Source organism: Lissotriton vulgaris, unplaced genomic scaffold (assembly GCF_964263255.1).
Source record: "Lissotriton vulgaris unplaced genomic scaffold, aLisVul1.2 SCAFFOLD_731, whole genome shotgun sequence".
NCBI lineage: Eukaryota > Metazoa > Chordata > Amphibia > Caudata > Salamandridae > Lissotriton > Lissotriton vulgaris.
The window spans coordinates 313,249-457,427 of NW_028247848.1; the positions used below are offsets into that span (position 1 = coordinate 313,249).

At 47.5% G+C, this 144,179-nt stretch overlaps 2 long non-coding RNA genes across 2 annotated transcripts; both read left to right on the forward strand.

Moving 5' to 3' along the window:
- Positions 1 to 86: 86 nt before the first annotated feature.
- LOC147665004 (uncharacterized) lies at positions 87 to 3,113 on the forward strand. Its single transcript, XR_015305067.1, has 3 exons — positions 87 to 185; positions 940 to 1,065; positions 2,861 to 3,113. It is a non-coding gene; the product is annotated as an uncharacterized LOC147665004 (long non-coding RNA).
- Positions 3,114 to 53,619: 50,506 nt separating this feature from the next.
- On the forward strand, positions 53,620 to 103,100 carry LOC147665005 (uncharacterized). The gene is made up of 4 exons (XR_015305068.1): positions 53,620 to 53,745; positions 70,028 to 70,168; positions 90,785 to 90,903; positions 100,787 to 103,100. It is a non-coding gene; the product is annotated as an uncharacterized LOC147665005 (long non-coding RNA).
- Positions 103,101 to 144,179: the final 41,079 nt, after the last annotated feature.

Here is a 144,179-nt window from a genome sequence, read left to right on the forward strand (position 1 = left end):
TCTTTTGAAATGTTTGATTTGGTTGACATTGACAAGCAACAATCATCCATGTTTTCTGTTCTTTCTTTCATGTTGTACGTCAGCTCCCCCCAGGGGCGAGAGGAGGACACAGGAGCAGCAGGCGGCGGATGCTGTTCATCAACAGGGCCAGGATCGGGCAGGCGAGGGCTCCTCTGCTGGCCCCAGTAAGTTTTCATTTTAGACTAGTACCTATTTTTCCTAGCGTTCCTCATTTGAATTTTTTCAAAATTGTCTTTGCTCTTCTTGTAGACTGTATCTAAATTCTTATCCTGCCTCTACTATGACTCCCTGTGGTATTACTAGATTATTCTTATTAGTCTGTCTGTGTAGCTAACTAAGATTGCACGGTTGGCGAAACTCCCATGATTCTAGTCAGCAATAGCTCTATCAACTTAGTGCAGTCCTCTGGGATTGTCCATAATGTCTTTTGAAGTGTTCTATCTGGACTCATGCTTGCAAAAATTGCAAAACCTTTCGTTCAGTCACTCTAGTCTGGAGGACCAAAAAACACAGATTGTATTTAAATTTAAAAGCTTTATTAAAAGTAAACACATTTATTAAAATGAAGTCATAATAAAACTAAACGTTTAACTGATAATGGAAAAGTGGTTAGTGCTGACGATTAATTGAAGACATTTCTTGTGGTCGAGCCGAGCTCTCACCTGGTTTCAACTTGATCTTGTTGTTAGAAGTCCATCTTCTGTCTGTGTGGAGAAAAATGGTGCGTGTTAAAAAATCAGCCTTCATCAGTTGTGCCAAAAAGTGCAGCAAGACAACCTTCCCTGGAAAAAGGGACATTTTTTTTAACTTTAACGTAGACAGTCACAAATTACATTGTTTTCACATGTCTTCATTCCTAGACCAAATACTAGTGACTAGTGAGTGCTTTATTCTAAGATTCTTAAATGTACTTTGTAGGTGGAACATCTGGTGGCGGGGCCAGTGTGGTGGTGGTGCTCGACACGGAGGCGGAGGGCAATTCATCATCAGGGGAGGAGGCGGCGGCGCCGGATGTGAGAGTTGAGACGGTGGTGGCGGCCAGAGGTAAGCTCTTATATATTCCTTACTTATTGAGATTGAAGACTAGCTGGGAAGGCAAGAATATGAGATGCATGGCTGGGTGAATGATGAAGCAATGATGGGTGGAAGGACAACAGCCTGGGTGGGTGACACAGAAACTGTATGTGTCCATATACCTGGATCATGCTACTATCTGACTCTTAGATAGCATATGTGTATCTAGAGCAGGGGTACTCCTAGTACGGCCCGCGGGCCGGTGGTGGCCCGGCAAGCCTTCGTTGGCGGTGCGCTGACCTTGCAGACAATCACTGCTCCCCCGGCCCCCACAGAGCAGAGGCTTTTTTGTATTTCACCTGTTAGCGCCCCTGCATCTCCACTCTGACAATCACTGCTCCCCCGGCCCCCACAGAGCAGAGTGGAGATGCAAGGCCACAAAGAGGTGAAATAGAACTAAGCCTCTGCTCTGTGGGGCCGGGCAAGCAGTGATTGTCAGGGTGGAGAAGCAGGGGCGCTAAAACAAACAAAGCCTCAATAATATGTTAATGGTCTTTTAAAGACCTGTTAAGTACTTTGGTGTTGTTGTCTGTGTGTGCGCGTTGAGGAAGCGGTCTCAACCCGGGCTGAAGGCTGACACAGATAGACACACACACAGTGAGATGACAGAGGGAGAGGGAGGGCAGGAGGGAGAGAGAGATGGAGGGAGGGCAGGAGGGACAGCAGGAGGGAGAGAGATGTATGTAAATGCTGGGTCTGGTGGCTCAGTGGATGAGGGCATCTGCTGCAGGGACCTGTGTGCAACCTCATGGTCACAAGTTATCGTTTTGCTTTAGCCCCGCCCCCTCTGACTCCGCCCCCACCAGTGCGGCCCTCGGCCCCAAACTACACTGTAAATGTAGCCCCTGAGAGAAAGTTTGTGAGTACCCATGATCTAGAGAGAGTAGACGGTCAGTGGATGAACTAAGTGTAACTTTGAAGAGCATGTAACACTAACACTGCACCCGCACGTCCGTTCCAGTGTAGGAAAGGCAAGGAAAAGAACTTTTAATTTTGTCCAAATACTACCATAAATAGTAGCAGTAGTTTGTATTGCAAGCACTGCATAGATCCGGTTATTATGGTGGCCACTCCCTACCTCTCTTAATAAGTTTAGTAGTACTCAGTCATTCATGTGTGGATGTATCACTGCCTGTCACTCAATAAAAAGCAAAGCACCTAAAGTCATCCCATATATAAGCAGAAACATCCCATGTGAAGTGATAGATAATCAGATTATTTATCTTCTTCAATTTTCCATTTCTAGTACTCATTTCCACTGTAGGGTGAAAGTTAAATTAATTAAGCAGTAGCCCTTGAGTTGTAACAGAGTATTCTCAGTGCCACCCGTAATAGAAAAGTAAGAGATTCACCACCTGCATGTACTGGACGGGTACAGTAACGCAACGGCAACGCAAGTCTAGGTCACTCCTCATGGCGTGCGTCTCTTTTTCTCGGGTGCAAGTTTACCGCGCTGGCATTATGCCGGCTTGCAGAAAATAACGTACCAATTTTCCAAAACAAGAGACAAGAAGAAGAATAAGACTGGTGTACTTTCATAGTCGACTCCAATGGAAGTCCACAGTGCTCATAGAATTTGTTCCTTAAACTCCCACTAATGTTAGAGCAAGGATGAAGAAGTGTGAGGTTAGATAGATACTGGCCTCAATAGTTATGTAATGCGCTTGCAAGTTGCTAGTTGTACTGCAGCACACATTTCTGCTGAATGATTGAGTTAATCTTAAAGAGCATTGGTTACAGACTATGTCTTTCTTTCTTCATATAGGTTCTCCTTCCAAACGAACAAGGAGGAAGGAGCTGGCTAGAGCGGCCCGGCAACGGAGAATCGAGGCCACTGTTGCGGAATATCGGCGGCTGGTGGCCCTGGAGGACGTGGAAAGTGTGCGGTCGACAACAACGACAACGTCGTCCTCCGTGGCCTCACCGGCTGCCACCGTGACCCAGCACAGTGGTCCACCGAGACTGAGCCGGGCTGCCAAAGGCAAACGCCACCCCCGAGCAGCAAGGCCAACAGCTGCTTCTCACAGGCCTTGCACCTGCAAGGCAGTGAAGGCACGCCTGCGCCGCACCACCCTGATGGTGTCCCGCCTTCAGCAGGAGCTCGCCTTGCTCCGCGAGGAGCATGATGCCCTGGCCCAAAAAGTGAACAGCATCCACCCATAGTGTCCCTTGCCCCTTTTTTAGAGACTTTTGGGGGGTGGGAATTGGGAGTTGGGTTTTTGGGGACTTTTGAAGGACAATCGTTGGGGTTAGGGAGGGTCTTGCGGGAGATTATTTTGTTAGGGATATAAATATACTTTTTCAAACTTTATCTGAGCATACCTGTTTTTTACTGCTTGCCTGGTGGGTGGGGGTTTAACGTTGACTGTTTTCCTGAAAGTTTAGTTCCATTTTCTTCCTTTAAGTGTAAATGCCCAAATGTTTTCAACACTAAGTGCCTCTCACAGACTAAGTGAAGTGAATCCAAGAGTCCTAGGACTTTAGTAGTACTACCTTCAGGCTCTCGTCTCTCGTACTAATACTCCATTATACCCCCAAACCACCAAACGCTTATCTTACCTGTAATTTGTGTTTGAAAGTAGGGCTAGGCCCAGGGCTGGCTCCACGGGAAACACCGAATAACGTTGGCAATCTTGGTCGGATAAAATTTCCTCATAGCGGTGGTAGTAGTGGTGTGACACAGTGGCAGTTGCATGCCTATGAAAAAAAAGAAAATGAAATCTGGTTTGTCCTCCTGAGCAATTCAACGGTACAACTGAGAATATAGCAGGTGACAGAAGTACAGTAGAGCAGTGCCACATTGTAGCCTAACAAATGGTAAAGTATAACTACTAATTCGGTTGAAGTTCTTTCACATTAGCAATGGTTCTTTGTCAAGCAGAGTAAGAATATATCATCGACAACTGTGGAAAGAAAGAATGCGACAGTACAGGGCCTGTGTGGAATTATTGATAACTATATTCAACATAAGGTCTCTGTAGCCAGATACCCGAGAGCCTTGCTGGTCACTATAAATCCATTCACAACAACACTCAATGGGGTTGGTCTGGAAGGTGTCACGTTTACTCCCCGTGATCCAGTCGATGCAAATATGGTTCCACCTCCAAATGTCACCAACACCCAGAAGTGTAAACACAGGGTGTTCGAGGCATTAGGCGAGGGAGAAAAATAACAAACTAAAATAAAAAATGTGGGATGGGTAAAGGTAGGGTCAGCAGGGAAAGGATACCTGTAAGAGAAGACAAGACAGGCATCAGTGAAGTGATGTCCTAACATACAAGGGTACTCTCATATAGTCTCACTAAATAGTCTGCAAGTCTCCCGCCTACTCATGGGAAATGTAGTTTCATAGTACGGTAGGCGCTTAGGGGCTGCGTAACCTGACAGAAGGTATAGTAGATAGAAAAGGAGAAATTGCTTTTTTTCTAGGTGTCCCCTCACTCACCAGGGTTGCCCCTTGGTGACATGCTTCATCATTGGGGCCATCCCAGTCCTCTACGGCCTGGGGCGTGCTGCGACTTGCGAATTACGTAGGAGCACTTACAAATGACTATGTGTGGTGCAGATAGTGGAGTGGACTAAGTGATGTGTTAAGGGATCAATGTAGAAGCCGAGAGAGAGCAAAGAAATGCAGTCACAGTCAGAGAAAAAGGCAAGGGATACTGTATCTATGTGGTTGTAGTGGTCCTGTTGGAAGTGGTAAGTAAGTTGCCCGCAGAAAAAAAATCCTCCTATTAGCGGCACTCCTCCATTGCAGCCGACGCTTCGTCCACCGATGTTGGTCACCAGAAGACACCCTGTCCACTGCCTGCCTGATGCTGAATTGTGGCTCGCTACTGTGAAGCCTGACTCCATCCTTTTTTCCCCATTGCAGAGACTGAAACCCGGCCTGTAATTATTCAACGAAAAACAGGAAGTGATATAATATTACAACACCACTGATAAATAAATATAAGGTATGTAGGCTGTGGAGTGCAAAAAGTCACAATTTGTTTTTCCTAGTAGACAGACAGTACAATGTTTTTGAAAGTGCGTACTCTGAGTCACCTTTTGAAGGATAAGTAAGTATGGGCAAATTAATGTAGCGGATCTTGCCCCTCAAGCTAGGTGTACTGTAAACTGTGTTTTAGAACAAAAATAGATCTTCCTAGCAGTGCTCCCACCCAAAAAACGAGGCCTAGCAGAAAACTGGAGACAAAACTTACTTTGAAAGTAAAAGTAGGCCGAAGTACCCTAATTACCCATTACCCCCCGTGGATTGTATTCAAACCACTTGCAAGCAACCAAGCAAAAGTAGCCATAGCCAGCATCGCTCCAAGACTCGAAATCCCCCCCACTCAAACACATGCAATAGAAATACTGCTAACCCTAACGAACCCTAAGTTAAGAATAGTGGCAAAGGCTTTCTTTAACTATGCCAAATCCCCCCTTTCCCACCATGGATTTTCTTCAAATGACTTGCAACCAAAATTACACATTCTCACGAGTGCTCTAAGACCCCAGAACTCAGTTTGAAAAATCTAGAACACCCCGATACACATGCAATCCTGCTGCTAGGGCTAACCCTAACGAACCCTAAGTTACAAAAAGTGCCAAAACTAAAGGCTTTTCCGCGCGGATTTTGTCCCAACCACTTCTACCCGGTATTAGACCTTCCCAGGAATGCCCCAAGACCCGGCAACCCACCCGCCAAGAAGCATAACACCCCCAAACAGGCCAAAAGCAAAATCTCATACTTGCAATATTTCTGGGCCTTCGGTCCAAACGCGCTGCGTAGCTAGGCCATAAGTCGGGGTTGGCACGACGGATTTCCTGAAAAGCAAATGCAATCAAGATTAGAGTGTCCCAGCAGTGCTCCCAGACCACGAAACTCACCCGCAAACAGACGGAACCCCCCCTAAGAGCACCTCAAAGGCAAGCAAGTCATCAAAAACACAAAAAAAATTCCGCCTGGGATTTGGTCCAAAACACTTTTATCCGGTATTAGAGCTTCCCAGCAATGGCCCCAGAGCCGTCAACCCAGGAGAAAACGAGTAGAAGACCCCCAAACAGCCAAAGAGCAAAAGTACAAAAATGGGGACTTAGTCACTTTTTCACAAATTTCCCAAATCACTCCGCGCGCGCTCTGCAGCTAGGCCCTAAGTCCCCTCAGCCACCATGGATTTGCTTCAAACCTCTTGCAAAGTAAAGTATATATAGCCAGCAGTGCTCCCACACCACGAAACTCACCCGCAAACACCAGGAAGCCCCCCAAACAGGCCCCCGAAAACGCTACATAGAGCAAAATGTCAGAAATAGCCCAAAAAAAAATCGGCCTGGATTTTGTCCCAACCACTTCTACCCGGTATTAGACCTTCCCAGGAATGCCCCAAGACCCGGCAACCCACCCGCCAAGAAGCATAACACCCCCAAACAGGCCAAAAGCAAAATCTCATACTTGCAATATTTCTGGGCCTTCGGTCCAAACGCGCTGCGTAGCTAGGCCATAAGTCGGGGTTGGCACGACGGATTTCCTGAAAAGCAAATGCAATCAAGATTAGAGTGTCCCAGCAGTGCTCCCAGACCACGAAACTCACCCGCAAACACCAGCAAGCCCCCCAAACAGGCCCCCGAAAACGCTACATAGAGCAAAATGTCTGAAATAGCCCAAAAAAAATCGGCCTGGATTTTGTCCCAACCACTTCTACCCGGTATTAGACCTTCCCAGGAATGCCCCAAGACCCGGCAACCCACCCGCCAAGAAGCATAACACCCCCAAACAGGCCAAAAGCAAAATCTCATACTTGCAATATTTCTGGGCCTTCGGTCCAAACGCGCTGCGTAGCTAGGCCATAAGTCGGGGTTGGCACGACGGATTTCCTGAAAAGCAAATGCAATCAAGATTAGAGTGTCCCAGCAGTGCTCCCAGACCACGAAACTCACCCGCAAACACCAGGAAGCCCCCCAAACAGGCCCCCGAAAACGCTACATAGAGCAAAATGTCTGAAATAGCCCAAAAAAAATCGGCCTGGATTTTGTCCCAACCACTTCTACCCGGTATTAGACCTTCCCAGGAATGCCCCAAGACCCGGCAACCCACCCGCCAAGAAGCATAACACCCCCAAACAGGCCAAAAGCAAAATCTCATACTTGCAATATTTCTGGGCCTTCGGTCCAAACGCGCTGCGTAGCTAGGCCATAAGTCGGGGTTGGCACGACGGATTTCCTGAAAAGCAAATGCAATCAAGATTAGAGTGTCCCAGCAATGCTCTCAGACCATGAAACTCACCCACAAACAGACAGAACCCCCCCTAAGAGCACCTCAAAGGCAAGCAAGTCATCAAAAACACAAAAAAAATTCCGCCTCGGATTTGGCACAAACCACTTTTAGTGCTTCCCAGCAATGGCCCCAGACCCGTCAACTCACCTGCAAAGAGGTAGAACAACACCCCCACAAGTGCTGAGTCTTTCTTCATTGGGCGTAAACCAGCCCTCTGCTTTGATGGAAATAGGAGTCTGGAGGAGGAGGATAGAGGAGCATGTTCTTCTGAACTTGTGAACCTGAGGAATGCAGACTGCGGCACCTTCAAATAAATTAGCAAACAAGTGAAGACAGTTCTGCTGATGGGCTTGTCTTTGTGATAATCTGATTAAAGTTTGAATTATATTAACTGTGCACAACAAAGAAAGACAGACACACAGGAATAAAAGTGAATAAGGATGAAAAAGAAAGTTATTGATTCGTTGTCTCATTTTCAGGGCTCGAAGTCGGAATCACGGTCCAGGAATAAGAATAAGGCTTCGTCATCATACTCTGCGAATTCAGCCCGGGTGAGGTCAGTGCCACCTGACAGAGTAGAAATTCCCTCATCTATGGTGCTGGCCACCTCCTCTTCATCCGGCACGCTCTCTCGTACTCTTATATCTGGTGGTATGAGGTGCTGATTCATCTTGATCATTGTTAACCTCTCCACATTTTTGGGCGAGAGGCGGCTCCGTTTGGGAGTTACAATCCCACCAGCCGCACTGAAAACCCGTTCAGAAGACACACTTGCGAGTGGGCAAGACAAGTAGTTTAAAGCCAGGTTGGTGAGCTGTGGCCACAATTCTTTTTTCCCATGCCAATACGCCAATGGGTCAGAATTAACATAGACCTCTGTGGAGTCATTCAGATAGTCCTTCACCATCGACTCAAGGTCCTCCTCCAAGGTTCCTCCACTTTGCGTAGCTCTTGCTGTGCCTCTGGCCTTTTGAGAACCAAACCCACGCAGAGCTAGCCAATCCTCTTCAGCCTCCAATGTTTCTGCTGTCTTTCGTGCAGATGATGCGGTTGCCGGTGTCTTTAACGGCTGAGAGGTCACTTGTGCCACAGCCACAGGTGCAGAAGTGGATTGTTTTGACTGGGGATGGCCTGCTGATGTACTGCCATTTCCTTCAATTTCCAGCCGTTCTGTTTCAAACTTCTTGGCTGACAAGGCTAGCCAACGTTTGTACTTTGTAACATCTTCATCAGCAAAAGAAAAGAATGCTCTGCCTGCCAGCGCCTTTTTGTAGCGTGGATCCAGAATAGTAGCACAAATGTAATGCTGTTCTGAGTGGATCTTTTGAAGACGTTCATCACCTTGTAGGAGCTCTAATAATTGCTCAGCCAGAAGCAAAGAAGAGCCTTTCTTTTTGTCATCTTTTCGAAACACAGAACACACCTCCTTCAGTTGGTCCTCCAGCATGTACAACAATGGGATAGCTTTTCCCAAATTAGAGTCCTCCTTGCTGACTGCACGCGTGAAGACCTCAAAAGGACGAAGCATGCGTGTTAGGCTTTCAACTATGTTCCATTGCGGCCCACCCATCCTCAGCTCCTCTATACCCTCTTTCAAGAAATATTGATCGAGTTGCGTATACTGCTCATACAGACGCTCAAGCATGTAGAAGGTTGAGTTCCAACGTGTTACCACCTCCTGGATGAGTGCTTTCACTGGCATTTGACATTGATATAGCATGCTCCTCAGCTGCTTGCGGGCCTTAAAAGAATGCCTGAAATGCTTGCAAATTTTTCGGCAGTTCTCCAATACACTGGACGCTGCACTGAGTTTATTACCCAAGAATTTTTGGACAACCAGGTTTATACAGTGCGCCAAACACGGCACTCTGAAATAGTAACCGTCCCTCATGGCCTTAACTATATTGGAGCCATTGTCCGTGGAAACATAACCAACCTTGCGTTTTAGTGGGGACAGACAGTTAAGGACCTTTGTGTTAAAGACATCCAAAATGTTTTCTGCTGTGTGACGTTTCTCCAAACCAAACATGGCTAGTGTTGCATGTTTCCGAGCACCTTTAAAAACAATGTTAGTGTCAACACCTGAGTTTAGCTTTGCTTTAGCCCCTGAAAAAGAGACCCAGTGTGCAGTGATGCACATGTAATCAGCGCCTGCGCCACTGCTCCACATGTCTGTTGTCAGATGTATAGTGTGAACAGCACTCTTCTGCAAAGCTGCCCCAATCGCCTTCAGAACATCTTCATGTAGTGCTGGAACCGCAACTCGGGCAAAATAGAACCGGCTAGGAACCTTCCATTTAGGGCAGAGCGCTGCCACTAATTCTAGAAAACCAACCCCTTCGACAAAAGAAAAAGGGAGAAGGTCCAGAGCTAGCATTTTAGCCAGCTTAGTGTTATACAGACGGGTCATTGGGTGGTTGCGTTCATATTGCGCTTCTGTAAACAACATCTTTTTAATGTTGCCCTGGACCAATGATTTACGGGATGATGATCTCTTCGACCCAGTTACGCTCGCTGATGAACTTTTCCGCATTGATGTCTCACTCTCTCCCACACTCTTAGTGTGGCTCCCATGGGGTGTGCTGCTGACATGGGAACTGGGTGTAAGTGAAGTGTTTGGATCGTCTTCTTCTACCTCCTCGTCATCAGCAGATGACAAATCAACGTTTTCATTACGTGCAATTCCGGCTTTCTTGACCGCCTCTAGGTGCGGAAACCATTCGAGAGGGTGCCTTCTCTCAAGATGACCTCTCTGGCCTCCGGTACCATAGTTAGAACCAAGCTTACCACGACTATATCGAAGCTTACAAAGGCTACAAATGGCTACGTTTTCCTTTTTTGGGCAAACACTAAAGAAGTCCCAAACTGGAGACTTGAAATGTCTTCGGGGGCCGCCGCCGGAGGAGGCGTCGATACTGGTGGTGGTGGTCCTGCTGCTAATGACAGATGAAGTGGAGGATGTGGATTGCCGAACTTCAGTACGTTTTGCACTTTCACCACCACGAATTGAGGTCGAGGACGAGGTGGGTACCTTCTTGCGAGGAAGAAATATGGAAGCGGTAGGTTTTGGTGTACTACTTAACTCCAAATCTAATGATTCCATTTCCATTGCCTCCTCGCCGACATCATCATCACGCTCAGCAGCTTCTCGGGATAGGGTCAAAATGTCTCTTTGCTGCATGCCCGGTGGGGCTGCAGTGACCTTTGTGATGACTGCCTCGTCGTCATCGTGAGAGGCTTCATCACCAGCAGTATCTGTCACTTCTTGTTGAGCCTCATCACACTCCATAGGTTTGAGTTTTTGGACGACCTTCCTTTTACGCTTAGGTACCGGTGGCAGATCATGGTGTGCCTCTGCCTCACTGTCAGACCGCAGTTGTCGTGGTTCCCAAGACAGATCACTTGCACCAGAACGAGGTGGGCTTGAAGAAGATGTAGACACCCCCCTTGATCTTTTCCTTGCTAGGGATGTGGAAGACAATGAATGATCATCAGGAGGAGTGGCTTCCAATGATACCTCAGCTTCATTGTCGATTTCCAAATGTGCCCCTACTTCGGGAGGAACAACTATTGTGGGCACTTGTGAACGTCCATGCACCTTTGCTTGCGCATCTCCTTTTGCTGCCTCTCCTTCCACATGTACTTGGGCGTGTACTTGCACATGGTGTTGTTGTTGCGGCTGTGGTTGTTCAACACTTGTCAGATGAGTTACAACAACCTGTGTTGATTCAGGGACATTGCTGCTACTTTCTTGCGATGAGCCAACATCACTGGTCGATGGTGATTGGAGAAGTACACTGACTGCCTCTGAAGCACTCAAGGGCTTTGACTTAAGTTGGCGTGGTGGTGGAGGCACTGAACCCAATGGAGCAGGGGTGCTGCTCTCAGGTTGGTCCCCAGCAGATCCTGCTGCTGCAGGCGTACTTTTTCTTTTGCTCCCAAAAAAAGTGGCGGGTGACACACCAGCCTCCTTGGTAACTTGCTTCTTCTGCTCCTTACTAGCAACTTTCTTGCTAGAGGAGCTACGGAGAACTTTCTTTGGGGCCATCTTCTTCAGAGCAGGTCAGACAGCAGGCCGCAGTTGCACGAATTGTAGAGTTGTCTGAGGCCAGACGTGACGTCGCGTGACGTTATGCTGCACACACACACCGCTGCAGGACTTCTTCCTGGCACTGGTGGTTCTCTTGAGTCTTGTGCACCTAAAAAAAATGGAAGACAGAGGAACATCAGTTCAGTTATAGAGCACAAAAAAATCGAAAAACACTGCAAAATCAGCACAATCCCAATCCATCCATGCCCTCCATAATGTTTAAATTCAAGACAACCCACAGAAAGACTAGGCCCATGCAAGACTCACTACCCCTGGGCATAAATAAAGGTTGAAAAGTAGGCAAAATGGTTGGAGGCCTAACAACAAAGCCTGCATTCAAAATGGCCACTTGCCTGCCAAGCACATGGCCAGTGCCTGTAGCTGCACTCAAAATGGCCACCAGCCACATGGCATGTCCCTCCCCATGAACACCCCCAAAAATCGAAAAACACTGCAAAATCAGCACAATCCTATTCCATCCATGGCCTCCATGATGTTTAAATTCAAGACAGCCCACAGAAAGACTAGGCCCATGCTAGACTCAAATACCCCTGGTGAAAAGGCCCCAACAACAGGTCAAAAATCGAAAAACACAAAATTGTACAAAAAAAAAAAATCGAAAAACACAGAAAAATCAGCACAATCCCAATTCATCTATGGCCTCCATGATGTTTAAATTCAAGACAACCCACAGAAATACTAGGCCCATGCAAGACTCACTACCCCTGGCATAAATAAAGGTTGAAAAGTAGGCAAAATGGTTGGAGGCCTAACAACAAAGCCTGCATTCAAAATGGCCACTTGCCTGCCAGCACATGGCCAGTGCCTGTAGCTGCACTCAAAATGGCCACCAGCCACATGGCATGTCCCTCCCCATGAACACCCCCAAAAATCGAAAAACACTGCAAAATCAGCACAATCCCATTCCATCCATGATGTTTAAATTCAAGACAGCCCACAGAAAGACTAGGCCCCATGCACCACTCACTACCCCTGGTCAAGGCCCCAACAACAGGTCAAAAATCGAAAAACACAAAATTTTACACAAAAAAAAATCGAAAAACACAGAAAAATCAGCACAATCCCAATTCATCTATGGCCTCCATGATGTTTAAATTCAAGACAACCCACAGAAATACTAGGCCCATGCAAGACTCACTACCCCTGGCATAAATAAAGGTTGAAAAGTAGGCAAAATGGTTGGAGGCCTAACAACAAAGCCTGCATTCAAAATGGCCACTTGCCTGCCAGCACATGGCCAGTGCCTGTAGCTGCACTCAAAATGGCCACCAGCCACATGGCATGTCCCTCCCCATGAACACCCCCAAAAATCGAAAAACACTGCAAAATCAGCACAATCCCATTCCATCCATGATGTTTAAATTCAAGACAGCCCACAGAAAGACTAGGCCCCATGCACCACTCACTACCCCTGGTCAAGGCCCCAACAACAGGTCAAAAATCGAAAAACACAAAATTGTACAAAAAAAAAAAATCGAAAAACACAGAAAAATCAGCACAATCCCAATTCATCTATGGCCTCCATGATGTTTAAATTCAAGACAACCCACAGAAATACTAGGCCCATGCAAGACTCACTACCCCTGGCATAAATAAAGGTTGAAAAGTAGGCAAAATGGTTGGAGGCCTAACAACAAAGCCTGCATTCAAAATGGCCACTTGCCTGCCAGCACATGGCCAGTGCCTGTAGCTGCACTCAAAATGGCCACCAGCCACATGGCATGTCCCTCCCCATGAACACCCCCAAAAATCGAAAAACACTGCAAAATCAGCACAATCCCATTCCATCCATGATGTTTAAATTCAAGACAGCCCACAGAAAGACTAGGCCCCATGCACCACTCACTACCCCTGGTCAAGGCCCCAACAACAGGTCAAAAATCGAAAAACACAAAATTTTACAAAAAAAAAAATCGAAAAACACAGAAAAATCAGCACAATCCCAATTCATCTATGGCCTCCATGATGTTTAAATTCAAGACAACCCACAGAAATACTAGGCCCATGCAAGACTCACTACCCCTGGCATAAATAAAGGTTGAAAAGTAGGCAAAATGGTTGGAGGCCTAACAACAAAGCCTGCATTCAAAATGGCCACTTGCCTGCCAGCACATGGCCAGTGCCTGTAGCTGCACTCAAAATGGCCACCAGCCACATGGCATGTCCCTCCCCATGAACACCCCCAAAAATCGAAAAACACTGCAAAATCAGCACAATCCCATTCCATCCATGATGTTTAAATTCAAGACAGCCCACAGAAAGACTAGGCCCCATGCACCACTCACTACCCCTGGTCAAGGCCCCAACAACAGGTCAAAAATCGAAAAACACAAAATTTTACAAAAAAAAAAAATCGAAAAACACAGAAAAATCAGCACAATCCCAATTCATCTATGGCCTCCATGATGTTTAAATTCAAGACAACCCACAGAAATACTAGGCCCATGCAAGACTCACTACCCCTGGCATAAATAAAGGTTGAAAAGTAGGCAAAATGGTTGGAGGCCTAACAACAAAGCCTGCATTCAAAATGGCCACTTGCCTGCCAGCACATGGCAAGTGCCTGTAGCTGCACTCAAAATGGCCACCAGCCACATGGCATGTCCCTCCCCATGAACACCCCCAAAAATCGAAAAACACTGCAAAATCAGCACAATCCCATTCCATCCATGATGTTTAAATTCAAGACAGCCCACAGAAAGACTAGGCCCCATGCACCACTCACTACCCCTGGTCAAGGCCCCAACAACAGGTCAAAAATCGAAAAACACAAAATTTTACAAAAAAAAAAAATCGAAAAACACAGAAAAATCAGCACAATCCCAATTCATCTATGGCCTCCATGATGTTTAAATTCAAGACAACCCACAGAAATACTAGGCCCATGCAAGACTCACTACCCCTGGCATAAATAAAGGTTGAAAAGTAGGCAAAATGGTTGGAGGCCTAACAACAAAGCCTGCATTCAAAATGGCCACTTGCCTGCCAGCACATGGCCAGTGCCTGTAGCTGCACTCAAAATGGCCACCAGCCACATGGCATGTCCCTCCCCATGAACACCCCCAAAAATCGAAAAACACTGCAAAATCTGCACAATCCCATTCCATCCATGATGTTTAAATTCAAGACAGCCCACAGAAAGACTAGGCCCCATGCACCACTCACTACCCCTGGTCAAGGCCCCAACAACAGGTCAAAAATCGAAAAACACAAAATTTTACAAAAAAAAAAAATCGAAAAACACAGAAAAATCAGCACAATCCCAATTCATCTATGGCCTCCATGATGTTTAAATTCAAGACAACCCACAGAAAGAATCAGTCCACCCACCACTGAGTACCCCTGGGAAAAGGCCCCAAAACAGCAAAAAAATCGAAAATCCCAAAATTTTAGTTGCAGCAACTGTAATGCCCCAAACAAACTTACTTGTAAAATTTCTAATCCAACAGTGATCCAAAGAAAGTCAAAAAGGCCTCAAATCCAAAGATCCAGCAGCATCCACAAAAGGTAATCCTTCCAGGTCCACATCCGAATGAAAAGTGACCAGGAGATGGACAAAGCACTGGGAGGAGCCTGCTGAACAGGAACAGGAAGTTGAAGACTATGGGGCACTTCCTTCCTCCCACCCCCCTGCCCCCCTCCCCAAAATGGACTCCTCGCTAAAAAAGTGCAGGCAAATGTCAAACTAAGGAGTTATTCACATAAAAATCATCATTTCTAGAAGGTTTATGCTGCTTGCTGGTGGATTTCTTGTGCAGAATTGCAAATTTATATTTTCGCGCGCCGCATCTCAAATCTCGCAATTTGCGAAGTACCGCGAGACGTGATCTCGCCGTACTCGCGTTGACAAACTCTCGCTGGCAAGCCGCGATGACGTAATCGCGCTCGCCAATTCCCGCGGGATCACACAGCAAGATCCAAAATGGCGCAGCACTCGCAAACTATCGAAAAAAACAACTCGGCAAACGATGATAAACGCCGCGCGCCGCAAAAATTGTATCACCAACGCCGCGCGCCGCCAAAAAAATCCGCTGCGTGCGAATTTGCGGATTTTGCGGGAAATCCGCAAATCTCGCGGATTGCGGATTTCCCGAAAATCCGCAAAATCCGCGAGCGGAACGGATTTTCCGCCCACGCTTAGTTGGTAGCCTTTGGGTTCTCACCCCGATTCATAAGGATGCTTGAGGCCAATTACAACAATCCCACCTCTCGGGTGCTGGTTATCGGTCACAGGTCTGGGAGTTTCCACCACTCCCGCGGAACACGTCAGGGCTGTCCGCTCTCGCCACTGCTCTTTGCGCTTAGCATAGAACCGTTGGCATTAGCGATTCGGGAGAACGAGCGGATCTTGGGCCTCCCATTTACGGGTGAGCAGCATAAGATTTCGCTCTTCGCTGATGACGTCTTACTGTCAATTCGGGATCCGGCGTTGTCGTTACCCCATATCCATGCAGTGCTCTCTGAGTTTGAAACGGTGGGCGGGTTCAAAGTTAACTTTGATAAATCATACATTTTGAACTTAACCCTACCGCCTGGAGAGGTGCACCGGATCCGGTCGCTTACCCCACTCTCGTGGTCGACCTCCTCCCTGTTGTATCTGGGCGTACGGCTGACTTCTACCATAGGCGCACTGTTTCAGGCCAACTTCCCTCCGATGCTGGCGTTGATACGGGCGGAATTGGAGAGATGGAAACCGAAATATATCTCGTGGTTGGGTAGGATTCATGCGCTTAAAATGGTCCTCCTGCCTAAATTCCTGTACCTCTTCCAAGCCCTACCCATACCGATAGGAGTGGATTACTTCCGTCGGCTTAAAACCTTGATGTTGAAATACGTCTGGCAAGGTGGCCGGGCGCGACTTTCGTATGCGGTTCTCCGACGCCCACGAATGGAGGGGGGGGTGGGGTTCCCGGACATGCACTTGTATTATAAGGCTGCCCAATTGAGAATCCTGGTGGAATGGTCCGAGCAGCTTTCAGAGAAGCACTGGCTCCATATGGATCGGAGCGTTGCGGGGCGATCCATCTGGGATCTAGCTTGGAAACCTAAGGTGGACCGGCCCAGAAACGCGTACATTAGCACCCCCACCAGCACAGTGTTAAAGTTCTGGGACACGGTCAGTGGCGATGATCGGTGGACCACATTCCCGTCCCCGTTCACCCCTATCCATTTCAACCCGGCCTTCCCTCCGGCGTTGCCGGAGGGACCCTTTGGTGTCTGGAGGGAGGGTGGCTGTAGGGCCCTCACCCACCTGTTCCACGGTGCTACACCCCTTACTTTCCATAATTGTATGAGGGACTACGGTGTTCTACCAACCGAACGCTTTCGTCATCTTCAGCTCCTTCATTGGGCGACGTCCCCTGGAGGGGTGGATGCAGCTACTAGACCTTTGACGAAATTTGAAACCTTTATTCTTCGCACATCCACCATGAAAGGGGCGATTTCTTTTTTGTATGGGTTGCTATTAGACACCGCGATGTCCCCTCGACCTCGATATATGGATCACTGGGAGAGTACACTTGGGAGGGACATTTCCGACAGCGAATGGAGGAGCTTATGGCGGGATGTGACGGCACATAATCACTCTACTGATCTCAGAGAGGCTCACATGAAGCTTATATTCGATTGGTATTTGTATCCATCCAAGTTGCACCGAATATTCCCGACTACCTCAGATAAGTGTTGGCGAGGCTGCGGGATGTTGGGTGACTTCAGCCACATCTGGTGGGACTGCCCCACCATCCGGCCATTTTGGTCCGAGATCCTCTCCCACATCAAAGATGTGCTGGGATATCCACTCCCGGACTCAATGGACTTTGTCTTGTTGGGCCTCAGGGATCCGCAGCTTGAACATCAAACTAGAGCTGATAAGCGCATTATGTGGCTGTGTCTGGGGGCGGCCAAGCTGACTTTGGCAGCCGCTTGGAAAAGCCCGACTGCACCTGCCATTTCTTTATGGCATGCACGGCTATGGCAACTACTGAGTATGGAGCGACTTTCAGATATCTTCCTGGGGAACTTTAAAAACTTTATGTTCAATTGGGGCCCCTTGGTCAGGTTTTTGTCCCGTGGTTTGCCTTCGGCAGTTTGCCCTTCGGCGCTACGTGCGCTTCACCTCTTTCAAATTTAATCACCTGTGTGTATGATGATGTTCTGAGTGTGTGATGGTCGCCACCACTGGGGGGGGGGGTAAGGGGGGTAGTGGGGGGGGTCGGGGTGTTGAGTTGGGGTTGTTGTTCTTCTCTTAGTTGCGACCCAATGCACCTCTGCAGGCGGACGACCTGGCCCTTTTTTCCTCTATGATTATGATCGAGATTGGAACACCCTTCTTCTTCTGAGAACTCTGCACTAGCCGCTGGGACATGGGTGCGCACTTCGGACAATGTGGACTGAAGTTCCATATCATTAAGCACTCCTATTAACTCTGCTGGCTGCCGTCCCTTTTGCTGTACTTTTGGGTTTCTTTTGATTTTTTTTGCAATAATGTTCTTCAGCACCCCCTGTGTGGGGTTATATGGCAGAATGTCGCCTGTTCCTTTTTTCTCCTTCTCCTTCTTCTTGTCCCTTTTTCCTACTCCTTTTTTTTATACTTTCAACTTTGCAAAATATAAATAAAAATTTTACAAAAAAGAAACTTATTATTTGTATCTTCAAATCAAATTCAAATTTTACAAGGGTTCATAATCAAAGTAATTGCAAATAAATCTTAGGTATAAGGAAGCGACAAAATCATTCCATCAATACATAAGAAAATCAATCCAGTCTATAAATTAGATGAAAAAATTGACTCCTTTTTGAAATAAACAGAAAGTCAGATACAGGGTGTAGACATGGACTGGTGTGTCGACGTTTCGGTCTTATATGTTTTTATCCAAAGACCATCATCAGGACGGAGAATTTTAATGCAGTATGGATGACCCTTATAGTAAAACACAGATAGCACTATGAATGTTCAGAAGTGCAGTTCAACGTGTGAATTCATACCCTCAGGGATTTGGCAACTTGTCCCTTTGCTTGCGTCCCAGGTGGTGATTCAAAAACCAGATATTTTTTCTTTATTTCAGGGTCCAGATACGTTCTTAATCAGAGGAAAACGGACGTACAGGTTTGTCAGCATCGGGTAAAGGTCTTTAAAAAAAAAAATGTACACTTATCTCTGCAGAGGGTGATACCAGCTGAAGACAGTCTATCTAAAACTATCTTAAGAGTAGTGTTGTGTTGTTCGACTGACTGTCCATAAACCAAAATGTCGTCTTGAAAATAGACCATGTAACCTACTCCTTCAAAAATACTGGACACCATCCTCTGGAAAACACTGGCTGCAGAATTGAGGCCAAAAGGGAGACAAGTGAACTGAAATGTACCATAGGGTGTGATAAATGCCGTCAAGTGTTTCGACTCTTTGTGTAAGTTGATCTGGTGGTATGCACTCCTAAGGTCTAGCTTGGAGAATACCTTGGCACCTTTCAAAGTGGTAACTAACTCTGAAATATTGGGCAAAGGAAAGGTGTCTGCGACCCCGCACTGATTTAAAGACTTTAAGTCCACGCAGAAGCGGAGCTTGCGGTCTGAATTCTTGGTGACAACAATGGGAGAAATCCATGGTGATGCCTCCACGGGTACTGTAACACCAGTCACTAACATATCCGAAATGAGCCGCTTGACTTCATCTCTAACAACAATGGGAACCTGCCTAACTTTGTGTTGTACAGGAACTGAGTTTTTCTTTAAAATGATTTGATGAGAATACCCTTTGAGTTGACCTAACCCTTCCCAAAATACACTTTTAGCTTCAGAGAGAATGCTGTCTGAATCTCCATCCTCAATGATCATGACTTGTGGATTGGAACGAGGATTAACAATGATGCCTAAGTCGTACTGATGCACCCACCCCAAAATGGCAGGTCCAGACACAGACACATAAACTTTCCTTGAATGTGTCTGTTAGAGAATGTGATGTGTGCTTCGAAGTAACCTAGAATATCTATAGACTCCTCCTGGTAGCCCCCAGGAGAAATATCTTTGGGAAGGAGAGGTCCTATACCCCACTCCTTCATGAATAAACAATTAGGGATTATTGTGTACCTTGAACCAGTGTCAACCATTAAATAAATGTTTCGACCAGTAACAGTGAATAAAGCTGTAGGCCTATTCTTACGTTTGTCTTCCTCCTGTCCAGAGGATAAACATGACTCCACAACTAAAATTTTGTCATTTTCATCATATGTGTAGAATTCTGTACACATGTAATGCTAGAATGAGCCTTACTTTTACAAACTCTAGCATAGTGACCTATGCAACCGCACTTTAGACACTCCTGTTTGGCTGAAAAACAAAATTTTGAGTCAGAAGAGTGTACAGTACTCCCACACCTATTACACAACTTGGTATTAGAAGGTTTTGGAGTGTTAGTAACTTTTGGCGAAAAAACTTTCTTGGTCATCTTTTTACTCTTAACCGCTGCAATTTCACCTTGATCATCATCAAATTGAGACTCATGAAAAGAAACTTCATTGACATCACTTGAAGACAACCTTTTCTCCAGCTCCTTCATACACCCTTCTGAAAGTTCTACTATTTTAGCTAACTCAATTGCAATTTGCAAGTTTTGATTTTTAGCCGCCCCACCCGTTCTTGAATTTTTTTATTGATGCACTGGACTATGAGCTGGTGCCTAATTAGTTCATCAGTCATGTTTCCAAACTTACATTTGACAGACATTTCTCTAAGTCTTGAGGCAAAGTCGTCAATACACTCTTAGTGTAGAATTTATATCTATTCATAACAAGGTTTTCCTCCTTGGAATATCTAACTTCTAATCGCGATATAGCTTCTTTGTATTCATCTGGAAGCGCTTGACCATTCGCTTGAAGGGCTTGGGGAAACCTAAAGACACGTTGACCTTCTTTCCCTAAAGAACTCAACAAAAATGCTTTCTTCCGTTTTACTGAGTATTTTTGGGCATCAAGGTAGTTTTCAAACATTGGGAATCAATCTTCCCAGGATATGTTTGGCTGGCCTGGATGTGGAAGAAAACTTGGCAAAAGTACAACTGAGCAGTTTTGGGAGCAATTTTGTGAAGCCATAATGCAACAAAAAGAAGAAAAAAAACACTTGAATAAATAGGCAAGATGGCGTCCGTGCGAACACGTGTGTAAGTAGGTCTCTGTCCCCAGACCCGGCTCACCTGGATTTTGCTGTTTTGCTGACTGATTACCTCGTTTTTGGCTTGGTGCGGTGGAGGTGAAGAGACGCTCGGGCGAAAAGGAGGAAAATCTGGTGTTTTTCTGCTGTTCTGCTACCGCTCTGCCACAGTGGGGGCTCTGACGTTCGAGGAACTGCTGATCGCGGCGGCTCCCTGCTTGGGAGCCCGGGAGCCCGTTTGCGTCGTCAAGGGTGTGTGCGGCAGATTCAGTCGCGAGTACCTGCGGTGTGTTAGTTCGTGGCGTGTGCCACCTGGAGGAGTAGTCAGGAGTATCGAGTCTGCGGCTGCCGGTTGCTGGCTCCCTCACTGCGACGGCGGTAGGCTCCAGGTAGGCTCCAGGATACAGGATACAGACACCAGAGGAGCAGGCGAATCACCGTTAAAAAAAAAGGAAAGAAAAAGGAAAGCAAGCGAGATATTTTTTTTGGCTCTGATTGATGTTATAACTGGAGCATATTTGGAGTATAGTTTGAAGAGTGCTTTTGAATATTGGAATTGGAATTGTTGCCAGCACCACGTTTGTTTGTTGCAACTGTTGCACTCTTTTTTTGGAACAAAGTGGGTGCGAGGGGAACTAAAAAACAAAAGAGAGATAAAGACTATCAAATTTACACTGGGACTGGTGCTGTATATATACGTGTAAGTCCATTTGAGGAGCCAGGATTTGTTTTCTTTTTTCTTTATTTTTTTTTTCTTTAAATTTTCGTTACATTGCGGTACGTGGTTAGGTCCCTTTTTTTACTATTTTTTTTTTTTTTAATATATTTTTATTGCAGGAATCAGTAAAAAGTTACAAAGTGGACCAGCATTATAAGGTCAATTGAAAATAATAGAACACCATCCCACCCCCATTCAATAAAACATCCCAACACACAGCCATTCAGCCCACAACCCGAGGGTCGGGCGGCGAGTATCAGTAGGGGCCCGATAGGAGGGCAAGGCCGGTCCGGATGATCCACAGTCCATCATCTGCTTTTCTAAATCATCCTACAAAAGGAAAAGCAAAAGTAAAACCCCCCCAAAACACTACGAAATAAACAGAACCCTCCCCAACCCCGCCATCAGTGTATGGAAAGAGATGTAGAAGGAAACATGGGTGAGCCTCCTGGGAACTCTACAGATATGTGAAGTACAACTGTCTATCGGGACTCGGGACGAGCAGCATCCTCGCTTTCTGAGTCGCTGGAAGCGCAATAATCCCTGAGGGCCTGCACTAATGTCTCCCATTCTAGCGCCGCCTCCTGCGCCTTCTCGTTGTGTTGTCTTCTAGCTAGCTGGTATCGCAGCGTGCTTTCCCCTGTCGCCCATTTCAAAAGTTCGCTGTGCCACCGGGTCCATGTGGGGCCAACCCTCGCCTTCCAGTTCCTAGTGACCTCCCGCTTAGCAAGGAGAAGCCCTAGGTCAATGAATTTACTGGAGATCCTATTTTTGGGGGTATGTGGAAACCAGTGTAAGAGTCCCACCGCCGCGTCAACCGCCAAGGACCTCCCCGTCACCCCCTTCAGGGTGTCTCCCACCTCAAGCCAATAGGAGGACAATCCTGGGCAGGACCACAGCATGTGAAGGAGGTCTGCCCCAGGCGTGCGGCATCTGGGGCAGTCCGCAGAATCCGTGGCAAAGTATTGTTGGATCTTCGCCGGGGTCAAATATGCTCTGTGGAGTACATAGAAGTGGACCAGTTGAAAGCGGGCGTGGCGCGTGCCCTTCCAGGCCCGCCTCATGAGTTGCGACCAGGTCGCCTCCGGTATCTCCTTTCCTACGTCCGCCTCCCAGCGGTTCCTTAAGGTGGTGAGGGGGGTTAATCCCTCGTTGACCAGTCTGTTATACAGGCATGTGACCGCCTTGACCGTACCCGCAGACATCATGACATACTGGCATACCGGGGATGTAGGAGGTTCCTCCATTCCGTTCTTCCAGTGCGCTTGGACCGCTCGGACCAGGACTGTGTGCAAAAGAAAGTCGCCACGAGGAACATCAAAGCGGTCAATGAGCTCCTGAAAGGGCAGTAGTGCCCCATCTTCGTAAAGGTCACCCACCAGCTGTAGGCCCGCGTCCTCCCAATCCGCTAGCCGTGACCAATCATCGCCGTGAGGGAGGGCCGTCAACATACCCAAAGGTATTTCGGGTGCGTACGGCAGCCGCAACCGTCCCCGGGCGTGGACGCGGTTCCAGCACAGTCGAATGGTCTTTTCCTCGAGCGTCAGGTCCTGCAAGGCCAGGCGCTGACGCAACGCAATGAAGGAAACAACATGCCTGGCCATCCCAGTGCCCCTCCCGGTCTCCGGGCCACGGAATTCCCTGGCGACTTCCTGAGTGAAGGTCTGTAGCTGGGCTGCCAAGTAGTATTTCTCAAAGTCTGGTACCGCAAGATCACCCTCAGCTTTCGGCCTTGTCAGGGTCTTAAGGGCCACTCTTCGGCGGCCAGAGCCCCAGAGGAATCCCACCACCATTGATCGTAGCAGGCGAAAGGTGGCCGGCGGGATCCAGACCGGCAGCGCACGGAAATAGTACAGCAGCCGAGGGAGCGCCACCATTTTTAGCAGAGCGATTCGCCCCGCCACCGATAGCGGCAGGGTAGCCCAGAAATCCATGCTACTCCGCAGTGCGCGGGTGCTGCAAGCTATGTTCCCATCCAGGAGGTCAGTCGGGTCGTGGTAGACGTACACCCCCAGGTATTTAAAGCAGTCAGGTTCCCACCTAATCTCCCTACTGATATCGGGGCTGGGCGTGCCCCTGCGAACCGGGAACAGGCAGGTCTTGGCCCAATTCACCTGAAGGCCCGAGATCTCTCCAAACGCCGTGAGCGCCGATGCAGCCCCATTCAAGGCATCAATCGGGTCCTCAAGGAAGAGCAACAGGTCATCAGCATATAGCGAGACATAATGCGGGCCCGATGGTGTCCATAAACCGCGAAAGTGGGCCCCGGATCGGAGCAGCAGCGCCAGTGGTTCCACCGCTAGCGCGAAGAGTAGCGGGGATAGTGAACAACCCTGCCTCGTGCCTCGCTCCACCGAGTATTGTGAGGAAACCAGCGGGCCTGCGCGTACCCTGGCCGATGCCGAGGCATACAGTACCGTGGTCCACCTGACGAAGCCCTCACCTAGGCCGAACCGCCGCAGTACACAGCGCAGGTAGTCCCATTCCAGGCTGTCAAAGGCCTTTTCCAAATCCACCGAAAGGACCACCGGGCAAGGGGCGTCAACAAGCGGCTCCCCCAGCAAACGAAACAGCCTACGGATGTTCATGGTCGTGTTTCGCTTGGGAATGAATCCAGCCTGGTCCTCGTGCACGAAAGAGCGCATGTGACCGAGCAGCCATGACGCCAGTATGCTGCTCAGTATCTTGTAATCGACCGTCAACATGGATAGTGGACGGTAGGATGCCGGGTCGGATGAATTCCTGCCCGGTTTGAGGAGAGGAACTACCAAGGCCTCACACATCGAGCCGGGGAGCCGACCCAGCCGCTTCGCCTCTCTGTAGACTATCAGCAGCCTTGGCGCCAGGAGGTCAACATAGGCGGAATAAAATTCTATCGGAAGACCATCCAGGCCCGGGGTCTTATTCCTCGCCATCTTTTTAATGGCGCTGCGGATTTCCCCCAGTTCGATGTCAGAGCCCAGAGCCTTCGCCACGTCCGATTCCACCGCTGGGAGTTCCAGGGGTCGCAAGTAGTCCTCAATCCGGGAGGGGTCCCCGGCTGAGCAGCTGCGGTACAGGCGCTCATAGTAGCGCAGGTAACAACTCAAGATCTCAGGTTGAGTGTGTACTTCGGTCCCTTCTGCCGTGCGCATGGACGTTGTCAGGGAAGTTTGGCGCGTGGGGTTAGCCAGCCACGCCAGCAGTGCGCCCGATCTGTCTCCCTCCGCAAGCGACCTAGCAGTATAGGCCTTATAGTCGAAGCAGCGCAGCCGCTCGACCTCCGCCGCCACCGCCTCTTTCGCCGTCGCCGTGCACTCCTGAAGTTCAGGACGCCCGGGGCGGCGGAGTTCCAACTCACGGAGCTTCCGATCCGCCGTAGCCAGGTCATCAAGGATGACGCGCCGCATGCCCACCTTCTTAGCAATACAGTAGCCCCTGACCACCACCTTAAAGGCGTCCCATTCCAGCGCCCTCGATCCCGCCGTACCCCCATTGGACGCAAAATATTCTGAAATGGTATCCTCCAAGTCCGCCTTAAAAACTGCGTCCTCCAAAATTTCCGGGCGCATTTTCCAGGTGGGCACAGCGGGAACCCCAGGAAACCAGCGAAGGTCCAACAAAAGAGGGTTATGGTCCGAGATAGTCCTGGTCAGATATTCAGACCGGACCGCTGCCGAAGTCAACTCTGCCGAGCCCAGAAACCCGTCCAACCGGACGTGCAATTCGTGTAGGCCCGAGAAGTAGGAGTAGTCTCTAGTATCGGGGTGCTGTGCTCTCCAGATATCCGTGAGTCCCCAGTGCGTCTGCCATTCCCTCCTTCCTTTAGCCACACGGTGAACCGGAGAGTCAGGGAGGGGGGGGTGCGAGCGGTCGGCCTCCACGTCCACTATTGAATTGAAATCCCCTCCGAGCAGAAGGGGCCCAGAGAAAAAGTGGGCTAACGAACCCGATAACCCGGAGAGGAAGGCGAGTTAGTCCACATTAGGCGCATAAACACAGCAAACGTTCAGGTCCCTCCCCCCCAGTGTGCCTGAGATGGCTACGTAGCGGCCCTCCGGGTCCACCACGGATTTTGCAACCTGGAATGGAACCCCAGCTCTGATCCAAATCAGCGCCCCCCTGGCATATGCTGAATACGAAGTGCAGAAGACCTGCCCCCTCCATCTACGCTGTAGCGCCGCCCCTTCCGCCTTGTTGAGATGGGTCTCCTGCAGCAGCGCCATTTGCACCCCTCTACGCACTAAATAAGCGTGGACTTTGTGGCGTCTAGACATAGTGTGAAGCCCTCGTACGTTCCAAGTAATGCATTTCACATTAGTAACATCAGCCATTGTCCCATACCGTTCGTTCCAAGTCTCCCCACCTCGGTCCCAACAAAGAAAGAGCAACAATCAACCCAACACTGATGGCGGACATTTTCCCCAACCAGAAAACCACAACCCCCGGTCGAAACAAACCCCTGCCCACCCTCCCCAGAACAGGACCCAAATAGTACCATCTAGTTCCCATCCAAACCGTACCCCTAACAATCCCAAAGTCCCCAACTAATCCTGCGGTCGCCACCGCAGGAAGGCCTTAAGGGCTAGGTGCGGGCTAGGCGCCGGTAATGGGCCCTCGACTCTCGGACTACCGAGACTAGAGATGAGCCCCAAACAAAAGCTATGTCACAGGCAGGGCACCCCTCCCTTCTTCACCCTGGAGTTCATGGACAATCGCCATCCCCTGCCACCTCCGTTGCAGACCCCCACCCAAATGGAAGTAGCTCACCCCATCACCCCTGTCCATCCAGAAGGTCCTCAACCGAGTTAGGAGTTATCACCGGCATGTGGACACTGTCAGTCACCGATTCCTCCGAATCCGTTGGCGCCCCCTCATCCCCAGGGTCCGTTTCCTCAGTAATGGGGCCTTCTCGCGAACCAGATATCGTAGTCAACATCTCCAACACTCCCTTCCGTTCCGCTGATGTCTCCATGGTCGAAGGCTTGCCCGCTTGGCCACGGCGACTCCGAAGCCTGCTAGATCGCCGTCGCTGTCCAGGTTCTGTTGTCAGCCGAGATGACGAGCTGAAACCATCTTTACCAGCCCTATAGAGTTCGAGCCAGTTGCAGACGTCCTCCGGGGAATCAAAGAACTGAGTCTTGTCATCAACTATTATGCGGAGCCTTGCAGGAAACAGGAGCGAGTACTGAATGCCCTCGCTCCGGAGCTCGCGCTTGATCGCCAGGAAAGAGGACCGCCTGCGCTGGGTCTCAAACGTGTAGTCCGGAAAAATGTTCACCTGGCTATTCTCCACCTTGTAAGGGCCATTATGTCTGGCGGCATTGAGGACGAGATCTCTGTCCCTAAAATGTAGCAAGCGTGCCACTACCGGCCGTGGGGCGCGGCCCTGCTGCGGCGGCCTTGCCGGCACCCTGTGTGCTCACTCCAAGGTGTAGAAGGAGGACAGGCCTTCTGGCGCCACCGTGTCCCGGAGCCAGGCTTCCAAGTAGGCCACCATATCGCCATCTTCAATCTTTTCCGGCAGGCCCACCACACGAATGTTGTTTCGCCTATTACGCCCCTCCGCATCCTCCGCTCGCCGCTCTAGGGCCTCTATCCGGGACAGGGCATCCTTCATCGTCACGGCCAGGGTCTTCTGCGCGGGCTCTAAGGTCTTCACCGAGCCCTCCACTTCCTTGACCCTATCTGAAAGCTTACCATGGTCCGCTCTAAGGAGGCCCAAGCTCGTCGCAACCTGGGCAATGTCCTGCTGGAGGGCCGAACGCGTGGTCGCTATCGCCTCCAGGACCCGGTCAAATTGTTGTTGCAAGTGAGGGCCTCCAGAGCTCTCCGGGTCCCTGCGATCCTCTTTGTCCGGCGCCTCCGAATCCGAGGCAGCTGGAGTGGCTCCTTTGGGTCCTTTCGGTTTTCCCATGGCGCTGGAGTCCCACGGTGGACAGTCAGACAGAGGCACCTCCGAGTGCGGGCGTCCACTCTTCCCCACTCGGCAAATTGTCGTGGAGCCGAGGGTCGCCGATCTCTGTCTCCAGGGCCTGTTGGTCTTCCGCAACCCCGGGCCGCGCCACCACCGTGTCGTCGGAGGGCACCGAGAAGGAGGCGGGGACAATCGGCGCCAGGTCGGATAGGCCCGCTTGGCCGATGAGGATCTAGAACGAGAGCCACCAACGCCGCCGGAGACCTTGTGGCGCCAAGGCGCCGTGCTGCCCATGGATTTCAGTCACTCGGCGGGGTGCAGCCGGGTGCGGCACTGGGGTTCGGTTACACACACAGGGTCGCCAGACGTCCGTGTTATAAAGCCATCGATAGTCCGTACCTCAGGTCGTCCGGGATCGGACACTGTGCTCAGATTCTGGGTAAGGCAACACCCAGATCATCACATCACAGGGAGATAGGAGGCGGAGGGTGCGCCGTGCCCAGCGATGTTCCTCCGGATTAAGGGTCCCGGCCAAGGTGTCGAGAAGGTCCGGGCGCCATCTTGGGTCGCACTCCGCTGGTCCCCAAACTTCGATTTTCCGTCGGATCAACCGGTTTTCAAGTATCACCGGGTATCCCAGTGGGTCCCAATCAGTTTGATCGTCGGTTTGCGGGGACTAGGGTGCCCCGTGGACTCCGATCTGCAGGATCAATGCGGGCTCAGTCCCGGAGCCGAGCTCTCAGGCGACCATCGCCATCGGCGTCCAAGCCACGCCCCCCCCTTTTTTTACTATGCCACCCAAAGTGGCTAGGGGCGGGAAAACTAGACCAGTCGGTGAAGCGACAATTGGTACAAGCGCCACACCAGCTGCGAAGTCCAAGGAAATGCAGGACATCCATGATTTGGGACATGCTGGGCCAAGCAAAGATATTAATGTGGGTAATCCAAAGATACGGCAAATGTTCCAGAGTGTTGGCGGGGGGAAAAAAACTGGCACCGTTGCTACTACCCCTAATTCCAGCAGTAATTCTAGGCCGAATCTTAATGAGGCGGAAGCGACTTCAGGTAATGGTGTAAACACGGAAAAAGCTTCTCCCTCCCAGGTAACGATATCTTCTGGGACACCTTCTAACTCGGCTGAGACTGATGAAGAGGGTCACGAATTGAGTGCTAAGGAGGATGGAGAAGGTACTGTAAGTGAGGGAGAAGCACCTTGAGCCACTAAGTAGTAAGGATGGTGAATTTTATTCACCTTCAGAAAAGTCTGAAGGATCGGACATGGAAGATGAACTGTCACTTCCAGAGGACAGCTGTGGTGACAACATTGCAAATTCCCCCAATATAGATGGTAGCCAATACCAGAATATTTCTTCTGCTAGTATATCTGCTCAGGTCTCTACTATACGAAAGAAGGATAGAGGAGGCAGTGCTGGATCGGTTACTAATACCGAGGTGACTGACTGGGATCTATCTATGGGAACACAGCTACTGGAGAGGTTAGAACTTTCTGATCAAGCAGATGGCGGTGTGGTAACTGTGGAATCTAGTCTAGCACCGGGCCCCGTATCACTGGAGGAGATTTATTAACGACCATAGGTTGGAGACCCGAGCTGAACATCTTAAGACCCACACAGCGTGTAAGAAGTTGCAAAATACTGTTTGACGCCTCGTAAAAACACGTAATGATTTCACGGACCGTATGGTAGAAGCAGAGGCCAGGATATCATCACTGGAAGATCAGATGGTGTCTCAAAAGGTAGATCTTGTGGATATAAAGGCACATAGAAATGTTGTCCAGGATAAGATTGACGAGTTGCAAAATCTTCGTCGGAATAACCTACGAATATTAGGGGTCCCGGAAAATCTAGAGGGGCAGGATATACGGAAATTTGTGGCAGAGCTTTTTGAGGAAGCATTCCCTGAGGTGACAGAATGGGACTGGTCACGTGAGATTCAAAGGGCCCATAGGTTTCCCTTTCGGCTGCGACCTGCAAGAAGCACACAAGTGGGACCTCAGCAACCATGGGCAATTATGATTTCTTTAAATAATTTTCTGGCACAACAGGTACTTTATGATAAGGCCAGACCCGATCGGAAGAGAACTGGTAAAGGCATACAGTTTTTTTTGTGGCCAGATTTTTGACATTCTACCGTTGAGAAACGCGGGAAGCTCCGACAATTAATTGCTCCATTCCAAGCCAAGGGTTCACAAGTATTTCTTTTGCAGCCAGCAACTTTAAAAATTGAAATGCTTGAGTTTTTAAATATAGAATTGACACAGTGGGCAACTCCTCTGATAATACTTGGGGATTTTAATGTGCATGGAGATGCCCAAACTTGGAACCCCTCTTTTAAGAACTATCAAGGCCGTAAGCCGAAGGTTTTTAGAGCATTAAGTCACCTGATTTCACAACATGGATTGGTTGATGGGTGGGCAACGTTACAACCTGGGAATCCGGGGTTTACTTTCTTTTCCTCCCCCCACTCTAAACTGGTAAAACTAGATTATATATTTCTTCCTCGATTTCTTATGGTAGGGGGGAATATTCAAGTAATGCCGCGTATTACTTCCGATCATAACCCAGTGGTATTAGACCTGACATATTGTAAAATGAAACGTGAAGTACGTGCCTTCACTTTTAGTAAAAAATTAGTCTGTGATGAGCAATTTAAAAATCATATTAAGGTATGGGTTGAGCAGTTTCTAGATTTTAACCGGGGCACTGCCTCTCAACCTATGGTTGGGACTCGCTTAAAGCGGGATTGCGGGGGGAAATATGCAGCTATAGATGAGCTAAACAAAATTATGATTTCTTTAAATAATTTTCTGGCACAACAGGTACTTTATGATAAGGCCAGACCCGATCGGAAGAGAACTGGTAAAGGCATACAGTTTTTTTTGTGGCCAGATTTTTGACATTCTACCGTTGAGAAACGCGGGAAGCTCCGACAATTAATTGCTCCATTCCAAGCCAAGGGATCACTAGTATTTCTTTTGCAGCCAGCAACTTTAAAAATTGTCCATAAAGGCCAAACCCGTTTTTTCTCATCTGAAATGGAAGCGAAAGACTATTTACTTACTCTGGGTTGACTGCTTGGTTTAATTCTCAGTTAATCATGATTTTTTCTTTTTTGATATGTTTTGTCTATCTGTTAAAAGTGGATTAGATTTGTAGCAGAGTCTTTAGGGGAGCACAAGGGTGCTTTACCCTATTGCCTTAGTTAAGGGGTGGGGGCCACTTTGGGGGGTTGGGTAGGTTTGGTGTGTGAGTGGGGTTAGGGGCACTAAGGGTCAGGGGGTGTGGTGGGGGTGTGGGGTAGGGGGGAAAAATAAAATGTCAGTTCAAAACAGCTTTTTTGAGAATTGTGGATTAATTGTAGCTTCTTGGTTACTAGTAATAATTAATTATATGCATTCTATAAGTCTTGATGGCGGCTAGGTGTTTACGAATCTGTTCCTTTAATGTCTGTTGTCTTAATAATGTGGTGAAAAGAAAACGGGTGATTAATGAGTTGCGTCTTATCAATCCTGATGTTCTTTGTATGCAGGGAACCCATTTTTCTTGGTCCAATCACAAAATTCTGTGCTCGATGGATTTTACGCTGCTGGCTGCCTCAAAACAAACTACTATGAACAGAGGTATTGCGATACTGTGTAGTCGGGGTGTTGTAGGAACGGGTAGGACGCGTGTGGACAATTTTGGGTGATGGGCGATGTATAACTGAGGTGAGTAAGTTCACAGTATGCACAGTGTATGGTTCTAATTTTAATGAGGCCGAAATGCTTGAGTTTTTAAATGTAGAATTGACACAGTGGGCAACTCCTCTGATAATACTTGGGGATTTTAATGTGCATGGAGATGCCCAAACTTGGAACCCCTCTTTTAAGAACTATCAAGGCCGTAAGCCGAAGGTTTTTTGAGCATTAAGTCACCTGATTTCACAACATGGATTGGTTGATGGGTGGGCAACGTTACAAACTGGGAATCCGGGGTTTACTTTCTTTTCCTCCCCCCACTCTAAACTGGTAAGACTAGATTATATATTTCTTCCTCGATTTCTTATGGTAGGGGGGAATATTCAAGTAATGCCGCGTATTACTTCCGATCATAACCCAGTGGTATTAGACCTGACATATTGTAAAATGAAACGTGAAGTACGTGCCTTCACTTTTAGTAAAAAATAAGTCTGTGATGAGCAATTTAAAAATCATATTAAGGTATGGTTTGAGCAGTTTCTAGATTTTAACCGGGGCACTGCCTCTCAACCTATGGTTTGGGACTCGCTTAAAGCGGGATTGCGGGGGGAAATATGCAGCTATAGATGAGCTAAACAAAAACAAAAAAAGCTTTGATAACCGGGTTGATTGAAGAACTTAGTAAGGCAGAATGTGAGCTTACTGCCACAATCCACTCTCACACTAATTCTCGTGCGGCTCAAATTAAGGTTGCTAGCTGTAAAGCCAGAATCAATGGGATATGGAGCCAGGATATTGCTGCCCAATATCAGGTCTATAAAACTGAAAGATATGAATATGGTGAGGCAACAGGTAGATGCTTGGCTCAAAGAATGCGGGGTAGGCAGGCAGTCCAGCGTATAGATGTAATAGAAAATGCTAGTGGGGATATGGTGGAAACTATGGAAGAAATCATGGAAGTTTTTTGTAGGTACTATCAAGAACTCTATACTCAAGACCCTGTTGCTGAGGAATTAATCGAGTCTTATCTTCAGGTTTTTGATTTTTGTAAACTTGGGCCTCTTGAGAGGGAGAAGCTGGAGGCTCCAATTTCCATGCTGGAACTGCAGTCTGCAATAGATGAGCTGGCATTAGGGAAAGCATCTGGTCCTGATAAACTCCCTTTGGAGGTTTATCGTTTATTATTTGAAATCATTAAAGAGGACATGCTTACTACTTTTATTACTGCTCAAGGTGGAAATCCCCCGGTTTGTTGGGATGAGGCTAACATCGAAGTTTTTAAAAAAAAGGATACGCCCTCTAGTTCTCTTGGGTCATATAGGCCTATATCTCTAATTAACGCCAATGCTAAAATATATTCGAAAATATTGGCAACTCGACTATTGCAAGTTGTCCCCTCCCTTATATCTCGGCAGCAACATGGGTTTCTTCCTGGCAGAAGCACGATCAATCATCTTCATAGGGTTATATCAGCTATAGATTTTGCAAATATGGTACAAAAGAATATTTGAATTATCTTTCTTGATGCTGAAAAAGCATTTGATCGTGTTACATGGGCTTTTCTATGGGTTTTATTGTATAGAATGGGGTTTGGACCGAATTTTATGCAGGCAATACGTAGAATGTTTAAGAGTCCACGTGCTAAAATTTGTACTACGGGACATGAATCTCCAGCCGTACATATAACCAGGGGAACACGGCAGGGATGTCCGTGTTTTCCTTTGCTTTTTGCTATTTATATAGAACCATTATTACAGCTTTTGGAGTCTACTAGCTTTATCCAATCGATGTCAGTTGGTGAGTATAACATACGTGTCCTAGCATATGCGGATGATATCGCAGTTTTGACATCAGACCCTGAGTCTGCTTTAAGAGAGGTAGAAAAAAGTACGCTAAGGTTTGGTCAGGTCGCCGGGTACAGGCTTAATATCTCAAAAACTCAAGTTGTCTGTACGGCTGGGTTGTGCCCCGGCAAACCTCGTGTAACACCGGAGGCCAAGTACCTGGGGATTAAAATTAGAATGTCTGTCCAGGAAATCATAGAAGTAAATTGGGCTGACATTGTAGGATCTGTTAAAAAACAACTTGAAAAGGTACAATGCCTACATTTGTCAATGGTCGGGCGTCGGAATGTATTAAAAATGTGTATTCTCCCTAAGGTACTATATTACTTCCGGACAGTTCCTCTCGAGCTTTCGCGGATACAATTAATGCAGCTTCAGTCTGTTACCGATAGGTTTATTTGGGGGTGGAAGAAAGTTTGCCGGGCATCAAAATATATGATGCTCCCACTTTCACATGGAGGGTTCCAAATTTTTTTCTATATTATTTAGTGTGTCTTATACAAAATTCAAAATATATGTTAACAGGGGGGGTTACACGACCTAATATCTATCAGATGATAGCAGGGAATACGGCCCGTGCATCTATGTTGAAATTCGTTGAGCCAAGCTATTTTAAACGCACTACATTTAAAATTATAATTGCAGCATATAAAGGATGGAAAATGATACGTAACATTTTGGCCATAGGTCGGATTAATTTTTATACACCATTAGAATCTACAGAAATATTCCCAGGGAAATTTTGGGATGCGAAGATGAAAGTTTGGAGAGATAACGGGATATGTCGTTTGGGGGATTTTTTATAAGAATGGTGTATTGATGGCCTTTTCGGATCTAATGGCAACATATACTGTAACCAAGAATGATTTCTTTAAATATCTACAGTTACGTGATTTTTTACATAAACGTGTTAGGCTACAAGATATTTTGCGTAATGAATTTATTGAAGCTATGCATAAAGGGGCAAAGATAGGGACGTTATATGAAATGTTAATTTCTCAGCAACGAGACGATCTAGATCTTCAGGATTCTAAAAGGCAGCTTCGATTAGAAACTCTGGTTTTATACTACAAACTTCGATTGATATTGCAAATGAAGTAATTCTGTCTGCAAATTTGCGTACACAACATTATAAAACCCTGTTTAATTTATACCATACACCAGTTAAAATGATGAAGTGGGGTGATATGTATGATGGTAAATGTTTTAGATGTCAAATGGAGGAAGCTGATATAGTTCATATATTTTTTGATTGCAATGCACTTACACAGCTTTTTTTATGTATTGAACGATTTCTGTTAGAAACAACTAAAGTGCCTTGTGTAATAAATTGTGAAATGATGCTCCTTGGGGTTTTCAGCAGGACAGAATCTATACAGAATAATTACTCCAATCGTTATTTTATCTTCATGGCCATGGCGGTGGCTAGATTGTGTATAGCTACAATGTGGTTGAAACCAGAGGCACCTGCGTATGAAATGTGGCGAGCCAAATTGTATAATGTATTTTACTTTGAATATAATTTATATCATCTTAAGCCATTGAAAAAGAAGCAATTAGGATTGAAAGTATGGCAGCCTATGTTGCAACATCTTGACGTCTCGCTGCAATAATTACACTGTTATGAAGTAATGATATATTGAGCAGTTTCAGCTTTGCGTATATGTAATATATTTGTCTATTGTTTTTTGCCTTTTTTCATGTTTATGTTTTTCTAATTTGAATTACTCTTCTTTGCCCTTTGTTTTGTTTTGGTTTTGGTTTGTTTTTGCATGTTATGAACTGAACAATAAAAATTAGAAGAAAAAAAAAAAAGAATAAGTATGAGGACATTTTTCTTTGAGTCAGGTGAGTGAATATAATATACAGAGTCACCAAATCTTAGTAAAAATGTATATGCACAGTGAAATTCTCACCACACCACGTTTAAAATTGCTACAGTGCACCTAGCGTGGATACACAGACTGTGCCCCAAATTCCCAAAGTACCTGAAGCCCTGAGGCAATAGGCGTGTGGATCGCTGAAGAAGAGGCTTGCTTCTAACAACTTAAAGGTACTGGATACACATCAGGCTTGTGCATCGCCGACGAAGACTTATGCTTTCCGAGGAAATTCCAGCAGACAAAAACTCTTAGACATGCGACTCGTCTGTCTCCAAGTACGCAAGTATACCGGAAGGTGGAGTTGTCAGGGTAACAAATTCCACAACATAAAATGTCCGCTACGGCTTGCGCGATGACATCAGCAACGCGGGATCGAAGAAGCGGATTGGATGATGCTGATGAGTCACGAAGAGAAGAGAAGAGAAGAGTCACTTCGAAGCAGACGTCATGAAGTCTCCGCTAACTCCTACGAACATTCTATGATGTCATCAGATAGACGGGAGCAGCCGAAGGAGAACAATCGTTGCTGCATTCAACGGTAAGTGGTAACAGGCAGCAGAAAGTTCATGCCGCTTCACTTACACTTGACACAGCTTACACCAGAACTTCACGCCACTCCACAAAGATTACGCACTGCTATAGAATCTCTCTTGCAACCAGCGGTGAAGGTGATTAGCAGTAAGACGGAGCTAAAGTTGACATAGGAGCAGAGTAGACACATGCTTCACGCTGCTTACCAGAAACTTGACAGTGTTTCTCATAATTAGCGATATCATCCATTACTTGCAGGGACGGACTTAACAATACAAGCTGTACATATGACAACCGGACGTTACTTCCCGCTGCCCGCCTTTGATCACACACGAGGACAACATCCAAAGTACAAAGGATGTAAAGGGCTCACCTCGGCCGCAGCTGGTCCTCTTCCCGCCCCCCCCACCGATAAAGTCCTTGCGGTGTGTGAGCAGCCTGGGTTTCGCCTCTGGATCGCCGAGAGTGCTGCCTTCCCTTGAGCCCTCTCCTGCCTGTGTGCAGCGCTACGCCTCGCGGCCCCCGCTTCGCGGGAGCCGCTCGAAGGCAAAGACTTTTGCTGTTTAACTTGTCCCAGGATACCTGCTAGTGCATAGGAGCACCAACGCGACATCAGCGAGTTACCATCAACCTTACTGCTTGAGGCGAGACTGCGAGGACCAGCTTGCAGCGCGGCGCTGATCGGCCGCAGCTGGTCCTCTTCCCGCCCCCCTCACCTGCTCTTCCTATAACATCGCCTAGAGTAACGCGCACGCGGGACGCGCGCGGGGCGGCCACCGGGACGAAGACCGGGCAAAGAGCGGGCCGTTTAAGGCCGTTCAAGGACGGCAGAGGACGGCCCAGGCCCTGATTCCCTGTCTCTTCGCCCTGAAACGACCATCCAGGTAGGCCGAATTGTCCCTTACTCCTCGTGGAGGCCCCATTCAGCACCTGGTACAGCCTTACCAACTTTAACCATGCGGCACAAAACCAGAAGCTGTACCAAAAAAGCTACGGAGGTAGCACAAGTGACTGGCCCCATTGATCTTTTCATCTCACGGGTAAATGAGACAATTGACAAGAGCATCGTTCTGCTGGAGAAAAAAGTCTCCTTGGACCTTATGAATGCCAAGCGCTCCTCTCTGGGCTCCCTTGCAAATGCAAACTCACCCTCCCAGCAAGCCTTGAACAACCGCTCCCTACCCTTGCCCTCGTCTATCACAGGCACTGTTACAGTACCGAGTGCTGTTGATTTGTCAGTTACCCGTTCGGACTCGGACCCGTCCTTTGTGGATCTGGAGGCGACCCCAGGCCTAGAACCCTGCCGGACACCTAGAGGGTCGGAGCCGGGCCTGGATAGGCAAACTGCCAAGTCGACACCTTCTGCGCCTAGCGACTCCGGGGGCAAGGCCATTATTATTATATCTACAAATGCAGTGCCCCAGTCTAAGCCCAAGGTTAAGCCTAAAGCCAAAGCCAGGAACCACAACTTGGTATCACCTACTCCACACCTGGCGTCTGGCATTCCTTGCTGGGTCGAAAATATGGTCACTGACCTTAAGCAGGATCTTGAGGCCACAATAGCAGCCCAAATTAAACCCTTGATTTCTAAACTTGACAGACTAACGTCGCTTATTAATACGAAATGGCCCAATAAGATCAACGAGCCTGGGTCTGTCCAGTATCAAGGGTCCAGAGAACCACTCTCCAATCCTCAACCCCCAGCCAAGGTCTCCAAGAACACTACCAACATGACGAAAATACCCTCATCCACCAAGGACCCACCTGCACCACACTTGCCCCATCCAGGGAACAACTCTGTTCAACCCCCACTCATCCCCACCTCCAAGGTGGTGAGTCAGGTCTCGACCTTGCAGCAACCAGCCACTGCAACTAAATCTATCACTTCCCAAGCAAAGGATTCTAAAGGGAAACCCACGAACACCCCAGTTTCTCACTCTACAAACAACTCTGAAGCCCCTAAGCCTAAGCAGGCACGCTACAAATCAATCAGCCTGCCCCCAGAAGTCTCTCCTTTTGTGGTTGTGTTGACTGCCGTCCCCCCACTGAAGGAAGGAGTCAAGGAAACTTTTGTAGAGCTGAGAAACAAATGTGCCCAGTGGCTCCAACTACACAGACCCCTACCCAATAGTGTGAGTGGGGAAATTCTTGCTGTGCGTAGAGGGGATTGGGTGGGTAGGAGTAAGAAAACAATATCAGGGGATGTGATTACTGTTAATTTTAGGGATATAGGGGCAGCGAGTTTCATCTGTAATACACCTAACAGTGGTCCTGCCACCCAAATTAAACCACTCCCCTTGTCTTACTTCCTCCCCAACCCGGCAAGATCCAATTTCCATCGGCCAATTATTTCAAACAATAGAGGGCCTGCACATCCCCCGCAATATGCCCCTAATCACTGGCAACAGCCGCCTAATTTTTCACCTTTATTCCCGCACCATGCTGGCCCCCAGTGGCAACAACCTTTCCATCTTTTACCACCTTTTTTCCAACCTGCTCAGCAGTGGCAACAATTCCCTCAGCCATCACTCTCTGCTAACCATCAATGGCAACAGCCATGGCAGGACCCGTCTTCTTCCCTTGACCCCTCTTATTCACAGTTTGCCCACCCAAATAGGTACTGTGTACTAGATGAGGTCGATTGACTTACCCTCACGGGAGGCCTTGACACAAATCTCCCTCCCAGTAATAACGTTACGGAGGATGTATTATCCGATACATCTCTCCCCATATACCCAGAGGTGTCACCACCTACACCAATTAGGGACGGTGTAGACCCACCTACCCCTCAAATAGTTGATGGTGATCTACCATATGGTGAGTTAAAAATCCTTAGCTGGAATCTTGCAGGGATCTCTAGGAAATTAAGTCTCCCGGAGTGGAATGCCCTGGTAGATGCTCACAAAATTTGTATATTTCAAGAGACATGGGCTACTGAACCACTGCATCGGGTTGGGTTTGTTACTTTTTTTACACCAGCAGTAAAACCCAAGGCAGGGAAGGGGCGGCCATCAGGGGGGCTCCTTATCTGGATAAGCATCCTACTTAACTGCAGGATAACTATTAAGAAGGCAGGAACACCTGATATCCTTGGTATTTCCCTACTGGGTCTACATGGGGGAATAACTGTTGACCTCTATAATGTTTACATCAGAGGAACTAAAAATGGGTGCATTTCACCTACAGTTATGGAGCTTGAGGCCCAACTAGGGGAGCAGAGTGGACCTGGTCATATTTTGGTAGCAGGAGACTTTAACTGCACATACGAGCCACTCCCCCTAGAAGGAATACCTGACCTAGGAGAGGAGGACAGTAGATGGGGTATCCCTACCCTCTCTATCCCACCCATTAAGCGCTGGACCCGTAGTGCAATCCATTTAAATGCGCTCACACTAGAGTTTGGTTTAAGAGCAGCCAATGGCCGTACACGATCTGATCTGCTGGGTGCTCCCACTTTCAACAGAATTGGTCACTCTACAAGGATTGACTACATTCTGTTGGACAGGGGTCTTTGGTTTGGTTATCGATATGGTTGTTACTTCTACCATAGAGAGTGACCATAACTCGCTTTCCTTATCTTTAAAAAACTTTTGGCCCATTGATGCATTGCCAGTCCCATTAAGCTGTCCACAGGAGATTACTGTCTCCTCTTGTGGTAGGCGTCTAAAGTGGAGCAAGATTATGTGCAACACTGATAAATTATCTTCCATAGATGAAGTGGTCAAAAGTACGCAAGCCGAAATTGGCTCTATTGATTTTACTAAATCAGCAGACAAGGCCACTACTATTTTTGAAGCTGGCATAAAAACCATAGGGGACCTCTTTTGGGTACAAGGGCCTTTAGGGAAACCCAAACCTTTATCTAAACCCAAAGGCAAACATGACTGGTACTCGGCAACATGCAGGAAGGCCAAATCACGCCTAATAGAGGCAGTTAAAGGGAAGTCCCCCCTACCAATTCAAATTGCCAGAAGTGAACATAAAAAGGCCCTGCGACTAGCTAAAAGGGAGTGGGATGACGCCTACTGGCTAACCCTTAAGGAAGCAAGCATGAAAAAAGATTCCAAATGTTTCTGGGACACTATAAGGGCACGCAACAGACCAGATAGTGACCTTATAACTTGTAACATTCCGGGTCAGGTGTGGGAGGCCCATTTCTCCAAACTTTACTCCTGCCACAATGGCCCTAACGAGAGAGGGCTTGTCCAATCCTCTACTCACATTAATTATATGCTTCTCCCTAGCGACTCTGATTTCACGCTAAAGGAAGTGGAATATGCAATAAACTCTATTATTCCACAAAAAGCTGCTGGACCAGATGGTATTCCTGGGGACTTGTTAAAATCCGATAGTGTTAAATGGGGCAAACTTATTCACTCCCTCCTTGTTGCCATCTGTAGGGGTGCCCCCATTCCCTCATCATGGAAGGGGGCGGAGGTGGTCCCTATCCACAAGAAAGGCCCAAGGGATGATCCATCTAACTATAGGCCGATTAGCTTGCTAGACATCAGCCAAAAAGTTGTCGGTAAAGTTCTTTTACTCAGAATCCTTAACTGGGTAGAAGAAAACGAAATTCTCACCGATTTCCAGGCCGGTTTTAGAGTAGGTACTGGAACAATTGAGCAAGCATTTAGGCTTATGATGATTTATTGGAAGGTGGTAGAGATAGGCAAGGGCAGTCTTTATCTCGCATTTATCGATCTAAAGACTGCCTTTGACCTTGTCCCTAGGAACTTGCTATGGAAGGTTCTGGCCGACATGGGGCTGCCACAGTATTTACTATCCCTACTGGTCAGGCTCCATCAGGACAGCTTTGCCCAAATTAGGTGGGGTCCTGGAGGGGAGAAAACGGGCTGTATTCCGGTCGAGAGAGGGGTCCGCCAGGGATGTGTTCTGGCTCCCACCCTCTTCTCTCTGTACATCAATGGGGTGGTTGAGCATCTTCTTAAATTTCCATCTGATAAACCATCCTTGGCTGGCGAACGTATACCGACCCTCCTCTTCGCGGATGATACGCTCTTAATCTCCAAAACCCCAATGGGACTACAGAAACTCTTGGACAATTTCCAATCATTTTGTACTGACCGAGGCCTGGTAATAAATACTAACAAAACAAAGTACCTGGTCCTCAATCCCCCCAAACAGCATGTGCGTCCCCCTACCCTAAACTCTGAGTTTTTGGAAAGGGTAAAAGTCTTCGACTACCTGGGGATACGCCTTTCAGACAAAATGGATTGGACGCCCCATCTAGACAAGATGCTGCTGAACCATAAAAGGATCACAGGTGCCCTCCTAAGGGAGCAACGTTCCAGTTCAACTAAACCAATAGGAACAGTCCTTGAGATCTATGCAGCCAAAGGTGTCAGCTCTGCCCTTTATGGAGCGGAACTTTGGGGCTTTGCATCTACCGAAGCTCTCCAAAGATCTGAGAATAATTTCTGTAGACAAATAATGTCCCTTCCACAAAGTACCCCACTTTTACCTTTATTCATGGACCTTGGCTGCACCCAGATTGGCGAAATTGCGAAATTCCGCCCTCTCCTATTATGGGCTCGTATTTGGCGGGTAGAAGAACTCAGTGGATATGCCAGAGGCCTTAAAGAAATAATGGCATCACCAAACTGGGATAGAATCAAATGGTTAAAAAACATGAAAATTCTATTGTCCAACTTGGGCTTACTTGAATCCTGGCTAAGCAGAACCTCTCCCCCAAAACAAACACTTAAAAAGCTCTATCGGGATTGGATTTGCTCCCAAAGACACTCCAGCACGTCCCTTGGCAGGCTTACAGAGGACTTTTTGATGTTTAAAGACTGTCCCAGGCGGGAACCCTACCTGGATATAATTGGGAAACCTTTTGCCCGGACTTTGTATTTTAGATTTAGAACGGGTACTTTGCCACTGAATACCTTTACCAAAACATGGAAATCCTGTACAGGTAAAACTGATTTATGTCCATCATGCCTAGCCAACCCAGAGACATTAGCTCATTTTTTGTTTGTCTGCAAGGAATACGCTAATCCAAGAAGGGTGTGGTTGAAGAACCTATGCCGTCAGCTGGGAACCAGGAGCCATGATGTGGCAATCAGGATACTTGTTTCGGACAGCTATGTACCCTACGTGTGTGCCCTAGCCAAATTTTTATCTTGGGCCTGGGCTATCCGAGCCAGAAAGCTAAAACACTCTGTTTAATTCTTTTTTAAAAAAGGATATATATTCTAATAATGTTTCAACTTTTTATCACCAACGGGCTATGTGTTACTGAGCTAACAAAACCTAGAGGCTTTTCCTCGATTGGGCCAGAGATACAGAATTCCTCTTTTTTAAGAAAATGTAAAAATGTAAACTGTAAACTTATTTTTATATCATTGTCTTGCTTTTATGATATTGAATTTTTATCGAAATAAAGCTTTTTGACTTGACTTGACTTGACTAGAGCGAATACTTTATGTACAACACTCTCCTGGTGTGCAGTCCTCTTTACCTTCAGGGTCCTTTGGCGAGCTACCTTCAGTGTCCTCCCACAGGCTTCTTCAGTGTCGTGCCCCTTCCCGATGCCCATCCCTGGATACTGCTGCCCGCCCCCTCCTGCTCTGTTTTCCCTTTTGGCCTGATCACCCAGCCCCTTGGCACCTGAAATGATAAGCCCTTTCTCAGTGTTTGTGGTGCTTTGGCCCGCTCCAGCCCCTTTCCCAAACCAGTGTTCTTCTTATGTTTCCCTTCCAGGCTTCGGCTGCATTTTGGGCGCTGCAAGTAAGGATCCATGGCATTACCAAATGACAAGTTCGGGACTCGTGGAGGGGGTTTGCCACAATCACATAATGTGCACACTGAAAATGCAAAGTTAAAATAGAATATCTTCCAAAGTTTTGAGCTAAATGGTGTTTTTAACAGTTGAAGAGCTTGAGTCACTGTATTTTACTACCTTAGACAGTAGTAAATAGTGATTTGCAACTGGAACTTAAAAGGTAAGTCTTACTTTTGGCTGACAATGTAGCAGCATTTGTTCACATCTAAAAATAATTACGGGACAGAACATAATAATCCTGCACAAACCAAAGTAGCAATCCAACATAAAAGTAACATTGCACAAAATAACAGCCAAAGCAGAATGCAACACAACGACCACAGTGCAGTACAACAACATAATGCAATTATACAATAATACAACAGAACAAAAAACAACACATCACCAATACACCAATACAACAGAATGCAAGAAAAAATACACACAAATATTCTCATCACACATTACCACCTACACACATCTACTTTTATGATATGGTGGTAAAAGGTGTTTGTACCAAGTACTACTACCTGCCAATTGTGCATAATAATAATAATAATACTGGATTTTGTAGAGCGCGAACAGCTACCTCGCTAGGAGGTGTCCCGGCGCTAGTAGAACACAGATGACCTGGAGGCTAAAGATAGGAAAGTTAGCGGGGTTGGGTGAAAAGCCAAGTTTTCAGCAGTTTCTTGAAGCAGGGTTCAGAAGGGGCCTGTTGGATTTCTTGTGGTAAGGTGTTCCACAGAGCGGAGACGTTTGCCGAAAAAGTCCGACCGCCTAGTCGAACCTTTTTCGTGCGTGGGACGGCCAATTGAACACGGCCATTGGACCGCAATGCGCGGGTTTGGGAGTATCTCGGGAGGCGGTTTTTCAGGTATTCTGGACAGGAGCCATGCAGGGATCTAAACGCCAGCGTCAGCGCTTTAAATTTTATTCTGCTGGCAACTGGCAGCCAGTGCAGGGATCGAAGATGCGGAGAGACTGACTGCTTGAGAGGGATTCGCAATAGCAGTCTCGCAGCCGCATTTTGAACTACCTGAAGTTTTTGTGTAAGGTATTTTGGTAGGCCTAGGTAGAGTCCGTTGGCGTAATCCAGCCGTGAGGTAACAGTGGCATGGATAACCGTTTTCCGGCAGCTCTCCGGGAGGAGTCTCAGGATTTTTCTGAGATTTCTCAGCTTGCTCAGGCAGCAGCCGGCGACTTGTTGGATATGGGAGGTAAAGGACATGCTATCATCCCATCTCACTCCAAGATTTTTTGCCGAGTGACTGGGTGAGGGGGCAGGGCCCATCTCCGTCGGCCACCAAAGTTCTGAGGCGGGGGTGGGACCCTTGCCAAAGAAGATAACTTCGGTCTTATTGGCATTAAGTTTTAATTTATTTGTGTTCATCCAATGTGCTATATCTTGGAGACAGCCTTTGAAGTTTGAAAAGGACTCTTGCGTCATCTCAGAGTACGGAAATACCAACTGGGTGTCGTCGGCATACGAGATTGCCTTGACACCCCAGTTGGCAATTAGCGTAAAGAGAGGAGCAAGGTAGATGTTGAACAAAAGGGGGCTGAGGGCCGACCCTTGCGGAACTCCACAGCTGAGGGTCTTGGGGGCCGAAGAGATCGCCCCAAGTGCCACTTTCTGAGTTCTCTGGGATAGATAGGAGTGTATCCAACCGAGCGCCCTATCCTGAATACCTATCTCAGCCAGCCGGCTGAGTAGTCTGGCGTGGTCCACCATATCGAAGGCGGCCGACAGATCCAGGAGTACCAGCATTGCTGAGTTACCTGCATCCATCGACCACCTTACTGACTCGGCTACCTCAATAAGCGATGTTTCCGTGCTGAAGCCGGGTCGGAAGCCAGACTGTGTCTCGTGTAGGATTTTGTTTACTTCTACAAATTTGCTCAGTTGGCGCTGTATGACTTTCTCCAACATTTTTCCCGGGGCAGCTAATAGAGATATTGGGCGGAGATTAGTGAGGTCTTCTGGATCCCCATTGGGTTTTTTCTTTAAGGGTAGGAGAGTAGCATGTTTCCAGACGTCCGGAAATGTGCCCGAAGCAATGGAGGAGTTCCAGATATGTTGAAGTGTGGGAGCTACAAAGTCAGCTATAGAGCTCCATAATTTTGCTGGGCATGGGTCGTCAGGGGAACCGGATTTACAACGGATAAGTTCTTGCCTTACCTCACTCAGGGGAATGTTCGTGAACTGGGTGAAGGTCTCACCTGGCTCGTCATTGATCGCAAGGTCTTGTTTCACTGTTTTTATTACTGGTCCAAAAGAGTCGTACACCGTTTTTATCTTTTGGTCAAAGAACTCGGAAATTTGCTCGCATAGCGTAGCTGTCGGTGCAACCTCCCTCTCAATGCACTTTGGTTTGAAAAACGACTGTACTACTTTGAAGATCTGTTTACTTGACTGTTCTGCCTGTAGAATCGAATCCGCATAAAAGCGTTTTTTACTTTTTCTGATAGCTTTCCGTAGATTTTTGGAAGCTTCCTTATACCTAGTTCTTTCTTCCAGGCCGTAATTTGCTCTCCAGAGTCTCTCTAGTTTTTTACATGCTGCTTTCTCTTTCCTTAGTTCCTGCGAGAACCATGGAGCTGAGGGAGAGTCTCTTTTTGATAGTGCTTGGGAGGCTGGCGCAATGGAGGAGACCATCTTTCCGACCCACTCATTGAGGAGTTGAGCATCTCTATTGGCATTGTTTGTCAAAGATGGGGTGGTTTGTGCCAAGACAGGGCCCATAGTATCGGGGGTCAGCTTTTTCCATTGTCTCTTCAGGAAGTAACATTTGCTAGAAGCAGGAATGTCATACACCATGTTCAGTGTAAATGGGACAAGTGAGTGGTCTGACCATGTCAGAGGGAGTGGTACCTCAGGCAGTACATTCTTGATGTTAGAGAAGATGAGATCAATAGTATGGCCCCCTGTATGTGTAGGGCCCTCATTGATCAGTCTAAGACTGGCCGTATTTAATGTTGCTCTGAGCAGCTCTGCCATGGCACAGTCGGGTTTATCCATGTGGATGTTGAAGTCACCTACCACAATGAAATGGGGGTGGAGGAGCGAGCTCTGAACAATCGTATCTAGTAGGGTGATTAGGTTGGGGTCTACGCCACCCGGAGGGCGATATATCACTAAACCAGCTAGTGATAGCTGAGGGCTCGCCTGAAAGCAGAAGTGAAGGCCTTCGATTCCCTGAATAGTAGTGGGGGCTGAAGATGTTAATATTAGATGTTCTTTAAAAATAATGGCTACGCCACCGCCTCTTTTTGTCCCAGGGCGGTTGGCGAGGCATATTTTAAATCCCAGAGGGACTGCAAGTGCAATGGAGGTCAAGTTGTCCTCCTTGATCCAAGTTTCTGTTAAAAACAGGATATCCCACTCCTGCTCTTCTAGTAATAGCCAAACATCATCTACATGTTTGGCTAGGGATCTGCAGTTCAGTAATCCAGCTCTAAGGCCTATTTGAGGTGGGGGTTTGGGATTAGGGGGCCTCACAAAGTTTTTACTGCCAAAAGCTATCCCAGAGTTGCCACAGATCTGAGGGGGGTTGAAAGTCAGAGGATCTGTAGTGTGAGGGCAGCATTTAGATGGGGGATCGAGAGCCTTTAAGTCCTTACCTGACCACACTATCCTTCCACCTTGTGTTCGACTACCGGCAGCATATCTGGCCCCGGCCGCGGTCTGGTCGCGGACGGGCGCAGACGGGCTTGCCTTAGGCGCGCCTTCGGCGCGCAAACGGCGCTCCCGCTGCGCTCGTCCGCTGCGCTTCCGAAGGAAGCCCATATTTTATAGTTGCAGATAACGTCAGTAGGGGGCGTAGCTTCAAAAAAGGGGCGTGGCCTCGCTCGGCGACGGAATGGTGGGGCGTGGCCTCGGCGAGCGCCGGTGATGGCGACCAAGAGAATCCCGGGTCCGCAGCAGCGCTGGATCCGCTGCGCGGCGTGCTCGGGAGATCAAGTTCTAGTAAGAGGAGTTTAGAGGGAGCAGAGTAAGTGGTTTAAAAACAGCAAAAGTGACACTCAAATACTTTACAAACTGGCACAAAACACGCTCCCGGCTTTCCGCCTCAGGAGGTACAATCTATCTCCCTGACGCTGGTATTCAGCGCCTTTAAAAGGCTCAAAAGGGGCGTGGCCTCGCTAGGGGGCGTGGCCTCGGCGAGCGCCGGTGATGGCGACCAAGAGAATCCCGGGTCCGCAGCAGCGCTGGATCCGCTGCGCGGCGTGCTCGGGAGATCAAGTTCTAGTAAGAGGAGTTTAGAGGGAGCAGAGTAAGTGGTTTAAAAACAGCAAAAGTGACACTCAAATACTTTAAAAACTGGCACAAAACACGCTCCCGGCTTTCCGCCTCAGGAGGTACAATCTATCTCCCTGACGCTGGTATTCAGCGCCTTTAAAAGGCTCAAAAGGGGCGTGGCCTCGCTAGGGGGCGTGGCCTCGGCGAGCGCCGGTGTACCGTAGTTTCGATCTTCCCATCTGGCTGATCTTCCCCCTCGTTTGTGCGCATGCGTATCAGTAAGCGCATGCGCAGGATGCCCTTTTTTGTAAATCAAGGTATTTTTGATCTCCCCCCGTTCTGCCATTTTAGTGCGCATGCGTGTCATTTCACGCTTGCGCACGAAGTAATTTTTCATTCAGTTTGAAGCTCCCGCGGCAGCGTTACCACCATTACCAGTTGTGCTCCCCAGCTGCAGCCTTTTTAGGGCTCGCCTGCTGATGCGCTTCTGCGCATCGCTGGCGAAGCTCTATTACGGCTTATCCAGTGTTGATCCACCACTGGCGATTTCTTCAAGTGCATGTGCTTTTTAGGTCATTGCGCAAGCGCAAGCGCAAGCCCTAAAAAGCGCGTGCACAATGCCACCAGCCCCCTGCCTGCCTGCCTCGCATTACCAGATCAAAGGCAGCCCAGCCCCCCTCCCACAAGCTTCTCAGCGTGTGCTCTGCCTCAGGCCTGCATTTCTCCTCCCCTCGGGCAAACAGCCGCAATAACACCCTCCCTGCTCAGCTTTTTTTTCTCAATTTCTCCCCGTCTACACTTCCCATTAGGAGCCCTTCCTCCCCCCAGATAATCTATCTCCATAAGAGATAAGCAGCTCTTCCACCATCTCAAACCCGTATTAGTGCTCCTCACTATGCATGTTTTTACTTAGAAAATCAGCACAATGCAGCAGTGTGACATCAAGCCAGGTTCATCGACATCACTGCAAAAGTAAAGTTTTTATTCCCCATTTCCTCTTCAAGAAAGTGACTGCGCATCAGCCTCTACGGATCAGAAAGCGGAGCCCCTCCACTGACCGGCTGCGAGTCAAATGGCCATGTTTCACAAATTATGGTTTTCGTGGTCTTATTCTGGAGTAGCCCTGTTGGCAAGAGAGGAAAGAGCAAGGCTCTGACAGTCAGTCCTCCTCTGCTTCATAGTATGCCGCGCCACTATAGTAAGTTGAACAAGGGATATTATTTGACAGAAAGAGGCAACCTGCATCTATTCACGGAAATACATTGAGCAGTCTACATTTTTATTTTTTAAAGCTACATACAATGCACCATAACTATTCTAGGTCTACAAATGGAAATACATAACAAGCAATATTTTTATTTATTTTTTAAGAGGTGCATACTTAAAAAAATGATTACAAAAATTAAACATCAACTAGTAATTAAAAAACCTAGCAATTAAGATATGCCACGTCAAATAATAACTTTTGTCGCCAATTAATTATCAGTGTCTGGAATGGATATGGTCACACCCTCACTCACCCTCAACCCCTCACCCTCACTCACCCTCAACCCCTCACCCACACCCTCACTCACCCTCAACACCTCACCCTCAACCCCTCCCTCACGCTCACCCACCCTCACCCTCACTCACCCTCACCCTCACTCACCCTCAACACCTCACCCTCACTCACCCTCAACCCCTCACCCTCACTCACCCTCAACCCCTCACCCTCACCCTCACTCACCCTCAACCCCTCACCCTCAACCCCTCACCCTCACTCACCCTCAACTCCTCACCCTCAACACCTCACTCACCCCCACGCTCACCCTCACGCTCACCCACCCTCACCCTCAACACCTCACCCTCAACACCTCACCCTCACTCACCCTCAACCCCTCACCCTCACTCACCCTCAACCCCTCACCCTCAACCCCTCACTCACCCTCACTCTCACTCATCCTCTATCACCCTCCCTCACCCTCAACCTCTCACCCTCACTCACCCTCAACCCCTCACCCTCACTCACCCTCAACCCCTCACCCTCACTCACCCTCAGCCCCTCACCCTCAACCCCTCACCCTCACTCACCCTCACCCTCACCCTCACTCACCCTCAACCCCTCACCCTCACTCACCCTCACTCACCCACCCTCACTCACCCTCAACACCTCACCCTCACCCTCACTCACCCTCACTCACCCTCAACACCTCACCCTCACTCACCCTCAACCCCTCACCCTCACCCACCCTCACTCACCCTCAACCCCTCACCCTCAACCCCTCACCCTCAACCCCTCACCCACACCCTCACTCACCCTCAACACCTCACCCTCAACCCCTCCCTCACGCTCACCCACCCTCACCCTCACTCACCCTCAACAACTCACCCTCAACACCTCACCCTCACTCACCCTCAACCCCTCACCCTCACTCACCCTCAACACCTCACCCTCACCCTCACTCACCCTCACTCACCCTCAACACCTCACCCTCACTCACCCTCAACCCCTCACCCTCACCCACCCTCACTCACCCTCACTCACCCTCAACCCCTCACCCTCAACCCCTCACCCTCAACCCCTCACCCACACCCTCACTCACCCTCAACACCTCACCCTCAACCCCTCCCTCACGCTCACCCACCCTCACCCTCACTCACCCTCAACAACTCACCCTCACTCACCCTCAACCCCTCACCCTCACTCACCCTCAACTCCTCACCCTCAACACCTCACTCACCCTCACGCTCACCCACCCTCACCCTCACGCTCACCCACCCTCACCCTCAACACCTCACCCTCACTCACCCTCAACCCCTCACCCTCACTCACCCTCAACCCCTCACTCACCCTCACTCTCACTCATCCTCTATCACCCTCAACCCCTCACCCTCACTCACCCTCAACCTCTCACCCTCACTCACCCTCAACCCCTCACCCTCACTCACCCTCACTCACCCTCAACCGCTCACCCTCACTCACCCTCAGCCCCTCACCCTCAACCCCTCACCCTCACCCTCACTCACCCTCAACCCCTCACCCTCACTCACCCTCACCCACCCTCACTCACCCTCAACACCTCACCCTCACCCTCACTCACCCTCAACCCCTCACCCTCACTCACCCTCAACTCCTCACCCTCAACACCTCACTCACCCCCACGCTCACCCTCACGCTCACCCACCCTCACCCTCAACACCTCACCCTCACTCACCCTCAACCCCTCACCCTCACTTACCCTCAACCCCTCACCCTCAACCCCTCACTCACCCTCACTCTCACTCATCCTCTATCACCCTCAACCCCTCACCCTCAACCTCTCACCCTCACTCACCCTCAACCCCTCACCCTCACTCACCCTCACCCCTCACCCTCATTCACCCTCAGCCCCTCACCCTCAACCCCTCACCCTCACTCACCCTCACCCTCACTCACCCTCAACCCCTCACCCTCACTCACCCTCACTCACCCACCCTCGCTCACCCTCAACACCTCACCCTCACCCTCACTCACCCTCACTCACCCTCAACACCTCACCCTCACTCACCCTCAACCCCTCACCCTCACCCTCACCCACCCACCCTCACTCACCCTCACTCACCCTCAACCCCTCACCCACACCCTCACTCACCCTCAACACCTCACCCTCAACCCCTCCCTCACACTCACCCACCCTCACCCTCACTCACCCTCAACACCTCACCCTCACTCACCCTCAACCCCTCACCCTCACTCACCCTCAACCCCTCACCCTCACCCTCACTCACCCTCAACCCCTCACCCTCACTCACCCTCAACTCCTCACCCTCAACACCTCACTCACCCTCACGCTCACCCTCACGCTCACCCACCCTCAACCCCTCACCCTCACTCACCCTCACCCACCCTCACCCACCCTCACTCACCCTCAACACCTCACCCTCACCCTCACTCACCCTCACTCACCCTCAACACCTCACCCTCACTCACCCTCAACCCCTCACCCTCAACCCCTCACTCACCCTCACTCTCACTCATCCTCTATCACCCTCAACCCCTCACCCTCACTCACCCTCAACCTCTCACCCACCCTCAACCCCTCACCCTCACTCACCCTCACTCACCCTCAACCCCTCACCCTCACTCACCCTCAGCCCCTCACCCTCAGCCCCTCACCCTCAACCCCTCACCCTCACTCACCCTCACCCTCACTCACCCTCAACCCCTCACCCTCACTCACCCTCACTCACCCTCACCCACCCTCACTCACCCTCAACACCTCACCCTCACCCTCACTCACCCTCACTCACCCTCAACACCTCACCCTCACTCACCCTCAACCCCTCACCCTCACCCACCCTCACCCACCCTCACTCACCCTCAACCCCTCACCCCCTCACCCTCACTCACCCTCACCCTCACTCACCCTCACTCACCCTCAACCCCTCACCCACCCTCACTCACCCTCACTCACCCACCCTCACTCACCCTCAACACCTCACCCTCACCCTCACTCACCCTCACTCACCCTCAACACCTCACCCTCACTCACCCTCAAACTCAACATACATACATACATACCCTCACTCACCCTCACTCACCCTCAACCACTCACCCTCACTCACCCTCAACCCCTCACCCTCACTCACCCTCACTCACCCTCAACACCTCACCCTCACCCTCACTCACCCGCACTCACCCTCACTCACCCGCACTCACCCTCACTCACCCTCACCCTCACTCACCCTCACCCTCACTCACCCTCACTCACCCTCAACCACCCTCAACCACTCACCCTCACTCACCCTCACCCTCACTCACCCTCACTCACCCTCAACCCCTCACCCTCACTCACCCTCAACCCCTCACCCTCACCCTCACTCACCCTCAACCCCTCACTCACCCTCACTCTCACTCATCCTCACTCACCCTCAACCCCTCACCCTCACTCACCCTCACCCACCCTCAACCCCTCACCCTAACTCACCCTCAACCCCTCACCCTCACTCACCCTCACTCACCCTCAACCCCTCACCCTCACTCACCCTCAACCCCTCACCCTCACTCACCCTCACTCACACTCACCCTCACCCTCACTCACCCTCACTCACCCTCAACCTCACTCACCCTCACCCACCCTCAACCCCCCATCCTCACTCACCCTCACCCTCACTCACCCTCAACCCCTCACCCTCACTCACCCTCAACCCCTCACCCTCACTCACCCTCAACCCCTCATCCTCACCCTCACCCTCACTCACACTCACCCTCACTCACCCTCACCCTCACTCACCCTCACCCTCACTCACCCTCACTCACCCTCACCCTCACTCACCCTCAACCTCACTCACCCTCACCCTCAACCTCACTCTCTCACTCACCCTCAACCTCACTCACCCTCAACCTCACTCACCCTCACCCACCCTCAACCCCTCACCCTCACTCACCCTCACCCTCACTCACCCTCACTCACCCTCAACCCCTCACCCTCACTCACCCTCAACCCCTCACCCTCACTCACCCTCAACCCCTCATCCTCACCCTCACTCACCCTCACTCACATTCACCCTCACCCTCACTCACCCTCACTCACCCTCACCCTCACTCACCCTCACTCACCCTCACTCACATTCACACTCACCCTCACTCACCCTCACTCACCCTCACTCACCCTCACTCACCCTCACTCACCCTCACTCACCCTCACCCTCACTCACCCTCACCCTCACCCTCACCCTCACCCTCACTCACCCTCACCCACCCTCACCCTCACTCACCCTCACTCACCCTCACCCTCACTCACCCTCACTCACCCTCACCCTCACTCACCCTCAACACCTCACCCTCACTCACCCTCACTCACCCTCAACCCCTCACCCTCACTCACCCTCAACCCCTCACCCTCACTCACCCTCACTCACCCTCACTCACCCTCACTCACCCTCACTCACCCTCACTCACTCACCCTCACTCACTCACCCTCACTCACTCACCCTCACTCACTCACCCTCACTCACTCACCCTCACTCACTCACCCTCACTCACTCACCCTCACTCACTCACCCTCAACCCCTCAGCCTCACCCTCACTCACCCTCACTCACCCTCAACACCTCACCCTCACTCACCCTCACTCACTCTCAACCCCTCACCCTCACTCACCCTCACCCTCTCTCACCCTCAACACCTCACCCTCACTCACCCTCAACCCCTCACCCTCACTCACCCTCAACCCCTCACCCTCAACCCCTCACTCACCCTCACTCTCACTCACCCTCACTCAACCTCAACCCCTCAGCCTCACCCTCACCCTCACCCACCCTCAACCCCTCAGCCTCACCCTCACTCACCCTCAACCCCTCACCCTCACTCACCCTCAACCCCTCACCCTCACTCACCCTCAACCCCTCATCCTCACCCTCACTCACCCTCACTCACATTCACCCTCACCCTCACTCACCCTCACCCTCACTCACCCTCACTCACTCTCAACCCCTCACCCTCACTCACCCTCACCCTCACTCACCCTCAACACCTCACCCTCAACCCCTCACCCTCAACCCCTCACCCTCACTCACCCTCAACCCCTCACCCTCAACCCCTCACTCACCCTCACTCTCACTCACCCTCACTCAACCTCAACCCCTCAGCCTCACCCTCACCCTCACCCACCCTCAACACCTCACCTCACCCTCACTCACCCTCACTCACTCTCAACCCCTCACCCACCCTCACCCTCACTCACCCTCAACACCTCACCCTCACTCACCCTCAACCCCTCACCCTCCCTCACCCTCAACCCCTCACCCTCCCTCACCCTCAACCCCTCACCCTCGACCCCTCCCCTTAACCCCTCACCCTCACTCAGCCTCACTCACCCTCAACACCTCACCCTCACTCACCCTCAACACCTCACCCTCACTCACCCTCAACACCTCACCCTCAACCCCTCACCCTCACCCTCACTCACCCTCACAACACATATTGTGTTACAATAGGTGTCACATTTGCAAAAGATAAAACTATTGGCATTGTAAATAACAAAGCTATTAATTCGCCATTTTCAAAACAAGCACATAAATACAAAATGTGTCCTTTACAATACCAATAGCTCAAACTTTCCTAATGCAAGACCTATTGCATTGCTGTGCTTCTCTCCCCTGCTGCACTCTCCTGCTCTCTAGAGATGTGGCCTAACGACAAGAGCTGCCATCTAAGTCACGTAAATACAAAATATGTTGCATTCCAAATGCTATAGGTGTCACATTCGCAAAAGTTATAACTATTGGCATTGTAAATGACAAAGCCATCAATTTAGCAATTTTAAAAACCAACAAATAAATAACATATGTCATTTACAATACCAATAACTCCAACTTTTCTAATGCGAGACCTATTGCATTTCCAATGCTTGTTTAGTGCGCATGCGAGTCATTTCACGCATGCGCAATAAGTCCTTGTTATCCATTTGAAACTCCCGGGGCAGTTAACCAGCTTGTGACCGCGGCGCGTTGCTGGACCAGGAACGGACTTTCATCCCTTGAGAAGCCCAGCTAGAGGACAGGAGAGGCGGGTTCAGGTACTGCGCGTTGTGTAATTTGTCGGTCATTAAGAGGCTTTGTTATAAACGCATCTAACTGTGCTCACCACTTGCTTCTCAGTGGGCCGCGTAGCTGAAGGGCTCTGGGGCTAGGCAGGCAGCCCAGAAGCGGGCAAGCCCCTCTGAGTTTATTTATTTAATGCATTCTTTAAAGCACGGACTTTACCCGAAGGTGTCAGAGTGCTGTACAATAGAACCAGAGTGTGTGATGGCACTCCCCTCGGCCCGGAGAGCACACATGGCAACCTCATGGAAGGCGTCTCCTAGGGCCTCCCTGGCAGCCACAGTGCTCTGCGTTGCCGCCGTGGGGAAAGCATGTGAGGTCTAAGTGAGCAGGAGAGAGGGGCTCGTCGATGCCTGCATGTCGCCTTTGTAGTTTTGCAAGTATCGTGTGGGTGAACCAAATGATCGCAGTACCCAGGTGTCCTGTTTAATCCCTGCTATGCTCAGCTGCGGGGTCTTTTTATTCACAAATCTTACGTAGCTCTGGCCATAACGCGGCCTGGTGCGAACAGGTCAAACTGATGTACCCCCTAGTGCACCTTAGTACAGCAAGCCATCACGCCCACGACGCGCCAATGCTAATCCTCCACTTCCCTTGGCCTTCAAATGGATATATCACTCTTTCACCCCCTCCGTTTTATTTTAAAAATGCGCCCTAGAAAGTCAGTAATAACTAAGGCCTGTAGATAACTCAGCCCTCCCTGGCCGTTCGAGGACGGGTGGCCAGAGCAGGACAAGGACTTGACTGTCTTTTCCTTCTTACCCAAATCAGACAAGCACATTCTCCACTTATGCGCTGCCGCTGCACTCCCCCCCCCATTCCCTCTTTGTCTCGCTCCTCACTTATTGAGAACACCGACGACTCTTACCCTCTATTTTCTCCATTCCTTCATTTCCCCCCCTGTGAAATGGATAAACAAAGCAACATTTTTGCTGGAAATGTCTTTCTAAGATTTTTTAATTCCAAAGTTCAGCCTCGAGATGGAGAGGGGAAAAATGGTTCGAAATATAAATAATTTAATTGAAGCAAGCCAGAGTGATCGCAAAGTGGCCTGATTGGGTTTTATTTACAACCCAACACATTAGGGCCACTTTACAGAGTTTGCCAGTTAGGCGCTACAGTTGTTTTCTGCTCTTTTCGTTTGAAAAGTATTGTTTTCCCCGGGTGGGGAAGTGCACTATTCATGTAGGTACTCAATACTCTGTGATGCGTGGAGTGTTAAACTATTAATACGATATGTGTCTACTTTTTTGCTTACTTTAGTTTATAAAATGTATACCGTTGCTCTGTTTTCAGGAATGTGGTCTTTATAAACCATACTGCTGTTATGTACTTAACTTATCAGGCAAAAAATCTTATTGATTTCTGAAAAATCTAAAAGAGTAAAGGTTACCATGTTGTTCCTGCTTATATTTGACACGCTTTACGAAATCTTGCATTCACTAAATCTTGCATTCACTAAGAGTGTTTGCTTTTTCTAGGATGTTACTTTTTTTTCAGGCTGCATATTACTTACTCTTTTCTAGTGCATAATTTGAATTGAGTCGCAACCAGGTTTTTATAGCGGGGCCCAATCGGGTTGTAGCTGAAAGCACTGCAAGTTTCTCTCAGCGGGGCATTATGGTGTTCAGTAAGAGAGAGAGAGGATGTGGCACTACGGCCAGAGCTGTTCAATTTGGAACTGAGGAACCATGGTTAAGCCTTAATGACAGACCATTCTCTGGAGGGAGCACATTTCCATATTAGAATTTAGATGGCTTCACTGGACCTTTGAAGCCCTGCTCTCCTAGCACTAGCAGGTGGACCCTGGCAGTGGAAGTGTGGGTTAAGCTTGAAGGCCTGTCCACTACAATCCATACTGAAGTTCATCTCCAGCCTTGTGGGTAATCTCATGAAGCAGCACTCCCTAGAGCAACATTGACTGTCACTGAGGTCACAGGACCATTGAGGCCAGTCCGCCTCACCCATTGGTATTGTCATTGTTTCAGCAGTAGCAGGGCAACTCGCCAGGGATTAGCAATGCAGGATTTGCACACACACCAAACTAAATTTTCAAGCTTCACGTTTCAGACACGGGCATTCTTAACTAATTGGTTAAGCAGAGAAGCTTGGAAGAAATGATAGGTTTTCTGATTTTACATTGCTCATTCAGCCTCTGGATGAGCATCGTGTGACCTCTCGTAGTTTACATCAAAGGTTAATGTTAATAATGTGTTCCATTTGTGGTGCTTTAGTTTAGTGTGGGCGACAACCAGGAGCCACATGAAAGCTTGGATTCTTTTTTCTCAAGGGCCCTCATGCGGCACCAGAGCTAGGCATCTGGCCCAAGCCTCTATTGGCCTGCACACTTTTTAGTTTAATCTCACATCACTTGCACTCAGCTGGAAGGTGGATGCTGCCAAAGGGAGTTGGCTTTGCTACTTGTGATGAAATTGGAAAAAGTAGGTCAGGAAACCAGATTTTATAGGCAACACTCACCTGCAACAATCTGGTGTGTACTGGCTGCAGTAAAACTGCAGATACTTGTCCTACTACTGTGGGGCTGATCACATAGACCTCCCCCTTGTAGTTATGTGGTGTTCTGATATGATTAATTGCTACACTAATTTCTTGGTACTTGCAATGTTTGTAGATTGTCCGTCATTTTAAGCCACCTTTGTCATTGCTCTAAATTCTCCACTTTTCCTTTAGATAGTTTAGGACTCCCAGCCATTGCCACCCTTCTTTGTTTATTTATTATTTGTTCCGTGCCTGACAAATGGGATATTTGGATGCTGTTGCCATGTTTAGTGCTCCTGTACCCAGGGGGTTGGGACACAGTTCGGGACCATGGCCTGCTGGTACAGATGGTGCATGCATTGTTTTTAAGTGGAGAACTCTGGAGAAGGGTGCCTGGTGAATAGAGGCCTGGGGGAGGAGGGATATGACTTTTCCGCCATTGGAATGTTTTTCATTTTTATTTTTTTTCATAGGCTGTTCACTGCTCTAGTATTTCAGTTGCACACAGAATATTTTGAGCGGTTGAATTGCATCAATGCACTTGTCTTTCTGTCTGTGCGTTATAAAGTGTTGGAATATGTCCATTATTGTTTCCTGAGGCAAGCATGTATTCCTGAATCAGGCTGCATGATCCAGTGTGTAATAATTGTATAGCTCTTCAATCCGCGGTGGCACAGCTTCCAGGATAATGTGCTTCATGGCAAAAAACATGTAAAGTCCCAAATGGAGACCTATTGGCTATGCTGATGCTTGTTCACTACAGTGAACTCCACAAAGAGCTGATCACCCACCTGATGGTCTTTGAGGCAAATCTGTATCGAGGATTCACACTTTTGGGTTCCAAGTACTGCACCAGTCAACACATTGTTCCCAGCAACAGACGTATATATATAGTTTAGTTATTGTTGAGGGATGCCTCGCAGCCAAGAGTATGTCCATCACCTCTGGAGTAAGATCAAACATGTTCAGCTGTCCCCTCTCATTCTCCATGCATGGACATGGATTTTGCGAATGCCTGGCCTGAGAACCCAGCTCTGCTACTGCAATAGCAGGTCCTCCCGTTGACATAGCCTCATCAGAGTACAGATACTCCAGCATTACATTCTGTGCCCAATTTGGTTCCTCTTTGAAAATTTGATCCAGTTGGTTCTTATATTTTTGAGAACGTGAGACAGGAGTGGTATCCACAAGAAGGCATACAGGAGTCCCACAATCCACCTAAGGCGGAACGCATGTCTGAGTGACAGATGCCTTTGAAACACCAGTCTGCAGAAGTGCTGACATTGCTTGTACTTGACGGTGGCAAACAGAGCGAAGGTTATCCTCATTTGTGGAAGAGAACCTGACCTGGCTCCATGTGTTATTGCCACTCTTGATCCTCCTAGGCTCTGACTGCTGAATTAATCCGCCTAGACCTCTGAACTTCTGGTCAGAATACTGCTCTTCCCCTCAGGCAGCTCCACCGTTAACTACCTACCCCATCGCTGCAAGATTCGAGGCTTCTGTGCCTTCTGCTCGTCTCCCCTTCTGTTTCCTCCTTATGTCTGCCCTTTAAGTTTTCTTTTTTTGCTTCCCATTTCCTTGCCTTTTCCTGTTCCTATTTTTTTTTTTCCTGTTCCTTTCATATTTCTCGCCTCTTCCCCATGGTTTTCTCCACTGCGGCTCCTCCAGCATGGTCCCGCCCTCTCCCTGCTAACCCTCTACTTAATAATAATTTGTGGCATATATGCGCGTCCCAACCGCGGCCATCACCAGGGACCCTGGACCTCCGGCCGCCAGTGCAGCATCTACTCTGCCCTATAGGCACTCAACACAGGCCAGGACAACTGCAAGGGTTCTTAATCTATTCACACCCATGGACCTTTTATCTGCTGCCACTGTCGCCACGCCGAGACCCATGACCCACCTCAACTCACTGCCACAATTTCACTGCACCCCAAACCCTGCAATGTATCCTCCTCAGTGTCCGTTCCCTCCACATACACACGGAGGAAATCTGGGACCTCCTCGACCACACCTTCTACGATGTCGCCCTCACAGAAACCTTGATAAACGACTCCTGGAACTGGTGTTGCAATCGCCACCCCCAAAGGCTACAACATCACTCAGAAGGACCCCCCAGAGGAGGCATCACCATCGCTCACAAATCCAACATCCGACGGAGCAACCACACAGACAGGCCCACAGACCTGATGGAACACCTTCACTTCAACATGCAGACCAACCCGACTACCACCCTTCGAGGCACCCTCATCTATAGACCCCACGCACCTTTTTCCAACTCAATCACCAACATCATCCAGCAAGCCATCACCTCCACGTATTACACCTTGCTTAGAGAACTCCACTCCCACCTCAACAACCTCCAAGACCCCAACTCCTCCTACCCCCTCAACATTGGACTCCCAACAGATCCTACCACAACCCACACACTCAAAACCAACATCAACCGCAAACGTCCACACCAGCTCCAACGCAGGAGTTGGAACACCAGTGACCAGCTCACTGCCTCCCTCAGAAGTGCCACTCCCACCTACACGGATGACGACCCAGCCAACGCTGCCTGAACCCTGCACAGTTGGCTCACCGACTGCGCCAACATCACCCACCCCTTAAAGAAAACTATCAACCCACAAGCCAAGAGAGCTAGCTGGTTCTCCGCCGAACTCCGAGATTTGAGAGTAACTTGCAGACGCCTCAAAAAGAGATGGAAGAACTCCAAAACCACAGCAAAATTTGACAACTTCAAAGCAGCCACTGCTGTTCGCCACAAGCTCATCAGATACACAAGGAAGAAAGCACTCCAGGACAGACTCTCCACCCACGCACACAACAGCAAGGAACTCTCCGGCATCATCGGAGTTTGCCTAACCCAACAGAGAGACGACCAATATTCCCCCCCCCCCCCCCCCCCCCCCCCCTCACCTGTACCTCTGAAGCAGACCCGGCACCTTTTTCCACCACAAGATCAAGACCATCTACACACAGAACCTATAATCACCATTCCCTACTCTACGCAGCCATCACTCAACAGCTGTACTGCCCTCTCCATCAATGACACCCTGAAGGCTATGAAGTCAGCCAACTCCGGGGCTCCCACAGACCCTTGACCGTACCACATCTATCACAGAGCTTCCAACATCATCGCCCAGAGCTTCAATGAATCGTCAACGTATCCTTCAAGACCGCCTCCTTCCCCAATGACTGGAAACACGCCGAGATCAACCCTCTCCCGAAACAACCCTTGGCAGAGCCCCACCAACCTCAAAAACGTCAGACCGTTCTCTTTACTCCCTTACCCGGCGAAGCCATCAAATAGCGTAAACAGGCAGCTTGCCTCCTTCATAGAAGAAAACATCTCCAACTCCTCCCAATTTGGTTTCAGGAAAAACGACAGCACTGAAACCACCCTTCTTGCCGTGACAGATGACATCCGCTCCCTCCTCGACAGAGGAGAGACTGTGACCCTCATCCTCCTGGACCTCTCCGCAGCCTTTGACACTGTATCTCACCGCACCCTGGCCCACAGACTACAAGACGCAGGAATTCGGAACAAGGTCCTTGACTGGATCTGCTTATTCCTATCCTGCAGAACGCAGCAGTTCACACTCCCACTATTCCTCTTGGATCTCACACTGACTGCCTGCGGAGTTCCCCAAGGATCCTCCATCAACCCCGCCCTGTTTAACGTCTGTATGGCCTGCTTGCACCCTTTTTCAGATCCCACAAACTCAACATTGGAGATATTGGGTTCGTTGGATAGTGAGGATGAGTTAGGTGTCGTCTGCATAAGATACAAACAACTTCCAAGAATGAATGGCAGCTGTCGCCAGGTTGATGAGCAGCTGCCTACAACTCAATGGACAAAACTGAAGTGCTCATCATGGACCCATACACCTGGAATGACACATGGTGGCCTCCTGCTCTTGGGACCCCCAAACCCGCCCCACCATCCCCCTCCTACCCCGGACCACGTACGCAATCTCAGAATCATCCTGGACTTTGAACTCAAAATTAACTGCCAAATCAATGCCGTCTCCTCTTCCTGTTCCCACACCCTCCGTCTACTATGAAAGTCTTTTCAACTGGATTCCTCTCTAGCACAGGGAACCGTCACCCATGCCCTCACAAACAGCAGACACGACTACAGCAACACACTCTACGGCTTGATCAACGAAAACCTCACCCACAAACTTGAACGTCCACAACACCTCCACCAGACTAGTCCAAAACCTACCTCGAGACTGCCACGTCACCCAACACCTGCGGACACTACATTGTCTCCCCGTTGAGAAGAGAATCTCGTTCATGCTTCTCACCCACATAAGCCTCCAACTCCAGGTCTACCTACCTGAACCACCGACTCTTGTTCCACGTACCCCAAAGATTGCTCAGCTTCCCCTTGATACAGTGTCACGCATCAAGAAGAACACAAGACATTTCCTTCTTCCTCGCTGCCAGGGCATGGAACATCCTCCTTCAACAGACACAAACACTCTCTATGGTTCATGAACGAGTTCATGACCTGGCTCTTCAAATTAGGCCCCCCACCCAAAATCGCCTTGATACCCTTCCGGTGAGTAGTTGCGCTTTACTAGCTCTGATTTATTTATTGGCCCTTCACTTTTTTAAGTTGATGTGGGGCTGGAACTCTGCCAGAGGCCACTTATCTCCACCTCTCACAGGTGGGCACCCCTAACCCGTAAGCAACGCATTCCTCACTGTCAAGTCTGTATAGGGATGAGAAGAAGGCTCTTGCAGTGTCTTCCAAAATATCAATTTAGTATGAGATGTCCCCTTGATGTTGGGCCCACAAACACTTCAGATCTTTTTCCATAGCCCCCATTTGCCATCATTTCTAGCAGCCTTAGAGTTGGTCTCAGTCCAGTACCCAGGTTTCACATTGAAGGATGCTGCATTGAGCTTTAAACATTTATTTAAGCTTTAATGTTTACTAAAACTTGCGGTTGAAATGTCTATTATATTTACCTTTTGGACATTATGTTTACCCTCCTCCCAGTAAACACTTAGTGTTCTGCTTTGTGAAGTTTGAGTGTGGCAGGCAGAAGCCACGCTAAGCAGGTGAAGTATTTTCAGAATTTACATAACCACATTTCTTGCTGCTTTGTGTCCACAGTGAGTTTGGCAAATGTCGTGTTTTGGTATTTCTCTTCGCATTTCTTTAACATGTGACAGATTTTGCTCTCCTTTGATTTCCTCCCCCCCCCCCCACCCATTATATATTAACGGTTGTACTTTTTTTTAGAGTTGAGCGTGACGGGCAGAATCCACATGACAGATGATGTATCTTTAAAAATCATCCACCTTGATTTCTTAAACATGGTTATTCAACTTCTTACGTCACATTTTCTCTTGTCCATTATACATTGAGTTGATGATTAGTCTCTTGCCTGTTTTACATTATGTTGCTGCTTTGTTTCTTATAGTGTGAGGTCCGAGCGTGGCATGCAGAGGGCAGCTGTTGGAATGGCACTGTGGACCATGAATACTATGTAGCCCATTGTACCAAATAAAGTCTATTGCTATCCAACGAGTGCATGGTGACCTACTTCTATTGCTTGCCTTAAGGCCTAGGTTACTTCTCCATAACCCCCAACCCCCCCCCCCCCTCCTCATTCGATTTCTCTGAATTCCATGTATGCCAAATAATGTTCACTATTCAATCACTATCACACATTGTTGGCATTCTCACCATTTTTTACTTTTCTGTGTCACATCTGCTTAAGTTTGATTATTCGTTTTAGGATCCAAGGACAACTAGGCGAGAGACAGGTGATCTTTTATTCATGTAGAAGCAACAACAGAATTGTTGATGGAGTAAGTTTTAAATGCCTGGTAGCCTGCAGTCAAATTGGTTTCCTAGAAGGGTCTTGTGCTATTACACTTACATTTGATGTTATTTGTTATTGTCTGACCGACTTTTCCCCAGACTTGCGTCCTGCCAGTATACCGTATGATTTCCCTTTAGGTCAGGGCATCTATAGCTTTGGGGAAAAAAACTTTAATTTGTTCTTTTTAAGCTGCATAATTGTTGTAGACACAGCAATATAATTTCCTGCTAACCCAATCATTGACAGGGAAGGACCGAATACAATATGGCTGCCGCCTTCACACCAGTGAACGAAGCAGCTGCACAATGGCTGCTGCACCCTTTGATTTCCCCCCTGGCGCTGCGTGAGGATAGACCTTGAGACCGAGATTGAGGTGAGACTCTGATTTGAGCACCTTGTTAACCCTCTGTCGGCTGGCATTTCCGGCACCAAGACTGCAAAACTTCTATCCGGGTTCGCGCTGATGGCTGTTTTGAATGGTTGCCACATGTATGACGCTTGCTGCGATCTACCTGCGACTGCCTCCCAATGCGGTGTCCTTTTTAGTTGCTTGCGGTGGCACTTTTATCGTGGTGTGATGAACCCTCTTTCATGCCTCTATTGAAGGGAGGCTGTCTGGCGGCAGAGACCTAGCATTCTGCCTCTATTCACCCATCACTAATAGCACTCTCCTTCTGGGATGTATTTGCCTGTTCCCCCCCCCCCCCTCCCCCACCTGCTTGGGCATGCATGAGTAAACTGCCATCCAGACCAGCACTAGAACCACGTCTCGTGGCACCCTCCTGGACTCCAGACTTCATTCGCCACCATCACTGACCTCATTGCACCCCACGCCATCTCCTCCACGGACTATATACTCATCACAGACCTGATCTTCCACTTCGACAACACAAGCGCCCCCTCACCCCTCCCAATCCACTATTCTCCTGGAAAACCTCGCCAACATCGAACTGAAACAGCTTGTCACCACACCTACCCACTAGGCATGACACAGCCTCAACCCCCATCTTGACAGGTGGGAACAACATCTGTTTCGACCACACCACACAACCCCCATGGATGGACCACCACTGTGTACACTTCCTTATCAATAAACCCAAGACGCCCACGATGAAACTGGAGCATGGTCACAGAGGAGCAGCTCAACTGCACCCTCACCTGCCCCCCCACCACCACCACCACCACCACCACCAGGACCAACCCAACCTCTCAGCAAAATAACTCTTCAAATTGATCACCAACTGTGCAGATGAGCTTGCACCCCTATGTATTCCCGATAGACCGCGCCCCAGTAAGGCCACATGGATCACCATCAACCTCCAAGATGCCTCGAGAAACTGGAGTAACAGCAAATCTGCGGAAGACTACCACCTTCAAGAACGCCATGACGGAATACCATCAACACATCACATCCGCCAAGAGGACCTTCATCCAGAACGAGATCCTCGCCAACTACAGCAACTCCCAAGGAACTCTTCAGCGTCATCCAAGAATTCATCAGCGAAACCACGGACATCACCACCTCCCAGGACCTCTGCAACATGCTTGGCTCCTACTTTCATCTGAAAATCAAGGGACTCTACGAAAACTTCAACGACCGGATGCCTGACTCCGAAACCACCCCCTCCTCCAGCAGCGCCAGCCAGCCCACCATCTCCTCCTGGACCCCTGTCACCACCAAAGACACCGCATCAAACCTGAAAAGCATTCACTCCGGAGCCCCCACAGACCCTCGGACACCCGCGCATCTTCCACAGTCACCATCGCTCCAGAACTACGACACACCATCCAAGCCACCTTCAAAACCAGCATCTTCCCTGAGGACTGGAAAAGCTCAGAAGTCAGACCCCTATTAAAGAAACACTCAGCAGACCCCATGGACCTCAAGAACTAAGACACCTCTCACTCCTCCCTTTTACGGCTAAGGTCACTGAGAAGACCGGTAATGTCCAACTAACAAAATTAATTGCAGAGAACCAATTCCCCCTCCCACCCCCTCCTCAATCCGGATTCCACAGCATCAAGACCATTCTCCTCGCATCCACAGACGGCATCTACACTCTCCTCGACCAAGGACCCACTGAAGCCTTGATCCTACTCGACCTCTCAGCAGCCTTCGACACTGTTTCCCACCACACACTCACCGCCAGACTCCACAACAACGGCATACAGGAAATGGCCCTCAACCAGCTCTGCTCCTTCCTCACTGGCAGAACCCAAACAATCAGACTACAACCCTTCCTCTCCGAATCCACTGCAGAGTACCCCAAGGATCGTCACGAAGCCCCTCGCTCTTCAACATCTACATGGCCCCCCTTGCTGCCATCATTGGACAGCACGGACTCCGCATAGTATCCTACGCCACTGATGCCCAGCTCATCCTCTCCCTTCACCAGCAGACTCCACTTTCAGGAAGGAAGGAATGAAGGACGGTGCATCCCGGATGAGCAGCAGCTGCCTGAAGCTCAACTCAGAGCTGACATAGGTCCTCTGACTCTTCCCACCCCCCTTGGCTTAATACAGCATCTAGTGCGGCTGCTCATCTAGTGCGTCTGCTCCCAACCCCCACTGACCTCGTCCGGAACCTCAGCATCGTACTCTACTCCTCCCTCTCCAAGACCCAACAGGTCCACGCTGTCGCCTCCACCTGTTTCCAACAGCCTCTGCATCCTACGAAAGACCTTCAAATGGACTCTTTCCCCTGACCCCACACCCCCGAATCAAGAAAGACTGTCACCCAAGCTCTCATAACCATCAGACTTGCCTAAGGAAACGCCCTCCACGCCACTATCAACAAGTCTCTGACCACACAGAACACCGGAAACCAGACTTGTCCTCGCCGTCCCTCGACATGGACACATCACCTAACACCTGCTTGAGCTCCACTGGCTCCGCGTTGAGAAGAGACTAACTTTCAAGATAGTCACCCATGGCAACAAATGCCTTCAACACCGGACCCCAATATCTCAACGACAGAATCTCCTTCCATGTACCCAAGAGGAACCGCCGTCCTTGCCGAACCCCTGTGCATCTGCAGAGCAAGAATGGGTAGGAGAGCCTTCTATATCACAGCCAAGACCTGGAACGAGCTCCTGATCGACATCAGACATGCCCCACCCTGCACATCTTCAGGAAGAACCTCAAGACCTGGCTCTTTGACTGACTGGAGCTGCCCCCGTGCCTTGAAACCCTCATGGGTGAATAATGCACTTAAAGAATCCCTCATTGATTGCCATATAGCAATATCACCTGGTGTATGCAGCCTCGCAGTTGAGCACTGGGCATGGAGCCCAAGTAGCCTTTTGCACTTTGGCAAGGCTCGCATTATGGTTCTACTGGTGGATGGCCACTATTGACAGCCAAGAAGTCATATGCCTATACCTGGCATGACTTGTTTGGGTGCCTCACTCTCTCCTCTGCCTGTTTGCTATACTACTATCTCTCAAGTGTGCTGTTTTCTCTCTTGCCTGATCTATTAGATCTCCTCCTAGTGTGCTGTGTTCTCCATACTGACCCGACGATGATACTGTTGTCGACTTTTCATTATGATGTGGTCTCTCCACTCCGTATAGTTAGACTAATTGTTAAAAATCTGCTACATTGTGTTCCCTCATTGTGCTTTCTTCCCCCCCCCCCTGTCCACACCCTCATCCACTCCCGAATTAGCCTCAAACAACTTGTCACTTACTCTACCTACAACGCTCTACCCCATTTTCACATCTAAAAGACCTAGTCAAGCTCAACCTGGTCTCAAGACTTACCTACACTGGCACCATGCCCCCAACTCCATGCGCAGAAAGTGTAAAAATATATCCGAAAAACAGTGGGACAATATCCAACGCTCACCTCCCAGATCCAGAAACGGCTGCTAAGAACTACTCCCAGTGGAACATAGAATGAGTTGACCTAATTACCACTGCCAAGCCAGCCAGATCCACATGACTTTTCAGAAGAGCCAGCTGGTTCATTGCTGAGTTGAAATCCTCCTAATGCAACTGCAGGCAAGTTGAAAGGAAGTGACGCACTAGCAAAGAGACAGGCAACCATAGCATCTTCAAGACATCTCTAAATCATTTCCACCCCACCCTGAAAGAAAAAACGTACGCTTAAGCAGACCGCATAGAAGCCAGCACAAACCGCAGCAAGGAGCTGTTCATCATCATGAATGAGATCTCCAACCCTGCAGCCACTAAGAACCACACCATCCCCTCCCTAGAAATGTGACACCCTGACTAACTACTTCCATTACCAGATCTGTCAACTATGAACACTTCAAAACCGTAACTCCGTATCGCCGAACGCATCAGCCTGCTCACATCCGTAAACTGCACCCTCAACACCTGATCACCAATTGGGACCCTCACAAGTTAAGCCACAATCTCCATTATGAACTCTGTGTCCTCAGGTTCACACACAGACCACTGTCACCAACCCACCTGCAACCTCGGAAGCAGGACTATTGACGATGAGCTCAAAGTCTGAAACACGCTGAATTGCAGCCCCTCCCGAAGAAATCATCTGCTGACCCAGCGGAACTGAAGATCTAACGGCCCATTCCCACCAGATGGTCTCAGACATTCAACCAGCAACTCGCCAAACAACTAGAACACAACAGTCTCCTGGACTACTTTGAATCTGGATGCTGAACCAATCGCAGCACCAAGACAGCCCTCATCAAAGCCACCAACGACATCCGGGCCCTCCTGGACTACTGCAAAATGGCAGTCCTCCTCCTCCTGGTCCTCCTCCTCCTGGACCTATCAGCTTTCTTCAACAGTCTCCAATCACCTCTTGATCAACAGACTTCACCACATGAGAATCCAGTGAGACCCTATCAAATGGATCACCTCACACGGAAGAACTCTGAGAATCCTTCTCCCACCATTCACTTAAGAATCTGAGAAGATCTACATCCCACATGAATCATCCATCAGCCCCTCCATCTTTGACATGCATATGATCCCGTGGCCAACACCGTCAGATCGCACAGACTCCACATCATCTCCTATTCACTTGACACCCAAATCATCCTCTCGCTGTCCGAAGACCCCTCCACCACCAGAGGCAACTTCCACAGATGTATGATATATGCTGCTGACTGGAAGGACAACTATCCCAAGCTCGGCAGGAACAAGACGGAAGTCTTGATCTTTGGGAACAACATCTCATCATGGAGCAATGCACAATGGCCTGCTTAACTTGGCCGATTCCCCCGCCTGACAGACCCCGTATGCAACCTCTGCGTCATCTGGAACAGCAATCTATCTCTGAATAAGCAGTTAAACACATTCTCATCTGCCTGCTTCCACACCCTACACATGCTTGGCAAGGTCTTCAGTTGGCTCCCACTCAACACTGAAAGGACTGTTATGCAGGCCCTTGTTGCTGGCTGGACGGTGTGAACACTCTGTACATAGGACTCACCGCACATCTCCTGAAGAGACTACAGTCAATACAAAACTCAGCTGCAAAACTCTTCCTCGATCTCCTCAGACAGACCAGCATCACACCCCACCTCCATAAACTTCACTGGCTCCAGATCCAGAAGAGATTCCAGTTAGAGATGCTGATCTACTCATACAAAGTCCTGCACAGTGAAGGACCAACACAAATCAACAAAAGCATAACTTTCCACTAACCGACCAGACACCTGCCATCTTCTTGCCTCTTTCTCGCACACAACTTCTCTGATCTGCCAAGTTAATAGCCGATGACGCTCCTCACACCTGGTGCCCAAAGCTTGTAACGGCCTTCCACTGCACCCCCTGACTACCCCAATCACCCCGGCAATTCAGGAAATTGCTCAAGTCCTGGCTGTTCGAATCAACAAATCACCACAAAGCAGTTAAGCAGCTCCAGTGCCTTGAGACCCTCACAGGTAATATGCCATGCTTTATATATCCTTTCTTGATTAAGATGTCGTAGACTGCCTCAATGGCTCTGTGGCGCTTGGATAAGTGTGGGGAACTGCCGAAGTCTGAATCCTGCACTGTATCTAATTGGGGTATTGCACTGCAACGATGATTATCAAAGATCCACCTCATGTCTGCCTTTTCTGGCTGCTTGTGCTGCCCTGTAGCAAGTGGCCCACTTGGGTTGTGCCTATACCCTCCCATGGCAAACGTGGCTCTGCAGTTGGAGATGGGGTTTGACAAGCCCTCACAACTCAAACTGGCCACAAAAATACTAGTATATTGCACCTACCGCAAACCAACTCTCCCATCAATAACAATAAACCACCATGCCCATCATCCTCAAAGCAATTCAAGGCTCCAGGGAAGCAGTACAGACAAAAGTGGATAAGTTCTGGGTGGATGTAATCTTCCTGCACTAAGATACTCACAAAATAGTAGGTAGGGTGGCTAAAGCCTGGGTCTCCGTGGTTGAAGATGAAGTGACAACCCTTAAACTGCAGGTCTCTAGTTGCTCTCCACAATGGATACACTGGAAGAACGAAAAGAGGGTGCCGAAAGCAATTCCTGAGAAACAACCTGTGCCTCATTGGGTTCCCAGAGGGGGTTGAGACCTCCTGGACAGACTGTTTTCTGGAGCAATGGTTCTGTTCTTGTGTCCCATTGGATAAGCTGTCTTTGTTTTTTGGATGAGAGGGAGTATCGGGTCATGGCTAACAGGCCGCCTGTAATGGTCTCTCGCCCCATGATAGGCTGCATCTTCAACCACCACTATCGGAATGTCCTCTTCAGGGGGATCAAGATCTGTGCTTCAACACCAAGCTCATGGTCTTCAGACTACACCCGGGCGGTCCTGCAGCACAGATGCTTGTTTGAGGGTGTTCAACAAACTCCTGGCCCATCATATCCAATATATGCTCCTATTCTTGGTCCGTCTGAAAGTAATTTTCAACTCTTCCTGGTCCGTCTGAAAGTAATTTTCAACTCTTCCACCTATTTCTTTGACATTCCCCAACAAGCATGGAAGTGGGCAATGGGGCAACGGTTACTCCGATCCACCAGAATTGAAGATGCACAAACTCTAGGGCAGCTGGGTCCCCTAGAGCTCTCTCGAGTACCATGGGGGAAAGACAACCCACTCAAGCAGGGGCCGACCGAACCAGCACAGGAGACAAGGGTTACTGGCTAGGGCTCGACAAATCCACTCGCCAGCTCGCATTTGCGAGGTAGAATAAAGGAAGAGCTAATTTTAGGTCCTACTCACCCTTTCTGGCGAATAGGCAAACTAACTAACTTTTGTCCTCTGTCTTTGAAAACGTAGCAAATGTGACAAGATGAGATTTGAAGGGATTTTTATTGCTCACCAAGCTAATGAGCAATAAAGATGCCTTTAAATCTTGTCACATTTGCTCCCCTTTCAGAGACTGAGGTCAAGTAGGTTGCCGTTGGGTCAAGGTGATTTTTCAAGGTATTAGACCTACAGGACTAATACAATTCAGATTTTTCGAGCCTTGTGAGCTCATCTCCTACTGGGAGTGAACCAGAAGCTCTTGACCCAAAGGTGTCGCTCTCTGGCACCCCCACAATCTTTCAGACTCGAGATGGCGATCATGAGCCACTCACTTGACCCCCGCAGATGGAGAGGTGCAGAATAACCCTTTCATGGATGGCCAACCATTGCTACATAAGCTGTGAAATACTCTATTGCCGTATTACATATAGTCTTTTTGGTTATGGGTTGGAGGGAGTGTTATCCTGTGTTCTTACGTTCTTTTGTTGTTTTATTGTGATAATCAGAAATTGCTGTCAGATAGCATGATCCTTCTATTGGGCAACAGGGAGCCTAGGATGTAATCCTGGCAACCTACTAGTTTCTTTATATTTGAATGTTTGGCGACAGATGCTTCATAGTTAGGAGTATGTGTTGAGAAGGGCGGTGTGGTGGGATGGGTTAATGTTCTGTTTTCCTTTATTGTTCTGACTTTCTTTTGTAGGCACCAACAACAAATTTCCTCCACTGGGTCCACTCACATACAACATGCTCTATGGCTCCACTGAGTCTATCCCTATTTGGACCGGGAGGCCTCTCAAGAGGAGAGTGGCCAGTACACCCCTTTGCAGCCCTGCCACACATGGTAATGTTAATTTCCTAGAATGTAAACTATGTTCTTTATCGATAAGGGATTGCCTGTACTTTGTTATATAAAGCAGTTTCGCTAGGATGTGGTCATGCTCCACGAAACACATCTTTTAGGGTCCCACTGTCCCTTGCTCATCCGGTTTGGCTGTGACTTGAGTTTTTCATGCTTGTTTCTTCAGAGGTTCATGAGGAGTTGCGATCTTGCTGCACAAGGCCTTCCCAATGGCATTGTCCTCCTCCTACATTGACCTGCAGGGGAGGTACATAGAAACGGAGGGCACTCTAGAGACTAGACACCAGAACTTAATATCTGCCTACGTTCCCCAACATATGTTGCACTGGACACTGCAGGCACCCCATGACCTTGTGGTGCCCCCGCTACTCGGACTATCTGATTGGTAGATGTGGTGTTTTTTTAACGCTGTCTCCGACCCCTTTCTGGATATTTCCGAGGCCCTTTGGCTGTGCCTAATTACACTCTCATCCCAACTTACATTGTAGTCCTACTCAAATGTCCTAAGCGATGCTTGGAGATTATGGAACCCCTCACGCTTGTACACTTACGTGTCAGCAGAGCATAAACTGGGTTCCAGACCTAGAGACCCTCACTGGTGAAGCTGCTGTGTTCTACAAATCCTGATTGAATCAGTCAGATTTGGCTCCCATCCAATGACTTCCTGCCCGGAGGCATCTCAGATCACACACCCTTCATCTCTGTAATGGAAACACTTCGGTCTACTTAAGAGCTATGTGGCGCTTCAACGCCTGGCATGTAGTAGACCTCAACTGTATTGATGTCATAGCGGAGGAACTCCAGATCTCATTTAAGCTAAACTGTAATACTGAGCCCTCTGCTGGAACCCCTATGGGTGTCCAGCAAACCCACCCCAAGGGGGTCTGACCAAGGGACATGTAAGTGGAAAGGAGATACTCCAACTGCTACAGTTAAGGGATTTTAAAGACCAGATCCTCTCTGGAGTGGTGGACTTGTGGCTGGGCCTCTGTGACATTGAGCGACAGTTGCAGGACCACCAGTCCATAGAGAGAATCTGTTCTGGCCACCCTGAAGCAGATCTTCAATGAGGATGCTAGGCGGTGCGGGAGAGCGTTGACCCAGCTGGCCTCCGAACATAGAGACCAATCTAGCAAGCTATTATATTTTCCGGCACCTTATGCGGCCTTGACTAGAACTGTACCGGCCATTCGTAATTCTCTTGGAACGCTTCATGAAAGTATGCCTGAGGTAGCTCAGGTCCTCGCGGTGTATCAAGACTTCTAAGTGGCAACCCCTCTACCCCCACAGGAGCTGCATTTCCACTGCTAAAGGACATTCCCCCTACACTTGATTCCCTGCTGTCTCTGGCCCGAGAACTTGACCAACCGCTCACAACTGTGGACATAAACATAGCTATTTCAGATCTCAATTCGGGCGAGACACCTGGCACAGACTGGTTCTCCGTAAAATTCCTTTAAAGCAACCTGGCCCGTTTGTTCCCTCACTTACTGGCCCTCTAAACTGAGGTGGCAGAGCATGGATCTTTCACCCCCAAACCTGGGCACTGCCATTATTGTGTGATTTTTCAAGGCCAACCAACCGGCAGAATAATGCACCTCGTATATGGCCATCTCTCTCAAAAAAATAAACATCAAAGTGTTTGCGGAAGTCAGAGTGATTACATTAAGTCAGACACTGAGTTACCTAGTCCACCCAGAACAAATGTTGGCTCAAGCCTGGCAGGATCCCCTGCTGTTGTGCACGGAGGGTACAACTCTCCCTGTCCTAGCTGTCACGTTTGAGCAGTTCCCTGGTCTTAGCCCAAATTGACTTTGAAAAGGCCCTTTACACTGGGGCGTGGACCTTGGAAGCTGTGCTGAAGCATGCATGTTTTGGAACCTACTTCCTCACTCATCAGCCTACCATACAATTCCCCTGCATCCCAAGTTCAGGTAAACTGAGCCCTATCCCCCGCCCTTTTCAGTAGTCTGGGGCTCCAACCAGGGCTGTCTTCTGTCTCCATTACTTACCCTAGTAATCTAACTCTTTGCACGTATTATCAGATGCAACACCCACATTTGGGTTGGCTTTAAGAGGAGGATCCTGAAAAGCGCAAAGCTCTGTAAGCGGATAACATCCTATTATTTCTGGCTGACCTGCAGTCTTTCAGCACCAGACGCCTCAACCCATATTGTGAAGCATGTGGTCTGCAGAAAAACATGAACAAGTTGCTGTTGGTACCAGTTGAAGACACGAGGACATTCTTGGCACCCTGCGATCTCGATATGTTGTCTCCTTCAAATATTTAGATCTCTAGATATTCTCCGCTGCCAAGCCCTGGCCTGGACTCTTAGTTTTCAGCCCCTTGTGATCACCCTGCCCATTTCCTGTGGAAATGGGGCCTCCTGCCTCTAATCGTTATAGGACGGGTAGCCTTATTTAAGAGGATGTGCATCCCACGCTTTTTGTATGTCATTGTGATCTTCCTCCAAGAGACAGAGCGGGGCTGCCCGAGGACAGCCCTGTTGTGCCTCTTGGAGGAAGTTAGATGACTGACACTGGAGAGAAACGTTATTGGGATGGCCACATTGTTGGGCAAACAAGATATCGTCCGTAACTGGAAGTTGCCGGAATCACGCCTTATTGTAAGGGTGGAGGGGGTGGACTGGTGAGCCAGCCATGAGAATCCGATCGATGAGGTCCAGGTAGGCCGCCGAAAGTATAAGATGTGCAGCTGGTGGCAGATGCATCATGAGCTGAATGTTTAACTATATGGATGATAATGTATCTACTATGTCTATATCTCTAATGCATTTTTATGTATTCTTTTAGAATTATGTTTGTGAAATGCCAAAATCTTAACTTGGATGTAACAAAATAGGGCTTAGGGTTGGTACCCGTTTTGCCATTGGCTTGACAGGTAACACAGGTGTTGCAAAACTCCTTCACTTTCTGGTACATGTTTGGACAGTAGAAGTGGGCAACTTTCCTACTCCAAGGCTTTTCATGGCCAAGATGCCCAGCTAAGGGGATGTAATGGGCCAATGAGAATTGGAATGAGAACTCCAATGTTTTGTGGGAGCCTCTGACATATCATTGCTTAGGTCAAACTTATCTCTATTGACCCTGGTGATTTGTTTGACCACCACGCCATCACCATCCGCCTGCCTAGCACCCATGAGCCATGAACAGCACAACCTGTGATTACCAAACAATGGGTTAGACACCAAGAACCTTGGTCACGGGAAAGTGGCAGCACATTGTGAGACTTCCTCCACTATATCTGATATTCTTGATGACCTGGTTCAACGGATCCCTCAACAAGGAGAGGAGAGCCCTTCGCCAGACTGAACAAAACTGGAAACACCCATCAGCAACCCATCTAAAACTTCTCCGCCAGACCAGGAATTCCGACAAATAAAATCTTCAACTCCAAAATAAGAATTCTTCTGAACAGAGTTTGACTGCCAAAAATCGACCTCTCAAGCTGGTTAACTTGGTCAAATACCAATCCAACAAACTAGCGAAAACCTCCAAACAAACACCTGAACCCCTAATATCTAGCGAGGAATTTTCATCCTTCTTCTGCAACAAAATCTCTGCCCTAGGAAATGAACCTTATCCCTAGCTAACCATCAAAATCTGCCGGCTCTACCTCTTATCTCCGCGATGTCTACCCATACCTCGCACAAAAAACAAGCGCACTGGTCCAACTTTAAAATCTAACCACCTGTGTGCCTGTTGCCTTAGCCCAGCTGCCGCTGCAGCTGGAGGAAGTTGGAGGCCCTCCTCCACCAGCAGGCTACAACCTGCGCCTCATCCCTGGTGGCCAGTGGTAGGCCCTAGGTTGCTCACTGTTACTGTATTGCTTTTTTGTTGTCATTGTTTGTTTTGTCTTAGTTTCATTCCTCCTTTTCCCCTCTTGCGCTATTCTGTGCCCTGTGACCTCTTTTGCTTTCTGTACCCCTCCTTGTTCCTCACAAAACACTTTCCCACCCGCTCTCATTTGTCTGCTCCCAGCTGCTCCTCCCACCCACCTCCCCCCCCTCTTATGGCGGGCACGCCAAAGGCGTGCCTAAGGCAAGCCCGTCTGTGCCTGGACCGCACCCAGCTACAGAATCCCTGGCCCCCACGACACCAGATGCTGCTACGATAGCAGTACCCCTCCACGCACTCCACATCAGACGATCACACACCTGCTTCCTAGACGCCCGAAGCGCACCAAATACCCTTCTCCTGCCAGAACTGCAGCTTCACCAGCATCCGATCCGCTAATCCACCCACCAGGAAAGAACTCCACTACCTCAGATGCAATCTCCTCAACACCAGCAAACACTCTGTTGAGCTCTGGGGGCTACTTGACTCAACCTCCCCATATGTCGCCTTCCTGACGGAGACCTGGCTGAACCCCGCCTCGGCACCCAACATCGCCATAGCCATCCCGGACGGCTACAAGATAACCCGCAGGGACCGCACCAACGGAGCAGGAGGAGGAATCGCCATCGTCCACAGGAACACTCTCTTGATCAACACAGACGACACCCTCAGCACTGCGTAACACCTGCACTTCCAGATCCACACCGATTCCCAACACCCTCAGAGGAACCCTAGTCTATAGAACCCTCGGACCTCGACCACAGTTCAGCGACTCCATTGCTAACCTACTCAGTACACACGCACTCGCCTCCAGACTAAATCCTTCTCAGGTACCTGAACTTCCACCTCTAACAACGACGACTGTAATTCCACCACCGTGATCGATAACCTCTAACTCTAACAACTCGTCACAACACCTACCCGGTCCGCTGGCCACACGCGTGACCCCATCTTCTCCGCAAGTGCCCACTTCTCCTTCAACCACACGACCGAACTCCACTGGACGACCATCGCTGCATCCACTTCACCTTCCGGAAACCCACCGCACCCAACAGATCCCCCGCTGCTGCTGGAGCAAAGTCACCAAAGACTAGCTAACCACCACCCTCGCCCGTAGCCCACCGACCCCCACCGCCGCCCGCAACCTTAGACAATGGATCAACTGCATCAACACCCTCTCCCCGATCAAGAAACCCTCCAACAAACACACCAACAAGCAAGCCAGCTGGTTCCCTCAAGGCCTCCAAGCAAACCATCCGAAACTAAGACAAGAAATTGCTCCCTGAACAGACCCCGGACAGCAACACAGCTGTCCGGAGAAGTGTGGCTCAGGGGTTAGAGGCGGCAGACCCGGAAGCTGAGATCGGCCCTGGACCAGGGTTCAATTCCCCGCCTCGGCGGGTCTTGGGCTAAAAATTCCACGGACTCGATAATTCTCGCTCCGGTGCCTTCTCGACTCACGGGTTCACACTCTGCGACTCTAGGCAATAGCTTGCTTAATCTCCACAACGGCCCCTCGCGGCGGGATGCCTGGCTTTCACCTTGTGGATACCCTGCTGGGGTTATCTCACAGGGGAATACCAGGACAGGTTCCCTAAGCAAGCGCCGGGAAGCCCACTGCGGGTAGCTGTGCGCTATATAAGCTCAAATACATTTACATTTACAAGAACGCCACCTGCAGACACCCATCACCTCATCAGATCCGCCAAAAGAGCCTCCTTCAAACACCGCCTAGACAACGCACACAACAGCAAAGAGCTCTTCAGCATCGTGAAGGAACTCTCCAACCCCAGCTCCAACAAAAACATCCTACCTTCGCTCGCTCACCAGCCCCGATTAGAGACCCCCCCACCCCAAGTGGTCCAGGAATCTGTCGCGGATCTGCACTACTGATCTAGAAGAAGAAATCTCCCTCTTCCCATCTCCCCGGACGGCCTCTCTACCGCTGAACTCACAGCACATTACAACACAACAGTGCGCTCCATCTTAGATCAACTCGCCTCCATGAAATAAAAAAACAGTAACATCCCTTCAAGAACATGGTTTAACAAGGACATTGAAGATTTAAGAAGGAAACTCTGAGCCTAAGAAACGGCTCTGGAGAAAGAACGCCTCCTCCACCCACTGTGAAAAGCTCAAACTAGCAAGAAGAGAGTACAAAAACCACATCACTAAAGAAAAAAACAACTTTTTTTTCAATGCGCTCGACAAGGCAAAAAACAGACCAAGAGAACTATTTGACATCATTAAAAAGCAAACCTCCAAACCATCTAATTCCCTTGTCCATCCCTCTAAAGCCTTATGCGACAACTTCATCAACTTTTTCAACGACAATCCACAAGATCGAACTTTCCCTTGACATTAACCTACCTCCTCCAGGCAACAGCCTTATAACTATCTAATCCTCCTCCAGTAGGCTTCCCGCACGTACCTGGTCCGCCTTCGATCCCGTTTGGAAACTGAGATTCTCAACTTAATCGCCTCATCCCACAATATGGACCCTCTACCCTCCCAATTGGTCAAAGCTCTGAAATTCGCCCTCGCTCCTATCTGGTGCGAAAACATAAACCGTTCCTTGAAAAACGTTACCATACCCGAATGCCTCAAGATCGGACAACTTACCCCTCTCCTAAAAAAAAAAAACAGGCCTTGACTAAAAAGACTTGAACAACTTTAGACCGGTCTCCAATCTCCCCTTATTGGCCAAAATTTCTGGAAAAATGCGTGCTCCACCAACTGAATAAACAGATTGATGTTGATCTAGCAGGTTGATTATGTCAATCATGTTTCAGAAAAGGCTATAACACCAAAACTGCAATCCTTAACATTGTCTACAACATCAGTCACTCCCTTGACTCAGCCCACTGCTGTCTACTCATCCTCCTCGGTCTGTCGGCAGCATTCGACACAATGGATCATAATCTTCTCATCAAGGCCCTCAAGGAGAGAGTTGGGGCTGAAGACCAGGTTCTACAATGGTTCTCATCCTTCTTCCAGAATCGTTCCCAGAGAGTCAAAATCAAGTCATACACCTCCGACCTTCTCCCCGTGAACAGAGGCGTCTCCCCAAAGCTCTGTTCTCTCTGCAACTGTTCAATATCTACATGTTTTGCAGCGTGAATCTTTCTGGATTCACTATGCTGTGCATATTCCGCAATCTGGTGTTTGGGTCCGGAATCGTAGTCTTTTTTTTCTTTTTTTTTTTTCGTAGCCCAGGTGGTCGTCGACGTCCCACCATTTGGTGTACCTTCTGTGACGTCGGAATGCTTCCGGCGGAAGCTCCCACCCTTGGGCCCCATCTTCAGATTCTTTTTTCTGCCGTTGGGTCTGGATCGTCGCATGAAGCTCCAGAAGTTTTGTAGGAGAAAAATAAGTGAATTTCTTCAGGAAAAAACTCGAAGACCAGGAGAAGGAGATCATCAGAGCCGGGACGACGGAGAGTAACCTCGAGATCTTCGACGTCCGACGGAGAATGCACACTCAGGGGACCCCCTGAGCGCAGTAATGGACAACACACCATTTAAAATCTGCTGTAATTGCCATCACAAGTACGTGCAGAGAGACCAGCACCCGGTCTGCAACCTCTGTCTGCCTATCGACCACGGGAGCAAGGACTGCAACGCCTGCTCAGACTTCACGCCGAAGACGCTGATGATTCGTGAAAAACCGCTCACCACACGATACAGGGCAAGGGCAAGGCCCCATCGCTGTATGAACTGGGCCTCTCCACCGACGACTAGGACAAAATCGCCGAAGGTCCAGATGTCTCCACGGTCACAGAGACCGATAAGAAATCATCAGACAAGGTATGAGAGTCTACGACTCCGAAACCCTCGACAGGGCCTCAAAAACCTGAGGCTGACTCTCAAATCAGAGTCTAGAGCCTCGCAGGGAGCACCGGGGTCGAAATCTTCGACGACCGAAGCTGCGGTCCCCGAAAAACAGCCCAGCGGATCCTTCGAGAAGGACTCTCAGGCGGTAAAGACCAGCGGAAAACAAGGGCTGTCGGAGCAAGCTCCCGAAAAAGGAACCTGGACTTCGAAGGAGCCGAGAGCCGCTTCGACGGGGCCGTCTAAGAGGGTGACTGAAACGCTCGACGCCGAGCAGGCCGCACAGATGGAGAGAAAGAAAAGAAGGCTCAAGGCCGAGATTGACAACATCATCCAGAGGAAGAAGGATTTTGAAGACAACATTAAAAGCTTCAGGTTCCCCTCTAAGCCCACGACAGTCCTCGAAGAGATAGAAGAACACGAGGAATTCGACGCCGAAGAGCTGCCGAAAACTCCGGAGCCCTCGGAGCAGGGAGAAGAGGAGGACCTCTATTACACAGAGGGTGATTACGGGGACCCGCGTTCGAGCTACGACTCTGGATCCTTGACGGCTTAGGACCAGGATTGGCAGGACATCGAGGCCAAAAACCCGGAGGAGGCTGTGGAGACATACCCCTCGAGGCCTTTGCCGCCAGATGACATTGGGGCCTACTATGAGGTCGTCAAGAAGGCTGCAGCAGCTTATGAAGCCAAATTGGAGGAGGAGAAGGCTAAGGCAGATTTCCTGCTTCCAGCACAGACAAAAAACAACTTCCTGCCCATGCTCAAGAGTATTATGGCACAGGGCAAAGAGGCGTTCAGAGAACCAGCTACCTGCAGGTCAGTCACGCCAAGGACGGAGAAGTAAAAGTTCTCCTCCCAGGACCACCCTTACATCCAGGGGTCAGTTTCAGCAGACTCAATTATAGTTGCAACGGCCAGAAGAAGGGCCACCATCTGACAAGGGAAGCAGGAGAATGGACCTAACAGGCAGAAAAATTGAGAGAAATGCAGCAATGCACTGGAGGATGGCAAACTCCAAGGCCCTTCTCAACAGGCGTGGTGTTGGGACAATCGCACTCCTGAGTTTATGTTTTTTCTATCAAAGTAAGGTCTTTGACGTTTAGTTGGTGCTATCCGGTAATCCGTTAGGGACTGTAGGACCAAGTGAAATGCTGAGTTGCGCTATCCCAAACGTGGGTAGCAGCACCGGATGCACACAGTAAAAGAAAATTTTCAGCGAAGTAATTAATTAGTAATTAGGGCGTTTGAAAATATTTTATTGCGGATCAAATTTTAACTTCATTCAAAATGTTGTATTCACATAATGAAATTGATACATCCATCTTCATTTCTTTGTTAATTCAAAAGATTCCCCATGAATTCCCAATGCATTTCGGGCTGTACATTAATTCCAATTTTTTCATGTTGTTTTTACACTTGTCTGCTTACAGCTTCAGTGCTTGTTTGGCCCTGTACAGCTGCGCCCGGTGTTACCCAACTCCGACGTCTCACCCCCGGTTTTCACGAGTCTTTCCACCCCTGTACACGAACTCCGTAGACCCCGAGCAGTCTGTTTTCCACTCCTGTCAATCACGTGAACGTACACGTCACACGTTATTTCACGTAGAAAAACACACACGGCACTTCCGCATTCCATCCCGCCGATCGCACATGGAGGGCGACTTTGTTGCCAGTGCTCCGCACTGATACCGGTAAGCCATCGCTGTTTAGTTTAAATTGTAGCCGACTGGTGGAATCCATTCTACAACCATCCGCCTAACCCGCCTTCCCCTCTCCCGGGTTGAGACCTTCCCTAAACATTTAATGTTCCATGGTTTTATCAATTTGGACGGGTTTTATTAATTTGGACGGGTTTCCATGTTTACCAGTTTAATGTTGCTGACATTTATTTCTTCCACCCGCCTTCACTTTTCCTCCACCGAACGGACCCCAGTCAGTACCTATTCTATTTAAACGGTCCCAGACATCTTCATCCGGGTTGTTTAACTTCATGTCACTCTTGATATACTTTCGGGAGTTAAATGTGTACTTTATTCATTTATTTAAACCGGGTTACGTTTTCTGATGATTATAACCAGATTGATGCTTAAGAGACTTATCGATTTCTTGAAATGTGTTGATTTTCATTGCAGACACTAGATAACGTATTAAATATGTGTATCATTTTTCTTTTTTGCCAACAGTATAATTAAATCCCCTGATGAAGGGCCCCAAGCCCGAAATGCATTGGGAATTCATGGGGAATCTTTTGAATTAACAAAGAAATGAAGATGGATGTATCAATTTCATTATGTGAATACAACATTTTGAATGAAGTTAAAATTTGATCCGCAATAAAATATTTTCAAACGCCCTAATTACTTCGCTGAAAATTTTCTTTTACTGTGTGCATCCGGTGCTGCTACCCACGTTTGGGATAGCGCAACTCAGCCCTTCTCAACAGGCACCAGTACCATCATTGGGACGAGATGAACCAATTGCTCAAACACATCCTAGAGGAACACCAGCAGAGAGCCGCTCACCTCGTGGAAGAGGGGAAAAGCATCGCAAACTCGTGCCTGAAGACCGCCTTGGACGGGGCAGAAACATCCAGCAGGCTGATGGCTATAGGAATCACAGAGAGAAGGCAAGCCTGGCTCAGGATCTCAGGCTTCAAGACAGAGGTTCAAAACAACATCCTGAACACCCCTTTCAATGGAGAAACACTGTTCTGAGCCCCAGTTGATGAGAAACTCACACAACTGAAGAAAGACAACGAGACAGCAAGGTCCATGGGGGCCCTGCAACTCAGGGGGATGAGAAGAGGCACTCCTACGCGGAGGCCGAACGGAAGGGGTGGAAACCAGCAAGGACAACCACACCAGGCGTTCCACCAGGGTCAACAAAGTGACAACCAAGGCCACCAGGGCCAGCAGAAGCAAAACTGGAACTACCAGAACAGGGGCCAGTTCTTTCGCAGGAGAGGAAACGGGCGGGGCCAGAGAAGGAGAGCAGGTGAACAACCCCCCCTCTAAGTGACTTCACACAGGAAAAGGTGGCCACCCACTCAAACCCTCCGAGGGAAGAGCACGGAAAAGCAAAGAGGAGAGGGCTACACGGATAAGACACAAAAGAACATGTAACACCAGTAAGAGGCAGGCTGAGATTGTTCCTCCGAGTGGAGGAAAATAACCACAGACAAGTGTATACTCCACATCATACAGTTCGGATATGGCATAGAGTTGGAAAAGAGACCACCAAACAGATAGCCAAAGAAAAGAGAGCACTCGGGAAGGGAGCTGCATTTGCTCAAAGAGGAAGCTGAAGAACTCCTCCTCAAAGAGGCCTTCGAACCGGTCCCATTCAAAGAACGGAAAAGGGGAGTGTACTCAAACTACTTCCTGGTGCCAAAAGTGGACGAAAGCCTAAGACCCATCCTGGATCTACGGTTTCTAAACAAATATGTAAAGACTCAAAAATTCAAGATGACGTCCCTACAAGAGGTCATCCCACAGGTAAAGGTTGGGGACTTCTTGTCCACCATAGACCTCAAAGATGCGTACCTGCACATCCCCATGAACAGGAAGCACAAGCACATGCTAAGATTCACAGTAAATTAGGATCACTACCAATTCAGAACCCTGGCATTCGGTCTAAAGTCCGCACCAAGGGTATTCACCAAATGCCTCGCAGCAGTGGCCGCACATCTGCGAAGAGGGGGGATACACGTGTACCCCTACCTCAACGACTGGCTCGTAAAGGCAAGCTCTTACAAGACATGCAAAAATCATGCAGAACAGGTCACAAGAACGCTAGCAAGCCTGGGATTCTCCATACACTGGGGAAAATGCTTGATGGAACCGGAGCAAGTGAAGATCTTCCTGGGAGCTCAAATCAACACCGTCCAATGCAGGGTGTTAACTAGCGAGAAGAGACACTCAGCCTACTGAGGGAGAAACGTCATTACCAGAAGGGGTGAGCTCTGACAGCGAGGACAGTGAGCAAGATCTTGACAATGATGGCAGTCATGCATACACCTGGTCCCCAATGTACGCCTGCAGATGAGACAACTCCAAGAGTGGCTGCAACAGCAATGGTCACAAGCTACAGGAAGTTGGGAGGATCTAGTGGTTGTAATGCACAAAGTGCAGGAAGAAATAAAGTGGCGGACCAAAGAAAGGATAACAATAGGAAAGCCTCTAACGCCACCGGACCCAACCGTGACCATCACCACAGACTCATCCCAGAAGGGATGGGTTGCACACATGAACAAGCTCAGAGTGAGGGGTCTATGGAGCCGAGGGGATGCGGTCAAACACATCAATTTCCTGGAGCTGAAAACAGTGCTTGCCCTCAAGGCCTTTCAGAAACAACTGTACAACCAGAAGGCGCTGATACAGACGGACACCACAACAATGTTTTACATCAACTAGCAGGGGGAACACAATCATTCCCTCTGTCAAGCTTGGCACAGGAGAACTGGAGATGGGCAATACCACTCAAAATAGACCTGCTAGCCATACACCTGCCAGGGAAGGACCATGTAGAAGCAGATTAGCTCAGCAGGTAAACTTCAGCATCCGATGAGTGGCAACTCCACATACAGGAAACCGAGACTATTCACGAGGTGGGGCACTCCGACAATAGACCTGTTTGCAACAGGCCAGAATGCAAAATTCCAGTACTTTGCATCCAGACAACCAGAGGCACTTTCCCAAGGGAATGCCCTATGGATAAGCTGGTCAAAAATATTTGCCTAAGCTTTTCCCCGATACCATTGATTCCCAGTGTTCTCAAAAAATGCATGAAGAGCAACATGACACTCATCCTGGTGGCACCACAATGGGCCAGGCAGACCTGGCACAGGTTTCACCCCACAAGTTCCCAAAAAGAAAAGACCTACTCTCCATGGAAAAGGGAGAAGTTCTACACCCAGAGCCGAAGGGCCTCAGCCTATCAGCTTGGCGCCTGAGGACTTGGAGTTTGCACATCTGAAACTACCAGAGAGCACCCTACGGGTGCTGCGAGAGGCAAGGAGGCCCAGCACACGCAAGTGCTATGGGGAAAAATGGAAAAGATTCACTCAATGGTGCTGCAAGAAAAAACTCCAGAGAAAGCTAACCAAGGAATCAACAGTGCTAAGATACCTCACGCACCTAATAAGAGCCAAGCTAAGCTCATCCTCGCTTATTTACATCTCAAGTAGTAAAAAGATTCCTGGTAGGGGCTAAGAGAATAGCGCCACCAAAAAGGATGCAGGCTTGGAACCTGAATGTGGTACTGACTGAGCTCATGAAAGCACCTTTGGAACCCATCCACAAGGCATCAATGCAAATGCTGACAATCAAAGCGGCCTTTCTGGTAGCAATCACCTCGCTACGTAGGGTGAGCGAACTACAGGCACGAACACTGCAGGAACCTTTATCCAGATACAGTGACAGGGTCGTGATGAGAACAGACCCGCACTTCATGCCAAAGGTGGTGTCAAGGTTCCACATGAATCGGCGTATTCAGATTTCTAGCTTCTTCCAGAACCCCACGAAAAGCGCTGAGTGTGCTCCACACTCTAGACGCAAGAAGGGCAGTGATGCACTACATTGACAGGATGAAGGAACACAGGAACACAAAACAGTTCTTCGTATCCTTCGCAAACAGTTACATGGGTAGACCAGTGACTAAGAACACTATAGCTCGATGGATCGCACAAACGATACAATTCTGCCGCAAGCAGGCAGGAGCTAATAGGAGGGGCACAGGCCCACTCGACCAGGAAGAAAGGAGCAACAATTGCCTTTCTGGCCAACACACCAATTCAGGACATATGCCTGGCGGCAACATGGGCTTCAGTGCACACATTCACTAAGCACTATTGCGTGGATGTACAGATGAACAAGGAAGCACAAGTAGGACAAAGAGTGCTTCAACATATATTCAACAACCAACGCTCATCTTCCACCCAGCTGCCACAAAAGTAACAAAACCGCTACAAAATCTATGCACAGCATAGTGTATCCAGAAAGATTCACGCTGCAAAACGAATAGTTTCTTACCTGTCGGTGTAGTTTTGCAGCTTGAAGATCTTTCTGGATTCACTAGCGAACCCACCAGCCTCCGCCAGAAAGATGAGGCTGGAGGAGAAGGTGGAAACACATGGAAAGGAAAGCAAGTTGAAGCTTACAAGATACGTGAACATAGCCATGGATTCACTACAAGCACAGAAAAGAAAAAAGAATCCGAAAATGGCGCCCAAGGGTGGGAGCTTCTGCCGGAAGCACGCCGACGTCACCGAAGGTACACCAAATGATGGGATGTCGACACCCACCTGGGCTACGGGGGAAAAAAAGACTACGATTCCGGACCCAACCACCAGATTGCAGAATATGCACAGCATAGTTAATCCAGAAACATCTTCAAGCTGCAAAACTACACCGACAGGTAAACTATTAGTTACCCCTCGCTTTCATTCTGAATAAAGCCAACATCCCCTTCCGCTTGTATGCAGATGACACCCAGATTTACCTGGATTCCTCCTCCATCAATGACATCCTAAGGCTCAATAATACTCTCAAAGAAGTCCAAGAATGGCTATCCTCAAACCACCTGAAACTCAATCAAGGTAAAACTGAAATCCTACTGATCTCAAACAAGGAAGAAAACCCGCATGTTTCAGAGTGGCTGAAAGCTATTGACACTCTCAACGTGATGCCCACTCTGAATAATTCTGTAAAATCACTAGGAATCATCCTAGACCACAAATTATCCATGGCGAACCACATTAAAAACTGCCAAGAGCTCCTTCTTCAATCTGAAACTACTCAACGAAGTCCAACCCTACATTCCACCCGCAGATCTCAAACAAGGCACCCAATCTCTTGAGTTATCCAGACTGTACTACGGGAACGCACCCCTATCTGGTACCCCCCTCTCCCACCTAGCTCCTCTAAAAACCACCTTCAATGCATCGGCCAGAATGGTTTTGGGAGTGAAAAAATTTGACCACATTTTTCCTGCACTCAGATATCTAAAATGGCTCCCAGTGGAAATGCGTGCCAGCTTTAGAACAGCCTGCCTGACTCACAAAGCCTTGCACACAGGGAAACCAGAATACCTTGCCTCAAAACTCAAGAAAGCCGGTCAAGCAAGAACACTCAGAAGCTTAAACTTCCTCCTGCTCATCCACCTAAGAATTCGGAAACAGAAAACTGCAAACCGCTCCTTTGCTGGGAATGCTCCGAAAATCTGAAGCGCCATCCTGGTCGACATCAGAACTGTTTCCTCCTTTCTAAAGTTTAAATCCCAACTAAAAGACCTCTACCTCAAACGTGCCTTCCCGAATCCAATTACATAACCCTCTAATCCGAACTTTTGTTGCCTCCAGATCGCACGTTCCTGCAACTGACCTCTCCCTCCCCTTTTCCTGGGGTCGGCCTCGCTACGGATATGACTTTATCCTCACTGCCTCAGGGCCAGTTGAATCTCTTACTGGTATGCGTATTCTATTTGTGGTCCTGCTGTACGCTCACTCTGTGCGCTTTCGATTCATTATATGACTTATATGTGTTGGACTTGTTGTTTGCTTAACCTTCTGTGTATTGTATTCGCTATATTGACCTACACATCTTGTTGTGAAGCGTTCCAATGCCATCGGGTTTGTCCAGCGTTATAGAAAACTCAAAAAAATGTAAATAAACCTGTGCAACTCCCTTGCCACCTTCCATCGCAAGATCGCAGACATCCACGACCGCTTCACGGTCTAACCGCCACGACAACCACTGAGATCTCTGTCGGCACGTCCACCATCCGCACCGACCCCCTGCGCTACTGGACCAACATAAACTACAATGACACCATCAAAATCATGAACACCATCCCCTCCGGATCTCCGTCAGACCCATGCCCACACCACATCTTCCACAAAGCCAGCACCACCATCGCAAACCCATCTCCGGAAGGCCATCAACATCTCCTTCAAGACCGCAACCTTCCCGAAGAGGTGGAAGCACGCCGAGATCAATGACTTACTCAAAAATCAAAGGCTGACCCCAAGAACTTCCGCCCCATCGCCCTGCTCCCAGCAAAGGACATCAATTAAGACGGTCAACAGACAACTGACCCGCTACCTCGAGGAGAACAGCACCCTGGACCCGTCCCAGTCTGGGTTCCGCAGCAACCACTGCACCGAAACTGCCCTCATCGCAGCCACCAATGACATCAGAGCCCTGCTGGATTACGGAGAAACCGCGGCCCTCATCCTCCTGGACCTGTCAGCCGCCTTCGACAGTCTGCCACCGCACCCTACGCACGCCTCCGTGACGCTGGAATCCAAGACAAGGCTCTGGACTGGACTACCTCATTCCTCTCCGGCAGAACCGAGAGCCACCGAGATCTGTGGCGTACCCCAGGGCTCATTCCTCAGCCCAACATTGTTCAACATCTACATGGCGCCGCTTGCCCACATCACCAGACTGCACTACCTCAACATCATCTCCAATGCCGACGACACCGTGCTGATCCTCTCCCTCACCAAGGACCCCCTCACTGCCAAAATCAACCTCTACGAAGGAATGAAAGCCGTTGCCAAGTGAATGAAGAACAGCAGACTGAAGCTAAACTCGGACAAGACAGAAATCCTCCTCTCCACTCCCTAGGCCTGGGACGACTCCTGGTGGCCGACCGCACTGGGAACAGCTCCAACACCCACCGACCATGCACTCAACCTATGGTTCATACTCTAGTTTCTCCATGACAAAACAGGTCAACGCCGTCTCATCCCCTTGCTTCAACGCCCTCTGCATGCTCCACAAGATCTACAGGTGGATCCCCACAGAAACTAGAAGAACGGTCACACAGGCTCTCGTCAGCAGCAGGTTGGACTACGGAAACGCCCTCTACGCAGGAGCCTCGGCCAAACTCCTGAAAGGACTCCCAACGCATTCAAAACTCCTCCGCACACCTGATCCTAGACATCCCTCGCCGCAGCCACATCATACCCCACCTGAGACCCAGGACCTCCTAACCTTTGGAAAACTCCTCAAGACCTGGCTTTTTGAGTAGTAGCAGCATCCTTACCCCCCCCTTCAGCGCCTTGAGACCCTCATGGGTAATTAGTGCGCTTTACAATTGTATTGATTATTTGATGACTAACACTCCTCTCGAAATCTTGCCTCTTTAAACCTGAACAATCACTTCAATGATCCTCCCCTTCTAACTGCCTAGCTGCTGCCTCTCAGGCTATCATCCCTTCCTGCACCTCAAAAATCAAAGCCTCTCTCCTACAGGGCTCCATTCCTGATTCTCTCAAGGCTGGCCAAGTTGTCCCCATGCTAAAAAAAAAACCTATGTTGGATCCTGCTTCCGCTGACCACTGTAGACCCAAATACAACATCCTACTCCTAGCCAAAGTTCTGGAAAAATGTGTGCAACAGCAGCTGAGCCTGCACATCAACCACTCCCACCTTCTAGATTACTTCTAATCCGGGTTCAGACCTGGACACAGCATGGAAACCATCCTTCCCACATTGTGGATGACTCCCCCCCCCCCCCCCCCCCCCCCCCCCCCCAAGCCAAAACCGGTTTGCTAATCCTCCTAGACCCATCTTCTGCCTTTGATACGGTTAACCACGAATTTCTCCTTGAGCGCCTCAAACTCAGGATGGGTTTGGATGGCACAGTCTTGAATGGTTTAGATCCTTCCTCCAAAATCGCTCCGAGTCCTCATCAACGGTAATCTATCCGCTCCCTCTCCGGTTAGTCCCCCAAGGATCAACCCTCTACCCTACCCTCGTCAACCTTTACCTTGAACCACTCACTGAGGTGCTGCCAATATCTCCTACCTTATGTACCCCGACGATACACAGATCTACATCAAAATCTCTTCCCCTGGGGACATTTTCTCCCAGAATGAGGCCCTGAAGTCCATTGGCTCACCGCCAACCAGCTTAAACGCAAATAAAACTGAATTTATTCTAATCTCCCCACCCACAACTAATTCAGATATCCAGGAATGAATCCAGACCAACACAGCACTAAACTGCCCTTCTACCATTGTTGACTCTGTGAAATCCCTTGGAATAACCCTGGGCGGCACCCTGAAAATGTGTGGCCATATGAACTCTTTAGCCAAAACGGCCAGATTCCACCTGAGTTACCTCAGAAACCTAAAACCCTTCCTCGATGTTTCTACTTTATAACTGCAATCCAGGCACTAGTCATTTCCAGACTTGAATATGGATGCTCTACTCTCACAGGGCTACCCAAGAACTCTGTCCCCTTTGAAAGACTGCCTCAACGCCGCCGCTAGACTCCTAACTGGCTCAAAGAAATTCAACCACATCTCTCTCCACCTCAAAGTTCTGAACTGGCTTCTCCTAGAGGCCAGAATCCAACTTAAACTGGCCTGCATTACTCACAAATCTCTTTACTCCAATTCCCCTGCATTTCTCACCCGAAAACTTGTGATATCCGTAGAAGCCAGAAACTCCCGATCTGCCAAAGACCTATTGCAACCAGCACGCTTCCGGAAGAAAAAAACCTACAATCCGGGCTTCTATGAGCCCGCTCAAAGAATTTGGAACTCTCTCCCACCCGCCATCGGAAGACTTCCATCCTTGGCGCACTTTAAAAAGGAGACCAACTCCTTCTTAATGGGCAAATACATCATCTAACGATAACATTTCTATTACCTCAGTAACCTGTTCCACCCTTCAGCTCTGCATTATCCACTGCTCCTACGGATGATACCAATTCCTGCACTCCTGGGCATCCCACCCAAGAGTTGAGACTGCGTTCCTTCTTTTATAATGTATCTACTTTTAATTTTTATCCCAGAAGTACCCGTGGCCTTAGACTGCGGTTTTTTTCTTTTTTTTCCTTTTTCTTTTATAATGTATCCACCTATTTTACCCAAGCGGTCCCTCCCTACTGTACGCTTTGTCTACCACCCGTAATCCCGTTAAGCTCTGGAATACCCTCACGGGTCTGGTTTGCACTCTATGAACTATAAAATATCCATTTTCATGTGAGGCAGCTTGCGGTCTCGGGATCTTTGTCTGTTGCACAGCTCTTCCACAGAGGAGTGCCCAGATACCCAGGGCTCAGTTTCCTCTAGGTCTGACCAGTGTTCTCCCAGAGGAGAGGAGACCTAAACTTGTGGCTGCTCTGAAGTTTGTTTCCCAGACTTCTTACCTTTTCTCTTGCAGTGTTGGGGTATTATTCCAGGCCCCAATACCCCTTTTCTTTTCTGCCTTTGGCTTTGCTTTGTGTTCCTTGTTTTTACACCAGCCCAATCTGGTATTCCCAGCATGGTTGCGTGGAATTGTTATCTCTACCTCGGCCCGTGCTGAGGGCTCCAGATCATTCCCTAGATGACACTGTAATGGGATGGCAAAAGACCCAACCACCTTTTAATTTTGTCCAGTAACCCCTCCCCACTTTAAGGGCACGGTAGCCATGAGATGAACTTTAGTATATTTCTCACCATTGGTGACTAGTTAAGTTTGTCCAGTGCAATACTGCTCTAGGGATACCAGTTTTTTTTAGTCGCCATGGTTACACTTGCACCTATATCTCTGTGCTTCTACTCTAACCCCATTGATGTGTGGCTGTCCAGGTCACGGAGCCAGACAGCCAGAGCAGTTGCTTCAACCCCACACTTTTTAGATTACGCTAGAATCCCATCTGTAAACTCACCACTTCATTTGTAACTGGGGGTGTACTAGTAGAAGCCTTTTTGGGACCAGGAAAGCCCCCAATTAGGTGTCCATTTGCCTTACATTTGAAACATAGTCTTTTTGAAATCCCGTTTCTTACCCTAGTACCCACCCTTGGGTTGCGGACTGCCTCTGGGCCCACCCTCCAGGACAGGTTTTTGTGGTACCTCAGATGTCTGGTTTTTTTTTTGTTCTTAGAATGTTCCACATGCTCCCAGTAGAGGGAATAGCAAAAACTTTCCTTTGCTCACCCCCACCATAAGACTTTGGTGACCCCCTAATCTTGTTTTGATGGTTTCCTTCTTCCACTAACTCCTCAGGAGAGGCTAAACCTATGTCTACCAAGTATTGATCAAATATTTTAGACTTGTAGTCACCTACACACCACCCTACACTTACACCCCCTCACTTGCATTCATCAATATGGCTAAAATCAAAAGATCCAAGCTAAAGATCCCCCACTGAGGGACCTGTCCAGCATTGCAACATCGGCCCGACGAGGAGCAGACCAATGATGAAGCATGACATCCCTCTGGGTGTGTGATAGCATTCAGATCCGATCACTCTCCAACCCACTCATCTTCCCCAGGATCCCTTGGGTCTACCAGCCAGTTACTTCTGACATCCTTATCATCCCTCCCACCCCATGATGAACTGCAACGTCCTTTTGTGCTAGGTTGTCATTTCTGAGGTCTGATGCTGGACCTAATATATCTCTTCCTTGTCCCTCCTTTCATTTATAGTGATTCAAAAGCTAGCCAGAGGAGTGGAACGGGTGATCCCTGTTTTAGTCACCGGGTGTAGCGATGTTATGAGAGATGTGAGGTAGTGTCTTCCCAAGAGGATTGGGATATCTGAAGAGGGAAAGTAGGAGGTGAAGAGCAGTGGTTAGAGGTTACATCTGAAGATGCAAGAATAGCTGGAAAGGGTGCTGCAAGGTCTGCATGTACAATGGCCAGTGGAGGTGACTTGGGGCGGGTAGGCCAGAGATGGTGCATAATGTGCAATATCTGCTGGTGGTACCACCACTACTCTCTCAGTGGGCAGGGGCAGATGAATTGGTGGGTTGTATGGACTTTGACTATGAGGAGGATAGCTGGGAGGAGGACTAGGTCTTGGGCAGTGAGGTGATTGATAAGGCGTAGCAGGGGAGGTGGCAAAAAGGGGCCGGAGGGTCCATGGGTGGTGGTGGGTGGGTTTGTTAATCGGTGTCCACTTAGTGTTTTACAGGCTTAAGGCACAAATCCACTGACCCAGGTCGACGGGCAGGTGATGCCTACTGTTAAGGCAGCAGAAGCAAGGCAGCAGACTACGGAGCGGGCACTGACTTTAATGCCAGGTAAGGATGTATGGGCGACTTTGTCTGCCCCGGTTATGTTGTCAATTGGGGTGGAGGCTGGGAATGGAAAGGAGTAAACTACATGTTTGCGGATGTACTGTTAAGTGAAGGACACTGTTGGGCACGGAGGAAAACGGGTCCGCTACAAAAGGGTACACAAAGTGTCTGCCCAAAGGGACGGAGCATCTTGTACACAAACCGGTAAGTAAGCATGAGAACAACAAGGGGACATGGCTTAGAACATGAGAACTAATGCTGTGGAACAGATTGTGATTAGAGGTAGAAATGTACGGTCAAAATAGGGGATTTCAAAGAAAGAAAGGAGTTGAAAAAAGTTGTCATACATGTGACAAAGCCATTAGGTGCACACCACAGAACAAAAAATGGCAGGAATTATATGTCGGAATGTTTTCACTGTTGCATAGTGAGCTGGAAGCTAAAGAGAGGTCTAAGGAGAAAGAATACGACCTGTTCAAACGACCTAGGGTTTCCATAACAATTTAAAACTGAACAGCAGCATTTTCGCTTTTCGATAGTGTATATTTCGAAAGGATCCAGAGCAGAGTGTGGCCCTGTTTAAATAGTTGGATGTTGTAGGAAGCTGGCTCTGTATATGGTATACCACTTGGAGTTTATACCATGCACAGAGTCGAGAGTTTCCCCCCAGAAGTGTTCAGGGCTCAATGCAAACCCAAAGTGCTCTATTTACTCCACTATTGGAGCTTTCATAGTTTCACATGCCTGAATCATTCTCCGTCGTCGAGACGGGAGTCTCCGTTACATAAAAAAACAATGCCCAGTAGTATAGCAAACTGAAAAGAGGCCTAGGCCCATTTCCCTTTTGCAACCCATAACCTTCGTTATGTACAATAGACCAAACTTGTCCCTGAACCAATAAGAAACTCCTCACCCTCTAGAACACATTTTTGAGAGAACCTTTTGCCCCTCAGATTTTCTAACGCACGTTTTGCTAGGGCGTCTCCTTTGAGCTCTGTTCAAACTCTTCAATTTCTACTCAATCTAGATTGGATTTGAGTTTTCTTCTTCAGATTTAATTACTACCTATTATTTCTCCAACTGTTACAATGAGAAAAAAGGTTTATTTAGAGCCTGTGCCACCTGTTCAAAGAAAAGGCACTATGCAGACGACCCTTAAAGGATTGCATCTACTGCCTTTATCCAGATCATCAAGCAAAGGCTTGTAAGGTATGTCGTACCTTTTCAAAGAAAAGTTTGAGGGCTCGTGAAGGAAGGCTATTATTTTGTCTTCAAAAGCTTAAAGCCAGGAAGGAAGTCCTGTCTAGGGTCTTCTGGCTGCAGTCCCTCTAAACCTCCCCCAAGCAAAGAAAAGGAGAGCATGGGTCATACTTCAGGGTTAAAACATACCAAGAACTGAGGACTTCAGGGCTAGGCTCTGGCCTTGACTTTCCATGCCCTACTGTGAGCAAGGGCCTGGCCAAAAACCTAGGGGTTTGGTTCGATGAAGACTTGAACTTTTCTTCTCAGATAAAAAAAGCTGACAGGGACTTGTTTGGGGACCCTTAAAATCTTGATATTCCTCCCTTTGCTGCCAGTGAGCGCTAAGGAGACAGTGGTCAGAGCAATGATTCTGTCTCGCCTAGATTACACTAACGCCTTGCTGGCTGGCAGTCTGTCTTACTTGACCAGGAAACTTCAAGTAGTCTAAAATGCGCCCTCCAGACTTCTACTGGGATTGCCTCATAGACAGAGTCCGCATTAATTTACATACTCTGCATTGGCTCCCGGTGGAGTCTCGCATTTAATTTAAAATGCTTTCCATGGCTCACCGTGCTCTGCATGGTCTTGGCCCTAGCTTTTTGTACAAGCGATTTTATAAACCCTCACGGCACCTGCGATCATCTGATCAGCTACTAATGAAAAATCCTCGGTTCATCCGCCAGATGCTTTGCGGGAACTCATTTGTTCGCAAAGCCGCCCTGGCTTGGAACCTACTACCGATGGCTCTAAGGAGTATCCATGACCCGTTGCTTTTTTTTTAAAAAAAAAACTAAAAACCCTGCGGTTTTAGATTGACATCGGAGTATGGATAATTTTTAATTCTTTCTGGAGTTAGCGCCGGGACACTTTCAGTAGCTGAGCGCTGTATAAATTTAATATAACTTAACATAACAAGAGGAAAAGCTCAGAATCCACAATCACCCACTGAAGTCAAACATTCAGTCAAGAAGCCGGCCTCCACACCTTCTGAGGGGACATTGGAGAAATCTACACTGTCGACGGGAGCGTCGACGAAGATGGCAGCGTCTATGTAATCGGAGGTAAAACGTACGTCTAAGACTTTATCACCGTCGGCGGCAGTGTCGATGCCGAGATCTGTGGTGACGACTGCATCGACTACAATGACTACAGGTAACAATTGCAATGACGACAGTAACGGCATAGTCGATGGTAGCGTTGACAACGATAATAACGTCTGTGGTTGCGATGCCGAATTTGTCGATGAGAGGAAAAAAAACCAGAAAATGGGTTCTTGCCAGGAAGAACCAATCACCAAGTAAGGTGACCCCTTTGGTAACATCTCACCTGTTGGAGGAGTCGGAAGAAGTGGAGGAGGATGGCGGTCCTTTTGGTTATGCTAGTAGCCTGTCGCAGTTGCAAATAAAGTACCAAGAGGGTGTCTCGGAGTACGAATATGAGGGGTTTCAATGTCGTCCCCAGCAATAATACCGCCATGAGGAGATGGTGAGTGTTCCATCTTCATTGCTAAAGGATTTGCAGTTCATGCTGGAGGATTATAAGACATCCTGTTCCTCATACCTCTAAAGAATTGCAGGTGACTACGCCTCAACCACGCTCTATACCAGGTACGCCAGTGCGTAGGTGATAAATTTTACCAGAGCCCTTGCCTAGATCTCCACCAGCAAGATCTCATCTAGAGCCAGTGACCACGAATGATGAGGAGAGTACATCAGTGGTTTTCATAATTTAATGGCTCACCATGTCCACAGACAAAGCAGAATGTTTCTTTTACGACTTTAAGGAACATTATCGTAGTACATTTCGGTCCCTACCGATTGTCGATCATCTATGGAAAGAGGGCCTAAAACTCCTGGAGACACCGGCAATGGTGACTCAAGTACTTGCCAGACTGGACAAAAAATATAAGGCACCTTCGGATGCTCCAGCTTGTCTTCTAGGCCACCCCAAGCTGGACTCCGTCATAACCCAGGCGGCTCAGCAGAAGACCAGGAATCCGTCCGCTCCTATTACGATACCTCCGGACAGAGAGCATAGGAGATTGGACAATGCAGGGAATAGGTTTTCCTCTGTCTGCCCTGTTAGTTAAAGCTTTGAATGCCCTGGCCATTCTAGGCAGGTACGATAGGCAGATGTGGTGTGACCTCTCGCCTCCTGCATTCCAGAGGCTGACAGATCAAGATTCTGCAAGAGGGATAAAGGACTTCGGCTGAAGTCCTAGATTGTGCTATGGACATAGACATCACAACCACAGCCTTCAGATCGTTGGGAGGAGCGGCGGTCCTGTGCAGACCAGGATGGCTGAGAGCAACAGCGTTCAGGCTGGAAGTCCAAAATAAGATCTCGGACCTTCCTTTCAATGGAGAGGATTTATTCGGAAATCACATAGACTAGGTACTGCAAGGTATCAAAAAAGATACTGATACAGCGAAAACATTAGGAACACTACAATATAAGAAAGTTCCTTTTCAAGGCTCTAAAGGTAGAGGCCAATCATCTTTCAGAGGAGTATACCAGCAGGGAAGATATTCATCTTCCTCTACATCATCACAGCCTTACCGTAAGTAGTATACGCACCGTCAGTCAGGAGGCTACCCAAAATCTACACCTAGAGGGTAGGGGAGGTAGTCGGGGGAAAGACAACAACCAATGACAATGACCGCCTTCAGGATCCGGCTACACCTATCCCTCTTACGTCACATGTCCCCTTGGGTTGAAAGATTGCTTATTATCTCCAAAATTGGCAGCAAATAACTACGGACCAGTGGGTCCTCAACATAATTCAATTCGGACACACTCTAGAACTTCCACAAACGCCCCCTTGTACACCACCGATACATCAAGAGGTCAGGCACTTACTTCAGATGCGTCAGGAGATTCGGACAATGCTCCGAAAGGGAGCAATAGAACCGGTGCCGAACTCCCAGAGGGGAAGGGGTTTACTCATGATTTTTCCTAGTCAAGAAAAACACTCTCCAATGGCGTCCTATTCGAGACCTCCGATCCCTAAACACCTATCTCAAAAAGCAATCTTTCACAATGGTTTCTCTTCAGGACATCTTTCTGCTGTTAGACCCAGGAGATCATATAACCACAGACCTACAGGATGCGTACTTTCACATCCCCCATCCATCCTTCCCACCAGCAGTACCTTTGCTTCATGGTTGCCGGAGAACATTACCAATTCAAGGTACTGCAGTTCGGCCTGAAATCAGCCCCAAGAATATTCATGAAATGCCTGGCTCCAATGGCGGTTGTTCTAAGGAAACAAACACTAAGGGGCAGATTTATGAGGCCGTTGCGCTGCAATTGCGTCACTTTTTTTGACGCAACTGTGGCGCAAACAATGCGCCCTATTTACAACGTGACGCATCTAGGAGATGCGTCGCGTTGTAAAGCACTGCGCCATAAGGAGGCGTTCCTGCGCAGGGAGGGGCGTTCCTGCGTAGGAACGCCTCCTGAAAGTGGCTGAGTGAAATCTATGAGATTTCACTCAGTCACTTTCAGGGCAATGCTGTGTCAAAACCCTGCGCCTGCTTGAAGCAGGTGTAGGTCTTGACGCAGCATTATGTAGATGGGGCACCCCCGAGCCTTGCTGGAGCTGCGTCGCGCTTGCGATGCAACTCCAGCAATGCGCCACATTTCTGGCACAGATGCGTCACGCATCTGTGCCGTTTTTGCACCATGGTGCGCCGCATTATAAGTGCGGCGCACCATGGGTGGCTGAGCTGTGGCGCATGTTAACTGGCGCATCCCTGGGGATGCGCCAGTTAAAATAATTCTGCCCCAACGTATTTCCTTACCTCGCTGACTTGTTGGTTAAGGCACCATCAGCAGCATCCACCCGATCGCCAACAGCGGCTTGCGTGGATTTGTTTGCCAGGTTAGGTCTGACTTTAAACTAGGAAAAATCATCCCTTCAACCGACAAACATCACCTTCTTGGGAGTGATACTGGACACAAGGCATTTCCCCTCCAAAGAAAGGCAACTGAGAATTACATCTCTTTTCAAAGACTTCACAAATAGAAAGTGCCTTTCAGTATGCAAGTACAAGTCATTGCTGGGAACGATGTCATCTTGCATTCCTCTCGTACCTTGCTGCAGGTTAAGGATGCGTCCGTTGCGAGAGCAGCTAGATATACAATGGCTTCAAGCATAGGGATCCTTCGAAGACATAGTCAAGGTAACGCCGAACATGGTTCAAGCGGTGAAATGGTGGCCCCAAGAGTGGAACATCTCGCGGGGCCTTTCATTCCTCACAGAGCCAGCCCCACTGATAATTACTACACATGCGTCCCTAGAAGGATGGGGAGCCTTCCTTCAGGACCTTAAAGTCAGCAGCCGCTGGAAGTTGCACGAGCAGAAGATGCATATCAACTTATTGGAACTCAGAGCCGTCCGCTTGGAATTGCTGGCGTTCCTACCAAAAATAAGATCAACTGTGTGAGAAGTTGGCCTGATATGCAGTGCTCACTATTCTAGTGATCACTATGCATCAGTCCAAACGACCCTTATGGTGATTGGTTGTAAGTCAACCTTAGACCAGCTATCCTAGTAGCGTGGATACGAGCAGTCTTCGGGCTAGACTCTAGAGGGCGTGTTAAGCCAGCTGTTATACCATCACATACCCCTTGAACACCAAGTGAAAGGACACCACACAAGTGTTATGAAAATAAACAGTGTATTTATTAGAATCACAACAGCCCTGTACTCTTTGAGGACAGGGTACTAAGCACACAATGAAACTCTTAGGAAAATACTTCAAGTGCACAATCAATACAAGTGCCCGAGGGCACAAAGTTTAGTGGTCTCGGGCGGACCCGATAAGGCAAGTCGGAAGCGATAGGGACTCAGGACCCTTAAATAAGGAGGCTATGCGGGCACCGAAATGCCTAAGTTACCTAGCCCCAAGGGCTGTGGCTGCACAAGTCTTTACAGACGTCGGGAGTCTTCGCTGATGAGCCAGGAGCCGGAAGGAAGGAGTTGCTGGCCGGCGACCAGTGTAGATAGTTCGTAGAGATCCAAGCCTGGATCAGAGATGGATGACACCTGAAAGCAGAGGGGACCAAGTTCGTACTACTAGCCAGTAGTCAGAGGGTACCAGGAGGGCACCGGATGATCGTCACCTCGACTAGGTGAGTGGGCGACGCTAGGCTCTGCAGTCTCACGGACCAGGATGGAGGTGCGAGCTGTCCCACGAAGGTTGATGCTGTCGGCGTCGCTGGGCCCAGGATTGGGGCAACAAGCCTTGGCAAATTTCAGGGCCACGTGGTGGGCCTAAAGTGGCGTCTTGAGAGGACCAGGAGGGTCCGGGGTGCTCCTCTCTCAGAAGGGAGCAAAGGCCAGTCTGGAGCAACCAGACCAGCAGCGTTGGTTGTCGGGTGTCGTCAAGGAGGACACAAGCCAGCGGCTAGTGATCAGACAACGTGCTGAACAGCAGAGAGCAGAAGAGCCCCACGCAGATCGTGGAGATGCTGGGAGGCTGCACTTCGGTGCTGGAGCTGCTCAGGGTCGTGGCTTCTCGGACCCCAGAGCACTCACCAGAGGATCCCTCTGTGCTTGTGCCGGTTAAGAAATCGTGCAGGTCTTGATGATGGCCGGTCCCTCGAGGTCTCGTTGCACCCACAGATCTCAGCTGAGCTGACGATGTGGGTAGAGGTCAGAGGTGCCAGGGAAGCCGGTTCTCGTCGAGCTTTGCCGTCGGATTCCTGAGGAAGGACTTGCAGCAAACCGCAGAGTTCTTAGATGGTGCCTGCGGATGCAGGGTGACTACTCCTTAGCCACAAGAGAGAAATCTTGAGAAGAGTCGAGAGGTCCTTTCGTAGAAAGTATTCTTGATTCAAAGATGATCTAATTTGGAAGGGTCCCCGCTCCTGCCTTTATCCTAAAGAAAGGGGTGGGTACGTGACTAGTCCTGCCCTAGGGGTGGGACCAGGAAGGGGGGTGGTTACACCCCTCTCCCATGCCGGACTTTCCCCAGGTCAGGGGTTGGGGCGCCCCTGGAACTAGTTCTAGCCGGCAGATGCGTAGTGAGCACCGGGGTGCCACTCCGCAGTCACCTTCTTGTAAAGCCCTGCCTACCCAGGATACACAAAACCCTGTCTGGGATGGTGCGAACACCGCCCCGGACAGGAAACACTTTGTCCAAGCTCTCCTTGCTGGAAGGACTCCCAGCAGCAGGAGGTCAGACTCGTGTCTGTGGTGGCAGCATCCATTTTGTGGAGCTGAGGCTTCAGTTAACTTTAACCGGGATTCACAGTTACGTACATGTCGTGTCCCTCTAGAAGGGCGGAATGCTAACCCCGTCGCCAGCATTGGTGAGGGGGCAGTATCCCGATTCGTATGACACCTTACTCGACATGTCTTGATAACGCGATACCGAAGTTAGCGATATGGTATGCGTTATCATGGAACAGCCATTGGGTCTTGGTTCCGCAAGCTGCAACCGGGCTCGGCTCGTGCCAGAGCCCAATTCACACGATTCCACGCACTCTGCCTTCAGGATTGTCAAGGCCTGCCATAGGAGTGACTGATAGGAACTCGGTGTCCATTTTAGGGTTAGATATAGGGATACTATACCTAAAGCAAAGGGCGAGTACGCCGCCTTGCCCCAGCTGTCGTGCAGCCAGTTGTGTTAGATTTAGATGGCCATCCAGCGGTGGCATAATACATGCTTCAGCCCCTGGTAGGCCCTGGGTACACCGATGCCCTGAGTTACAGGGTCTGACAAGGTGGCCCAGTTCCAATTGGAAATGTACCTAAGGTACATGGAATCCATTTTAGAGAGGGAGCAGTGGGCCTGGGGTCCTGATTGGCAGGGCCCCCGGTCAACTAAGTCGGAAAACCAGCAAAACACCAGGCAAAAAGTCGGGGGTAACCATAGTCGGGTATCTACCTTCCTACACACTGTGTTAGTAAGAACGGACGACACAACAGCTATGCATAACTTTAACAAACAAGGAGGAACCAGATCACTCTCCCTGTCGCAAAAGGCCCATAGAGTATGGGAATGGGTACTGCAACACTAGATATCCAGAACAGCGGAACATCTCCCAGGAGACCAGAACGTCCAAGCAGATACACTCGCCAGGCTCAAATCTACCTGCCACGAATGGGAGATCACCAAGGGGTTCTAGACAACATCTTCCAAAGATGGGGGGGAACCAACAGTAGACCTCTTCGCAACAGCAGAGAACGGGAAATGCTGGTTCTTCGCAAGCTGGCTTCCCCAACGGGGATCCTGCGGGAATGCGTTTCTGATGGCATGGTAAGGCGTCTTTGCCTACGCCTTTCTTACAATTCCCCTCCTGCCACGAGTTCTTATGAAGATCAAGAAGGAGCCGTGCCGGGTGATCCTGATAGCCCCATGGTGGCCCAGGCAGCACTGGTTCACAGAGCTTCCTCTACTGTCGGAGGTCCATCCGATTCGCCTTTGACCAATACAGGGGCTTCTGACTTTGTCCCAGGGACAAGTGCTACATCCAGATCCGAAATTATTGCACTTAGCGGCCTGGCTCCTGAGCACTGTAAGTTTCCCCATCTAAAGATCTCAGAGGAATGCAAAGACATCCTATCAAAAGCCAGAGCGGAGAGTACGAACAAGACCCACAGAATGAAATGGGAAAGATTCTGTCTGTGGTGCCAAAGATGTAACATTCTTTCTCAATTTGGCAGCGCATGAGATTATTACATACATTTTACTTTTGGCTCATGCATCGATAAAGGTACATTTAGCTACAATATCACTCTACAGGAGGACTTCCTCAGGACCAACTATATGGTCTGGAAGAGTCATCCAACAATTCATGAAAGGATTATTCCGGGTTTTTCCTCCAGTAAAGCCTCCACCACCTCTATGGCAGTTGAACATTATTCTTTCTCAAGTAATGAAACAGCCCTTCAAGCCAATACACAGGGCAGATCTTAAATTTCTATCATGGAAAGTTCTCTCATAGCGCTCACTATAGCCAGGAGAGTGGGGGAATTACAGGCTCTCACGATTCAAGACCCTTTCTTACAATTTCAAGAGAATAGAATGATACTCGGGACTAATCCAAAATGTATTCCAAAAGTTCCAATTGACTTTCATTTAAATGAGCCACTAATGCTCAAACTGTTCTTTCCTCAACCAACAACCGCAGCGGAAAGAGCTCTCCACTTGCTGGATGTCCAACGCTGTCTCAAATTCTATTTACTAAAGACAAAACCCTTCCGCAAATCTTCACAACTGTTTGGTGCCTTCAGCACACCCAGGAAGGGCTTCCCTTATCAAAAAGAGGAATCGTCAGATGGATTTCCAGTGCAATAGAGTATTGTCATCAGACCATTCGACAAGAGCAGTGTCCACCTCCACTGCTTTGTTTGCGGGAGTTACCTGGATGTCTACACCCTCCATTATGCCACCTACTGTGGGAGGAGGCATAGTCGTAGCCTGGAGGAAACCCCCCCCCCCCACTGGCACAGATAAAACTTTGTTAGTTGTAATCTGCAGTACAGTGGAACCCCCCTCCCCCCCTCACCCTTCCCGTACCACCCCATACTCGTAATTATGCCCTTAAGTTAGCAACGTTAAAAATTTTGGTCTGAATAATATGCAAACTGACTAACTTATTAATTTTTTGTTTGTGTTTCCTTTTCCAATAGGTACTATGTGTTTAATTCTTCAGATGGATACATTTACAATTCTGTCAAACAGAAGAGGCAACCTTACTAAAGCTTTAAGGGTTCCAATGTAATTATTAAAAATCTTTTGAGTATTAAATGCAGAGGTATAACCCCATTACGCTCTCGGAGTACCGAATACGAAAATCGTGATAATCTTAATGTGTTTACAATAATATAAATATCTGCATTGCTCATTGTTCAGGTTTCATAAGTAAGTTTTATTTCATATTTATCTACCAATTGTAGCCCCCTTTGTTTCCATAAGTGGAAAGTTTACAGTAAACATTTGAAAAGTGATTTGTGGTTTTCCGTTATACTGTCTTGGGTGTATCAAGCTGTATATGCAACAACAAGGTCAGTTTCCCAGTCGTCACTGAGCGAGAGTCTGACTTTGCGTACCAACGGAAAAAAAGGACCATTATCACCATTTAAACGCATGGGAAACTACTACCATTTAAAAAAATATATATATATATATAATGTATTGTAATAAAGGCTTGTACAAATATCTATTTTCGCAAACTGCCAATTTATAAAGTAATTGCAAATAAAAAAATTAAAGTGTTTTTTTTTGTTTCCTGTTACTGACTGTAAAATAAAGTGTATCGCTGTAATTATTATTTATTCATAATTATTGTGGTTTTAAAAATAAAATGTCTATTGAAATCTCACTGTTTTCATTTTTCCCTCTAAAATACATTTCAGTTAGTAGGTAAAAATTAAGTATTAACTGGGTATTAATATAATACCCCGCCCATTACCCCCATATCCTGTCACTAAAGGTGAATCTAGAAGTGCTATTAAACATTATTGAAATTTAATGCTAAAATAAAATGTATTTAGAGACCAAGGGGTCTATAACAATCTCTATTGTAAACCCTCCGACCTTAGGTCAGAGGCTTTACAACCGAGGTAGCCCATTTCATTTCTGACCAGCTGATTACCATACAGCCGGTCAGAATTGAACTGGCCTGTCATTACAGCTGGATTGCTACTGGCTCCAGGAGCCCATAAGCCATTCAGAGACCGGCCTGTAGTCCCATAGGAAAGTAGGATGCTTGGTTTCCCACAGTCTTTCTGACATGGTAAGCCTGATGGAAAGCGAGTTTTTTTTAAACCTGTTTTTTTAAACATTTGAAAAAAAAAACACATTGTTCAATTTAAGTTGTTTGCAATGTCTAAATTAGAATATCAAAAATGTATTATTTATATCTATGTTCCATAAATAAAAATTTTAAAAAAATGGACACTAAGGGGTCCAATACGATGTCGGGTGGGTCGCCAACGCCATGGTGGCGGTGGCGATCCTCCCGACATAAATGCCCGCCTGCTACCCTTTTCCCCCCGACACGTTACGATGGTGGGGGGGACCGCAGCGGAGGCAAACACCGCCCACCACTTTTCGGCCCCAGTCTCCTTGCGTCCGGGGCGGAAAAGGGTTCATGTTGTGCCATATTTGGATTTGTGTGAATGGGTGCCTTTCCGCGGCGGCGATGCTGCCACGGAAAGGCAGGTGGTCTTTGCTTTGGGGGATCCCCTGCGGGCCCCCCCGGTGAAGGCTGAAGTCGGGGTGCACAGGGGGGTACCTAAGGTACTCCCCTTTATTTGCATGTACAAAGCAGCAGGCACCGCGCGGTGCCTGCCGCTTTGTATAAGCAGATGCGAGAAAGCATTTTTAGCATTGTGGCGGGCGGTGCAGAGTGCACCGCCCGCCACAATGCTAACAATGAAGGATGTGCCCGCCACTGTGGCGGGTATATCCTAATTCCCCCAACGGAACCCCTGCCCTTATGGCGGGCGGTCCAGCATACTGATAGGGCCTCATTAGGAAGGCCGGGCAGACTTTGTCCGCCCGCCGCCCTAAGTATTTTGACATCTTTAAATCAAAATGTATTTTAATTTTTTTTCTCGAAAGACCTATTAGCCAAAACAACAATGAGATCATTAAAATATCAGTCAGCAATATTGCGGCCCAACACTTTTTGGGGGGGGGGGGGTATTTTACAAACTAGAGTTCGACAGTTGAATCTGCCTGAATACTATGCTTCCAAAAAATGTTCAGGAGGAATGCCATTCAGTATGATGGGAGCCTGTGTTTGCAACAACAACACAAATGCCTATAGTGGGTAAATCTCACTTGACAAAATGACAACATGTAGAGTGGACTTAACAGAGTCCACGAAGTGTCAAACATTTTTAGGTGGTGGACATACCAAGTAAGTAAGGATGTCAGAATACAAAATCTGAATGGATGAGTTGTAAAATGTATCTGCAGATCTGTATGGATCGCATACGAAAAACGTGGGGCCCCATTACGATGTCGGGCGTATTGCCTCTGCCAAGCTGGCGGTAGCAGCTGCCGGTCTGGTGGAGGTAATCCTTTTAACAGCCATTCCCAAATCCACCCCGCCATATTAGTATGGGGGGGGGGGGGGACTGCGGTGAATGGAAAAACCGTACGCCGCTTTTCTGCCCCGGTCGCCTTGCCATATTACAATGTGCAAAAATGTATGCCTTTTCGTGGCGGCGTTGCTGGCACGGAAAGGCATGTGGTGTTCACTCGGGGGGGGGGCCTGCAGGCCCCCAGAGTGAGTGAGGGAGGGATGGGGTGTGCACACAAGGGTACCTGTGGTACCCCCCAGCATTTGCCTAAACAAAGCAACAGGCACTGCGCGGTGCATGCCACTTTGTTTATGCAAATGCGTGCACTCATTTTTAACATTGTGGCGGGCGGTGAAGTGAGCACCGCCCACCACAATGTTAAAAATGGGGGATGCTCCCGCCACTGTGGTGGGCGCATCCTAATGCAGACTTCGGGACACCCACCCTTAAGGCGGGCTGTCCCGTCTTCCATAAGGGTGTTGGGCGGGCAAAGCCCGCCCGGCATCCTAATGGGGACCAAAGAGTACACTTTGACCTTATGGATCCATGGCACACATTTCCACATTGACTACTTTTGGGTGTCAGTGAGACAGCTTTGTAAGGTAGAGTTTGCATAAAATGTTAAACCGCAAAATATCGTCATCTTGCAATATTAAGAAAGAATATGTTAAACTTAATAATGATATACTAGTGATATACATTAAGGAATGTTTGAAGTCAAATTTTATGCTTTTACCAAAAGTATTCAAAAATTTTGTAAAATGAAAATTCTCAACAGTAAAATTTAAATAAGTCAAGTGATAACACAATTGTAGTAACAGCCAATTGCAAAATGTTTTTTTTTTCCAGATTTCAAAAAGTTATCATTTCTTCCAAAAATAAAACACACACACATATCCTTCTAAATATCTAGTAGCTTTGTGTGGCAAGTATCACCAGCACTTAAACTGCCGCCCCCCCCCCCCCCCCCTGGAGGGGCTCTGCATCCAGCGCCTGCTAAACTGCTGAGGTGGGCTCATCCTGCACGCCGCACGAGACTCCATTGTCCAGGAGCCTGCGCGTGATCCCACCTGTGCGGAGGCACGCCCACCGTCATTTACATCAGTATCTGTTTTCCGCAGCGCGGGACGAAGCCCGGACAAAGGGCGGGCTGTCCGGGGACGACAGAGGACGGGCCGGGCCACACCTCGAACGCCCTCTACCTCAAGGTAACTGGGCAAGTCATAGGTACGCAAAAGGTATAGAGCGTACTGTAACCTATATCCGTCCAGGGGTGTGGGATTTATACTCCACTGTGACTGAGGATGGCTAAAAAGAAATCCATGTAAGGAGGGGAGGGGGGGCTATTGAGGCAGCCAAACGTCAGAAACTGAGCAAAAAGAAGAAAGTAAAGGGAACACCTAAGCATGCTGGGATGAACTGCATTATGGACAATATTAACCCCTTCACTGCGGCGGCTATTCGGCCGCAGTGCTAAGGGGGCGGGGTGGCCGCATGCTGGTGACGGAACTGCTCCGTCACCAGCGTCGGTGGCGCTGTGCTTATGACTGAGCGGTTCCGTCATGGCCAGCCCCGCTCAATGGAACTCTCGGCGCGGAATTTGCGCCGCGCCGAGCTGGCCATGACGGAACCGCTCAGTCATCAGCACAGCGCCACCGCAGCTGATGACGGAGCGGTTCCGTCATCAGCAGGCAACGGGTTAACAATACTATTGATGATTGCCAGGAAATCCTATCTTCTGATTTAGGATTCCTAGAGGTCGTAGAGCCGGCTAAGGATTCAGGGTGTCCAAAGCCTAATCCATCAGATGTTGAAGGCCCTACTATTACTATCCCTGAAATGTTCAGAGCCAGTGCTAAATCGAGTATGACTGCTCGGAAACAACAAGGGTAAACAGGTTACACAAAGGGGGAAAGGGTAAAGGTTCTCCCTACTGGTGAAAGTGAGGGAAATTTCCAGGTTTTACCTGTGATCGATATTATTCCAACTCAATGCTCAAACAGGTTCACGGTACTGGCAGAGATTCAACAGGAGATAGAAAAAGATACCCTTTAGTAGTGGAAAGAACACCTCTCCTTTAGTAGTCATAAATGATGCTTGTGGCCACATAACCCCAAGAGACAGCCTAGGAACTATTAGTGATTTAGTTAATCTAGTCTCACTACTTAGGGACGAGATTGAGGGCATGATTTAATTAATAATTAATTTAGCTGTAACTACAAAAAACAATCTAGGTGACCCTAGGTTTCAACCAGGGGTTTCTCATAAGACAGCTACTGCCTATCCAACTAAACTTTCTCAAGGTTCCCTCCCATTAGTAGGGAAAAGCGTTCCCACAAGTAACAAAATGCATAGGGCGGATTATGCAGAGGGGGAAGTGACAAGTATATGTAATACCCCTATTCCTACCAACAATAGGCCAGACCACTCCACGATCCAAACCAAGGCAGTAAATAAGCCTAGCGTCCAGAGGACACAGAGGGGCTCCAATTGGGGGGGCAAGGATCGACAGGGCCTATACTATCAAAGGAGCCAAGAATGATGGCAGGGGCACAGCATCATGGTTTCCCAATAAATTTAAACAAAGGGCCGCCAAATTACAGCTCAGAGCCCACTAGGGTCCAAACACATGTAAAGGGTAATTATGCCACAAATACAATATTCATGACAAATGTGCCCAAGTGCAAAGAGAGACCTGATTGCCCAAGGGAAGGGGTAGACTCCCTGACTAACAAGGCCATTCACTGGCTGCGGAATGTCAGAGGGTGTCGATCGGTTATTAGGGACGACATAGTCAAAGCTAGGAGATTCAACCATCCTGGGGCCACTCATGATGTTGTTGAACTAACTTTGTCTTCCGATAACCTAGCTGAGAATCTGTTCATGCTAGAATTCAGATCAAGCCCCCCCCCCTATACATTTTGAGTATACAGCTGAGAAAGATGCTCCCTTTTCCATTCTCGCCTCCCTTAGTCAAGGATAATAGGCATGGGTCTAATAGATGTAGGCTCAATTCCATTGATTGACTACCCAAAAGGGGGACGGACGAAATGACTACCCAAAAGGGGGACGGACGAAATGACCAAAGATCCCAGGTTTTGGCAGCCCTAGACCATCTGATTGGCGCTCAACCAAGTGAGAGCAACATACTAATTGCAGGGGACTTGAATATGACCTTTGAACCCATCTCAGTAGGTGACGGGTACTCTGGAGAAGATGTGGATTCCGAGTGTGGAATCCCCAAACTGGACTTAAAACCAGTAGGCAGATGGACATAAAGCATAATCCAGATGAACGCTATATGTAGCGAAAGGGGGCTCAGAGCACTGAATGGAAGAACCGCGAGTGATGGCCATGGTAAGAACACCTTCGACAACGGCCGCTCGCAAAGCAGGATTGATTATGTTATCTGCAACCTGGCAATTTGACACCTGATGAGCGACATGAAGGTGGTTACTAGACAGGAGAGTGATCATAACCCCTTGTGTATTACTCACCTCATATGGGGGTGGTACCTGGATGGACAAGAAATCGTCAAAGAGGTTCTAGCAGAGATCGTTCCAACGAATGACATGAGGCGGGTTAAGTGGCCCCAAATTATGACGAAGAGCAAGGTGCTAGAGAGCATTAGTGAAGACCTGGATAAAACTACTTCTGCTATGGAAACCATATTGAGGATAGGAACTGAGAGTGGAAATGAACTGGAAAAAAATATTGATCTGCACTGTGACTTTTTTTTAATCTAGAAAGGGACATTTTTATAAGGTAGTCCCCCATTCTTAAGGCAAGAATAATCGCCCAAAAATAACGGGGTGGTATAACGAGGCTTGTAGGATGGCAAGATCTTCTCTGGGAACAGCAATTAAAAATAGAGACCCAATGGTCATTAGGGAAGCAACACAGAAGTACAAGGCCAGCATACATATGGCCAAGAAGCAATGGGACGACCAGCGCTGGCAAGACCTCAAAGCTGCCAGCATTGCCAAGGACTCCAGATTATTTTGGAGTATCGTTAAATGGGGTAAAGGAGGTCTCCCCGAACCACCGACTAATCATGTTTCGCCGAGCAGATGGTTAGAATACTTTGGACCCCAATATTCATGCCGCCCTGAGGATAAGACTAGGGAAATTGTAGACACTGCTATATTTTTAGTCCCTCCTTTCAATAACACAGATGTAGCAGTAGCTCTGGATTCAGTTCCAAGGGGGAAGGCTCCCGGACCTAATGGCGTTCCTGCTGATGTTTTTCTGTATGATAAAACGCAATGGGGCACGTACATATTGGAGCTGGCTAATGCGGTGGTGCTTGGGGCACCAGTACCAAAGTCTTGGCAAGGGGCTGTAATAATCCCTGTGTATAAGAAAGGAGACAAAACACTCCCTGTGAATTACAGGCCCATTAGCCTAATGGATACGGTACAAAAGGTGATAGGTATAATGACCCTAGCAAAAATTATGGTTTGGGCAGAAGAAAACAATGTTTTGTCATCCTACCAAGCAGGCTTTCGTAAGCTTACTAGCACCATATAACAAATATTCAGGTTCACGCTACTTCACTGGAAGACAGTGAAGCTAGGGAAGGGTAGCCTCTATGCTGCTTTTATCGACCTTCGAGCAGCCTTCGACATAGTTCCTCGGTCACAGCATTGTAAAGTGTTAGCCGAGATGGGTATGCCGCAGGAAATTCTGTCATTAGCGATGAGACTGCATGAGTAAAACGATGCAAAAATTCAGTGGGGGAGGCATGGGCAAGTCACCGCTGAGTTTCCGTTACAGCGGGTGGTACGCCAAGGCTGTGCCATGGCCCCCACGCTCTTCTCATTATATATTAACGGTGTAGTGGAGCGTATGTTGTCTGGAGTCGTAGATGCTCCCACTTTGGATAGAGCGAAAACGCCATTTCTATTATTTGCAGACGACACGCTCATTATGTCCAAAATCCCTAATGGACTACAGCGTGCCCTGAGGATTTTTGAAGGCTTTTGTGTTGATCGTGGGCTAGAAGTCAACGTAACCAAAACAAAGCTTATGGTATTTAACCCACATGCCAGCTTCAAAGGGAATTTTTATATGGATGGCCAAAAGGTGGAAATGGTCTCAGACTTAGTCTACCTGGGTATCCACATAGCAAAGGGCGTAAAGTGGGGGAAGCACACAGAAATGGCGGCCCTCAAACTACGTCACAATGCAGGTGCTATAAGTGCTGAGCATAAAAAATCTTTGACTAAACCGATCCTGCCAGCACTTCAAGTGTACAAGGCTAAAGCACTCAGCTCGGCACTTTATGGTGCCGAGCTTTGGGGTTATGACAATTTAGCCCCGTTAACACTTGCTGAAAACAAATTCCTGCGTAATCTTACTGGCCTCCCTAAAAGCACACCCATGAAGCCATTGCGCTATGAACTAGGTAGGAAAGCCATATCAGACCTGGCTAGACTACGACCCATTTTATATTGGCGTCGTATTTGGGTCACTCCTAAACTTGCTCATTATGCGCAGGGTTTTTTAGATGTAGTTAGAACTGATAAAATACATATGATAGGCTGGCTAAAGGAATTGTGCAGAACACTGGAGAAAATTGACATGAAGGGGCTGTGGGAGAACCCAGAGCTAGCCCAGTTCCCGTCAAAAGACATTCTAAAAGCAAAGTACTGGGAAATGGTAGCCCCCCGGAATTGGAATGATGCAGACCCCTCCTTCATGGAAGGCCGTTTCTTTGAAGGGGAAGTTTCCCCGTCCCTGGAGTCCTATTGGGACATAATAACTAAGCCTGAGGACAGGAAACTTTATTTCCAGCTTAGAGTGGGGTCACTCCCAATTAGATCGCTGACGGAAAGATGGGCTGAAGCTAATTCCAATGTTTGCTCAGCTTGTAATAGTGAAATCGAGTCTATTGCCCATCTTCTTTTTGTTTGTGGGGCCTATTCAATCCCTCGATGCGTTTGTCTAAGGGCGATGTGCAAACAGCTTGGTACGAGAGAGAGCAAGGTGGCTTTAAGAATAATCTGCACCAGCACTTTGCCTGTTATTTCTGTGGCGGTTGCCAAATTCTTGGGGTGGTCATGGTCCATCAGAAAGAAATTCTTATTGTAAATGTAGGTCTGCTGAGATCAAGCTGGGCATCTTACCCCCTAGCCAAGTGGAATGCTTTGACTACCTACTCTGGGTATTTACTGGTTTTATAATTGTAACTCTGTATGTTTTTATTACTGATTTTAATATTTGTGAAGCCATTCTTTTAAAACTTTTTTGTGTAAATGACTTTTTCTTTTTTCTGTAAATCCATTTTATTATGGACCAAAATGGTTTTTAAATGTATTATGCTTTTATGAGTTTTTACCTCGAATAAAGCAAATTTGGCTTCATATAAATGTACCTATATATGTATATGAATATATATATATAGAGATATACATGTATGTCTATATATATATATTTATATACATATATTTTGTTATTTAGTTAGAGAAAGCAAAGCAGAAATATAGTTATTAAGGTAAATACAATGGGGAAAATGTTATCCATTGACATGCTCCGACTGTCCCACATACATCTCCAATATTCTAAAAATTATAAAAATGAAAGATGTTTTTTGTTATAAATTTTTTTTTATTAAATCCTACAAAACATGCTAAGAATTTTTTTATAAAAAAAACATATTTAAAAACTTCTATATTTGCAAGTTGTCTGTAATAAGAAACATAATCATATACCTAAAAGGATTTCGATTATATAGTATAAACATTTTTTAATTTTACATGGTATAATCAGGATAAATACAATATTATTGAGAGCAAAATTTGAAAACTGAAACATGTAAATTGTAGGATAAACCATACAGACAATAGTACGTTAGTGGGAAAGTAGGATTGTGGATGGGTAAAATTAAGTTTTCGAATTCCAAACAGCGTAAACATTGTAAAAGTGTTATTTGATGTAGAGGTAAAATGTAGTTTTGCAACAGTAATAAGTGCAAGAACAGTGAAATAATTGTTTTGCATAAGGTTAACGTTTATTGCTTAATATTACATTAAGTGGAAGATTACAAAGATTGGATTATAATTTAAAGAAAATAAAACACATAAAAAAATTCTAAATATCACTAAAAATGTGTTTATAAATACATACATTGAGACTAAATAATTAAAGTATAATGTGAAGAAGAAATATTTAAAGTGATAATATCAGAAATAATAAAATTTAAAAACCAGCATTGACATCATTTTTTTAACTTTGAATACAATGCGGCCAATAGAAATATCTATAGTACTGTGGGTGTATTTAGTACAGAGATGTGTCGAAGCAGTCAGACAGATCCACATCAGGCTGCATTTGGTGAGATGGGATAGGAAAAAGCATCAAACGATGGATTACGATGCAACGTTCAGCCATGCATTTCATACAGCTTTTTCTACATTTATAAAGCTGGTAGTATTTTTGTTTGTTCTGGTCACGATCAGAGTTTCTAACAAACATATACATACTCAATGGTGGAATCCTCAATTGGTGTACCACATGGACATGCTTGCATGCTGTTACTAGCATGGGCTGTAGGGATGTTTTAAAACAAACCTGTTCAGATTAAAGCTTGTGATGCGGACCTTTTCCAGCCTGCAACACAAGTGTTTATAAAATAGAGAGGTTTGCACATGAATCAAAGGCAGTCGGTTCACAAAATAGGTGGGTGGGAGTGCTGACTAATTGTGAGTCGATCACATTCTTGCAGCAATGGCGTTAAAACAGTCTTCCAAATGCAATCATTATCCTAAATAATGTTATCCGTGTTAATGTTAGTTACATTCAAAAAACAAAACAAAAGGAAAAAAGTCTTTACCATAACATAAGAAAATTTGAAAAGTTAAAAAGACTGTTAATAAATGTATTATTACATCAAAAAATGAATACGCTTTAGTAACAGATATTCGAGTACAAATACCTTTACTAAAGTATTAAAATAAGATAATTAGTACGTTTTATAAATGAATATAAATAAAAAGTGAATACCAAAATAATAATTTAACATTCTATTTGTAATTATTGAAATACATATAAAAAAGAAATAAAATAAGAAATGATACCAAATATTAATATATATGATTAAAATAATAATCTGTGATATTTTAAAATATGTTATTTAAAAATATGTAAAATTATTAAAGTATATAACTTACAATGTGGAAAATTATCTTACTTTCATGTGTACATATTTATATATAACAAAAGTCACGCTAATGATATCAAACAAACATTATCTGAAGTACATATAAAGCTTTAATGTTTAATATTTAATTATGTGTTATAGATTAACATTCTATTTAATTTTGACAAAGACAGCAATTTACAGGCTTTTAAAATAGAAATCGCTAACTCAGCAGAAATAACTAAGTATTGCACAATATACGTATTTCTCCAATTAATATTAATAAACGACAAATAATAATTATTTAATAAGAAATATTTTAATCCACATCACATACAGCTGCACAACAGTAACCAGTCAGCTATAACATGGGGGTGTAGTAGGATGTCGGAAGGATGTTCGCCGCCGGCTGTTGGTGGGATACACTGGACATGCGAATGACATTAGTCTGCAAATGAGCAACGGAAACCTGCCAGTCACATTGTCATTGCTGTGATAACAGCAGCAGTGGTAAATCACAAACACATTTTTTCGACCAGTAAAAGTCCTCAGACTTAACAAGTGGCAGTGCTGGACAACAAAAAAGAAAAGAGACGGTAATGGAGCAGGGTATGACAACAAAAATTATGTCGCCAGAGTACGCAAGCATTTCATCTTCATTGGAACCCCCATTGAAAGGCTTGCAGAGACTGCTACAGAGGGAACAATGTGGCCCACAAATATGTTAGAGGGGAGCACACTGTAAATATCAATTTTTATATATCCACCTACAAAAATTATTGAGTTGGAAATATAAAAAGAAATCGAATATTGAGGACATCCATATCATTGGACAAAATATTGACCCTAAGGTAAGTAATATTGAATTTTTTAATATCCATGTCAGTATTATAAAAGTTAATAATATGGATATTTGTATTATTGTAATGTATATTATTTTGTTTCCGTTTAAAGTTTTGGTTAATTTTTTTTAATTTCTTTATTTATAATTACAATCTTTCTCTATTCTTTAATAATTTGAAATAAAATTAATGGTATGTTTTAGTACCGGAGCGGGGTTGTGGGTTTATAGGGCAATAGGGTGAGAAGTAATTTAATAGTAATTAACTAACGATTTGAATGTATTTATTAGTATGGATAATGATGTAATGTATAATTAAATATGAAGTGACAATTCATTTTTTCAATTGATAATTCATTATTTTTAAACGGTAAATAAGGTTTTTAAATGTTAATGAAAAATGTAATAGGTAATTAATGTTTTCATTTGTTAATTTACAATTTTTAATTTGGTAATTTAATTTTAACTTGGTAGACAATATAGATGATAGGGAATTAATATTTTAATTGGTAATTTGTGTTTATGATTTGGAAATTATTTTTTATTATTTGTTCATTAAAGTGTCATAAAAAGTATTTTTGGGTTTGATAATAAATGTTATTGTTTACATTTTCATTATTGTGATTTAATTTTAACCTCCTAAGCGCTGCTGACGACCAATGGTCGTCGCGAGCGCTACCTCCCTAGTGCTGCGCAAGTCCATTGGACGTCCATTCAGCACTAGTTCCAATGGACAGCCCAGCACTAGGGAGGGATATTTACACGCAGCTAAGGTGTTAAATATTATTTTTTTGTATTGAAAAATATTTTTTTGTTTCAGATTGAAAAAAAATTGAAAAATATTTGTCAATTAATATTCATTTTTAGGTATTGTTAATTTATTGTCAATTACATTTTTAAATTGTAATGCCTTTTCATAATTATTAATTTTTTGTAAATGATGTTGAAGTACTTAAAAATGTAATAATTCTTTAATAGAAATCTAACATTTATTTATAAGTATGTGATATTTAAATCCTACGATATCCAACGTTACCTTACTGTTTCAGTACCTGGAGTTGGAATAGTAATTTTAAACCTTAAGATTTTAAAAGTTTTACCTACATTTGGACCCTCTAGAGTTGGAATAGTAATTTGTACCTCTATGCTGTCCAACGCTTGCCCAACAGTAGAAATCTTTGGAGTTAGAATAGTAATTTTAACTCATACGTTAATGAACTATTTCCCTACTGTTGAACCCTCTGGATTAGGAATAACATTTTTTTACCCCTACGCTATACTAATCTTTCTCTACTGTTCCACCCTCTGTAGTTGGAACAGTAATTTTAACCCCTACGCTATAAAATGCTTCCAATACCGCTGACCCATCTGGAGTAGGAAAGTAATTTCGACCCCTACGCTATACGAAGCGTTCCCTTCTGCTATAAAATATGGAATTGGAATAATAGTTTGTAAAGCCTACGCTATCCAACGCTTTCCCTACTGTTCAAAAAATTTGGAGTTAGAATAGTAATTTTTACCCCTACGTTAACCAACGCTTTCCCTACTGTTCCACCCTCTGGATTTGGAATATTAAAGTTTTAACGACAACAAATCCCAACACTTTATCTAATGTTGCCACCTCTGAAGTTGGAGTAGTAATTATTACCCCTACGCTATCAAACGATTTACCTACTGTAGCACCAAATGTTAAAATTACAGTATTGGGGGGGGGGGGATTGAATAGTTTTTGAAATTATTTAGCTATTTCAAATTTGTATTGATATTTTTGATAATTTAGTGTAATACTAAAGTTGAAATTATCGAAAGTAAATGTAATTATTTACAAGTATTAAATCAAATTAAATATTTTTTATTTATGTTATCGTTTTATGTTTAGATGTATATGTAATTTCTAACATTTTTTACTAATGTAAGGGTTAATAAAATAAGTTTTAAACGTTATTATCAAATAAGTAAATATTAAATATGTTATGTATATGTTTAATTATTGATACATAATGGTATATATATATATAAATTGTTAATTTAAAATTTCAAATATTTGTAAGCATGTTATTATTGTTTACAAATATTATTTGATGTATTCAACCCTTTTTTTAATTTAAAAAGAAAAAAGGATTTTATAACATGCTTATTTTTTTTTTCAATATTTTTGTACTTAACATGTTGTAATTAGGATGTCAATCTTGTTAACTTAGATATGCCTGCGGCGATTGTTTTTTGTAGGTCGACATTTAGCACGAAAAACTCTGGAAGTGATTTGTTGGAGGGGTGTGGGTAACAGGTGGCAAAGCCTGTACAGTGCCTGAAACACAGTGCAGGGAAATGCAGGACATGGTCCTTTTGACATTGCAAAGTTGTTGCTTGCAGAAACATCCGCCGCAATGTTAATGGCTAGGCACGTCCCGCCGCGTTTGTATTTGGAATGCAGAATAAAAATAATTAAAACAAAAGTTATGCCGTTGCTCTTCAGGGTGGTCTTGTCCTGCTACCATGCCAATCGGGGTTATTATGAGAAGGCAAACCTAATGAGGCCATTAGTGCCAAAATTGTATTATATAATTTACTGAATTATTTCTAAAATAAAGAAGTAATAAAAAGCAAAATTTTTAAATTATTTATAATTTATTAATTTCCGTCAATCTCTATACACCAACAAACTATATGCTGCTCCAGAAGCTTAAATCCCAAAAGACAGTGAATTATAGAAGCAACAATTATTAGTTATATTTTTGATATATTATATATTATTTGCTTGATTCCGAAATTGCATTTATTTAGATAAAACCCTAAATACTTCGGCAAAGGAAGATTAATGGGGTATTGAATTTTTTTTATTCATTTTAATTATGTCAATAATTACCATTATAAAAAAAAGGAATAACAGAGATCTAAAATTGTAAAAAATTATATTGTATAAAATAAGATAAATAATTTGATAAGGAAAAAATTATAGTTCAATATTATTCAGTTGGATATATAAGTAAAATATAGTAATACATTCAAAAATACTAACAACTGTATTATTTTACCTTCAAACAAATATTCTTGATTAGGATAATGTTGCACGCCTTAAATTTTAGTGCAAATATTGCATACACAATTTTTATGAATAGCAAAATTTAATGTATCAAATTAATTCTGAAAAACAATATGTCATGAGTGCCTGAATTTTACTGTAGCATATATCTAAGAAAGTCTGTGTGTTGCTGTACCTTTACTTGTATCTTATGCAACCCCAGCAGGAGACCTAACTTATAAGGACAACACAGTACAAGGCCACTGACAACAAGCATCAGTTGTGCTACTAACTGAGATGCAATTTGGTATGACAATGCAGTATCAGTTTTCTGTGTCAGGTACTATAAACACACGGAAAGTAAACCATGAGAGGAAATTTGATGAGGAAGTCACATGCCTTAAAAATCAGTTAGGTCAGACAATGCAAGTGGTTAACGTGAACGATCATTTGCATGACTACAGAACATAACACTTGAGCAAAACAGCCGGAACATATATAACTTCTTCTGAACATGAAAAATGTATTGGTGTTAAGTATGAGAAATAACTGAAAAAGTTAATTTAATAAAAGCAAAAACATTTAAAGAAAGGATAGAGGAGGTATGCTGATTTGATGCACAGTTGAGTCAGGCACAGTCACAGGCCATGTTAAAGACAATCACATGCACAAGTGATGGGCGAGTCACTGGCCATGAGGACATATTGCAGATAATGGAATTGTTAACAAGGCACTTGCCTCGTTCAAAAAACAAAAGAAAAGATAAAAATATTTCTAATAAATAAAATTCATGATCAATTAAAAAAAAAACATGAATTCATTAAGAAATCGAATAATTCAAAAATAAAAACAAAAAAATACACAATAAGCGCTATGGATTTCGAAAATGCAAAATGTAAATTACATTTGATTGTTCACTCCTAAAAATCATACACAGATGTTAGAAAATGTGAACAATTTATTATATAAATCACAGAAATGACATACATGAAATATATACAGTCCATTGTAGCACAATGCAGTTGTGCCCAATATTTACCCTGGGATTTCATTTTGACCTTTGCACAAAAAAAGAATAAATACAAATGAGAAAAAATGAAAGAAAAATATAAATTCATCCATAGCATATAAAGTTAAAAAAAGAAATATAAAAAAACTTTGCGAAAAAAATGCTTCATTAAAACATAAAAGAAAAGAAAAATTTAAATAAGGTATCACACATGGAAATAAAAGATGGAGTTCATCCATGCACCGTGTACTAGGGAATACCAGGTGCTTGCCACACGGTGCAGGGATCCTAAAGTGGGCATCCTAGTTATCACATTAAACACCAACCGTAGGATGCAAGGTGAAGTAGATTTCAAACATGCTTTCAATGTGTGAAAGCAGGATATTAAAAAAAGAAAAACGTTAATCGTAAGCCAGACAGTTTAAATCGCAATCAATATAAATTACATACCAGTTGATATTGAGGAACAGGTTCCTGGAGAACGTCGGAAGACAGCGTGAATAACCAGCCGGTTTCAATTCAGAAAGGCAGTCTTATAATCAGCCAGTCGTAAGGGAAACAGACGGTTTCAGTCAGAAAGGCTACAACCTAAAGTAATATAATTTTTTTAAAAGCTCATAATGAAGGCCTATATTTTAGACATAAAACAAATAAAAAAGTATGAAAAATGATTAATGTGTTGATTACTAGGAAAGGTGGATTTTAACCACCCGCCACTATAGAGGTGGATTGGTACCGCCCACCAGACATGCAGCGGTCCAACAACAGACAGAAGGATGCGCCTGATAAAAAGGGCGAGCGAATCCTGGGCCTTTGATATTGCAGGAAGTGTTGGGGGAAGCAACAACAACTGCAATGTTAAAGGTGCTTGCACCGCATTTTACTGTACAAAGTGGCAGGCTCCACAAAATGACTGACAGTGCATGGAAATGAAGGGGTGGTACCATGGGTACACATCAATGCAGGTACCACCACCCGCCCCACAAAAGGAGCCGGCAAATAAGCACAAATGGCTCTTCACAAGAGCCTTTAAACAGCAGCACCAAAGGCATGGAAAGGGCTATTATAGGACACAGCCTAATATGGGGGATGGTGCCTGATAGGCAACGTCAATATATTAGTGGGCCTTTTCCATGCACGTGACAATAGGTGTTATTGCCACCAACTGAAAAGCGGAGGACAGAATTTGTATCCGCCACAATACCCTACTCCATGGTAATATAGCGGTGGGTAAATCTGCATGTGATGTCGATCATAAAAAGAAACTAATATAATACATATTGGTAAACCATAAAGGTTATCATGGTAGTAAACATCGAACTGTAACTATGTATTACACAACAAATATGATTCATAAAAAAAATAGTGGTAAACTTAAATACCTCCCCTCTACTATTAAAGTAATTGAAATGAAACATATTTAGAAAAGTAAAGTTCCCTTATCCGATAACAATAGCTAGAAAATGCAAGCTTGTCTCCCCAAACGCGTGCAAACAATAACAGGGCTAGATGAAAAAATATACTGGAAAAAACAAATAAAAAATGGAAAAAAATAATGTGTACATTTGAAGTGAATATAATCAAAGATTATAAGAGTAGAGGTGTGAAAAAAATATATTAAATTCGGAAAATATGTCATAAAATAGTATAACGAAATTATAAAATAAATAGAAATTAATATACTAATATACCAAAATGTTGAACTATATAGTGAAACTAGTTTACTCCAGTTTTTGTTACTTATTTGTAACAAAATATATACACAACTGTTCAAAAAGTTATATAAACTAAAAAAATTATGAAAAAATATAATGTATATAAATGTATTTCAAGTTGAAGTTATAATTTAAATAATATTTTTTAACATACATTTGTTAATTGGAATAAAAAAAATCAGATGTAAAAATCTCCCACCCTTGATCAAAGAATTTACAGCTGCATGGTAATATGCCAGTAAAATTAAAGTACAAGTGCCTCATTTTCATAAGTTGTGAACCAAGAAAGGTTTTGGATCCTACGTCTACCCAGCCCGGATCTCAACTACAAAATAAACAGAACAAGGTGGCTGGATAGGGAAAATTTTTCTCAAGTTTAGGTCACGCAGTCAATTTATACTACGTAGCCACGGTCATCTGTACCAAAACAAATTTATTTAGTTTTTATCTGGTTTCTCAATGTTTTTTTTTTTTTTTTTTTTCAAAACTACATGGACAAACCAAAAAACTGTCACAACAGTGAGTACATGAATACAATGTTTACATATATACACACATAACAATATACATTATTTACAAGGTGAGAGAAACACAATTAATTAAGACACTTTTCAAATGACACACCAAAAAGAACCAATAACGTGATTCAATACTCAGACATTAGTAGCATTTATGTGCAATTAGAAAATTCATACATAACAAAGAGGGTACAACCAGTCCATGGGGATGTAAAACCAGGGGACAGGCGGGGACGGATGGATTGGTACACCTGCCTGCCTGACAACACTGTGGTATAATGTTTATAATGGGTTGCACCGTTAGGGTCCCAGATGGTATATTATTTCATTTCCTAGGTGCACCCTTTTGAATAACCACAGGGTGGAAGTGTCGACGCGTTTCGAACCGGATAAATGACGGTTCTCTTCAGGACGGGGACTGGGGTCAGTGTCTGCACGTGGCAAAGAGTGTGCCGTGGTGTCGGTAAAACGCCAAGGAAGATGAGATTTCTGTGGTTGGCCTGTTAGAGTTCTTTCATGAATTGTTGACCGCCTCACGGTACCAACACGAAGGAGTAGAGCTGCTTACATGTTGATTAATTTTTCAAATAAGCTGACTTATTGGCTTGTGACACGGATGGCGTCAGCTGTCATAAGATCAGTTCGGTACTGGGCGAGATTAGTTGTATTTCGATGGCATTCAATCACTCGGAAACTCTTGGCGCAGACAGACCGTGCGCCAAGAGTTTCCGAGTGATTGAATGCCAACCAGGCCAACCACAGAAATCTCATCTTCCTTGGCGTTTTACCGACACCACGGCACACTCTTTGCCACGTGCAGACACTGACCCCAGTCCCCGTCCTGAAGAGAACCGTCATTTATCCGGTTCGAAACGCGTCGACACTTCCACCCTGTGGTTATTCAAAAGGGTGCACCTAGGAAATGAAATAATATACCATCTGGGACCCTAACGGTGCAACCCATTATAAACATTATACCACAGTGTTGTCAGGCAGGCAGGTGTACCAATCCATCCGTCCCCGCCTGTCCCCTGGTTTTACATCCCCATGGACTGGTTGTACCCTCTTTGTTATGTATGAATTTTCTAATTGCACATAAATGCTACTAATGTCTGAGTATTGAATCACGTTATTGGTTCTTTTTGGTGTGTCATTTGAAAAGTGTCTTAATTAATTGTGTTTCTCTCACCTTGTAAATAATGTATATTGTTATGTGTGTATATATGTAAACATTGTATTCATGTACTCACTGTCGTGACAGTTTTTTGGTTTGTCCATGTAGTTTTGAAAAAAAAAAAAAAAAAATTGAGAAACCAGATAAAAACTAAATACATTTGTTTTGGTACAGATGACCGTGGCTACGTAGTATAAATTGACTGCGTGACCTAAACTTGAGAAAAATTTTCCCTATCCAGCCACCTTGTTCTGTTTTTTTTTTCATTTTCATAAGAGCAGTCGTAAAGGTTTGAAACGGTCATTCCAGATAGCTTGAAAGCTAGAAAAAAAACACTTGAGCCAAATCTGTTTTTGACAATAAAGAAAGTGAAGGATAATTTTGTTTGTGAGACTGAGGAAGACAATTTAAGGAAGGATATTTAAGCTGGCATGGTGATCACAAAAAAAATTAGGTGGAAAATTAGATTTTTTAAAGTAAATATTAAGGGGCCCATTAGGATACCCTTGCAGAAGACGAGACCGCGCGCCTTAAGTGCCTTAAGTGCGGGGGTCCCGAAGTCTGCATTAGGATGCGCCCACCACAGTGGCGGGTACATCCACCATTTTTAACATTGTGGCGGGCGGTGCTCACTGCACCGCCCGCCACAATGTTAAAAATGAGTGCACACATTTGCTTAAATAAAGTGGTAGGCAGCGCGCGGTGCCTGTCACTTTGTTTATGCACATGCTGGGGGGTACCACAGGTACCCCCGTGTGCACACCCCACCCCTCCTTCACTCTGGGGGCCAGCAGGGGGCCCCCAGAGTGAAAATCGCATGCCTTTCCTTGGCAGCATCGACGCCACGGAAAGGCATCCAATTTGGCACATTGTAATATGACTGGCGGTGTCTATGAGACACCACCAAGAAATTATTCATTTTCCACGACCGGGAGGGAAAAGCGGCGGAAGGTCTTTCCGTCCGCCCCGATCTCCCCCGTCATACTAATATGGTGGGGGGATTCGGGAATGGATGCCGGGCGTATTGCCTACGCCAGGCGGAGGCAATACGCCCGACATCGTAATGGGCCACAAAGTTTGCAAGTAATTCTAGGTAGTAAACTTTTTGGGAGTTAGACACACGCCAAACCTCCGTGTACTAGCAGAGATGTATGTTTTAAAGAAATGTGTAGGTTTGGTAAGGTTTCAATAGATGGCCACTGAGCAGGGTCCCCCCGGCAAAAAAATTGCATTTTTTTAAAAACTGGTGATTATGGGATAGGTATGTTTAATGTCTCATCTAAAATGTTTGTATTTTTGAATGACAAGAGTAATTGGAACAACCACATGAGTGAGGTTGCAATTGTAATCGGAAACTTTGGAGAATGCAGGGTGGGTGGAAGTTGATGTAACCACACGAATAGCGGAACTTTCCATCAACGGAATGTGAATGAAATTGATTGTTTTTTAAAAAAATGTTGATGTTAAAAATGGGATTCTGGGTAACAGAACATGGTAAAAGGCATACAAGTTAGAAACATCATGGATTTGCCTGGATAACTAAATGTCAAAATTGTATAGCTTTCAGATGTTTCACTAGGTACCAGCAGAGGTAGGATTAAATATAGAAAGATAGGCACTTTAAAAAAGAAAGGGTATGTTTCCAATGCAAAAATGTGGTGGGTGCACGTTATATTTTACACCGTTTCCTACTGCAAGCACTAAGCCTACACACACAAGCGAGCTACCGTTTTTATAATGAAACTTGTGGAATAACTGGTGGGTAGAATTTTGTAAATACAGTAAGATTTCCATCTCAGAAATGGGAGGAAAAAAATAAATGTTTTTAATTTTTGGAGCTTGCAGGGAATTCTGGGACACAGAACCTGAAAAGAGCCACACAAGTGACCACATACTGGATTTAACTTGGAGGCTCGTTAAGTAAATGTAAATGTAAATGTATTGGCATTTATATAGCGCACTACTTACCCGTAGGGTCCCCAGGCGCTTCGACCGCTGCGAAACCCTTCCTGGCTTCCCTGAGAGATGGTCCCTTAATGGGTATCTCCAGGGTGAGACCAGGCATCCCCGGCGGTCTGGTGGGGCCGTTAGTGAAGATGAGGCAGGCTAATGCCCAGAGTTGCCGAGTGTGATCGCTGATCAGAGTGGGCACCGAGGCGAGAGAATTATCGAGTCCGCTGACCCTGGTCCAGAAACCTGCCGCGCCGGGAATCGAACCCTGGTCCCGGGCCGTCCTCTGCTCTCGGGTCTGCCGCCTCTAACCAGTGAGCCACACTACTTAAGATGTCCTGATGTTCACCAGCTCTGAGCCGGCGGTGGCGACATCAACCACATCATAACGATTGAAAACCACGTTCATATTACAATGGCGGGGGGTATCAAAGTGACGCAAAGTGCGTACGCCTCTTTTCATCTGGCAGACAATGATTCAGATTGTCAGCCGGGCAGAACTAGTATGGTGGTGGTGCATAACAAGCACTGCCATCCATAATAGGATGGTGTGATAGAAAAACATGATTTCCCCTATTACGTAAAAGAGAGCACATAGGGTCCCTACATTGTGCCATCTTAATGTGAGGTTAAGACAATACATAACTGTAGACAGCACAACAAACATACAGTTTCAGAGTGACTTTATGTCGTGACAAGTGGTCTATTACACTAGATATATGTAAACACATGTATATATTAGGTTTTTAGAATTATTATAAGAAAAGTTTGTATATATTGTAAATTTTGTTTGTGTTACAATAATGTTTAAGTAAGTCTGTAATAATTGACACTGATATGTATTTTCTTTTGGTTGTCTGTGTTTATTGTGTAGGTGGCACTAAGCGCACAACACCATGGCTCCCTGATGAAGGCTTGTAGCCGAAACGCGCGTATCATTAAGAGACTTTTGTTTTTTTGTTTTTTTCATCTTTAACCATTGTCTTCTAGCCATGTTAGATATAAGAATATGTCTGTAATTGATTTACTTGTTATTTGAAATTATTTATTTAGTGTATTAATTGAAAAAGAAAACAAAGTACAAAAGTAATATATGTGTTAAAACAAGGTTTACCACATCAAATACAAAGAATATTTAATAATTTAAATAAATAATAAAAAAATGATTATTTTCAATAAAAAGTCTGTTTGTGCAATTTAGTGTATGTTCAAGGTAACACAGTTCCTATTCCATTTTATTGTGTCTAATTATGTCCACAGTTTAAGTTATTTTTTGTTCACTAAACCTGAATATTGCAAACAATTGATGTGAAGCACTTTCCATGGTGGCTTCGCAGATGTTGAAAAGATGGGACTAATTGCTTTGGGAGACCGTTGTGGACCCCAAAGTGGGTTGAAAGGGTGGGGGGCTGCACTGGTCAGGTACATGTGGTAGCAAACCTCAATGCCATACATAAGGTGGCGTGCCACTTGGTCCATGGCAAAGAACAACATGACTGTTGGGCTTTGCGGCGGGGGCAGGTTACAGTGGCACACTTGGAAAAGTCAAAGATGCAGGATGAGACTGCCACGTTAGCGGTTGCATACTAATTGGCAGTGTGGGACCTCCGAAAGCTGGCAGACAGTAAAAACACCGCTAAAGTAGTCCAGCAAGCATACTCATGGGGCCCATAGTGTATAATTTTTTTTAAATTATAGGTTAGCAGGGTTTTGCGAGGTGGCGTAAGTGCAAGGAGTAAAAATCCATATTTAATGGCCAAATGGGGGGCAGTTTTATTATTTAAAAATGTTGTGGGACCACATTGTGTTTTGGTCTAATTCCTGTTGATGGCACTAGTCCGTCACACATAAGTAAAGTAGCATTTTTATAGGGAGAAGTATGGATAAACAGATTAATAGACGAACTGCTACTCCAAATTAAATTCCTTTGGAGAAAAAAAATTCATAAAGAAGAAAATTGGGAAATAGGAAAACATGAAAAAAAATCCCAACTGAATAACATGCTTGCATTGGTAGCCACAATATTTAAAATATGCAAAAAACGCTGCTTGTAAACTCTTCATTTTGTTTAAAAAAGATATTGTTTTCATTTGTACCTGTTTTACTCTGTTTATATTTAGCAAATAAATTGCAAGAAACACAGTAAACAATGATAAACAAGTGCAAGACGCAGTTCAGTTTTTCAATCTGGATTGGTTGGGTTTTTAGAGAACCTATAAGTCCTATATATCCCAAAAAGAGAAGGATAATGACGATTCAATGTTACATTATTTGGAAAAATTACAAAAATAACAGGTGAAACATTAACACAAATGGATATATTTTTTAATAATTTAGTGAAATATTTACTATTGTGAAATATACATTAGCGGATTTAGAAAATTATACATATTGATGACTTACAATGTTTGTCTATTTTTCAGAAATGTATAGTTTACTGGGATCGAATTTTGTTTTCAAAGCAATTACTACCAAAACATGGAAAGAGGTTGAAAAAAAAAACCGGAAACATAATAATATGTCACAGTGAAAAATAAAAATTTGAAAGAAATATTTATTTTACTGTCAAAAGTCAAGTTGCACAGAAACTGTAAGATTTTTTTTTATTTTTTTTAAATACTTTATTGAAGCGAATGAGGCAATCCACAGTGCTAAAAACAAAGGACCGAGCAAGTACAAAAAGATGTCAGATGCTATATATAACATCACGCTGAAAAACTGGTGTACACAGTAGTATTGCGTATTTGGGAATTGAGAATGATACAAGATACATATTTTTTAATAAAGGAACAGAAAACCACAAAAAAAATTAACATCACAGAAGTTGAAAGCAAAGTGAAAAAAAATAAAATCATATCCATGAGATTGCAAAACCAATACAGCCAGCCGGCTCGCGATGTGTCAACTACCACCATAAGCAACCTCATCAGCTCAGACCCAGCAAACGCCACCAAGCACCCCACAATCCCCGAATGGGCGGTCATATATAACCAGCACAGATATGCATTAACAAAAAAGGGCAGTGGACTGAACAAGCAAGAAAAAAACCACCATGAATATCAGTCAAGACACAGTAGTTGTTACGAAGGGCAAAGCACCACCAGACGACATGCACCCAGCTCCATGAAGCGAGGGGCAAATGCAAGCAGCACGAGCAGCCTTACGTAGTCGAGCGCGGCGTACGAGCCGCTCTTGCTCTAGCCCACCCCAGTAGGAGTGATAGGATGAAGTGACTGGGATGGCGTGTCCTGAGCTCGTTTCGCGATGTATTGCCGATATGGACCCCAAATGTCAGTTGGGCGGGAAGAGGTTGGAAGTTTGTCCGAATCTTTCACACTATTCAAATTGCAGTATGCCACACTCCCCAGCCATGAAGTGATCGTCGGGGCGCGTCGCGCGCACCAGAGCAGTGCCACCTCCCTTTTAGCCAAGAGGAAGCAAATGGACGCCAGTTTACGAAGCTGGCGGGGAAAGTTTGCAACATAGCCCAGCAGCGCAATTTCAGGTGTGACAGTTAACGACAGTCCCAACATGTCCCCCAAATACCGGTGGACCTCTATCCAGTAAGTGTGTAAACTTGGGCAAGTCCATGACAGATGTGCGAAGTCCGCCTGCGGGGCGTTACATTTGGGGCAGAAGTGGGGCCTATTGGCATCGATTCGATGAGCAAGCGCCGGTGTGTGATACATCCTTCGCAGGAATTTAAAGTGTATGAGCTTGTGTCTACTAATCATGAAAACATCCCTGGTCATAGCACAACATGCCTCCCATTGGTCGTCAGAAATCTGTGTACCCAGATCACGCTCCCATGCAGCGCGCACCACCTCGTCTGACGTTGGAAGAGAGGACAAGCACAATTCATAGAGTTTGGACACCACATGCGCCCCCGATTTGTTTTGTATAATGAATGTAAGTGCGGGATTGTCTTCAGGTGGAAGGAGGAATGTGGGAAATTCAGCCCGTAACATCGAGCGGAGTCTCGTGAGATTGAAGGCATCCATGAATGTTCGGTCGGTGAAGCGGGGGTCTTCTGTCAGAGAGAAAGCATGACCATCTAGGAACAAGTCTCCGATCGTGAATACCTGGAATTTAGACAGCGAACGACGGACGAACGAGTCGCCAGTGATGGGGAGACAGTGCGGGTTGGGTAAAGGAAGAGCAGAGGAGTACAGTTTGTCTATGTGTAGTAAGGTTCTAATCTTGCCCCAAGCCCAGGCCGTTGTAGACAGCGGGTGTATGTCATTTGGGTCCCGTGGGAGACCCTTGGGGAGGACTGCGTTAAGTGAGACTGGGAGCGCCGCATCAGCCTCCGGTCTCAAATGTGGGATTCTGTCATCCGGATGGAACCAAGAATGAGCATACGAACACTGTGCAACCAAGTAGTAGAGATAGAAATTCGGAACCCCAATCCACCTCTCTCATACGGCAGCGTAAGTGTGCGCCAGGCTACGCGGGGGGTTTTACCCCCCCACACCAGCCGTAACAGGGCAGTGCGTAGTTGTGTGAAAAAAAAAACTTGTTGAGAGGGATCGGGATATTATTGAAAAGGTACAAAAACCGGGGAAGGACTACCATCTTGACGATGGCGATCAGGCCAGCCATAGACAGAGGGAGACGGAGCCACCGGTCCATATTATCCTCAAAAAAATACAGGGCTTGTCCGTAATTCAGACGAATAATGGACACTATGTCAGGGTGTATGTGAATCCCTAGGTATTTAACAGAGTCCTCGCACCATTCCAGTGGGAGGGAGCAAGGCCAACTGGCCGCCTTCCTCGAGACGAACGGATCCCTCGACCTCTCTCGGTCTGGTTTCCGGGCCAACCACAGCACCGAGACCGCCCTGATCGCAGCCACCGATGACATCCGAGCCCTGCTCGACAACGGAGAAACAGCGGCCTTCATCCTCCTAGACCTCTCCGCGGCCTTCGACACTGTCTGCCACCGCACCCTAGTGCAGCGCCTCAGCAACGTTGGAATCCAGGAGAAGGCACTGGAATGGATCATCTCGTTCCTCGCCGGAAGGACACAGAGAGTCCGCCTCCCACCGTTCAGATCAGAAGCCACCGAAGTCATCTGCGGCGTTCCTCAAGGCTCCTCGCTCAGCCCAACCCTCTTCAACGTCTACATGAGCCCCCTCGCAGCCATCGCACGCCAACATAACCTCAACATCATCTCCTACGCCGACGACACCCAGCTGATCCTCTCCCTCACCAACGACCCCGCAACCGCCAGAGCCAACCTACACGAAGGGATGACAGAAGTAGCCAAGTGGATGATGAACAGCCGCCTGAAACTGAACTCGGACAAGACGGAAGTCCTCATCCTTGGATCCTCACCCTCCGCCTGGGACGACTCCTGGTGGCCCCCCGCCCTGGGCAGCACACCCAAACCAACAGACCACGCACACAACCTGGGTTTCATCCTGGACTCCTCCCTCTCCATGACCAGACAAGTCAACGCCGTCTCCTCATCGTGCTTCAACATCCTGCTCATGCTACGTAAGATCTTCCGGTGGATCCCCACCGAGACCAGGAAGATGGTCACCCAGGCCCTCATCACCAGCCGACTGGACTACGGCAACTCCCTCTACGCCGGAACCACCACCAAACTCCAGAAGAGACTCCAGCGGATCCAGAACGCCTCAGCATGACTCATCCTGGACATCCCCCGTCGCAGCCACATCTCCGGACACCTGAGAGATCTGCACTGGCTCCCGGTCAACAAGAGAATCACCTTTCGTCTCCTCACCCACGCACACAAAGCCCTGCACAACCAAGGACCAGCATACCTCAAAAGCTGCCTCCACTTCTACGCTCCCACACGCCAGCTTCGATCGACCAGCCATGCCCTCGCCGCCATCCCCCGGATCCGAAGAGCCACCACAGGAGGAAAGTCCTTCTCCTACCTGGCTGCCAAGACTTGGAACTCCCTCCGACCCACCTCCGCCTGACCCAGGACCACCTTGCCTTCAGGAAACAGTTCAAGACCTGGCTGTTCGAGCAGTAGTGGACCCCCCCCTCCCCTAGCGCCTTGAGACCCTCCGGGTGAGTAGTGCGCTATATAAATGCCTTGATTGATTGATTGACCGTGTGGTGGCGGGGGTGAGCGGAAACAGTTGCGATTTGTGCCAGTTGACTTTGAGGCCCGAGTAGTCGCCAAATCGAGCGACAACGAGGGTTGGAGGTTGGCCTCCGGGGTACGGACATACAGGACCATATAGTCCGCATAAAGCGAGACTAAGAGAGGGCCGGTGCAGAATTGGAGCCCCCTATGGAGATGTTTCTCCTGAAAGTGTCGCACTAGGGGGTCCATAGCAAGGATGAAAAGGAGTGGGGATAGGCGGCACCCCTGCCAGGTGCCTCTGGAGAATGTGAACTTCTCAGTAATGGTACCATTTAAGCGAATGCGAGCCATGGGTGCCGTATACAGCAGCTCCACCGTGGCTACAAACATTGCGGGCATGCCCATCCTCCGCATCACTTGTAGAAAAATAGGCCACTCCAGAGTGTCGAATGCCTTTTCGGCATCTAAAAAACACAGCAGCTGCCGGAGTGGAGGGATCGATCCTGTGTAGGACCGAGAAAAGTGTACGGAGATTCAGGGAGGTACACCTGTGAGGGACAAAGCCGGACTGGGCCGGTGAAATGGTAGTATCCACCAGCAGCGCTAGCCGCATTGCCAGGACTTTGGCCAAAATCTTATAGTCGAGATTAAGCAGCAACAGCGGACGATAGGGGCTACACACCGAGGGGTCACGACCCGGTTTGGGCAGCAAAACAATGACCGCCTCTCTGAGCGTGGGGGGGAGAACACCTGACTCCAGAGCTTCCGCATACACCTCGACAAGCCTGGGTACCAATTCCTCCTTGTATTCTTTATAAAAGTCGGCCATGAAGCCAGGAAGACCAGGCGCCGAAGAACACCTCAAGAAGTCAATGGCTTCAATTATAGAGTACGGTGTGATGGGATGGGCCAAAAAGTCCTGCATGTACTTTTCCAAGTATACCATGGCAATTTCATTAATATACGACCCCCGGTAATGCAGATGTGTAGAGGTAAGAGTAAGCCCAAAAAATATCACAAATATCAGGGGTGGAAAAATGGTGCGTGCCTTGTGCGTCAATTATGTCAGTGATGTATGCAGCTTGTCGTGGTGGGCGAAGCAGCTGAGCCAATAATCTGCCCGGCCGATCCCCCTCACCGTATCGGCGTGCCGTGTGGTACTTGCTCAGAAACAGCAACTCTGTGTCCACGGTTTCCCTGAACTCAAAAAGCAGCTCGAGAAGCTTAGCTTCGCGTCTCGGTGAGGAGTCAGCGAGAATCTCGCTTTCCACCGTCAATAGCTCCACCTCCACTCGGCCAAGAGTAGCTCGAATCTCACTTCATGCCCCCACATGCTTGGTGATGCAGACTCCCCTAATGGTGGCCTTGAACCCCTCCCACAAAGTGGCCCAAGTGGTCACAGAGCCAGTGTTGATGTCAAAATAGTCCTCAATGGCAGTACGGATTTCCTCAGTAAAGACCGGGTCCGCAAGGGCTCTTCCCGGGAAACGCCACTGCCGCTCATACCCGCCCATCCTCGGAACCGCCACAGGTGAGTGGTCAGAAAGAGAGCGCGGAAGTGTGCAAAGATCAACCACCCATCCCGCAAAGCCCGGAGAGAGTAGCCAATAGTCAAGTCTGGAGCTGGTGTTGTGGAAGCTGGAGTGGTGAGTAAAAGCTGGAGCATGAGCGTGTAGTCTGGCCTCTATATATAGCAGCGAGAAGTGTGAGCAAATAGCTGCTATCGCCGCGCGGGCAAGTGGTTTGCGATCTGGGGAGGAAGACGTGCTGTCCCTGCCAGAGTCCATCAATAGGTTGAAGTCGCCCCCCAACGCCAGCAGCTATATGTTTGAGTGGAGCAGTGTTAGGTGCAGGTCGTGGAAACAGGCCAGGGAGTCAGTATTAGGGCCATAGACCCCCACCAAGGCAATCTTGTATCCATACAACACACCAGAAAGTACCGCATGTCTGCCTTCTCCATCCACCTTACTGTCTGTAAACACAAAGGGTATTCATTTGTGGACAAGAATTGAAACCCCCCGTGCATACCTACTGTAAGTCGAAAACACTCTATAGGTACACGAAACCCCTAGCCAATGAAGCGGTGTCCGCCCCTACCAGGTGGGTCTCCTGCAGGAAGAGGATATCCACCTTATGGCGGTCAGCATATTGCAGAACCTGTTTACGTTTACGAGTGGTGTTCAAGCCATGAACATTCCATGACATCAACTTTAGCCTAACCCGGCCATATTGTGAAATCCATGACAGCAATCGATGAGCGGTCATCAAACAAGCCGATCCCATAAGCTTTGCAATCTAACAGAAATAAAATTGGACACAAAAAAAACACACCCCGTCCCCCACCCACCACCCAGCCTCCCAACACCCCTGGAGAGTCAGAACTCAAACAAGCTCTGAACAGCTGTGCAGAACACAAATAGCAAAGTGAACATGGTATTAGAACGTATCTGCAAACTGAAAGTTAACAAACCCCAATAAAATTGAAACATAGGGGGAAGCAAAGCCACCCCATGCGGGCGACCCAGCAGAGCGTCAAATGAGATATTGGCATGTATTTGAACCGAACAGAGCCGAGCTGTCAACTACCATATAGAAGGATCCCTGCATAGAGTAGCAGTGGATGATCAGCCTGGGCCAGTCTCAGCGAACAAGTCAGCACTGGCCTGCGTTTCAGATTGAGGTGGAGAGTGAGGCCTAGAGCCGGGAGCCGAGCGTGGTTGTTTTTTGTAGCCATAACAGAAATCTTGGGCCTCTGCCGGAGAGTCAAAGATGCGGAATCGGCCGTTCACCTCCACTTTCAGTCGTGCCGGATAGAGCATGCTATATTTCAAGCCAAGATTGCGGAGGGCGGCTTTGACGCTAGTGTATTTCCTTCATGCCTCTTGTACCATGAGCGTTTAGTCCAGAAAGAAAGACAGCCTGCTACCCTGCCACTGCACTTCTCCCATCTCACGTGCAGCTCGGAGCGCAGCGTCGCGGTCTCGAAAGTTCATAATCCTTGCAATGATGGGACGGGGCGCTTGCCCTGTGCGCGGCCTAGGCCCCAGTGACCTATGCGCCCGTTCTACTACAGAGCCAGACGTGAAGGTGTCTTTTCCGAACAGTTCAATGAGGAGGCGTTCTACAAAGGTATCAAACCGGCCCGTGGCAGTTGTCTCCGCCACACCAAGGATACGAATATTATTTCTCCGGCTACGCGCTTCCAAGTCCTCATTCTTAATGGCCACATCTTTAAGAATTTTCTCGACACGTTCCAGCCGTTTCAGTGTTTTAGCGGACCAGTCCTCAACATCCGATATTCTGGACTCCGCCAAGTCGAGGCGGCGGTCATGGGCTTGCACCGTGGAACCAATGTCCGACAGTTTTTTCTCCAGGCTGTCAAAGCGAGTATCCAGGGCCTTGAAGCCAGCGCGCATTTCCCCCATCATAGCGGCCATCATGGACGCTGCGTCGCCACCGTCCGGTAGGCCATGAGCACCAGATGCCGCGCCAGGCGGGGGGGTCAGCGGTGAGGAGGGGTGTTTTGTCGAAGCTAAGCTTCCGTTGGGCAGGGTCCCTTTTTGCCATCCCCAAGGCCGTGTGGAGAAGCCGCAGCCGCAGTAACAATGGCGAAAGTGCCGGGCAGCAAGTCAGAGGGCAGGAACCAAAGAATCAGATGGCAGCCTTACCACCGGCACCACCAGGGTGTGGGCAGGCCCGGCGTTGACAGAGTAATGAAAGCAGGACCCAGTCCGCGTGAGCGAATTACTGAAAACGGCGGTCGGGAACAGCCAGCACAGCCACCTTAATGTGGGTCCCTCTGTTTCACGGGCTCCACTCCACACTCAGTGTCGTTAGGCAGGGAGCAACCCTCTCACGGCGACCACGCCGGAGGAAAGTGGAGAGACACGGTCTCCAAGCAGGCTAGCGTATGGCGGGCCGCTGTGTGTCGCCGGAGACCGCCGCCAGGATCCCCAGCCGTCCCACCCCCAACACCCACCGCCCCTGGCCAAGCCCCACAGCCACAACCCGTATTCCCGCACGGGCCAGAGATGGAGGCCCCGGCCCCGGCGCTCCCTTGGGCCAAAGGCCGCTGTCGCGCTCCGGGAGCCAAGCGCCCCTAAAAAACGGGAGCCGTGAAGGAAGGGAGATGCCCGTGTGAGCCCAGCGGGGGAAGCAGCGGGGAAAAGAGGCACGGCGGCCGAGGGCCGGGCAGCACTCACCCATCGCACCAGCGCAGAAGGGAAGATGGAGCCGCGGTCCGGAGGCCTCGAATCCCCTCCGCCGTATACGCAGCCCTAGGTTGCTCCCGTGATGTGGAAACTTCGCCCGGCTGCTCTAGAGGACATCAGCAGTCGGCTCCGTGTGTTTGGGGGAGGCAGGTGTAGCGGATCGCATCCCGCTCGCTGCCGCTGGGAGCCCGCATGGAGGAGCTTCACGGCAGAGCGGCCATGTCGTTCGGCGCCAACTGGGTCTCAAAGAAACTGTAAGATGATGGTAATTTAATCAACACAAATACTGATGCAGTTTACAAGAAAAAAACAAGACTCCAATGAAGCAATGTAAAACAAATATTTTCAGAAAAAGGAATTTTTATAAAAGTATTTTTAAACATTTATGGGTATTTTGAAGGGGAAAACAATACCACTGGGTACCTTTAAATCATCCGTGTGTTGGGAATAAGGGCAGAAAGTTTAGATTAAAACATAGGTGGAGGGGGCATGACCAAGATGGCGGCTTAGGAGGACGTGTTTCACAGAGGCTCTTCATGCCAAATCCCCTAATCGTGTCTAAAAGCACACCATCTCGCCTTCCAAGCCCCACACCGACCACAAGCGGTAGGCAAGATACTGACAAAGAACTCAGCGGCCGCGGTGGGGGTCGGGACGGAGACGAAACCCAGGAGGCGGCAGAGGCGGCCGTTGCCGGCCCGGCTAACGAAGTGGCAGTAGCGGAAGGGCCCCTGGTGGCAGCTGAGAGGACGTACTGGCACTGCGCAGAGGAGGATGTGTGATGCAGGGTGAAGATCCGGCCGCGGGCCACTGGGGTACGACCCACAGAGAGAGGCCCTGGACCGGGCGGCTGGGGGAGCTACTATAGGCTCAGGCTTGGGCCTACTCAGCGGTGAAGTGGCGGCTGCGGGAACAGACGGACGTGGAAGCTGCCACACACGGAGGTGAGGAGTGAGGCAGGGCGGACCTGAGGGCAGAAACTCAGGGGGCAAATACTCGAGCCCCCGGCGCTAAAACAGACCGAGGTCGGCGCCGGCGCCGCTGGGACACGCGGCCGCACCCCTGGGGGCAGCTCCAAGAGGCTTAGCACAGATGGGGCCTAGTTCGGAGTGAAGAGTCCTCGCCTGGGAAGGTGCGCATCGGAGGTGGGCTCCGGGTCCAAGGGAGAGAGATCGGGGGGCACCACACGAGCCCCCGGAGAGGGACCCCGGGTGAACCGGTACCTGAAGCCGGAGCACTGCAACCCCTGCCGCAGGCGGCCCCACGTCGCAAACCTTGGCCCAGCTACAGCACCAGCACCACGAGATTTCGCCCTAGGAGTAGGCAGAAAAGAAGGCCCTGGAGACCCAATAACGGGGCATTGGAGTGAGGGCCCACAGAGCAATGGACGACAGACCCTGACACCCGGGGCAAAAGCTCGGGGGCATTGCACGGGTCCACGGGGATCGGCGGCGGCAGGGGGTGAGGAGAGGTGACCACCCTGCGGTCTAGACGAGATCACTGAGGTACGAGGGAAGAAGCTTGGCCCGTGAAACCACAGAATAGCACGGTCCGGGAGCCGGGGCCAGTGGGGACAAGGCAATCTCCGCACCACAGCACCACTCAAACGAACAACTCCTCATCCCCCTCACACGGGCCCGCCATTGATTGTGGTCTCGCTGGGGATGGCGGCACGCCTGGGAAGACGGCCAGACCCGTAAGGGAATAGACTATGTCTGCCACCAGCCGCAAGCGAGGCCGCACCATTCCTGAAATGCTGGCCAAAGGGACTTCCAAGACCGACAAAAGACATGATAAATCGGCACAGCCGATTCCTCCCAAGGGAAAATACAGAGATGAAGGGGAAGCACCAGCAACTAAGGAATTCATGGAGGCCCTCTTTACCTATCTCTAGGACGACTTTCAAACCCTCAGACAAGAAATTGCAGGGGACTACAAAAAATTACGCCACGGCGTCGACGACCTCAGTGAACGGGTGGCCGCGACCGAGCTCGCTGGGAAGGCTTGGAGCGAAGAGGTAGACATTTTGCAGCAGGAAATCATTAGACTTAATGAGCAACAAATGGACCTCCAAACACACACGGAAGACCTTGAAAACCGCTCAAGGCGCAACAACATTCGGGTCCGCAATGTGCCATCTAAAGCGGAGGAAGACAACGTGGCGGGGTACCTGCAGAGCTTATTCCGAGCGGTGCTAGAGAAAGGAGAGGACTGTGAGATTAGTATTGACAGAGCCCACCGGGTGGCCCTGGCTCGCCAAAACCTGGCTCCCCCTGCAGACATCCTGGCCTTTCTGCCAGACTCCCCCTCAAGGAACGCATGCTGAAAGCGGCACGCCTAAAGCAACCTCTTCGATTTCAGGGTCACACAGTGGAACTATTACAAAACTTGTCAGCAATCACCTTGCAGAAGCGAAGAGCGCTCAAAGTGGCCACCACCTTCCTACGCAATAAAGGGGTCCCGTAATCATGGGGGCACCCCTTTTGGCTAGTCTTCAAATGGAATGGGGACCTGCACCAGCTAAGGTCCCTGCGAGACACTTGCGCCCTGCTGGGCATTCGACAGGAGGGGGACCAGCAGGATGACGACGACGAGAGGTGCTCTTCTCGGGTCCCGTCCGGATCCCCGTGAACGACCGGTGACGGCTGGCAGAAGGTACGACGTGGGCGCTCCTCCAGGAAGGGCCTCAAATCGAATCAGGAGACCATGGCACAAGAAAAGGCTGCAGCGATCCAAGAGGTATCCAAGAACACTAATGCCAACTCATAGATGGATTTAAACGATGTTGTTATCCAGCTAAGTTGCAACGCCATGGTTGGGGGACGGGACGGGGGTCCTCAGGCCGCCACTGCCACGCATCCCACATACTTTACACTCTACCACAGGCCTGGACTGACGTTACATAGGCCTGGGACAATGTTCACAACTTGGGGTTTCACGTTTAAAGTTGGGGTGGAGGGAGAGGGGGGGGAAGGAGTTGGATGGGGGGGATCCGGAGTAGGTGGCGGTGTGTTCCTTCCACTCAGGCAAAGGGTACAGGAGGGTGGGGCAGCTTCGACACAGGACAGTGAAAGAGAGAGATAAGGTACATACCTCCTCATGGCTGACGAGTTTATTCAGGTTCTTACTATTAATGTTAAGGGGCTCAATAACCCAATCAAAAGACGGGCAGTACTCTCCTATCTGGAGAAATCTGGGGCAGCAGTATGCCTTCTCCAGGAAACGTACTTGCTGGCAAAAGACTGGCATCGCATGAAGTCAAGAAAGCAGGATTGGCCTTGCTCTTTGCTAAACACTTCAAAGGTCGGGTGGGGGACAAAGTAGCAGAAATCAAAGGCAAGCTATTAGCCAACACTGTTCTTATAGGGAACCTATCGATCACTGTAGGATCCATATATGCTCCAAACACCAAACAGGAGGCGTTTCTTACAGGGGCACTTTCGGAGGTCATGAGTACAAGCTTGAGGTAACCATTGATAGGCAGGGACATAAACCTAGTTATGGAAAATGAGAGGGTCGGGTTGGAGGTTCGGCGACTCCGGAGCTCTCTCTACTGAGGGAGAGCTCTGGCTCGCCAATAGGGGGTTCTTGGACACGTGGAGGGAGGTCCACCACACACCACACAGTACACCTTTTATTCACATGTGCACCGTACATATGCCAGAATTGATCACTTTCTTAGCTCAGTGGAACTGGCCCCCATGGTACAAGATTTGGAGGTTGCCCCGGAAGCTCCGTCAGAACACAATGAAGAAGTATTGCGCTTACAGGTCCCGCAAATGCAACCACGTAAGGGTAACTGGCGCCTCAGAGAGAGTCAGCTTTCCCGCAAAGGGGTCATTCAGCAGCTCGCACAAAGCATCACGGACTATTTGGGCCAGAACGACAAGGGGAGGTGGCTATGACAACAGTCTGGGGGGCACTCAAGGCAGTCGTCAGAGAGGGGAGCTGATAGTGATCTCGGTTGCGGACAGTAAGGAACGGAAGGAACGTCGTCAGGAGTTGACGGCACAGGTGCTAGAGTTGGAGCGGGTGCACAGCCAGACAGGGGCCCCTAGGATCTGGCGCAAGTTGAAAGCAGACAGGGCACAGCTTGCGAGCATCGACTTGGATCGGGCGGAATATGCTGCATTGCGCCTCAAGCACACGTACTACGTGGGGGGGGAATAAGACGGGCCACTTGCTTGCCAATAAACTTAAAGCGAAAACGGTCCGATCTAAAATCCAGATCATCCACGAGGAGGGTGCTGGGGAACTCCGGTAAGACGGCCAAATTACAGAGGCATTCAAGACGTTCTATGCTAAACTCTACAAGGCTGATCCGGCTTCCGACACTGAGTCGGGAACAGCATACCTGGACGAAGCTAGGGTAACGGACCTTAATAAGGTGAACGCCCTGGCTCTCAACGCCCCCATACAGCTGGCGGAAGTGATCTCCGCTATTGCACGCCTCAAACCAATTAAAGCGCCAGGCCCAGACGGATTTTCCGCAGGCTTTCATAAATGCTTCTGCCCACTTCAAAACCCAGTATTCACGAAACTGTTCAACTACTTTGAAGGGCCAGGATCGATCCCACCAGAGATCCTGGAGGCTGACGTTATTGTCCTGCCGAAACCAAGCAAAGACGCGACGCAATGCGCGGCATACCGGCCGATTTCTCTCCTCAATCTCAACTTAAAGCTCTTCTCCAGGATTCTAGCCGCAAGGTTGGGTCCGTGTCTCCTCGGTATAATAGAGCCAGATCAGGCAGGTTTTATACCCTCCAGTCAAAGCACAGATAACACCAAGCGCCTGATGCACGTGATTGATAAAGCACACAATAACGCAACGGACTCGGCCCTTCTATTGGTCGACGCCGAAAAAGCGTTCGACTGGGTGGACTGGATCCATCTAGACAGGACGCTGGAGAGATTTGGAGTGGGTGACAGGTTCAGGGCCTGGGTGGCAGGCTGCTATACGTCTCCCCAAGCGACAGTCAAGGTGAACAGGACGAGCTGCAAGCCGTTTGCCATCCAACGAGGCACGAGGCAGGGCTGCCCACTTTCGACACTGCTGTTCGCCCTATATTTAGAACCCTTCGCCCAGCGAGTACGGGACAACAAGGCCATCACTGGCATTACATTTGGGGGTAAAGAACACACTATAAGCCTATATGCAGACGACATCCTGATCACCGTGGACAACCCTAGAGTCTCAATACCAGCATTTTTAGAGGAAATGGAGCGATTGGGGAGGGTGTCAGGCTTAAAAATGAATGTCGAAAAATCGATAACTCTCCCCTTGGGGCGTAACGCCCGTCAAGCCAATAGAGGCTCACTGCAACTGGGAGGATTGTCCACACAAACGGTGATCCCTTATTGTGGGGATCGAACTGACGCACACAACAGACCAGATAGTTGAATTGAACTACACCAAGCTTCTCACACGCATCCAAGGGGATATTCGGAGATGGCGACAACAGCCACTTTCGTGGTTTGGCCGGGTGGCCGCTATCAAAATGTCCCTGCTGCCAAAAGTGCTTTACCTATTCCAAACCATCCCGGTCACCCCTACTATAGCCATGATTAAAAAACTGCAGGACTCAATACAGTAATACATCTGGGCCGGTAAACGTCCTAAGTTTAGGCGCAACCTGATCACACGGGTCCCCGCAGAGGGAGGGTTGGGTGTACATGACTTACAGCGGTACTTCCAGGCAACACAAATGCAATACCTCCTGGAGTGGTCCAGGCCGACCTCAGAGAAGCGCAGGCTGTTTCAGAACAGAGCCATGACAGGGATGCCGCTCTGGCGAATCCCATTTCTGGTGCGTCCAGATAGGCCAGCTTACATTTAAAAATCGCCCATCAACAGGACACTCCTCCAGGTCTGGGACGCAGTGGCGGTAGCCAGAGACCTCACGTCCTTTCCCTCGCCAATAACACCTTTGTACGACAACCCGGCGTTTCCGCCGGGAATGGTCACTGGTTCCTTCCCGCAGTGGAGACAGGCAGAGTGCAACTGGGCCGGACATTTGTTTGATCAGCAGGGCTTCTTGACACTGAAAGCTATAACTGATGGGTACTCCATTGACAAGCCGCAAAATTTCCATTTTTTCAGCTACGAAACTGGCTTACCCATAAAGATACCATCCCACATGTAGGCCGCCATCTCAAGCCATATGAGAAGTGGCTCCTGGCCAAATCCACGGATAAACGGGCAATCACGGAACTGTATAAGTTGTTGACCCCCCCCACCAGTGGCTAAATCTGCGGGACAGACACGGTGGGAACGGGAGCTAGGACGCGCACTCTCGGACAAGGAATGGCAGGACATGTTCTACCGGGCGCATCACACAGCTCGCAACATGGCCAGTCGGGAATCTGCGGTCAAGGTGGCATACTATTGGCACTTGACCCCGGAGAGACTGCACCAGAGCAATCCAAGTCAGGATCCCATGTGCTGGAGGGGATGTGGACACATAGGGACCATGCTCCACCTGTTGTGGGAATGCCCGGAAGTGCAGGAATACTGGGAGGAGGTCCTCAAGGGACGTAGATGAGTATTTTTAGACAGAGATTCCCCACTTCTCAACGTACGCGATCTTGGGCCTGCCCAACAAACTTAGTTTCCCACTTAAGTCCATTCGGGGGAGGCAAATAGGGCTTGCGATAGGGGCAGCGAAACAACATATGCTTGCACTCTGGGGCATGTAAAGGAAGCCCACACACAGGGGCTGGCTCCACCGGCTATGGTACATAATGGGGATGGAGCAAAAACAATCCTGTCTTACACAAAGTTCAGACACCTTTAAAGAAACATGGTCAACTCTGGTCTCCCTGCTGTCCCACAAATTCCATGAGCTTACGTGCCCAAAATATCTCAGAGTCCTCAGACTGGTAGATGAGTTCCACAAACCACCAAGAGACGAGAAGCGAAAGGTATGAAAAGGGTCATTCAAAAGCCCTACGATTGCACAACGAAACACTCCGGAAGGGGGGGAAAGGGGGAAGGGGGCAGTTCAAGGGAGAAGACAGTTGGGGTTAGGGAGGGTTTAGGAAGGGGGTTTGACACGAGAGCTATTAGATACAGTTTTTTGCGGGGCAGGACCCACACCACCATGCAAGAACTCATGGCATCTCGCCCCAGGGATCAACCTCCTGATACTAGAACAGGGACAAGGGGCTATAAAAGCATTTTGTACTGTGATTGTCAGATTGTTGCAATGTTTTGTCTAAATGAAAATAAAAATAAATGTGATTAAAAAAAAATAGGTGGACAAAAACTTACAATGGACCTAAATACAAACTACCACAAATAAACAAAATAAGGATGAGAAAAGGGGGTGGAAATAGTGGGGGGATAGCCCTAGCAGAAAAAGGGGTTAAAATACAACTGCTACAATATTTACATAGTGCTTCCCAATAGACTTATAAAGTGCTTTTAAAAAAATCAATTAATCAAATAAATGGCACTCTAGTTTATTACATTAGCACAGTTAATTAAAACTAATGCAATAACATGCAATCATAGCACCGTTACACTGTTGAAAAGCATATACAGAGAAAAATATATATATTTAAATTCATAAACATATGAGTAACAAGGCAGTATTGTAGTTACTTTTCTAATCTTGTGACTGGTAAACAAACCCAGAATAAAATAATTTAGTACAGAGACGCTATTAAAAAGTGCAAATAAAGTCGGTGATGAGTTCATTCGGGTGGTGGGCTGATAGGGTGCGGACAAGAGAGGTTAAAAGCAGACTGTCAAGGAATCTCACATATTTAACAGAACAAGCAAGCACTTGACTACATGGGGAAGTAAAAAAGTAAAAAATTAAAACAGAGACCATATACCTCACAAGATGGACTGAAGCACCTTTTTAAATATAATGGCTTCTGGCGAAAATGTAAGGGAGCTTTAAAGTAAAAAAAACAGAAGATGCTACCATAATTAATAAATCCAGTTGCACATTTTGAAAGCGCCTCCTTAGTTGTTGGAGCGCATAGGTTTAAGGCAGTCAGCACAAACCTAGAAGTACTCGATTAAAGAACAAAAACCATATTGATTGTAATTTGCTGGATTCATCTTTCTCATTGTTATAAGTATTGTAATATGGATCAATACTTAGAAATATCTTTGTAGGTATAAATATATTAATTGTTTATATAAAATATTGTGGCAATATTAAAACAAAAAATACCTCTTTTGTAAAAATCTAAAAATGATTTAGGAACAAAAAACGTGGTGACATTTTTTTCACTTTACTGTATCCATATGCTACATACGAAAATAGATTAACAATTAATGATGAAAACTGTAAATATTTGCAAATTTTACAGGCGATAAGAATTTTATGCTCAAATACACGTACAAATAGCAACAGCGCTTTACGTAAGGCATAGACAAAAGCCTGGCAAAAAAAATAGGTTTCAGCTGAATTTATAAGCGCAAATACAGCAAAGCACGCAAGGGAAGATCAAACCGACGAGCGCAAATACAGCAAAGAACGTTAAAGAAAGGGAAGATCAAACCGACGGGGAAGCTCAGCTAGTTAGCTTCGTGCTGTATGTTTGATCTCCCCTCTGACGTAGGGGAAGATCAAACCGACGGGGAAGATCGGCTAGTTAGAACACCGGTGATGGCGACCAAGAGAATCCCGGGTCCGCAGCAGCGCTGGATCCGCTGCGCGGCGTGCTCGGGAGATCAAGTTCTAGTAAGAGGAGTTTAGAGGGAGCAGAGTAAGTGGTTTAAAAACAGCAAAAGTGACACTCAAATACTTTACAAACTGGCACAAAACACGCTCCCGGCTTTCCGCCTCAGGAGGTACAATCTATCTCCCTGACGCTGGTATTCAGCGCCTTTAAAAGGCTCAAAAGGGGCGTGGCCTCACTAGGGGGCGTGGCCTCGTCGAGCGCCGGTGATGGCGACCAAGAGAATCCCGGGTCCGCAGCAGCGCTGGATCCGCTGCTCGGCGTGCTCGGGAGATCAAGTTCTAGTAAGAGGAGTTTAGAGGGAGCAGAGTAAGTGGTTTAAAAACAGCAAAAGTGACACTCAAATACTTTACAAACTGGCACAAAACACGCTCCCGGCTTTCCGCCTCAGGAGGTACAATCTATCTCCATGCCAATAGTACCTGCCACAAATGTTTATATTGCACTTATTGCATCTGAAAATGAAACATATGCAGTAAAAGCTAATTTTCTACACATACCACATAACAAAAAATTATGTTAACAGCTCCATCTTTTAATTCACATAGGTTTTTATTGGAAGTTTCAGTAGTAAATAAAATACACATAGTACTGACTCAAAAACATACAATATTACAGAAGAACAGTACAGTAAAATAAATCGAAAAGGGGTAAAAAGCAATATACAAGAGGTCACATAATAATACATCCTTAGGCGTGGACAGCTCCATCTTTTAATAGCACAAATTAGGAAGATATTCTATGTGTTTTAAGACTTCAAAAGCTGTCTAGTCAGGCTGTTAACCAACATAGACTCGGCATCATGTGGAGTTACATCTCTGCCCATTGGTGCTCTGACTTTCTATGGTTTGTTGGAAAAAAAAACGTTTTATTATGACTTTTCCTCTGGCGTAATCCAGAAAGACTCAACTGTAAATGTAATTTTAGTAACCCCTTCTACCTCTGGAACTTCACTAGTTTTTAGCTAAACTCACGAAGGCTTCCTTGGGTGGCACTCCCAAGCACAAAAAGCCATCGACAGGGCATGGGCAATGCTCAGACATCATTACACAAAGAGCGTCCGAGTCTTGCTCTGCTTTATAAATGGGGCGGAAAACACACAAACATTTAAACCACGTCCACATTTGAAAAGAGGTCCAAGAAATTGAGTTTTTGCTTGGGTGAAAGCAAGGAAGATAGGCTCTCTTTACGAAAAATCTTCACACTGAATGGAGCATAAACTATACGAGCATGTGTCTGAAACATGAGGAGAATACCTATTCTCAAAATTAAATACCAAGAGAATCTGAATTTTGGGTGTTATCTGAAAGGAAAAGGAAACATTAAAATGTCGGTTTTTGCAAGCTTAAAGAGTAAAGAAGACAACAAGGCTATAAATACATTTCCCTCTATAACATGACATCACATTATTACATAAATATCTTTTTTTTTAAATATTTCTTCTTTGTTTTAAAGTTTGAAAAAAGTGCATTTTTTTACCACACTAAGGGGGTTATTTGGAGTAATTATCACCCACGGTACCACTCCACTATACACTACACTCACAAAAAGGTAACAGGATGGTTTAAAACTATAAGCGAAAGACGTACTGTGTAGGTGTATGGAAACGGGCAATAGTCTTGTTAAGACGAGAACACTCACTCACTTAAAAGTGACATGCTTCATCATTGGATTCCCTCTTACACACTGTGACTGTAAGGTACGCAGTGAGGGCTACAACTCTCCCTCAGGAGAGGAGCGTGTGGTGTTTTCAATCATCCAATGGAAGATGGAGTGAGGGGCAGAGTGCAAAATACAATTCAAATAGTGAATTAAAACTAACTCATGGGAGACAAAAAAAAAAAACCTTTAATAGGTGTCTCCAATGGCTAGAGCTAAAAAAGCTCAGTGAAAAATAGGGGTATGGATTTTCCCTATTGAGGTATGGTCAACATGTTTGTGCCTGTGTGACCTACTGGTTCATGGCATTCTTCAGGACCCACTTGTAGACACTCTGCTATTTTCATGTGAAAAAATTATAAAAAGTGAAAAATATCACACTCTAATAAGATGACATCAATCAATGTGGCACCAGCTGCAGTCCGGTCCACAGTCTATAAAAAGTATGAACATTCATTAGAAATTATTTTGTAATATATTAACCAAATACATTTTCCACATTATGGGGCCCATTAGGATCGCGGACGGACCCAGAGTAGGAGGGAACCTCTGGATGGCCTGCGGAGTTCCCTCCTGTGAAATTAGGATGTGACCCCCACCCTGGCGGTCACATCCTCTATTTTTACCATTGCGGCGGGTGGGGATTCAAGCTGCACCCGCCGCAATGGTAAAAATGCATACATTGCATTTGTATGCAGAAAGCGGCAAGCAATGTGCGGTGCCTGCCGATTTCTGCATACAAATGCAGGGGGGTACCATAGGTACCCCCCATGTGCACCCCCCTTCACCCAGGGGGTCCGCAACGGGCCCCTGCAGTGAAGTTCCACATGCTTTTCCACGGCGGAAAACCCGCCGCGGAAAAGCATTTTTTAAAACCCATCCTAATATGGCTGGCGGTGTCTGAGAGACACCGCCACCATATTAGAACTTTTCCGCCGCGGTTTTAAGCCAACCGTGGCGGAAAAGCAGCGGACTGAAACCAGGACCCACCAGCCATTCTAACATAACATAACATGGGTATTTGTAAAGCGCACGTTCACCACTACGGGCCTCTTGGCGCTGAAATAACAGATGTTTGTTGTTACCCAACTCAATGGTACTCATTTTATCGACCCCAAATGGATGAAAGGCTGAGTGGACCCGCCGGGATTTGAACCTGTGACCATGAGGTCGAACACAGGCCCCTGCAGTAGACGCATTAGTCCACTGAGCCACCAGACCCGGCTGATTCTAATGTGGCGATGGGTCTTTGGTGGGTCCGCAGCGGATTTTCCGCATCCTCTGGGCCGGCGGTGGCTTCCGCCGGCCCAGAGTTATTTTTGTCTCCCATGAGTTAAGTTTAATTCACTTTTTGAATTTTAATTTGCACTTTGCTCCTCACTCCGTTTTCCATTGGATGATTGAAAACACCTCATGCTCCTCTCCTGAGGGAGAGTTGTAGCCTACACTGTGTACCTTGCGGTCACAGTGTGTAAGAGCAAACCCAATGATGAAGCATGTCACCTTTGGGTGAGTGAGGCTTCTCGTCTTAACAAGACTATTGCCCGTTTCCCTTCCCTACACCATACTTCTTTTGCTTATAGTTTTAAACCATCCCGATACCTTTTTGTGAGTATAGTGATAAAAGTGCATCCCATCACTCTGGGACCTGAGAGTGGGATAACGTTAGCCTCTGTGCCTTTAAAGAAATTCAGATTCTATTGGCATTTAATTTGGAGACATGCTATTAATTACAAGATCGGATGCTACCATTATGCATGTTGGTAGCCCTCCAAATCCACATGGGACATGTGTTCAATTGGCTTACAGTAATGCTTAGCAAACATCGAGGAGTCCGACCAGCCAGCTGCTCTCAAAACATCCTCCAATCTGCTGCTTTTCCAAAAGGATTGACTAGCCATAGCCCCCCTCATAGACTGAGTTTGAAACTTCTGTAAATCAACAACAGCTAGTTGCATAGTCCATTTTACCCACTTTGCAATAGTTTC